Genomic DNA, 144,179 nt, shown 5'->3' on the forward strand with positions numbered 1-144,179 from the left:
AACCACGATAACATTAGAAAGCCTGACAGATATCAGGGTGCTGCTACACGTTTCTCTCGTTCCTTTCAGGAGTCATCCGATATACGTTTGGAGAGAGGTGAGCGGTCAGAGCGCAGATTGGAAGAGCACATGAAACTGAAGAAGGAATCACAACGCTCGTCTGATTACAGCATTAATAAAGAAGAAAAATCAAAGACTCCTAAACCTCAATTCAAAAAGAAAAGGTGGCCGGAATTAAAATCAGACATGCCCAGAATACTGAGGACTCTGCTTCTGAGTGGGGAGTGACAATGTTGGACAGTGCAGCAGAAGTCACAATAGCTCGCCAGAACCTGATGGATTATCTGGCGTCAGTAGCGCTAAGTGAGCAGATCACGGTGGAAACACTGGATACTAGGGTAAGTGTTCCCCATTGATTATACAAAATTACACTCCAGTTGGAGGGGGACATACCTGCCTATAAAAGACTTCTCCTACTCCTGTTTTTGCCAAGTACCTGCAGCCCTCCAATCTACCTCCGACCTTTGCAACTGTCCCTGTCTTCTAAATACCCCTGACTTTTCAACTTTCTCCTGATTTCTCAGATAAGCCCTGCTGGCTAAAATACCCATTGTTTCCTAACCTATCCCTGTCTTTTCATGTTCCCCCTGCTAACATACCTCCATTCTTCTTAGTTTCCCCCACCTTTTCAACCACCCCTTGCACTTCAAGTACTTCACGCCTTCAAGTAGGTGTGAATGATGTCGTAGATTAAAGTCTGGTGTAGAGGTAGTTATAGAGTTAGGCACAGAGATAATGTTGTGTATAAGTGTAGAGGTACAAGTATTTGTTGTTGCCGACATAGGTATGGATGGAGGCTTAGAGTGAGAAGTAGGTATTTGGGTAGAGGAAGAGGAAATGGTGGATATAGACATAGGCGTTTAGACAGAGATAGATGTAGGTTTTGTGGTACAGGCAAGTGTAAATGTAAGTTGTCGCAATACTGAATGACTTATGTGCAAGTGAAGAGGTGGGTGTACATATAAAGGTGTAGATAGGTGTAAATCTAGAGGAACACTTACCTCTCTGCATAACTCTGCCTGTACTTCTATACTTGCCTCTACATTGATCACTATTTCTCTGCCAGTCTGTACAGCTACATCCACTTCTACCCCTTTGCACACACCCACATCCACTACAAATCCTACCTGACCCCTACATCTGTCACCAACTCTAAACCTACCTGTGAACAATTTTAAAATGTTGATACAATACATCAGCTTTGATCAATTGAATCGCTTTGATATGACTCAGATAGACAACTTCACTAAAAGAGGAACTTTTGAGATAGAATATTCACAAAAAAATTAATTCAGCATTAGAGTCATGGAATTATCCAATTAAAAGCAATCTTGAACTCAAACGTGGAACCATATATGATCCTGAAACTAAATTGGATTGTGAATGGCTGGTGAGAATACACAAATTGCTAATAGAAAAAGAAAAAAACGAATTTCTGCTTCAAACTTCGTATGACGTTATTCACGCCAGATAATGTCTCCGGTTAAGCAAGGATGAAATATGATGCGTTAATGAATTCTTACTAAGTGCTATAAACAGGAGGGCTGCAATTCGCTTATTTATTGTTTCCACAAAAGAGGGAGAACATGCACGAATCGAAAAGATGCAAACCATTACTCTCCCTCAAGATTAATCTCTTGCATGGAATTGTGAATGAGCCTGCCAGAGGAGTGACGCTTTTCATCATCTGCTAAGATGATCATGAATCACTGTGGAGCAATTTAAGTCTTTGGATTGCCCCAGCAGGCCCTCAGTGGAACCGACCAATGCTGGCAGATAATATATTTAAATATTGCCTAATATCAATTTTGACATACCAGGAGAATGTGCTGGCTGGGTTGCAATCTGCCAAATTCAACCATTTGTTGAGGTCACCAATCTATTGATTATCATTCGGGCGGGGTTTAGGTTTCAATCGTTTTAATAGAAGAGCTAAAAAAAAAGGATTGATAAGTCAACTCACAAAAGAATTCCTCATTCCAAGAATGAAAAATTCATTAACATTTATCAACCTCGATCCTTCTCGCCAACAATGGAACGGAAGAGATTGAGAGCGGGGGAGGGACGGGCAGTAGGGAAGCGTCCCTGCTCTTTCATTGTACATCCTATCTGAGATGCAGTCTAAATCTTAGGTCTTGCCCTCATGATCAGGCCTGCGTTTTGCTGTGTGCCACAAGGTATCACCTATGCTCAATGCAATGACTTTCTTTTTAACACCTCTTACGTGCGGCATGGGTGCGTGGCTCTGGGGTAACCCGGGATCAGCAATACATTTTTTAAAATTTTTTGTTTTCGTTTTCATTTACTAACAACATTACATAACTGTGTCACATGCAGTTTTGTCCTTTCTTTGGATCTTCGAGTACGTGACTATATAACTTTTACCAGTGTTTGACCATAGGGTACCCACATCTCCCCCTCTCTTTCTCCTATGGCAACCTCTTCCTCTGCTTCCCTTTAGTCCTGGATGGGTCAGTCTGTAAACTTGTTTCTTTTTTGTCCCCAGCTATTGTTCCTCTACCAACCCCATGTGTGCCTTCAAACGCCTGTGTACTTTCCGGATCTTCCTTAGGCATCTTCTTTCTTAATATATCACTTTGTCCCACTTCCATGCAGCTATCGATTTCCCATCTCCATTGCTCCAGGCTGGGGGCCGTTTGGTTTTTCTAGTGACTCATAATGTCACACTTGGCCACCATAAACCCCAGGCAGCAAAATATTATAGCCAGCCATTAAAAGTCAGCTCCAGTGTTAAAGACCTGAGCCGAAGGTGAAGGCCTTTACCACTGGAGCGGGCCTTTAATGGCCAGTAGCGCCTGCTAAAGAGGGCTCTAAGGCTATTAGAACATTCCGCCCCTTAAAGGAAAAATGATCTAATTTGTGAAACAAAACGCCTTACAGAGCCCGAGGGGGTTGAAATCCCCTCAGGCTCCGTGAGGCCTTTGTTAAACATTGAAATGTTGCTGCTCCGGGCTTCTACTGGCCATTAGAAGCCCTGAGCACGCCATTGTTTTCAATGGAGCACTCACCATTCCAATGTTCTAATTTACAATAATTTGCTATGCCTTCCTGTTCTGGAAACCCTAGTATGGCATGTTTAGGCACCAATTGGATCTTCTTGCTCATTACCTAAACCCCAATATTTTTGCACCTTCAAAGAACACCTCTTGCATGTACCCTGCTGCTTTTCTGTTCAGAAGACGGTATGTTCACTGAACTGTAACCCTAGCAAGGAAGGGGTAATTCAGCAGAACATCATCCTCCAAATATCTGAATTGTGATGTCAGCCAAGGAAGTTCCTTCTAAGGAAATCCTCAAAATTCCCCACATGCAGATATTGTCTTCTATCAATTAGTCTTCCACTCATTCCAGTTGTGCCTCGAGTAGCACCAGTGATGTTATAGGAGCATCTTTAAGCTCACAATAAGCGGCGCTTCAGCCTTCAGAACCACAACGTGGTGTCCAGACTCCCAACACTCAATGACTGTACCCGCAGATTCTCCTCTTAGTCAGGTACATGTCTAGAGCAGATATGGATTTGTCTAGGGAGGGTGTCTGGTTTTTCTTTGCTGCTCATTGTACACTGTAGGCCGCTGCTACATGTTTGCTGAGAACTTGCCAGAGATTACAAGTGTTGAGGAGAAGAAAGTGCACTCTTTGTTAGTCAGGCAGTATGTTACTGGATCCATGAAATCAGATTTAGTTTAGTGTCTTGCTATTCACTTCTGCATTAATCTCCAATCAAGTTTTCCACAGAGGTTTTTTCCTGAGGAAATCATAGAAGGGACTGAATGGATATTTTGAGAGTCCAGTGCTTGAAATTCCCTAAGACGCTGCAGGATCACTGAATTACCTTGAGAAGGCCCCCTGCTTCTTACTCACTTTAATGGCTTCACCAATCACTTTAGTGTCCTTCTCTCTAAGAGGGTGCTTTGAACTGGACCAAAGCTCTTTTTCTCTCCTGCTTCTCACTTTATTTTTCTTAGGGAGCAAAAATGAAATGGCCGGGTGCTCAGACTTACAGGATCAAATTTCATAAAGTCAAATTCCTTACATTTTCACTCTTCACACTAGATCAGGATCTCAGTACAAAGGCAGTCGCGCATTAGCCTCATGGACGCAGATGAAAGCAAGGGAGTTTGTAGCTAGCATCAGAGTCAGAGGCATTTTTATCTCATGAGAGCTGGGGGAGTGGCAGTCTTTTAGGTTCTTTACAGCTGCCAAAACCATCAAACATGTTCCAGTTGCAGAGTTGTAGATCAGCTATACAAGGGCTTCAGCCTCGGGATTTCCCTTTGAACTTCGATCTCCTGTCCTCAGCGCTTCATCGGGAACACCAGAATAGAGAGATGCATTGGAGCTCAGAGACCTTATATCATTCCAGGAGCTGGGCTGAAGCAGGATGCATCCATCAGAAACATGGAGTTGATAGTCACCTCTATTCTAACAACCTGACTGCTGCGGCAGGTAAGAGCGGTGAGGCGGTGGGAAGTGGGGCCAGCTGGGGGGGAGTTTGAGAGATGACCGCGAGGTGAATTAATTATTTATTTAATTTCCCCCTGTGGTCATCTCTCGAAATCCCCCTTCAGCCGGCCCCACCGCCCCACCGCTCTTACCTGCAGCAGCTGTGGCTGCAACCTGAGGTGGGAGTTTAATGCAACATGACACAGGTACTGATGTTACTCGATCTGGCAGATGCCTTCATCATCTTTGGCCATAACAGCCTCATAAGGAACTTTATTACTCAAGAATTGGGGAAAGTGGGTAGAAGTGGATGAAATCATTGATGACTAACTGGTGCCAAGGTGATGCCACACCATCTCCGGAACGCCTCACCTAAAGATAACTTGCAATGTGTTCCATGTCTCAAAATTACAACCAATATTTTTCAATCTCTGCACGGTGCTGCGGATGATACTCATGTACCCATTCAATATCATGTTTTTAACTATGCTCATGATACTCAGCTACTTTGGAAACTGAGCCCAATGTGAACCAATGGAAGGGAAACCTTCCTGCACAAAAACAATCACAAGAGGCTTTTCCTCTTTCTGTGTGTGCTGCGAAATGCAGCACACACTGAAAGAGGAAAAACGAGGGCAAATAAAGATACGTCTCCTCGTTGTGCCTCCCTTACGCCTCCCCTGGAAGGCGTATGTTTTTAAAGCTGCCTCAGACTTACGATTTCTCGTAAATCTGCGGCAGTGTCAAAAATGCCATAGATGTTGCTGGGACAACCCCAGCAACACCCATGGAACGCCCCTTTCAGATAGTTTTCTGCGTGAAATGGGCACATATTTATAAGGCCATGAAAACCCACGTAACGTGGCTTTACATGGCATTCCTGATAAATATGCCAGTGGCACATTGCCCCACCGGAATATAAAAAAAAGTGACATTCCAGTGGCGCAAAGGTGCCAGTAGGGCCTCATAAATGCGACCTGGCAGTGTCTAGGGACACTGGGCTTATAATCAGCCTTAAATTCTGCACATAGTATAGCAACACTGTAAATATCTGAGAGTAATAGAAAAAACGTATAGATTTTTCAACAGTTCTTTGTTTAGTTTTTATTTTAAAATGTTAATTATATGTTACACATTACCAACTTATTAATTAACATTGATATTGTGTATCCAAAAAACATCCGATGTACCATACATTAGAATCGAAAAGAGCTAATAATATCAACAAACATATCAAACGTGAACCATGATCCCATAATCACGTGTATAGATTTCACAGTAGATTAACCATATCATTCACATGTTATCCACATTTTCTGGCATAGGTATACATAGTAGTGTCTGTAGGGAAAAGGGTAACACAACATTTAAGGGTGGTCTTAGTTTGTTAGTATTCCTCCAGTCTCCGGTAATGAATGCCCCTCCATCCCAGCAATATTGTGTCATCTGTTTTCCCAATTATGTCATCCTTCCAATCCCACAATATTCCATGAATTATCCTATCATCCTCATGGGTGCCTCCAATTTGCTCTGGAATGACGAAAAATATTATTGTGTTTGAGTCTCTCTCACAAGCTTCATCTTCAGCCCTCCTGTGAATGGATTTCTCCAGCATTTACTTGGGCCTTCAAATTCTATCCCAGGGATGTTCTTCCATCTTAAACCCTGGGACAATGTATCTCCAACACTGCACTCCCTCCGCTCTCCAGAGCCATGCCGCGGGTACCTTATATCCCAACAGTGAGACGGAAAAGATACGCGTATACGTGAGATCCGCACAGTGGCAAAGCAAGGGGGAGCCATTGGAATCGCCAGCTCCCCCTCTTTCATACGGCTGCCGCAGGGTGGTCGAAGGTCTAGCTACGCCACTGGATACGCTGATGATATGTCTGCGAGAGAACACTCACTAGAGACAAAAATATTACAGTGACCATAGTCCAGGGGGTTTTAGGCTGAAGTATTTCACAGACTTTTCAAAAAGCATTTGCCTGATTCTAAGGGGCTCTTACAAAGGATCATATCAAATACAACATGGACACGTTTCTGCACAGCTGCTTCGGGGGCTGGGAATCCCTGTCAGCTTGAGGAAGCTTTCAGCATTGCCCATCAGCCTTTGCAAAATAATTCTGCAAGCCTGACCTGAGACTCTTTTGGCTGATGGTTTTACAGCTCGTGGTGTAGGTGGTGGTGGAAGGGATCAGGGTGCTTTAGTGGTGGTGGTTGCAGTGAATATAGTACGGGTGGTTCTGTGCGGTAGTACAGTGGTCGACTGTAGCAGTCGGGCCAGGGTAGAAGCCGCATTAACAGCTTTGGGAACATAATGAAACAACAAATTGGGCTAATATTTCTGATATCCTTGGGACATATCTAACATACAGCTAAAAGATGGATGTGGTATTCAAAGCACTTCCTCCCTGGAAGGGTAAGAAAGAAGTGTGGCTTGTACTTGTATGCTCAGCTGTGGTATTTGATTGCTCCCCACCAGCGAGAGCCCAGTCGGGGAACATTTTTGCACTGCTGGTACCCTTGCGGGTAACAATAAGGAGGAGTGAAGTTGCAAAGATTTCCTCTCCACCAGAAATTGGGATTTGTTTTAAAAACTTTGCAAGCTACGCAAATCTGGGAAAATTATTTTTCAAAAAAATATTATTTTTGTAAAATATTCCTTTGAAACTATTTATGCATAGAACTTTACTCTTTGGTGAAGTTTTGGGAAATTTACAAAACTATGCAAACTTTGCAAAGTGCAAGGATTCTACACTTTACACAATTTTGCTTGCAAGATTTAGTTTGCCCTCCATATGAACAAGAGAAATTGACGGTTACCAGCCCATGTTCAGAAACTTACTTTGCTTGAAATGTCCCATCATAGGAGGGCAAAGAAATGTGCAAAGAGAATTGGGACAACCAAGGTCATCGTGAAGGTGATGTTTGTGCAGAGGGGAGAGAATTTGTAAACGTAAAGTGACTTGTATGCCATATATGTACGGCATGTAAAACTATGTTACAGTATCGCGCAAGTCAGATTTGACTTTCAATGAAGTTGACCTTAGTCAAAGTTCTTAATAGGGCTTGCTGAAATAAACCCTTTTATAATATAACCTTTGCTGTACTTCATTTGGCTTCAGTGTTACCTGCCAACCTTGTGGTCTGGTACTCTAAGCCTGCATTCATGCATGATGCAAGTGTTGTCGTTGTGTGTCAGTGTCGGCGCTGTCAGTGGTGTCAATGTAAACTAAAAAACTGTTAGTTCCATAGAGAATTACCTTACATTATAAAGAGGAAAGCGCAAAAGCACAACGCTTGCTTCAGAGCAATCTCTGTGGTTTGTGTGCCAAAATAATAATATACAGGGAATGATAAAATTGGTATTTTAACTCCACATCTACTCACCTTGACAATATGTTGGTGCTGATACTGTGCAGACCAGTGCAGGCTGAAATTTAAAAAAAACTCAATATTATGATGAAATATACTCTCTGTGTGACTTCATGAAGTTAAGATGGCAAACGTGTGTACACCCCATCGCTGCTCCATTGACCCTTGATATTGTTTGGAAAATGAAAGACAGCAGTGCTTAATTTGTGCCAGTGGTTTCTGGTACTCAGCACCGAACTCTTAACACTTATGACAGTCTGCCACCTGGTGGTGCTGTTTGAGTGATTTAGGGATGAGAAGAGCAGCCGTTGTTTATCAATAGAATTTACATTAAAAATGACTAATACCTGCCTCCCAGGCCGTTGTTATAGCTGTGGGAGCCTGGAATAATATGAATTATCACAGTCTTAGGAATGTGATGTGTAGTAGTTGTGCATGTGCTGCCGCTGGTGGCGGTAATGGGTGTTGCAATCTACATAGGCCTCCCTAGGAGGGCCCTCGCACTTATTTTGTTTTCAAATTAAGCACTGAAAGAGAGTGGTCCATCACCATTAGGACTAACGCTGTCTCTCATGGAGCGAATGATGGTGTTATTCCCAAAGACATTGAATAATATATTTTACTGCACCAATGAGCAGCCGCAGTTCATGTTGAGCCTTTGAGTGGGGGTGGAATCAGGACTGTTGTGGTCGGCCATGCCATGCAGGTGATCTGACCCGGTGTACTGACATGCTGCCTTCCCGTGTCTATGGTAAGGGCTGGAGTCGTGCAAAATGTTACTTAGTGTGATCAGCTTCTGACAGATTTACTGTACTGCGTGTAGGTCACAGAGGGCACATCCTTATCCAGCACCAGGGTGGGATTGGGGTCAAAAATCAACCCGGGCACACCAAAAAAAAAGTGGCCCACAATTGCGTATTGCCTTTCCGCAAAACACTGCTTCAGCGAAGTTGTATAAAAAGAAAGGGGGTGGGTGGCATGTTGTATTAACATCACTTAGATAAAACAAAATGCAGATTCATACTGCTAAGCCACACATGAATGCAAGTGAGATCACTTCAGCTTAGGCCCCTGCCCTGCTCAATCAGCATACATTAATGGGCCGGCCCAGCGAGAGAAAGAAAGTGATACCTCCGCCCATCTGCCTCTAGAAAGTCCACTCAGGCACCCACTGGGCCGCTGGCGGCATCCTAACAGCACAGACAGCCCCCAGGCTGTGCAAGAAAAGCAGCCCACAGCTAGAACTCGACTACCAGCCCTTCGGTCATTTCCCGAGTGCTTGCGTTACCAATCCGACCCTGTCAAGCACTCCCATTGGAGGAGTGAAGGACCTCCACTTCTACAAGGAACGACAGTATGTTGCCGCTCCTCCATCTGTGACGGTAGGCGGTGGCACCACTGATCCAGTTGATTGTGGTACTGTTGCAACACTTCAGGTTCCTGTTTTTGGCTTTGGTGGCTGCTGGCTGGTGCAGCACGTCTCCACTCCAGGCGACTATTTTCTCTCGAGGGTGGCATCATGGCTGCCAGCCACTAGTGTCATCACTGCCTTTCTGCTTATCTTCAAGCTCCAGGAAAACAGGGGTAGTGTCCTTCGACGCTGACGCTGACTGCAGGATGAGTTCAGCATAAAGAAAAGAGAACGCAAAACAAAAAGTAAATGGAAAGAGATAGACAAAAACTGTTACCAAAGAGGCTAAAACAAACTTTTTCATTGGGCAGAGGTGACAAAGAGGGAAGATAAATGAAAACCAAGGGAAACGTGAAAGGAAAGAAAAAAAAAGGATAAAAAGGAACGAGGCGTGTGAAGAGAGGGGCAATATGAGAAAAGAGAGCCTGAAGTTTTCTAGAGGGGCAATATGAGAAAAGAGAGCCTGAAGTTTTCTAAAGTCATCTTGTCTGCTGCTGTGCAGACTGGTTTCGGCTCCTGGCTCCTCTCATCCATGGACAAATGAACACGGGACAAGGAAAGCCTTTCTGTTTTCAGCAAGAAAGGTTGAAGTATATCCTGTGCACGTGACATGCAGCCATGCAGCCATGCAGCCATGCAGCCCATGCTATGTTTGGTCTCAACTGTTTGGAGAACTTTCATAAGGAATGCCAGTGCCTGATGCTTAGGCAAATCCCAGTCTGTGGCTTTCAAAGGATCTGACCAATCAGAAGACCTGAGACATTCAGACCAATGAGCGTACCGAAACACTATAAGACCGTTTTGCTTACCACACTCTGGAACAACATGGAGGCTATTGAAGGACAAGTCTCCTTTTGGTGGACGCAGATCCTGCTTTACCCATCCAACCAGCGCAGCAATTGTGGGCAACGCCCAGATGCTTCAAGGCTAAACACTTTTCAGGAAGTTTTAGAGAGACACCCTAAGGTAAGTGGATTGATCTCTGTTTTGTTGGGAATTCTCATAGATATTAGGGATGCAATGCGGTCTTCTTTCTGAGCGGGCTCTGGAAAATACAAAATATGATTTTTTACTCATTCGGGGTTCTAGTGATCAGAACAAATGTTAACATTGTAGTACTTCACATTTCCACCCATTCCAAGCGGGAAAACACGGAATGTTGTTGTTTTTCATCGAACCTGCATGAACTCAAAATGAAGGACTTAGTAGAAGGCGGCGAGAGAGACTTAGCTCTGAAAGTCTCTAATGTAATTTGTGACAAGCCTCCTAGTGCTGGGATATGTTCACAGTTCCTCCTTAATAGATATGACATCCTTCAGAGATGGGGCTATTGCCTTGAGGACTTACTGAGAGTATCCCAGGGGTAAGTGTTGTAAAGGATCCAGGAAAACGATCATTTAGATCACGTGGTGGGGATGTAAGTGGGTGTGTTTTTTCTTTGTGGGGAGTGTTAAGGATGTGATCAGGCAAAAGCTTCAATTGGATCACCTGCTGGATCTTTTCTGCGAAGTTCTATTAAATATGGAAATTAGGATCCGATCATCTGTAGTGTACTGGCTGCAATTTGCCGAGATCCGCATGGTTGGAGTAGGCTGGCGGCCTCTGCATAGAGATGATGGATCACACTATAGAGGAGCTAAGTGATGGGGAAATACCTACTAGTAAAGGTCATAAATTCATGGGAAAACCATGCCATTGAGAAGCAGAAGTCCAATCATAACGGATGATGATCGTGAGGTCCATCAAACAGCAGTTCTTACTTGACCGCCTCAATACCATGTAGTGAAGAATCAGATGGATTTTGACGAGATTTGTATGTTTTTGTCCCTGACAGATTAATCCTTTTTTGGTCGAGCCTAGGAAGCACATGAGCTGCTGCGAGGCATACAGTATTGGAATATGTCCTTGAAGCCCTGCCCAAATTTTTAATTGCCTTGTGTCATTGACATTCCTAAATGCTGGCTTCCGAGTCGTTATTGGGCTTGTTCGTCCCTCCTTGGTACCGCCTTGTCTGCATTTGTTACCTCTCATAACGACTGGACCTTTTACTTGTCTTCTTACACCGACTTCTTTATCTTGGCTGTGAGCACTATTTTGTTTAATGTTTTGCTCCAATTCAAACGCACTATGTCACAGCATGCCACCAGCTTTTATTTTATTTACTAATAGTGGTCCCCTTTAAGTATAGCGGCTATGTTTCTTTCTTTATTTATTTTAGCAGCGCATACTTTTTTTTTTGTTTACTAGCGCCCATGCAGCGCTTTCACATTCATGGAGGCCGCGCCCCTTTCTTTAGAGAAGCTGCGTCTAAAGAAAGGTGTGCAGCCGCTATTGAAATAGAAGCCCGGCATGGGCGCTTTTACAAAAAAAAAAAAACATCTGTTTCTCAACATGACAAACAGATGCTTTTTTTAGGTCTAGCATTTGTGAGAGTTTCATCTATTGCATTGCCAATAGCTGAAACTCTCGTAAATGCGAGACCTATTGCATTGCAAATGCTTGTTTAGTATTGTTATTTTCGTATATTTTAGTTCATGTATATCTAGGTGAGTGTGCTCTTTGAGAATATCCTTGACATGTAAGAATAGATGGTTACTGTGATGTGTACAGGACCCGTCAACACCATTGGGTGTCACTTGGGATGATTGCCTTCTTCACCGGTATTTTACATGTTGTTCATCATGGATGGGCCTCAATGTGCGATATTATGCACTCGGACGATCTGTTCACAAGTTACCCAATAATACTTTAATTGAGACAGCGGGCGGGCAGTTTTAATACCGGGGATACTCGTGCTTTGGATAAAGGTTTATCGTCCTGGACATATGGCCAATCCGGCAGTGCTATATAGTCTTCATCATGTACATTAGTTCATATGGGTCCTCTAAGTGCCACACAATAGTGCTAAAAGTTTGGCACCCCAGATAGCAGCCTCTTGATGCTAAATATTCATCATAGCATCACAAAAAGATGATGACGGAATGCTGAACATTGTCAAACATTCACCCCCAGTACAGAGATCTTGTCCCAAATCCATTGTTATTTTGCTCACCATTCAGTCATATGCAAATCAGTCTTGACCCTGCTCCCCATGGGAACAGTGCAGCCCAAACTGCCAGCCTGAGTCCTCCCTGGACCGGAAACAAGCATCCTGGGACCAATTTCGGGGTAGCACCCCACATCAGCCAGGCTAGCTCGAATCCAATGGCATGGTGAGCACAGGACCCATGTCTGGGTATACCCTTCCCACTTGGGGTGACTACAGCAACACAAAACGATGGTGTATGGAATGCTGAACATTGTCAAACATTCACCCCAGTAGAGAGATTGGGGCCTAAATCCATCTTCTTTTGCTCACCATGCCATTCCTGCTTGTCCCAGCCATATGCAAATCAGTCTTGACCCTTCTTCCCATAGGATCAGTCCAGCCTGAACTGCCATACTGGGTCCTTCCTGGGCCGGAATCAAGCACCTTGTGACTGGCTTGAGGGGAGCAACCCTCATCAGTCAGGTCTGCTTGAATCCATTGGCATAGTGAGCACGGGACCCAAAACTGGAGGTGAATGTTTGCATTGTTAAGCATTCCGTCCATCATTTATTCTTTTAGCTTTTGCCACCCTAATTCGGAAGTGTATGCCCAGATGTGGGTTCCATGCTCACTATGCCACTTGATTCAAGCTAGCCTGACTGATGAGGGGTAATTCTCCGAAATTCCCAGGATTCTGTTTTCAGGTCCAGGGAGGACCCAGCTTGGCAATTCAGGCTGGATTATTCCCATGAGGAGCAGGGTCAACACTGATTTGCATATGACTATGTCCAAACTGGGTTGGTGTGGTGAGCAAAAATATGATGGATAAAGCCCAGATCTGTGACTGGGGGTGAATGTTTGCATTGTTCACAGAGAGTGATCCTGACTCATTTTTGCTGGTTCTGAAGGTACAGAACCATATTGGTTCATGTGGTAGATGTTCATCACTGCTGATGCTGAGCTTTCAGCGACATAGGCAGTTGTACCAGTGTTAGATGTGACTAAGGTTCAAAACCATGGATATCAGCCTTTTTGATAAACGTCCATCCCAGTAGACAGGAGGGCTTGGCCGGACTTGCCTCAACCGAACGTTCAGCCAACAGGCAATGGTCTTAAGGCACCACAAAAATCCGGAACCCTAGACAGCGATTGGAGGTGGTGCTCAGCATTTAACAGCGGGGACAGTGGTAGCCTTAACCTGCAGGGGACAATGCTGGTAACATTTCAGAACCATGGGTAGCAGTCCAGTGCTGGGGACAAGTGTTCTGGAAGTGACATAAATGGGTGTAAGAGATGATTGCAGAGTAGGGCAGTTTTTCCTCCCAAACAATGCAACCCCTCTGTCCATAGAGGTTAATCCTCCATATTAGAATGGGGAAGCAAGGGCTGAACTTTCTGCCCCAAGACCAGAACTTTCAGCATCATCAAAGAAGGACCTCTGGCCAGGTTTCTGAACTTTATTATCACTATCAATAGAGCTGAATTCTTCGCATCTGGGAGGCCTGCCTCAACCTCCTGTCCATGGTGCTGAACATTTGGTTACAATGTAAATAAGCATTGACAAAGAGAGTGGGTCTGGTCAATAGATTTAGACTCCTAAATAAAATAATTTTAAAATGCTGCTGGAGTGAAAAACACAACAAAAAACTATGGTTATGTTTGGTATACAGTGCATCTGTTGGCAAAATAATTCAATAGGTCGTGGTCTTGTGTGCTTTTGAGATTTAAAACAGTCCCTCAATCATTGTATTGCAAGGACTCTACAGGAAGTGAAATGATAAAACAAACACCCAAACTCATGAGGTGAGAGAGTCATACTCCCCTGGACAGAGCCAAATCCCACTCTGAGTATATATTTAAAGAATTTGAATAGATCTGCAGACAGCTGCTCTGGCAGGTAAGATAAGCTTTTCTTCTCCAAGTCCCTTGGGAGACATTTATCAAAAGCGTAGGTGGGCCACATTAGGACAAATTCAATTTGAGAGCACTTTTTTGCAGTTGTTCTACATGGCTGGCCGTATGTATTTCAGGGTGATAATGTTTAATTGAGGTTCTAACATCAGGAGTAGTTAGTTACTCTCACTTCTGGTTGGGCAATGAAATGCAAAATGATACTCCTGCTAGGCTTTTCACATTTAATATTGTCTTCTAATTGTACTCTACAGGATATTATTCTAAAGATATGATGAATCGCTGCGGTCTCCTTATACACAGGTTAAACTTCTTAATACCACACCCCTATACTGCATACTCATCAGGCAATAAGAAACGAGACAGAAATAGTGGGTCCTCATGGGGGCGGCTCCTCCATTAGGGTGGAGGAGCATCGCCCCACTGCTTTTTCGCAGTGCGAGAAGCAGAAACAAAAAATGGTAAAACTACCATTTTATGTTTCTGCTTCTCGCACTGCGAGAAAGCAGAAGGGTTTGGTCGGGGGCAGGCGGGTGGGCAAGTCTGCTGGGGGGCAGGGGAGGAGTGGCTAGCCCAATGCTGCGGGCCCTGACTTTTTGGTCGGCCCACTGGGGCCGACCTAACCAGTCATCTGCACTCTCCCTTTTCTCCATGTGGGCTGCAAATGGCCTCCCCTTAGGCGCCTGGCTGGGCTCCGTTCCCACCAATCACAACGGTGCCATTGCAGCGTTGTGATTGGCTTAGGAAAGGGGAGGGAGGCTGCCTGCTTCCTGTCCCACAGGACCCAGCAAGGAGCTGAGATAGCACGGGACCCCCTCGCGACCCCCCCACCAGTCATGCCGGCCGCGATTGTCCTGAGGAATGCCCAATGACTGTGAACAAAATCTATTTAGAGCAGAAATATTTCGAACTTTACACAATTAAGAGGGAGATTTCCAAAATTACCATGCACCCTTTCCAGTTTTGTTTTTAATCTCTGTATAAGTGAAAAAGAGACTAATAAAATTCGAATTTCTTCCACTTAATACAGTTGTATTCCCTGACACCCGTTTCGAACACATATTCTCACAACCACTTACAATAAAAGTGGAAGGTGAGCCCACCTAGCAACAAGGTTGGTTGCGGGTTAATAGTGACCCCGATGATGAAGCATGCCACCTAGTGTGGGTGAGGGTCTGTGTCCGTATTTTTCAAAAATACAGAGAAATTACTCTATTGCGCAGTGTTGTGATATAATCACCTAACACAGTCCTTAGTTGTCTTTGTCAAATGTTCTGCTCCGGGGAAGAAGACCGAGCAGCATATTTACAAGCCCCTAAAGCCACCAGAGCGTTACTTTTTCTGACGCTCCAGTGGCAGTGCTCAATACTCCATATTTACAAGGATGGGGAAGCGCCAAAATCTAAGGCCAGGTAAAACCTGGTCTTAGGATGGCGATACGCGGATAAGTGATTAATTTCTCCTTGTAGTTTGCTCTCTCTATGTGTGCTGCAGAAACAGCAAATTGCCTTTAACAATTGTTTATGTGCAGGAAGGTATCCCTTCCAGCACATAAATATTTGCCCCTGCAGTGCAGGCACCCTTGCAACATGGCACAAGGCTGTCTGAGCTGGCGCTAGCGAGTTATTTTTAGCACCAGGACTAGGGAAAATGCAGGGGTAACCCGTATTTTTGTGAAATACAGTGCATTCCTGTGTTTTAAAAAGGTTGGAGCACAGCATTACCAATTTTGGAGTAGCACCGCTATTCAACTTTTTCTTTTTTACCCTTATGTACTTGCTTAGCGCAATTGATCATGGTCATTTGAGATGCTTACAGTTAACAATAACATAAGCTGTCGTGTGTGCTAACACTTCAGAACACAGGAGAGAAGTCCATGAGACGCCACAAACCCAGATAGCGACCCCTGCTGGTGCTCTTGCTTAGCGCATTGAACATAGGTAGCCCGTAGGCTGTTACGTGTTCAGCACCGTGGAAAGCGGTTTTTGCTAATGTTGTTCATTTAAGGTAGCATTGTTGATGCTAAGAGTTCGGAACCCTAGAACACGGTTCTTTGGCTTAAAGTTCCGAACCACTGACAGGGTCTCTTACTAATGCTGAGCAATCGGCAACATAGGCAGTCGCCGTCAGAGAGAGGTGGTGATGTGGCGCCTAAGGTTCAGAAGGCTGGACAGCAGTCCTATTAGTGAAAGTTAAACCCCCTACAAAAGCCCATCCAGCAACCTAGGTTCAGTACAGTGGACAGCGGTCCTTGCTTTCCCTTACTAATGATGTGATTTAAGCACCATGGACAGAGGCGCTTAGACTTCAGCACCGTGGGCAGCGGTCCTTGCTGGTGCTAAAAGTTGAGGTGTCGGTGCGGCCTGCATTGTGGCAGAAAGTTCCTGGACCGTGGCCCCTGATGGCCCCTGCTGCGACTAAGCACCCAGAACAGTGGCTCTTGGCCACTCTAATGCTGAGGATTAAGCATGAAGGGACAGGGAGAGGATGAAGCCTTAGGGCTAGAGCGGTCGACCTCGAACCTGGGGGAACGGGTTCGAGTCTCGGCATCGACGCTCAACCTGTGATTCTGGGCAAATCACTTAATCTCCCCCTGCCTAGCAAAAATGAATGTGTCCATCTGTAACCAAACTGGTGCTCATGTAAAGCGCTCTAATACCTGATGTCTTCGGGTCTAGTTCGCGCTTTATAAATCTAAAAAAAAAAAACGTTCAGCACCCTAGACTGTGGCGCTTGCTTATCGACCCTACTGCTGAGAATTAAAAGCTCCGTATAATTCACCTCTGCGGACAGCGACCCTTGTTTGGCCGTGCTAAAGATGACAATTAATTTTATGAGCTGAGTTCAGGACCCTGGACAGAAGTCCTTGCTACTACTGCTACAGCAAAGCATTCAGCACGAAAGACAGTAACCCTGAAGGCACTGAAAGGTCATCAAATAGTATTCTCCGCTAGATTCTAAAGTATCTTCAACCCCGTAAAATGCAAGCCTTATTCCTCTGAGATCAAAATCCACCCGCCATCCGTGAAGGGGGGTTCCAGAGCACTCACCCCAAGCTCAGGCATTTTCCACGAGCGTGCTGCCCATCAGTGAGCCAGATGCCGTAGTCAGATAGTGTAGGATTAAAGTTTGGCAGGGTTAGCTCCGCCGTCCATTCTCCCGGGGATGATAATGTGAGAATCATTGTACATAACAGGGTATATCCTGTGATCCGAAGAGCGTCGGGGATCCCAGTCAGTGTCTCCACGACGGGCCATCTAGCGAAAGAGGCTGCTTTTCGTCTTTCTTGATAGCTTTTTTAATTTGTTCCCAATCGGGTGCTTAGAAGTCAACTGGGCGTGGCGCTCTGGACACTTCTAAAAGAATGTGCCTGAAAGGGAAGTAAGTGTCCGAGGCTCTGTAAAGGAGACGTACAGCAGGTTTAGAGACTCGCCTGCAGTCACCGATGCTAGGGTGAAGAGCCCAGGAGAGGCGGAGGCCTTGCAAGTTAACGTGACCCCGAGTGAGTCTGTCTAGAGGCGGAGCTGGATTAAGGCGAATGGAACAGCCAGACAGCTGGGATTACGTGGCATGTCAGTGGCAAAGCCAGTACGTGAAGGTGGAGCGGTTTCACACGAATTACACAGAAATACAACAGTAAAGCCAGGGTTATACCGAAGCAGAGAGATGGAAGAAGGGGGACTCAGCTGAAGTTGCATAAAGCCGTGGGGAGTGGTGGGGGCTGGCAAAGGCCCGGGTAGCGGCAGTGCCTCTCCAAAGGACACCGCGAGAACATCCGTCAATGATGTGGGCACTCTCGGATGGTGGGAAATGGACTCACCGGAGGTCATTGGGGCAGAATGTTAGACCAGCCGCAGTCAGACCCATCCCCCGGTGCCACTGACCTTACTTCTCACACGCAGATACCAATTACGGTTCCCGCAAAAATCAGGTCCACTACCGAGTCTCAGACTTGAGTTGCACATTTCTGATTGGCTGCTGCAACCAAGTGTTCCTCCCACATTGCCTGTTATCAAAGCGCTCCTGGTGAAGACTGACAAACCGAAATGACCGTCTCACGGCTTAAGCCGATGTTAAGGGTTTATGTGGGGCTCATTTCCGCCATTTTGAGAAAGTTAGGGGACCATTATATTTGTGACAGGAACACTTAGTAGAGGTTTCTTGGCAGGGGTAATGCAGTTCAACAGTGGTGTCAATGAGATTCAGTGCCAGCGATATTTCAGGAGCTTGCTATGTGCATTTCAAAAGGGTTTGTTTGCCTCAGTGGAATCTGGTGCCCACAGACATCTGGGATTCAAAGCGAAGAGCCGATTAGGGTCATGTTATGTGCATCTCATGGTATTTTGATGCTAGGCTTTGAAACTAACACGTGGGTTTTGTCTTTGAACGTTTCAAGGTATTTTAGGGTCGAAGAGATGGGGTTTGATGCTAAGAAACATTTGGGAGTCCACGGTTTGCTTTTTAAGGAGGTTTGGTTCATGGTCTTTAACATTTGTGTGTGGGAGATATGTGAGAACTTCTAATAATTTTACCAAGGATAAAGGTCGGGAATGTTGAGTTGGAAGACCAGCCTGGGAGATCTCCTCTCATGCAAGAATATATGAACAGTGCGTTTGGAAGCTCAGGGATCACCATTCTCTGAATGCTGACTCAAAAAAGATTGCCTAATTAAATTTATTAAGTGAAAACAAACACCCAATGGGACAATATTTTTGTAAACAATATTTAGGATATGATATTTATATTGCCAGAACCCTCCATTGATAGAGGGAGGGTATTCTTATTTAGTAAATGTTACCAGGCCGCAACACAGATTTATATTATTGAGGTTCCGTATGAACATGATTCCTTTGATGATAGGTTATTCAGAAAAAACATATAACCACTCACAATTAAGTGTGTGTCCATGTGATAACCTCTTACCACATTTGAACTGCACCTAGTTTTATTCTGCAGGCTCTATGAGAAAGAAAGGAACGACTACCTTAACCCAATATTATAGCAAGGGAATTTTATTCAATGCCAGGTTGCATTATATTTTTTTAAATTGTTATCTGATCCCATGGTTTGCTTTTCGGTAGCTATGTTCTTATGGGCCTGCATGAGAAAGAGGAAGGGTGGGGCCGCCAAGAGTTTTGAACCTGTCATGCGGCAACCTCGTTTTAGAGCTTTTAGAACGTGAAATGATCTTGTTGTAATAGGGTCTTTATTCTAAGATCAACTATGAATTATTTGCTGATTTTATTATTACGTATTTCATCTGTGCTTTTATGATAATTTTAACTCGATTGAATGAAGATTGAAATTGAATTGGATTGAAATGATATTTATGTCAGACGATATCTATGTATATCATATTCTGACATACAACCCAGAGAGTGCTGTCACAACACCCAACTACAACAATCCTGAGCTGAAAGAAGTCAATTGAAGGATGATAATAAGAAAGAACAAAAAACGCCTTGCAGGTGGGGCTCGTCTATACAAGGAGGATGACCTGATCCATTTTATTTCAGTTGCTTCCTTCTGCTTTTAGGGACATCTTTCAACAACAGCCTTCATTCCCCTCCTGATTTGTGGTGTCCGCCAGCGAGAAGCACATTTGTCTTGTGATCGCTGCCAATGTGGAGCTTTTCAATGCTAGGCTTGCTGGTGGCGGGGGAGGAGGTTCCCACATATTGACTGAGAGACCTGATCATAGAATTGCAGGAGAGGAGGGGTGGAGGGCAGCTGGTACCCATGAATTATTCACGATCTTTTATCTGAAAGGAAGGAGGAGACCAGCCTTTGAGTGGTTGATGGCAGAGACATTCGAGGCAGGGAATGAGGGAGACGCTCAGTGCATAACGCAATTGTGTGGATACCTGGAGTACGGCGAAGGGGGAGGTGTTTGTGGATGCAGGGGGAGGAGGCACAGACGGGGGGCGTGATGGGCGATGTTGCTGGAAGAACAGAAGAGGGAATCGACACATAAGGCGAGGTGAAATTGCACGGTGGACACCGGGCTGACAAAGCAGGCTGAACTGGTTCCAACCCAAGGGACACGTCCGGCGCCAGAGCGGTGTGCAGGGGCGTGGCCTGCTATTATTATATTGGGATTTTTCACTAATTTGTTTCCATGCCCCCTACATTCCCAGCAGACATCATCTGAGATGCAGCGGTGGGTAATGGCGCTCACAGAGAAGGACGGGGTGGCTCCTGCAACCGGCATGGGGCAGCAGGCCGGCGGCAGCACCATCAAGAGAGTCTGCCCTGGGTGGCTGGATACCCCTGCAGCAGACAGTGTGACTGAGAGAGAAGCATAAGGAGGTTTGGGTCCCATCGTCCTCCATCTCAGGCACTCCCACCTTAAAATGCCCTCTCACTTGCCCGGCGGCCACCGCCTCCGACTTTCTCACTGGTGCCTCATCCCAGAAGGCTCCAAGGAATCATGCGTGGCTTAGTGGCGAATGGTGAAGTGCCTACACTCAATCAAGACGGCCGAGAAGAGGTAAGAGGGGATCCTGGGGGTGGTAAGTGAGAGGAGCCTATCTACCACATCACCAAGTGGCAGGGAGCAGATTGGGGCAAACAAAGCTAGAGTCAACTCATTTTTTAAACAATTTGAATCAAAATTTGTCAAGATGTACTCTTAGCTGGAAGGAAATTGACATTTGTTTGTAAATAGATAAGACCCAATGGAAAAGTGGGAGTTGGGTATAGGAGAAGAGGGGGGGGGGAGATGTGAACATGGTGATGTCATGCATTTACAAAATAAGGCATTCCACTGTCCTATCTTCCCATCACCAGAGCCTTTTGTCTACTCGGCCTCTGCTGAAGAAGCATTGCTGGCCGTGCTGGCATCTGATGGAGATGTACAGACCTGCCCCCTCTCTCTCCAAGCTCGACCCCCCCTCTCTAACGTTACCCACCCTACCTCACGTCCTGGCGCCATCTTTAGGGACGGTTCAAGCAGAGCTGGGCACTTTCGTTCACATGCAGCTTTTGGCAAAAGGGCGGTGTTGTGGTTTAGACGCGTTCGCCATGTTGGTGGGGAAGGTTCCGATAGGAGGGGGGTGGGAGGTCAACGGTAGACAAGAGGGGTGAATGCTAGGTGGCCTACGGCTGGTAAGGTTCATCAGCTTTGAAGCGGGTGCTCTGGTGTCACACCGGAATGAACCTATGACCTGGGATAATAAACATTTCGGAGGTCACTGGAAACATTAAATCGTGAGGTCGAGAGATGGTTTGGAGCTCGCGGCATATAGGAAATGTGCCTACTACACGGGGTACTTTCCTTTCCACACCTTTAGTGTGTACTTCAGGAATCCTTCGGCTCCAGGGCCTTTCACTCCACCCCCGCAGGTCCGCGGTTCCCTAGGACTCCTGTGGGCCCCTCTGGCTTCGAGCGTCTCCCCAGCAGGGCGGGCGGGCGGCAGGAAGCCGCCGAGCCCCTCTGCAATGCAGCACAGCCGGGCCCCACACCGGGCGGAGTGGGTAAGGGAGCGGGGAGCCAGCGAGCATCTGTCAGCGGGGTGGGGGGAGAGCGAGATGGTGGGGGGGTGGGGGGGAGCGGGAATGGGGGGGGTTGTGCTTCTTTTACAGGAATTGGTAGGTGGGTGGAGGTGTTCGAAATGGGGGAGGGTGGGGAGCAGGTGGGCGATGTATGAAAAGAGAGACGGGGAACAGAGACAAGAGGGAGCCAAATGAGAGAAAAGGAGATGGACGGGGAGGGAGGGGGTGTAGAAATGGTGGGAGAAGGGAGAGACAGGGAGTGGCGGGATTTAGACAGAGAGAAGTAGGCTTTGGAGTAGAGAGAGGAGAGGCAGGCAGGAGTAAAGCGACAGTGAATGCAAGAGGTCGGAGGTCAGGAAGGAGGTGAATGAATGAAAGGGGAGCGGCGACAGCGCACGTGAGAGATGGGGGTCTATAGAAGAGTGCGAAGGGATGGAAGGAAGAGCCGGCGAGAGAAGGAGGGAATATGGCACCGAGGGAGCCACGCTGAGAATCAGTGGTGTGGAGCAAGGAGCAAGCAAGGGAGAAAGCGAAGGAAGAGAATTATTCAAAGAGTACAGGAGAGAATGAGAAATTCAAGAATAGGGGTGAGGTTTGAGAGAATCGAGATGGAGGAGCGAAGAGCAGAGAGAGGAAGAAGAACATGGGCTAGGAAGGCAGAGAGATATCCGGAAAAACATGGATCAAAAGAGGGAGAGAGTTGGGCTGGACAGGGGAGAGTGACAGAGAGGCAATGACACGGTCGGAGGAGCACAGGGCTCTGGGGGCAGATGGAAAGCAGAGGCAGGCAGCCGGAAGCGCCATTGTTTATATTTCTGTACCCCGCCCAGCCTTTCACGCGCCGCACCACTTCCCTTCCCCTCCAGCTGGTGCCCCCTCCCCCCCTCCCCCTCTCATCTCCGGGGTGATGAATGGGGAGCACGTTTGTCACCACGAGCACAATAACGCCTGTCCCCAGGGAGGGAGACGCCAGGCCTGGTCCTCCTCTGACAGACCGTCCACTGCCACCAACCAATAATATGCAGTATAATTCCACATACCATGTTTTATTTACATTACTAATAGACTAATAGATAATTACTAATTTACATTACTTATAGATACCAATACTAATAGATACATTACTAATAGTATGGCCAACACCGACACTGCAGACTCAGGTATAGTTCACTTTTATTCCTTTAAGTACTGTGCTGTTGTAACGCGTTTCAGCAAGATCCCCTGCCTTGCTCATATATATATATTTTTTACACCAAAGTTTTAGCAATACCGGTATCTTTTAGTAATGTAAATAAATCATGGTATGTGGAATTACATTTCTACGTACCATATACATATATATATATATATTCTGAAAAAAACAAAGGTTACAGGGACTTAATAGTTATGGTTCCCGGTTTACGCAAACAAAAACATACACATTCAGCAGTTATAGTTATGTTAAGAAACTGTAACTGATACTGTAAAGTTACTTTAAGGCACAAGTTATAGTTTCTTCAGATAAGTAGAACTATAGTTATAACTGTGTATGTTTTTTTTTTACATAAAGTAATATATAATTACCATACGTTAATCCAACCACCTCTGCACACAGCCAAGTTACATTGGGTGCCACAGTGACTGCTGAGATGAATCTGCGGATCCCTGCGTTGGCCCCCCAAAGAATTTGGGCAATATCTTGCCCCTTAGGAGTCCCTAGTGGACCCCTCCATTTATACAATGGGGTCAGGATACCTGTCTTCTGACCCCCTCTGATTTTTTTCACTTTCCCCCCCCCCCCCCAAAGCTGACAGAGAAACAAAATGGTCGCAAATTTCCTGTCAAGTTGCAGTCAGCCAATCAGTGCCTTGCTTTTGACTCCGGACCCGCAGATCCCCCACGAGTGGATCCACGAAGGATTCATGTCCCTAGATATTCAAATTTATTGTCCTTTAATAACTCCAAAACTGCTGAACAGATTTACCAAATTATAAAAAGCATTCTTTCAGGACCAAGATCTAGTTGTCTGCCAAATTTGGTGTAAATCCATTCAGCGGTTCGGGCTGTAGTTGCGTTCAAAAACTGCAGAATTCCCATCCACATTGTATGGAGAAAAAGCATTTTGGGACCCCCCTTTTTCTCAGCACCCGCTTCACAATTGCCCCGAAACTTTCCACATAGCACCTAAAGTGAGTGGCAAACTAGTTGTGAAAAGTTTGGGAAGATTCATCAAACGTCGCCAAAGTTATTAGCAAAAGAAAAAGTGCTTCATCTATGAGAAAACTTGGTCCTAACAATAACCTCATACTGGCTATTGCCAGTAGGTATTTATATATATATATATATATATATATATATATATATATATATATATATATATATATATATATATTACCTACTGGCGGTCGCCAGTAGGTAGTTATAGTTAGGACCCCTTTTCCATAGGAAATCCGCAACATTCTATTTTGAATAACTTTGGCGCCGGTCGATAAATCCTCGCGAATTTCTCAAAATAGGTGGGGCGCTACGCTCCGCTCCTACCCTGAAAGTCTCGGGGGGATTCGTCAAGCGGGGGCTGAGATAAAAGGGGGGTCCCAAAACGCGTTTTTCCCATGCATTTTTCCATAGGACCTTTAGACAGAGCTACAGCCCGAACGGCTGAACAGAATTACTAGAAATTTGGCAGAGAGGTAGTCCCTATGTCAAGGAAGTGCCTTTTGTAGGTTTGGTGTAAATCTGTTCAGTAGATTCTGAGAAAATAGCCTTTAAATCAATATATATATCTGAGCCCGCTTACGGTACGCTTACCGTACGCTTACCGTACGCGTACGGTGGCGTGCGCGAGCGCGATTCTGATTGGCTCTTAGATCTTAGTAAACATTCGAATCGGCCGAAACCAGGAAGCGGCGTCCGCCATTTTGTCTCTCGCACTGAGTGTTATTTATCAAACATGATGCCCAAAAACATGTTACGGGGCTGTTTTGACAACTCCCTCCCACATAGTCATGTTGAGGGAGTCCCCAAACATCCCCCAAGAGCAAAAACGGTTTTATTTTTTTTTCGGCAATTTCGCCGAGTACGCTTACGGTACGCTTACCGTAAGCGTACGGTAAAAAATAGAAATAAAAAAAACACTATCCACACTTACCCCACCCCCTGTGCTTTTGGTGGCCGTAGGCCACCAAATGTACAGGTCTTATTACATCAGTAAAAAAACTATATTTTGGCAACATGAAATTATAAAATCGAAATAAAAAAAAAAATATCCACATTGACCCCACCCCCTGTGCTTTTGGTGGCCGAAGGCCACCAAATGTACAGGGCTTATTAAAGTTGATAAAAACCGTGCACGGAACGCACTGCGTTAAGTGGGCGCGCACGCCTCGAATGGCGTAAAGTAACTTAGCATTTAAAAAACCGTACAAATTCACTGAAAAAACCATAGGTTTCACACACGTTATAGTTAGGAATTAGCATTTAAAAAACCTTGCAAATTCACTGAAAAAACCATAGGTTTCACACATGTTATAGTTAGCGGAAATTTTACTGATAAAAAACCAATGAAATTGCCCCGTTATAGTTAGTGCTGGCAACTATAACTCACGCGACCGCAATCTTCTGCTGATGACATATGTGTCTTTATAAAAAAAAATATTTGTAATATATGTATAGCTAAAAATGTATGGAAGAAGACATGGGCAAATAAGTGTCTAAATACAGTATTAGCATCAGCAGAGGATTGCGGTCGCGTGAGTTATAGTTGCCAGCACTAACTATAACGGGGCAATTTCATTGGTTTTTTATCAGTAAAATTTCCGCTAACTATAACATGTGTGAAACCTATGGTTTTTTCAGTGAATATATATATATATATATATTACCTACTGGCGACCGCCAGTAGGTAGTTATAGTTAGGACCTTTTATCCATAGGAAATCCGCAACATTCTATTTGGAATAACTTTGGCTCTGGTTGACGAATCTTCGCGAAATTTTCAAAACTGGTGGGGCGCTCCGGTCCGCTCCTATCCTGAAAGTCTCGAGGTGATTCGTCAAGCGGGGCCAAGAAAAAAGGGGGTCCAAAAACGTGTTTTTCCCATGCAATTTCCCACAGGAACCTTTAATCGCAGCTACTGCCCGAACTGCTGAACGGAATTACACCAAATTTGGCAAAGAGGTAGCCCTTGGTTCAGAGTCGTGCCTTTTGGTTAAATGGTGTAAATCCGTTCAGTAGTTCCTGAGAAAATCAAAAGTAAAATCATAGATATATCTGGGTGGAGCCTAACCACACATGTCATTGTGAGATCTGATTGGCTGTCAGCACTTCATCGAAGAAGTGTTGGCAGCCATCTTGGGACCAATATACATGATAGCACCTCATTAAAAAGCATTGCGGTTAATAGAAGGTTTTAAGACTTTAGTTACATTGTAAATCATTTGATGATGGTACGATACTCATTTTAGGAATTGTGGTGTGTTCTAAGGTGATTTTACCATGTGAAAAAGCCTTCTGCTGGGATATTATGAATCATGTTTGAGAGAAAACTCTTTTCTCATGCTTTTCCCAAAGAGGTTTGGAAGGTGATCTATAAGCTAAACTGAGAGCATATTTTCTGTAAATTCACATTATCTTTCTCAGTCATGTGAGAATGAAGTCTGACATTCTCAGTACAACATGTGCATCCAACAAGGGCAGAGACTGTCAGTTGATTCCTTTGTGTTCTACTGCAGCTTCCTAGAGTGTTCTAAAGATCAACTAGAGCGCGAACAGTCCTACTTATGACAAACATATGGCACACCTGAAACCATCTTGGTTGGAATAAAGTGGTAACTCTTAAAACATTTAATTTAAAAAGGAACAACATGAGGGGGTTCATTTTGCTATAGAAATTATGATTAGCACTGCAGAAAGAAAAATTAGGGCACATTTTGAGTGACTTCTCAAATCCTCTTCTATTTCATTAAACAATTCTGACATGCAGACTGAAACATGCACTTTCAATACCAGCAGCAGACTTCCTTGGTGAGCAGTAGCTTTACTACAGCGATCTAATGAGCAACTAGAGTGCTAACATTCTGAATTTATGGCAAATGTGTGACACATCCGAATGCCTTCTTGATGGAATCAAAGTAAAAAACTGAAAGTATTCCAACTGAGGAGACTGTAGTAAATGAGGAAATTAGGAAACTTCATAACAAATAAGTCTCCCAAGATGGCCACCAGAGACAAAAGAGCCCAAATGTAGCACAAATATCACCCAGATGTTGCCCAAGTATAGCCCAATGACAGAATGTCCCAGAGTGTTCTAAAGAACAACTAGAGCGCTAACAGTCTTACTTATGGCAAAAGTATGGCACACATGAAGCCATCTTGATTGGAATAAAGTGGTAACACTTAAAACATTTAATTTACAAAGGAACAACATGAGGGGGTTCATTTTGCCATAGAAATTATGATTAGTGCTGCAGAAAGGAAAATTAGGGCACATTTTGACTTCTCAAATCCTCTTCTATTTCATTAAAAATTCTGACATGCAGACTAAAACATGCACTTTGAATACCAGCAGCAGACTTCCCTGGTGAGCAGTAGCTTTACTACAGTGATCTAATGAGCAACTAGAGTGCTAACATTCAGAATTTATGGCAAATGTGTGACACATCTGAATGCCTTCTTGATGGAACCAAAGTAAACAAGCATTGAAAATGCAATAGGTCTCGTCCTCATTTAAAGTAAAGCAATTCTGTTTGTAATTAGGTCGCTTTTTAGCTTTGCTTTTATTAGTGTTTTTCAAACTTTCATGTACATAACATGCATATGTATGCATATATGTATATGTACCTATGCATTTATATTTGTATTTATATAGATATGCAGATTATATATATGTTTATATAAATATGTATGTAAATATATACACACATACATATATATAAATGCATATGCACACATATGCATATATATATATATGTGCATATGTGTGCATGTAGAGAGAGGTAGAGAGAGGTAGAGAGGTAGAGGTAGAGAGGTAGAGAGGTAGAGAGTATTAGAGAGAGAGGTAGAGAGAGGTAAAGAGGTGGAGATTAGACAGTGATTAATAGAGAGTAGAGAGTGAGTAGTAGAGAATAGTAGAGAGTAGTAGAGACAGTAGCAGAGAGTGAGTAGTAGAGTGAGTAGTAGAGAGTGAGTAGTAGAGAGTAAGTAGTGGAGAGTAGTAGAGAGTGAGTAGTAGAGAGTGAGTAGTAGAGAGTGAGTAGTAGAGTGAGTCGTAGAGAGTAGTAGAGAGTCAGTAGTAGAGAGTGAGTATTAGAGAGTAGTAGAGAGTAGTAGTAGAGAGTGAGTAGCAGAGAGAGAGTAGTAGAGAGTGAGTAATAGAGTGAGTAGTAGAGAGTAGTCGAGAGAGAGTAGTAGAGAGTGAGTAGTAGAGAGTAGGAGAGAGTGAGTAGTAGAGTGAGTAGTAGAGAGTACTAGAGAGTGAGTAGTAGAGAGTGAGTAGTAGAGAGAGACTAGTAGAGTAGTACAGAGTGAGTAGTAAAGAGTGAGTAGTAGAGAGTAGTGAAGTAGTAGGAAGTGAGTAGTAGAGAGAGAGTAGTAAAGAGTAGTAGAGTGAGTAGTAGAGAGTAGTAGAGAGCAAGTAGTGGAGAGTGTGTAGTAGAGAGTGAGTAGTAGAGAGTAGTAGAGAGTGAGAAGTAGAGACTAGTAGCGAGTAGTAGAGTAGTAGATAGTGAGTAGTAGAGTGTAGTTGAGAGCGAGTAGTAGAGAGTGAGTAGTGGAGAGTGAGCAGTAGAGAGTAGTAGAGAGTGAGTAGTAGAGAGTGAGTAGTAGAGAGTGAGTAGTAGAGAGAGAGTAGTAGAGAGTAGTAAAGTGAGTAGTAGAGAGTGAGTAGTAGAGAGTGAGTAGTAGAGAGTGAGTGGTAGAGAGTAGTAGAGAGTAGTAGAGAGTAGTAGAGTGAGTAGCAGAGAGTAGTAGAGAGTGAGTAGTAGAGAGAGTAGTAGAGAGTGAGTAGTAGAGAGTAGTAGTAGAGAGTAGTAGAGAGTGAGTAGTAGATAGTGAGTAGTAGAGAGTAGTAGCGAGTGAGTAGTAGAGACTGAGTAGTAGAGAGAGAGTAGTAGAGAGTGAGTAGTAAAGAGTGAGTAGTAGAGAGTAGTGGAGTAGTAGGAAGTGAGTAGTAGAGAGTAGTAAAGAGTAGTAGAGTGAGTAGTAGAGAGTAGTAGAGAGCAAGTAGTGGAGAGTGTGTAGTAGAGAGTGAGTAGTAGAGAGTAGTAGAGAGTGAGAAGTAGAGAGAGTAGTAGTGAGTAGTAGAGTAGTAGATAGTGAGTAGTAGAGTGAGTAGTAGAGAGTAGTTGAGAGCGAGTAGTAGAGTGTGAGTAGTGGAGAGTGAGCAGTAGAGAGTAGTAGAGAGTGAGTAGTAGAGAGAGAGTAGTAGAGAGTGAGTAGTAGAGAGTAGTAAAGTGAGTAGTAGAGAGTGAGTAGTAGAGAGAGAGTAATAGAGAGTGAGTAGTAGAGAGTGAGTGGTAGAGAGTAGTAGAGAGTAGTAGAGTGAGTAGCAGTGAGTAGTAGAGAGTGAGTAGTAGAGAGAGTAGTAGAGAGTAGTAGAGTAGTAGAGAGTGAGTAGTAGAGAGTGAGTATTAGAGAGAGTAGTAGAGAGTAGTAGAGTAGTAGAGAGTGAGTAGTAGAGCATGAGTAGTAGAGCGTGAGTAGTAGAGAGAGTAGTAGAGAGTAGTAGAGTAGTAGAGAGTGAGTAGTAGAGAGTGAGTAGTAGAGAGTAGTAGAGAGCAAGTAGTAAAGAGTGAGTAGTGGAGAGTGGGTAGTAGAGAGTGAGTAGCAGAGAGTGAGTAGTAGAGAGTGAATAGTACAGAGTGAGTAGTAGAGACATAGTAGTAGAGAGTGAGTAGTAGAGAGTAGTAGAGTGAGTAGTAGAGAGAGAGTAGTAGAGAGAGAGTAGTAGAGAGTAGTAGAGAGTGAGTAGTACAGTAGTAGAGAGTGAGTGGTAGAGAGTAGTAAAGAGTAGTAGAGTGAGTAGTAGAGAGTAGTAGAGAGTGAGTAGTAGAGAGTGAGTAGTAGAGAGTAGTAGTAGAGAGTAGTAGAGAGTGAGTAGTAGATAGTGAGTAGTAGAGAGTAGTAGCGAGTGAGTAGTAGAGACTGAGTAGTAGAGAGTGAGTAGTAGAGAGTAGTAGAGAGTGAGTAGTAGAGAGTAATAGAGTAGTAGAGAGTGAGTAGTAGAGAGTAGTAGGGAGTGAGTAGTAGAGTATTAGAGAGTAGTCGGTCACTGTCAGTCAGTCAGTGTCAGTCAGTCAGTGTCAGTCAGTCAGTCAGTGTCAGTCAATCAGTGTCAGTCAGTGTCAGTCAATCAGTGTCAGTCAGTCAGTGTCAGTCAGTCAGTGTCAGTCAATCATTGTCAGTCATTGTCAGTCAGTCAGTGTCAGTCAATCAGTGTCAGTCAGTGTTCGTCAGTGTCAGTCAATCAGTGTCAGTCAGTGTAAATCAGTCAGTGTCTGTCAGTCAGTGTCAGTCAGTCAGTGTCAGTTAGAGTAGCTCTGCTGACCTGGTTCTCTGGCTCTTAAGCAGCTCTGCTGACCTGGTTCTCTCTCTCTAAAGCAGCTCTGCCGACCTGGTTTCTCTGGCTCTACAGCAGGTCTGCTGACCTGGTTCTCTGGCTCTAGAGCAGCTCTGCTAACCTAGTTCTTAGGCTACAGAGCAGCTCTGCTGATCTAGTTCTTTGGCTCTACAACAGCTCTGCTGACCTGGTTCTCTGGCTCTAACGCAGCTCTGCTGACCCGGTTCTATGGCTCTAAAGCAGTTCTGCTGACATGGTTCTCTGGCTCTAGAGCAGCTCTGCTGACCTGGTTCTCTCCCTCTAGAGCAGCTCTGCTGACCTGGTTCTCTCCCTCTAAAGCAGCTCTGCTGACCTGGTTCTCTGGCTCTAAAGCAGCTCTGCTGACCTGGTTCTATGGCTCTAAAGCAGTTCTGCTGACCTGGTTAGAGGAGCTCTGATGATCCAGTTCTATGGCTCTAAAGCAGTTCTGCTGACATGGTTCTCTGGCTCTAGAGCAGCTCTGCTGACCTGGTTCTCTCCCTCTAGAGCAGCTCTGCTGACCTGGTTCTCTCCCTCTAAAGCAGCTCTGCTGACCTGGTTCTCTGGCTCTAAAGCAGCTCTGCTGACCTGGTTCTATGGCTCTAAAGCAGTTCTGCTGACCTGGTTAGAGGAGCTCTGATGATCCAGTTCTATGGCTCTAAAGCAGTTCTGTTGACCTGGTTAGAGCAGCTTTGCTGACCTGGTCCCTTGGCTCTAAAGCAGCTCTACTGACCTGGTTCTCTCCCTCTAAAGCAGCTCTGCTGACCTAGTTCTCCGGCTCTAAAGCATCTCTTCTGACCTGGTTTCTCTGACTCTACAGCAGCTCTGCTGACCTGGTTCTCTGGGTCTAGAGCAGCTCTGCTGACCTGGTTCTCTGGCTCTAAAGCAGCTCTGCTGACCTGGTTCTCTGGCTCTAGAGCAGCTCTGCTGACCTGGTTCTCTGGCTCTAAAGCAGGTCTGCTGACCTGGTTCTCTCCCTCTAAAGCAGCTCTGCTGACCTGGTTTATCTGGCTCTAGAGCAGCTCTGCTGACCTGGTTCTCTGGCTCTAAAGCAGCTCTGCTGACCTGGTTCTCTCCCTCTAAAGCAGCTCTGCTGACCTGGTTCTCTGCCTCTAGAGCAGCTCTGTTGACCTGGTTCTCTGGCTCTAAAGCAGCTCTGCTGACCTAGTTCTATGGCTCAAAAGCAGCTGTGCTGACCTGGTTCTCTGGCTCTAGAGCAGCTCTGCTGATCTGGTTCTCTGGCTCTAAAGCAGCTCTGCTGACCTGGTTCTCTCCCTCTAAAGAGCTCTGCTGACCTGGTTCTCTGGCTCTAAAGCAGTTCTGCTGACCTGGTTCTCTGCCTCTAGAGCAGTTCTGCTGACCTGGTTCTATGGCTCTAAAGCAGCTCTGCTGACCTGGTTCTCAGGCTCTAGAGCAGCTCTGCTGTCCTGGTTCTCTGGCTCTAAAGCAGTTCTGCTGACCTGGCTATCTCCTTCTAAAGCAGTTCTGCTGACCTGGTTTCTCTGGCTCTACAGCAGCTCTGCTGACCTGGTTCTCGGCCTCTAGAGCAGCTCTGCTGACCTGGGTCTCTGGCTCTAGAGCAGCTCTACTGACCAGGGTCTCTGGTTCTAGAGCAGCTCTGCTGACCTGCTTCTTAGGCTCTAGAGCAGCTCTGCTGACCTGGTTCTCTGGCTCTACAACAGCTCTGCTGACCTGGTTACTCTGGCTCTACAGCAGCTCTGCTGACCTGGTTCTCTGCACTCACGATGCACGCAACCGACTTCGCGAAAATATATTCAAAAGTAATATACGTTTATTATAAGTACAAATATATTATTTTTATGAATATCTTAGATAATCTCTTGCCCTAATATGTATATTAAAGACACATACATATAATTTTGGAACATAATTTTTTTTTGCGGGAGTCGCGCACCCAGCGCTCCCCAGCACGTACATGACATCACGCAGGACCCACCACCGTGCAAGCATCTTGTACCGTAATGCGCATGTGTCACACATGCGCGAGAGCAGGAGTCGCGGACTGGTCGCATACCAATCGCGCACATCACGTAATATTAAATGTATATGATGTAACTGAAAAACACGCAGCCGTCGCACACCGTACGCGGATCCTTCACGACTTTTCTAAAATGGCGGCTAGAATCTGCGCACCCACCGTGATGTGTACGCTTTGAGTGCGCAACTCCGAAAAAAATTTGGAAAATTTTATTTTTAAAAAGAAAATAATATAAATATATTAAAATAAAAAATGAAAACAAAAAAATAAATCAATATTTCAGTTTGAATGTAATTTTTTTTTTTTGGCAATTTTCAGAAAAATATATCATGTTATTTAATGAATAAAATATTTATAAATAAACAGTTAAACAACTGTAGAAAATCAGTACAAAACAATAGGTATGACTACTATCACACTTAAAAATTAGCATTTAAAAAACCTTTAAAATTCACTGAAAAAAAACATAGGTTTCAGAGACATTATAGTTAGAAATTAGCATTTAAAAAAGCTTTGAAATTTACTGAAAAAACCATAGGGTTCAGAGACGTTATAGTTAGAAATTAGCATTTAAAAAACCTTAGAAATTCACAGAAAAGCCATAGGTTTCAGGGGTGTTATAGTTAGCTGGCCAGTTCTCTCGTACAAAACCATAGAAATTCCTCAGTTATAGGTAGTTCTGCTAACTATAACTCCCATGCCCGCAATGCACTGCTGATGATGTCACATATTGCATCATTCATGACATGGTCAGTGACATCACTGATGACATCCTCCACGTGACAATCTGATACACCTCATCATACACTAGTATAACCTTTCATCACTCACTGTAAAATACAGAGTACCAGATTTGAAACCATTGACACACAGTTACTACATACCCACTCACTGATTCCTAAGTCTACACACACAACGAACCATTCAACAACAGAATCATTTATACATGCAAGACCAATGACGTCTCCCGCATTGGCCGAAGAACCGGCTGGAACAGGGGGCCTTGAGGCTCCCCACGCAGTCCCATTGCACACTGAGTGCCCTAGGGGCACCAAGGTGAAATGGCTGGGCCCCAGGGGATGGGGTCAGTGGGGCAATGCGATCCCCCTCCCCAAAGTATAATGTCTGTGTCGTGGGGGGTGGGATCCCCAGGGCTGAATTCGGCCCGGTGGAGAGGGGTCACGCGCCCCCTCCCCTATCAAAAAAATAGGCCCCCGAGCGCATTTCCTGCTGATTTTGGAGACAGAGTCTTGATGCCCAGGAATTCAATCGTATCCCCATCAAACAAAGAAGCACTTACTTCTGTAATGTACAAATCATCCAAGTGTGTTTGCTCTGCATTCCACAGTGAAAAGGTATCTGTAATCGGTGATGGAGGTGTTTGCATCCATGCTTTTCTTGAGTGCAATATCTCACATAGTGTCTGTGATGAGGGGGTTCTTTCTTGTCATCTGCTGCTGAGACCAGAGATTGTGTTCTAAACTTTAAAAAACTAGATGTGAACTTGTCTAGAAACCACACCTATTTGGCCTGCCCTATATACATCAGTGAAACGCAGCCTCTTCTTGCCCTTTTCTCAGGATGATGGATAGCTTAGAAAAAGGACCCCCCAGCGCGTTTTCCGACGATTTTGGAGATGGGCTCTTGATGCCTAGGAATACAATTGTATCTTCACCAAACAAAGAAGCACTTACTTCTGCAAATTACATATTATCCAAGTGTGGTTTTAGACCTGTAATTCTTGGTGTGGTTTCCCCTGTATTTTTGCCCCTCCTTCCTGTATTTTTGACTCTGTGCTGGACTTAGTTTTTGCTAATTTGTGTACTCTGGGCACTTTACCACCTCTGATCAGTGCTAAAGTGCATGTTTTCATTGTGTAAATTTTGATTATAATTGATTATCCATGATTGGCCTATTTGATTTACTGGTAAGTCCCTAGTAAAGTACTTGTGTTCCCAGGGCCTGCAATCAAATGCTACTAGTGGGCCTGCAACACTGATTGTGCCACCACATGAATAGTCCTGGAAAAATGTCTCAGGCCTGCAACAGCAGTGTCTGTGAGTACAGTCATACACTGCCATGTTGACTTAGTAAATGCTCCCACTTGCCAGGACCAAACCTTCCATTTTCTTACATGTTATGCACCCCTAAGGTAGGCCCAAGGTAGCCCCATGGACAGTGTTCAGTGTATGTGAAAGGTTAGACATGTACCACTGTGTTTTACATGTCCTGATATTGAAATACTGCCAATTTAGTTTTTCACTATTGTAAGGACTATCTCTCCCATAGGTTATCATTGGAGCTGCCTTGTAACATCTTACAAGTGTAACTTTCAACTGGAAAATCTAGAGATTTGGAGTTTGGGTTCCATGAACTCAGGATTTAAAAATACATCTTTTAGTGAAGTTAGTTTTTAAATTGTGTGTTTGAAACCACCACTTTTAGAAAGTGGGCATTTTCTTGCTTTACCATCCTGTGCCTCTGCACCCCTATGGAATCAACGTCTGGTTTGGACTGACGGCTGGGTTGTTTGTGCATTCACTGTGACGGTCATACAAAGGAAGCTGAGGTGTGCCCTGCATATCCTGATGGCTCATCACAAGAATGGTGGGAGGAGTTATCACTGACACCTGAATAGGGCTGTGCCTGGCCTCTCACAATGCTGTCTCCATCCCTCTGTAGTGTGTCTGGAGCCAAGGCAGGGCAAGGCAGGATCTTGTGGACAACAAACACAAAGCATGCTTACTACAAAGGCCAAACGGGGCAAAAGTATTGGAACTGTAACGCCACATTTTTAGAACACTTCTGGACTCCGGACCCTGCCAAGAAGATTAGCTGAAGAGCTGCCAGGAAGAGTACTTCCAATTTGCTGTGTGTTGCTTTGCTGGGTTCACCTGCAATTGCTGCTTCTGTCTGTTGGCAGTGAAAGAATTGGACTTTGCTTTCTTGTGTGTGCTTGACTCCTGTTGGAAGTCTCTGGGCAATCAAAGATTTCATATGCCCCATCTTTGAACTCCACTGCTGGGAGTTCTGACCTGCCAAGTGGTGCCAATTTCAGTTCTGGGCCCTTGGAGGTGATTTTGCGGTTTCAAGACTTGAAAACCCATGCATTGCCCTTCCAGTGCCATTTTACCTGCCGCAAGCTTGCCGTGCGGTTGAAATACCGATGCCTTACCACGGTGCAGCAGAAAAATTGATGCAGCACCTGTTCATGGCCGAAGAAGCGCCACAGCCCAAGTCCAGAGAACTGTGTCTCCAATGTCCGAGACCCCTGCTCCCATTTTGATGCAGGGCCTGCTGTGTGGCTGAAAGGAATCAACCATTAACTGTCTGCAGCTGTGGAAATCCATGCAGCACCTGTTATTCCGCTGCATCAACCACAGCGCCTTGATTTTCTCACGCATCACACCTGTGCACCAAGATTCCAACGCATTGCCCAGCCAAAAGGAGTCTGTGTTTTCTGACGCTTTCCTCCTTTGCGGTTGTTTTTCATATTGGATTTTGACACATCAAAGGCACTTTTTAAAAGTGATATTTTAAGTTATGTGTGTGTTGGATTTTTGTCATTTTGGTCTTGTTTGGTTTAGATAAATATTGTGTATTTTTCTAAACTGGTGTGGTGTCCATTTGTAGTGTTTGTACTGTGTTACTATGTGTTTATGTAGAAATGTTTACACATTGCCTCTGAAATAGGCCTGACTGCTCATGCCAAGCTAGCAAGGGGATGAGAAGGGATTATCTTGGGTGTGTAACTCCCTTACCCTGACTAAAAGGAAGGGTCCCAACTTGATCAGGGTGCATACCACTGCCAACTAGAGACCGCCTTTTCTATCATGTGTTTTCTCTGCAGTTCAACTTTATAAAGTTATTTGGTGAAGATGCTCAAGGAACAATGACATTGGCAAAGTTACAGACACACAATGTCACTGGAGGCATTTCCTCAGTGTCCTTCAAGCAGCTGTAGTGTAGGAGATACACCATATATGTACCCAACAATGTAGCACTTGCTGATTAGCCAGTAGAAAGTTCTCCAGTTGGGTAGCGGTGTTGCACAAAACAGTGGTGTCCTCTTGGATAAATACGATGGGCAGGATTCATTCTGGCACGATGCTCATTTCACAGAAATGAAACCTCAACGGGAAGCACTTCCAGATATAAATAGAGTAGATGCCCACTTTGAAGCTCCACTTCTGTAAAGTACTAACCATCATAATTTTGTACGCATGAACAAGGCATAGCAAGTGTGTTTTCTCTGCATTTCCACCAAAATGTTAGGTGTAATCTGTTGTGAAGCTGTTGGCATCATTGCTTTTCTCGAGCGCAATATTTCAAGTAGTGTCTGTGATGAGGGGGTTCTTACTTTTCATTTGCTGCTGAGACAAGAGATCGTATTCTAAAGTTTTAAAACAGGAAGTATGTAAACTTGCCTAGAAGCCCCGCTGATTTGGTCCCGCCCTGTATACATTAGCGGTATGCAGCGTATTTTCGGCCTTTTCTCAGGATGATGGGCAGCTTACTTGAAGACCTCCGAGCACGTTTCCCACCGATTTTGGAGGCGGATTCTAGATGCATAGGAATATAATCACCTTTCCACCAAGCAAACAAGCACTTACTTTTGTAAAGTACAAATCATCCGAGAGTGTTTTATCTGCAGTTCCACCTTGTAAAGTTATCTTTTGAAGACATTCAAGCAACAATCACATTAGCAAAGTTACAGACACACAATGTCCCTGGAGACATTTCCTCGGCATTCCTTACACAGCTGTAGTGGAGGAGATGCACTGTACATTTACCCAATACCCAATAGGATAGCACTAACTAAGTAGCCAGTAGAAACTACTCTAGTTGGGTTGAGGTGTTGCACAAATTGGTGTCCTCTTCTTGGATAAATATGCATGGCAGGATTCATTCTGACACAACACTCATTTCACAGAATAACATTTAAAACATTTTTGAAATTCACTGAAAAAAATAAAGGTTACAGGAACATTATAGTTAGGAAATAGAATTTAAAAAACCTTAGAAATTCACTGACAAACCCAAAGTTTATAGGGATGTTATAGCTAGGAAATGGAATAAAAAAAGCCTTAGAAATTCACTTAAAAAGAACAAAAGTTACAGGAACATTATAGTTGGGAAATACAATTAAACAACCTTAGAAACTCACTGAAAAAAACAAATGTTACAAGGACATTACAGGTAGGCTTGCATTTCACTCATACAAAACCAGAGAAATTCAGCAGTTATAGTTAGCTGAGCTGATTATAATTTACGCCCCAGCAATGCACTGCCTATGACATCACATATTACATCACTCATGACATGGTCAGTGACATTATTGATGACATGACTGATGACATCTCAAATTACATCACTGATGACATCTCAAATTACATCACGGATGACATCATCCACAGAGCCACTCACATACCAATTTACACCCCATACATCTCATACACTAACTCCCACACAATCACAGACCCATAAAAACACTCACACGCCTACTCAGTGATCCATAGAGCCACTCACACATCAACTCACCCATACAGCCCCTAACACAACCACTAACTCTCATATACAGCCACTCATGCACCTACTCACTGACCAAAACAGCCACTTACACATCCAGTCATACAGACATACAGACACTTACCCACCCACTCATACACCCATACAGCCACTTAAACACCTAATAACTGACCCACCCATACAGTCACTCACAAAGCCGCTTACTCACCTATACAGTTACTCACACACCCACTGACTTACTCATACATATACTAACACATGTACTTACTCACAGATGCAGTCCCTGAGACAAGCATCTACTCTCCTATTCAACCTCTCACACTCACTTGCTCACCCATGCAGCTACTCACACACATTCACTCAGCCATACAGACACTCACACATCTACTTGCTCACCCATACACCCACTTACACACCCATTCATGCACCCATACAGCCTCTCATGTACTCTGTCACTCACCTATACAGAGACATATGTACCTGCTCAGCCACCCATTCAGCCACACATGCACCCTCATTCACCAGTATTGCCTCTTACACACCCACACACTCACCCATACAGATACTCACACAGCCACTCATTTACTCACACACCCTCTTTCACACCCATACAAACACTCATGCACCCACTCGCTCATGTATACAGTCACTCATATACCACAGTGATGTAATATGGGAGGTCATAAGCAGTGCATAGTGGGGCTGTAAGCTATAGTTAGCTCAGCTATCTATAACTGCTGAATTTCTTATATACACTTACTTAACAGGTATTGTTCCCACACAGGTAGACTACCAGCACACTGCTATTGTCGCACACCGTCCACAGTCACACACGGATACATACATTTTACAAAATATATCAGGGCAGTATTGGTGACTGACAGATCCTTCTCAGGGATACATCCTGCAGTTTGCATCCCTCTTGCTGTGTCAGCCTTTAAACAGCTGAGTTAGTTCTCATGTTACATAGAACTTGCATCCTCAAGCTCCAGGCAGTAAAGGCCTCTATGTTCCATAGAATCTGTAGGCTGAAGCCTTCAGCACAAAAATCCTTCCCCTTATTCTATGTATACCTTACAAGCTTATGGAGCAGAGCAGTGTCTTCGGTTAGACAAATCTTGTAAACACAGTGTCTCTGTAAAAAAATAAAAATTCCTTTAAGCTACACGGATGTTACATGTTCTGACCTGTGATGTCAGAGCTATCTAATCCATCAGCCTGCAAAGATCTACAGGCTCAGGACTATCCCTCAGTTTAAAACCCTGTTACATGCTCAGGATACTATCTTACCATTATACAGATTCCACAATATTACGTTTTACACAAAAGACAAACGCTAAGGTTGAGCCGCCCTTGCTTGCTATCGCCACAGTCACAAGGTACTGGCCAGGTTACATAGATCTTACAAGATGGGGTTCTGACATGAGAGCTTTCCTTCTACATACACATATCGTACCTGCCACAGCAGTATTTGCTCTTACATGACTCAAACATACAGACTCATGACTTATGGCCTGATTACAAGACCTGTGCATGTGGACCATCAGCCAAAAAGTGATGCATGTCCTGTCGCTTGTATTTTGAGTGGCTCTACATCTATACACTCTAAATACGGCAGACAGGAACTCCACCACGTTTTGGTGGGTTTTCTGCTTCCCCAGAAAGACAAACCAGACTCTTGTACATTAAATTATTGCATCAGGTTATACAGGCGTGAGAGCTCAAGCTCCAGGCAGCATGTTACTCTTGAGTTACACACACAGGTCTCACACAGCAAATGCCTTACATTATACTGGCATTTTTCACTCTGGTCTCAGACTGCAGAGCTATCCCTCAATTTATACATGTTGTGCAAGGTCAGGCCTGAGGAAGAAGAGGTAGTAACCAGGTCACACAGATGAGTAAACTCAGGCTTTACACAGTAGAGCTGTCCTCCTGGTTAAATGTCTGTCACAAGCTCTGACATCAAGCAACAGAGCTCTTCTTCTGGGTACGCAGACTTTACATTCCTCAGGCTTTGCAATGGTAAACCATCCATCAATTAGTTTTACATGCACAGGCTTCAGAAGGTGGCGGGAGCCCAGAGGGTGCACCACTGTTACAGCTAGAGGTTTCGCACAGCAAGTCTGGCCCTCTTGCTACAGACTAGATCTTACAAGCACAGGCCACAGAAAACACAGCAATCCCATCGAGTTAACCAGGCCTCAAATGTTTTAGCCCCAGACAACAGAAGTAAGACCAAGTAACACTTGCTTGACAGCCTCTGAACTTTACGTTGTAATAGTCATATATGAGAGGGTCACAGACCTCAGCACAATCCAGTGTATAATTTATAAAATAACAGGTGCTGGAGCCCAAAGTTTTGCTCAGAAGGCCACAGTTGGCGCTAAACAATGCCGATGTTGGTGAATAAGAAGGCTGCGTTGTCTTGAATCCACCTCATGCCTCGTTAATCCTCCACTGCACACACTCTGTCCCTGTTTCTCAAGCTCAGGTTCCTGCTTTATCCCATTGTCACTGTTCAGGCTTTCTCTTCCTGCTTTTTTTACCCTTGTGTGTTGTCCCTCTCTTTCTCTCGTGCTCTGAGTCAAAGTTTGTTGAGGAAAAATAAGTGGCAGGCCCCACAGATGAGTTCCAATGGATCCCACCTGCAACCACCCGCTCAAATGAGGCACTAGCACAACCGCCCATGTCTCACAGATTGTATCAGCCCAGACCTCAGACAGCAGTGCTATCCTTTCAGATAGATTGATCTTCTTGGGTCTCAGTTAGACAGCAGAGTTATTCTCAAGTTTGGCTAACCTGCATAATGTTGTTTTAAGCGGTGAAGCTTTCACTCGGGGCAGATTACAAAGACTGCAAAAAAACAAAATAGAAGAAAGTTCCCCCCTGGGGATTTATTTTAGGTCTGGTAAAAGGGGGGAAATCACGAAATTAATATATGGGTTCCCACTTGTCCTGTATGGCTCTCAGTCTCGACCAACAGCACGTCAAGTACCACAGTATGGAATTGGATGTATATGATTTTATTTCATTTATGAATCATTTTTGTGTTAGCTCATTTTTAAATTTTCAACATCCTTTATAATTGTGTTCATCCATACAGATGTAAAAATGTATGTTTTATCAAAAATGCATAATTACAAACCAAAAACATAATATATTGTACACTTATATACACACACTTTACATCATGTATCTGCCATATCCCAAATCACTCTCTACTTCAAACACCACACAAAGACGTTCACACTGCAACCTCTCATTCATACCCCAGCCTGATCTTACATACACCTTAGAGTATATTCGGGAACAATCTTCAATTTCTTTTGTTGTTGTGGACTGGAGTACAGATTACAAAAATTGTACATGTCAAGGGCCTGGACGAAAAGTAAATTGGTTAGGATACGCCTGCTCACCCCAGACTTCATCAAGTTACTGCTACACTGAGGGTCCGCTCTCCAACGGGTCATCAAGCAACCAACAGATGGGCAATACCACTAAAGAAGCAGGCACCAGCCAGTGACCACCAGTAATCTTTCAAGAATGAGCCTTTTCCCTATAATAATAAGGTATGGCCTCCTAGGTGGGCAGTAGACAGTGCCAGTCACAAAGTGAAACAAGCATTGCCATAGCCAATAGGTCTCGCCTTTGGGACCTTATAAGTGTTTAGCCATGCAACAGTTGCATAACTAAACACTTATAAGGTCCCAAAAGCGAGACCTATTGACTATGCCAAGCGGCCGTGCGGCCGCAAAAGTGAAAGTGATCGCGATAGCGATCAAACATCAAAGCGGCTCTGCGGCCGCTAAAGGGAAAGTAATCGCGGTAAAAGTGGCGCGCGTGCCCGTGCACATGCACTGTGGCTCTAGGCTGGCCTGGTAGCACATTTTGGAGCCCTCTCAATAAGTCTCGCCAGACCAGCGCATGCGCTGGGTCAGGCGAGACCTAACAATCACAGGTACTAAATAGTATTTTGATTCTGTCCAACATCAAGACCTATCTAATAATAACTGAAGCTGCATTGCTTAATTACAGCCAACTGAGCAGTAATTATACTAATGCCAAATCCTGTCCAATAACCAGGCACCATTAAACAATCAAAGACAGCTCAGTAACCAATCAGCACCAATGACTTTGGATATGTTCATATCAGAGACGCGGTAGATGTCAATGCCATTAGAAATCTTGCCTGGTATTTAATAAATAACATTATCTTATTACCGCCACACCCTTGTCCCCTTCTATTACCTGTGATTGAACAAAATTACTGATTACGAGATTGGAATTACTGCACCATTGTTTATATACTAAACTACACTGTTGTGACTTGTCCACAATTAGCATTTTCTATGTTTGGATTATAAATTGTAACATTAAACACCTTTAGCTGTCTTCTGTTTCTAACATTGTATCCACTTCCTGATACAGTCACTTGAAATTCGTGTTCTGCGGCATTGCTTTTAATTTCTAAGTAGAATTATCAAAACTTTACCATCGAGTTATATTTCCAAAACAGAGTGTCAGAGGTCAGAGTAGAAAACATTTCGTTAGAAGTGTACCTGCTATGACTTCATTCACACAATAAAAACTAACATATGCGTTTCACCGGTTCTTCATTTTAATTTAATTTTAAATAACAAATGCCAATATATTTCACCAAGTTTAGAGTCTAGTAAAATATTTCATAGTTCCACAACTGACTTGTTTTTGGATTTTATTTATTGAAATGATTTCTTTGGTGTTATAGACATTCTTGTTTCGCATTTATTGGGCATTCTTTCCTGTTGTATTGCTTTATCTTTCTCTCCTCAAACTTTCACTGGGGGAGGATCACTGTCCCATCCTTCCTCCAGGGCTCCACAGCAATCACTTGTTTCCTACTTTGAGTCATCTCCATTTTTACTAAGTGGCATTCTCTCTTTTTCTGAGTTGTCTATCCTGTGCTGTATTCCTGTATGTTTCCGGCTCAACATTCAGGTGCACCTTTTGGCCTCTCCAATGTGCGACATTTCTGCTCATTCACAGGCCTCTTCCTTGTCTGACTCTCTGTGCTGCGCATAAACCATGGAAAGAGACAAAGGCACATGCATCAAGAAAAGCTTTTGCGAGTCCTTAATTGCGAATATTAAGGAATCGCAATTAAGGACTCGCAAATGCCTATGCATGTAGGAATCGCTATTAAAATAGCGATTCCTTAACATTCATTAATTGCGACTCACAAATTGCGAGTCGCAATTAATGAATGGCTTTCCATTCATTCCTATGGGCCTCCAGGCCCATAGGAATGCATTGGAGATTGCGGGAGCAATTTGCGATTACCATTAGGTACTCGCAAATTGCTCCCGCAATTTCTAGGGTGCAAGGGTGTCAAAATGACACCCTATTGCACCCATGTATTTGAACTCTGCACACATGTTGCATACACACATGCTCTAAGGGCATGTGTGTGCGCAACATGAAACTTAGAAGAATGCAAATAAGTGCATTTTTCTAAGTTTTAGCAAATTACCATGAAGTCCAGCTTCATGGTAATTTGCTCCCGCTAATAGCGAAATCGCTATTTTTTAAACTTTAATGCATTGCATTTAAGGAATCTCAATTAGGGATTCCTTAAATGCAATCGCTATTTAAGGAATCGCTATTTTGAGATTCCTTAAATTGCGATTTTTGCATTTGGGATGATGCATCCCAAATGCAAAAATACCGGTCGCAAAGGGGCAGATTCTGAGAATCTGCCTGTTTGCGACCGGTTTTGTGGTTGATGCATGTGCCGTAAAGACTCCACCTGCTCATCACTCACAGTAATGCTGTTTGACAGCAAATTCTGTTTTTTGCGATTTTGCTGCCAATCACAACCGTACAATTTACAATGCAAATAACCTGAATACATATTTTTTTGTAATAAGGTTCCTGTGGTTGATATTACCACAATATGTTTTGTAACCATCTAAAGTCACCACTTTAGAACGTCCATTCTTGTGTTCCATCACTTAAGATGTAAGCAGCAGTACCATCTGTCGACCATCTTTGAAAGAATAAGTTTGAGCATCTATCCAAGAATAATCAGCATTTTGTATGCCTCATGATATCAGCACAGATGTTTCCTTCACCACAAAGAAGGTACACAATGTGCTTGAACGCCAGTATAATCTCAGTCACTTAGGTATTTCAGCAGCTGTAAGTATTTGACCATAAGAAATCCGTTTGTGGACTGTATTAAGTTATCTGTCCAAATAGATACACAATTGAAGTCCTTTGACTCGAAATTATGGACAGAAACAGACTAATTTCAAGATCAAGAGGTATCTTTAGCCTCACAGTCTTAAAAATAGAGATACTACTCCTCTCTCCACAGACTATATTGTAAACTGTCACTCACACTCTGGTTCTTGTTTATTATGGATCAGATTCCAATCTCTCTGAGAATGGAAAAGCAAAAGGGTGTAGCTAATGTTGACAAACATAACCACAATCTTCTTTTTGACCTATCCCACACTACTCTCTCTATGCTTTCTTGGAAATCCCCAATACCTCAGAGGAGCTGATGCACTTCTCTTCTTGGGTCTATAATCATATATTTCTCTATTCTTAACCTTCGAATCTTACCTCCATTCATTTCAAAATTCTTAGAGGAATCTACTACTATTTCTTTTGAGACCTTCCTGTGCACTGCCTAATTTTTCTCCATTTGGAAGGCATTACAGCTATGCACCTATGATGGTGATCTACACATACTGTGTAATATAAATGGACTTTCTAATAGGCAAGTGTGTTGCAATAACTGCAAAAACCACAAACCATGTAAAGCACCAAATAATAGGTAACAATCAAAGCAAACAGCTTCCCAGTGCTGTGCCAGTCTGTAAAGACATGCCTCATGCAATGACATGGTATGGTCCAATTCACGAATACGGTTGTACAACTAACCACACATTAAAGAACATTAACCAAATTCCAGGCATTATTAAAGAATCGTGAACTACCTATCAGACCAGTCGCAGCTGGCATGGCTCATGGGTAGGGGGGTGGGCACGACATAGCGTGGGGTGGGGGCAGGCGAGGGGTTGCGCAGGGAGGCCCCCCTTAATAATAGTAAAAATAAAAAAAATTAAAACCTTCCTTTCTGCCTGCCCGGGTCCCGCATCTTCACTGGTTGGTCTACACCTTCTCTCCCTCCTCCGAGAGGGCCGACCAAACCAGTCATGCGTAGTCAGGAGTGGGGAAACCATTCCTGCCCTGCCCGGGCAGCTCCGCCCACCTGCTGGCCCGCAATGCGGAAAGAAACATAAAATGGTAATAATCAAAAGTTATTACCTTTTTATAATTTGACTTTACCGCACTGCGAGAAAGCAGTGGGGCGACGCTCCTCCGCCCTAGTGGAGGAGCCACCCCTGTATCAGACATAGCCAAACAACCAGTTGTTCACAAAAAAGTAATCTTGATCATACTCAAGTGCGGCTCACAACGGGGCAATATACAACAACCATGCACTGACAATTACCCTAAGACCTAGATGACCAAGGAGTGACTAATAATCACAGTAAAGGGTTGAATTATCAATCAGTCACCAAAAGCACCATCCAAAAACAGTATCACATGACAGTCATTCACTAGTCAAACATTTAAAGGGACCCAAAACTGCACAATTCTAGTAACAATTGTCCCTCAAAAAGCAAGAATTGTACTTGAAGCATTAAATAAAATGACAAACTCAAATGTATGGCCAAGCAAGAATTAGTAGCTAAACAACAGTCAAAACATTAAACTCTGTCTGATGAAAAAACACCATTCGATGACCAATCATCATCAAAAGACTCTAACCATCCAACAACAAAATCTCATTCAACTGCCAAACAACACTTCCTGCAGGCTCTACTCCAAGTGTAACTCATGAGGCTATACACCTTAGCACCTTCTAGAATTTTGTGTGGCGTTCACTAGGGATCTGCTCTGCCATCCTACTTTTTCATTCTCTGTGTTAAGCCTCTTGCCACACACGTTTGGTCGTTTGACTTTTTTTAAATACTCCAACGATACTCACTTTGTATTGGAGTCAAAATTGATTCAGACCATTAGAAGACTGCACACAGGGCAGTAGTTACTACTTCTTGTACATTCCATATAAAAGAAATTCATCTGCTTCTTTCTTTCATTGCCTCTGAGGTAGGTTGGATAGCTCTTTCCGCTAGTCGTATTTATTTCAATGCAGCATATCTATTCTAGACATAAATTCATAAACATATTTTATACTTCTCTGATATCTTCAAAACCAACTGCCAGGATTGTCACTCAGTCTTCTTGCAGGACTTGACCCTCTACTCCATTGGCTTCTCATTCAAACTGGAGTCTCTCTTGAATCTCTGTGGTTGGTTCATCGCTGTGGTCCTGGCACATCCCCTGCTTTCCTGTGCAAGCAAATACACCCTAGTGTTCCTAGTAGAATGCTCCGATCCACCAATCACACTGGCCTGGAGGCACCATGAATCTCTAAAGCCAAATTTGGCACCAGTGCTTTTTGTCCACACTCTTTTTTTATTTTAAATAAATACAGATATTTCATTAACAAATCGAATCTTATAGCCACACGTCCAACCATCATTTCTCAGTGTATAGCTATTTTCCAATCACCAGCAGTCGCCAGTCAGTAGTTATAGTTAGCACCTTGTTTCCATTCAAAAAGCATTTTGTCTTTTGCCAATATCTTTGGTGCCGTGTGATGAATCTTCACGAAATTTTCAAAACTAATGGCCCGTTCAGGTCATCTCCTGTCTTGAAAGTTTTGTGCGATTCGTCAAGTGGGTTCCAAGAAAAAAGGGGGGGGTCCCAAAACGCATTTTCTCCATGTTAAAATATATATATATTTTCACTGAAAAAAACAAAGGTTACAGGAGCGTTATAGTTAGGAATTAGCATTTAAAAAAACCTTAGAAATTCACTGAAAAAAACAAAGGCTCCAGGTACGTTATAGTTAGGAAATGGATTACAAAAAACCTTAGATATTCACTGAAAAAAACAAAGATTACGGAGACATTATAGTTAGGCTCAGGTTTCACTCGTACAAAACCAGAGAAATTCTGCAGTTATAGTTAGCTGAGCTAATTATAACTTGCGCCCCCACAATGCACTGCTTATGACCTCACATATTACATCACTAATGACATGGTGAGTGACATTACTGATGATATCTCAAATGACATAACTCATGACATCATCCAGTGAGTGTGAGTGTTTTTAAAATGTTTATGAGTGTTACATGTATATACACCAAGGTATATTGGTTAATCAGTGGGTGTATGAGTGTCTGTATGGATGATTCAGTGGGTGCATGACAGTCTGTATAAGTGAGTCATTAGGTGTCTCAGTGAATGCGTGGGTGAGTGACTGATTATGTGAATGTATGTGTCTGTCTCAGTGTGTCAGTTGGTGTCTAAGTGGCTGTATGGGTGTGTGAGTGGGTACATGAGTGGGTGTATGGGTGAGTGATTGGTTGTCTGAGTACCTGTATGGGTGTTTGAGTGTCTGTGTGGGTGGGTGAGGGGGTGTGTGACTGCCTGTCTGGATCAGTGATTCACTGGCTGTATTGGTTAGTGAGTGCATGTGAGAAGGGCTGTATGGGTGAGTGAGTGTCATTTTTTTTTTTTTTTTAAAACCTTTATTGTGCACATTTATGTCGTCTTACAACGCACAGTCACCGTCCAGGTGGTAAAGCAGTTAAATAAAGTGTACATCTCCAGATATGAGAACACAGCCATTTAGCCGACAACCCAGAGGTCCGGCGGCATTGTTCAGGATGACATGCGCGCAGAAGGGGGGGTGTGTGCGTTGTGAAGGGAGTAGGCGCGGAATGTTACGCGTGTGCTTTTTAGTTTTAGAGGTGTCTCAGGTGCATGCTATCAACTGTAGAGGATGGCGCCGTGATCTAGCCCACTCCACGGCTATGCCGGCTGCCACCCAAGCCCCAAGCCAGTGACCCAGCGCACGTCGCCATGTCCCCAGAATGTAGAGGCCTCTGGGTGGTCGAACGCCAGCAGCGCGCTCAGAGTGCGGGCCGAAGCGCGGCAAGGATAACCCAGTATAGCTCACAGCTACACATATGGCAGCGCATAGAGCTGGCGAGCCTGGTATGCAGCATCATAGTCCTTATCTATCCCGTGTGTGCATAGCAAGAATATGTGCTAGGGTTAAGGTCATAAACTCAAACAGGGCTGAGGGGGAGAGGGGGGGAGTGAAGGGGGGGGGGAGATCGGTCTGCGGCAGAGCAGGAGGGTCATTGGCTGTCAGGCTGGGCTCGGCAGGACCGCGCGACGTGCGCGGGGATGGGTGAGTGAGTGTCATTATGGCTGTGTCAGTGAGTGAGTGGATGTGTCAGTGGCATATGGGTGAGTAACTGCGTATGTGAAAGGCAGTATTGGTGAGTTTGGGGTATATGAGTGACTACATGGGTGAGTGAGTGATTGTGAGAGTGGCTTTATGGGTGTGTGCTTGTGACTGTTTAGGTGACTGAGTACATTTCAGTATCTGTATGAGTAAGTGAGTGTTTGTGTAAGGGTATGGGTGAGTACGTGGCTGTGTGATTGACTGTATTGGTCAGTGAGTACGTGTGTATGTAGCTCTATGGGTGACTGGCTCAGTGTGTGATTGGCTGTATGGGTGAGTGAGTGGATGTGTGTGTGGTTCTAAGAATCAGGGAGTGGCTGTGTAAATATGGGTATGGGTGTGTGAATAGGTTTGAGAATGGTAATGTGGAAGTTGGAGTGGGTGTATGAAATGTTATATGGGGGTGTGAATGGATGTATCAGATATTCTGTGGATGATGTCATCAGGGATGTCATTTGAGATGTCATCAGTGAATTCACCGACCATGTCATGAGTGATGTAATATGTGAGGTCATAAGCAGTGCATTGCAGGGGCACAAGTTATATTTAGCTCAATTTCTCTGGTTTTGTCAAACCGGAGCCTAACTATAATGTCTCTCTAACCTTCAGTTTTTTCAGTGAAATTTTAAGTTTTTTAAAAATCCATTTCCTAACTATAACATACCTGTAACCTTTCTTTTTTTCAACGAATTTCCAAGGTTTTTTAAATGCTAATTCCTAACTATAACATCCCTGTAACCCAGTGTATTTCTATGGTTTTTGAATTAGTAGTCCTGTTTGCAGAGTAGTGCAGAAAGGGGACTGGGCCTCCGACCAGCTCTCAGTAATCCCGCCGTGTAAGACTTACAGGAGATACCAGGAAGGCTTCTTGGCCCCCAAGTTCCCTAAGGAGTAAAGTGGATTTCTTCCCCCAACCAGTGCACAGTGAGACTCCTTTGCAGAGTGGTGGAGAAAGGGGGCATGGCCTCTGAAGTCCTCTTAGCAATCCTGCTGTGTGAGACTTACTGAAAATAATTGGAGGGATAATTGGCCCTTCAAGGACTTCCTTGGGGGCCAAATACTCCTCCTATTACCTCCAGCATCTCCCACACAGTGGGTTTGCTGAGAGGTTTCGGTAGCCACACCCCTTTTCTCCGCTACTCTGAAAACGCACCTCCTGGTGCACTACTAGTTGGGGATGAAGTCCCCTTGGCTCTTGAGGGTCATTGAGGGCCAACTAGCCCTCCTATTACCTCCAGTAAGACCCACACAGCTGGATTGCTGAGGGGTCATCAAAAGCCACGGCTCTTTCTCCACCACTCTGCAAACGCACCTCCTGGGGCATTGCTGCTTGGGGAAAGAAGTTCACTTTAGTCATGAGGCCTTCAGGAGGCAAGGGGACTTCATCCCCCCAGCAGTGCACCAAGAGGCGTATTGGCATAGTGGTGGAGAAAGGGGGTGTGGCCTCCGACCATCTCTCAGCAACCCCACTGTGTGAGGCTTACTGGAGGTAACAGGAGGTCTAGTGGGAATGTCTAGGGGTGCCTGCATCGGAGAGCAGCATTGTCAAATGTGGCATAACACCGCACTCTGACATTTTTTAGTAAATATGCCCCATTGTTTCCTGAAACAAAATCCATTAAGACCCATTTTTCTCAAGAACTTTTAGATTTCTCCCATTCCGCTACCACCATTCTGCACTCAGTCCGTCCAGGCACCGGGAGACCCTTTTTGGGTAGCTGTTGCGCCCTACAAATTCAATTATAAATAAAAATAAAATGTCTGAACAATCCCAAAATGAATCAGCTTAATGTGCTAGTTTACTGTACCAAATTAAACATAGTGTTATTGTTCGGTTGATGAACTATTATTTTTATACTTGCCTTCTGTACAGATACCATATGAGTTGCAATTTATCTGTGCGTCATGTCCCTTAAATTGATTTATTCACCAGGACATCGTTCTCAAGTTTCTTTAATTTTTTTTGTCTTTATGAATGCATGCATGGGCTGTTTCCACAGGCAGAACTGGACATTCCCGGAAACATTTTGTTCCTATACAACTAAAATCTAATACTATGAAGATGATTGGGATATTCTAGAACTGCAATCCGCGGAGGTCAGTTTTGGCTTTCACGTTTTCCAATAAAAAATTACTCTGTAATTCAGTCCTACTTTTGTTTACTTCATCTACAATGTGATCGTGGTCACCTTGTAGGGAAGCTTTAGCTCTAGTATTATCTGTGGGATACACTGTGGGTGTCTCAAAAAAGAGTTCAATTCCCTCCTCACTGATTAATGCCAAGAAGATATGTGTCAGCGCCTCGGTGTGTACTCAAAGGAGTTTTCGGCTGAAACAAGATTAAACCCACTTCAAATTGTGCACATTCCACAGCGCTACTCTCCACTGCAGGCTCCCAGAGTCCACTGCGAGTAATCCTGATGTTGCTTTCATGCTGCTGGAAGTAGCGTCAGGATTGGCCTGAGTTCCGATGATTTGCGTTCCCGGTTAAACGGAGAGCCTGTGTCTGTTCTTTCCAACCTGGCAACGCAGCTCTGGTTGGAGAAAGCTTCAGTGCGCATGATGGTTTGGCCGCCCTGAGCTGGCCTGCAAAACCGTCATGCCCACTGAGTAGCAGTGCAACCACTCCTCCACCAGCCGGTCATCCCCTTGGTCCCGCCCCCAAGCCTTGGCGCCAAAAGCAAATATAAAATGATAATAAACAAGAGTTTATTATCATTTTAATTTTCTTTTGGCTGCTGGCAGGTGGAGCGACACTCCTCCGCCATAGCGGAGAGGCTGCCGCTGCAATTCACTGAATCCCTTACTTCTCTGGTAGTGCCCATGGTTAGACACTTATTCCACAAGGTTCGAGGACCAGATAAGGGAAACGCTTGAACTCACGCGTGCTTACTGGCTCCTGCGGTTTAGTTGTGTCAAAACCCCATTATAATTTCTTGACCTTAATCAGTTGTGGGATTCTCCAGAGTCGATGTTGCCTAGCAACACTGGGTATTGGAAGCTACTTATTAGGACATGCAGAGGACGGTCATCTATAACAGACAGCTGGCTCTACGTTGGGGCGTTATTATCTGGAAGTAAAACTAGAATGAAGGGAGACTGTGACTGCATGAAAAGTGGTCAGCTGGAAATAATGACATAATATATGTGCTTGAGGATTGCCATGGTGCCACTTCTAGCCACTGCATCTTGATAGGCAGGTGATAAACTCTGCCATGCCACTCCCTTGACAGGTGCTACATGAAAGCCTCTGTATGCAACTGCCTTATGGCGCCACCACAAAATGGTCTTGCTACCAAGGGAGAGGGAGTGCCCACATTGCAAATTGTCATTTCGACAAGGCTATGAAAATAGTTGCACCAGAGCTGAGAATTACCAAACCTCCAACGAAAATCACCTTTCCCTTGCATTGTATGTATTTCAGCCCCAGCTCGGGTACCTGGGTATAGATGCTGTCGGACTAAACAGCCACTAAAGTTTACAAATATGCTTTCCACAGGTTACATCGAAAAAAGGGTGAAAAGAAGAAAGTTATTTTTAATTATCTTAATTTTGCCTTTTTTTAAGGGACATGTCATAGTTTTTAATGTTGTGTTTTCTGGAGTCAACAGTCTGCGCGTGCAGTTTATTTAGAATTACAAGTTTTCTTTAATTTCTTAACCTGTGTACTCACAGTGGATGCAGCACTGTTTTTGTCTCTTATATATGTTTTGTATGCTTTTTTATACCTTCTTACTTGTTGATTTGTTTTGATTTGCCAATTTCAACATTTACACAGATTTTTCCTTTGAAATATTGAAAGGGCTCTGACAATCACTGACCTTAGCTTGAGTCGCCAAACAACCAATCACTGATCACTAACCTTTCCAAACATCTTGTAACAGCAGATAACCAGCCACCACTCAATCAATTGCTGCCATCCAACTATCATCAACAATAAACCTACGTTCACAATCGTTATTGGCTGAACGCCTGCGTACTAACCCAAAGCAATCGAAAGCTAAAGTAGATCCTGATTTGACAAATCCAGCGAGCCAATAGAATTATTAGCACAAACGTTCCTCATCCCTAAATATTCACAAAATCTTAGAAAATATTGCCTTATTCTCTGCATACTTCAAGGCACTGCAACGTTCCTGCCTTTGTTGGCTGTTACTTGCTTTAGTGGGCCCTTTACACATTTTTAGGGTTTTCTAGAGTGAGCTTTAGGGACGGAAGATTCGGTGTCATTCTTTGTTTCACCGTTTAAAAGGCAGAGGCGTCTCAAGGCAAGCAGCAACTGGGGTCTGACCCAGGGCTTCATTTTTAAGAGCCCCCTTGGTTAAGATGGCAAGATGTCTACTACACATACCCGACACTGAGCTGCTTTCAGAAGACGTTCCTATCAGTTTCAGATGCATGACCGAGATGTCAAGCTGAGGGTACTCATGGTGTGGCCATATTCTTCCGTAACAAACTTTTGGATTGAGAAAGGCCTGAATTTGTTAGGCCCTTAACGCGTGGTATCATAGTCCATACTAAGCAAACACAGTTTGCCACTGGATTGATAAGGGTGTTACCATGAAACCAGTCCCAGGATGCTTGTTTCCGGTTCAGGGAAGACCTGGCTTGGCAGTTCGGGCTGGACTGTTCCCATGAGTCACAGAGTCAAGGCTGATTTGCATATAGCTGGGTCTGAACTGAGGTGGCAAAGTGAGCTAAAGAACGATGATGGATTCAACCCAGATCTGTGACTGGGGGGTGAGTGTCTGAAAAGTTTCAGCGCTCCGTCAATCATCTCCTTGTGTTTACAATAGTCTATACTCCCAAAGTCTACTAACTGGGTCTAATGATTTGAACCCGAAATAAGAAACTTGAATGTGGCATCATAGATTTGGCCCTATCTTTGGCTAAAAGGCAACTTGCGATGATGTGGAAGTCCAGTCAACCTAGTAGTAAGGATAATTAATTAAATGGGCAGAGGCTCTTGTGGTGCAGCACACCTCTGGGGGGACTGCATGAGTGACACTGTGGGACAAGATATTCCTAAAAGTAGATAACTTCCATGAGAATAAGACACTAAATGGGTCCTGTGCATGGAAGGGAGATGACGAGAATGTGAAATTGAGCAATCTCGTCTGAATCGAACATTTTAATCTTGAATATGTCAGGCACTCCATGTGTCAATCTCTTTTGTATATACGTCATGACAAACTTGAGCATATATGCTTCCAAGCTTTTCCAAAATCACATTTTTAAGTGAATCACCTGTGGAGTTATGACCCATGACCAAAGACTATCTTAGAATCGCGATTGTTAACACAAAAGCATCATATAAGTTTTATTAGAACATTGGAATGTTGAGAGATCTAATGAAGTGCCTCATGGCCCATAATGGCTGATACAGGAGTCTGCTCCAGCATTCCAAAGCTTGTCTTTCAGTGTCTCCCTTTTTATTTAGAACATTCTAGCCCTTAATAACCATATAATTACTGACTCGGGCTCTACCGGGTGCTAAAAGCCTGGTGAATGTTCTCTGTGGGAGTGAAGCTAGCAATGTTGCTGCCTACACCCAGTGAAAAGCATTACGTCTGCCTTGCTGGGTACTGTGGAGGCAGCTTGTATGGTAGACTGTCAGCATTTGGAAGGTGACTGACAAAAGGCTTGTGTGAAGGCTCTGCCTCTGTAAATGTATTTATCACCTAATCAACACAGACTAGATACAGACACTGACTATATCTAGTCAACATGAAATCCTGCATGCATAAAGTGATACAGTTATAGAGGGTCTGTGGAGGCTTGGTCTCTCTGTATATGTGGGGTTTGGATACAGTGTGTATGAATTGTGTTTTGCACACAGGACATTCCCAGAAAATGGACACTCCCTGATCATCAGTTGGTACCTATGGTGTCACCAAGGGGAAACATCGTTTACATCGCATTCAGTACACCGCGATGCTGTTACATCGCGGTCGATACAACGAACGCATGTAACCACGCGATGCCATTACAACGCAAGTCTTTACATCGACTAGATGGCGTGCTAACATTACAAATAGTGTAGTTTACTATCCCAACACCTTCCCTACTGTTAAGTGGACTGGAGTTGGAATAGTAAATTACGCTTTTCTAATGTTAGCACGCCATCTAGCGCAAGTCGATGTAAAGACTTGCGTTGTAATGGCATAGCGTAGTAACATCGCAGTCGTAACAACCGCGATGTAACTGCACGCGTTGTAATGACTCGTGTTGTTACGTCATACATCCGTCACCAAGTGCTCAGTTTGTGCCCGTTATTGCAGGTAATGGGCACAGGTGCACATTTTAGGGTAACATGTCTTATTTTTCATCATCAGACTTTGACCAAGACCAATAGTGAGAAATTTGGAAAAGAGAGAATGATGGAAGAGAAGTATAGGAAAACAGTGATAAAAGGAGAACACTGAGATGAGGAGGGACCTGTAAGTGTAAGAGAAAGAGACATGAAATTTCGGGAGGTGGAAGCGAAGGCATTAGTTGAAAGGAAGATGAGGTAAACTTGAGATTCTGTATCATTGGCATTTGTCAACAATGGCAACTAAGGCAGTCTTAGGACCCCCGTGCTTATGTTTGTATAAAGTAAACTCCGGGTTGCTTTCTGTGTCCTATTCAGATTCAGTTTGTGTCAATTATGTTGTGCTCACTGGACTGCACCAGATACTTGCTATGACGCACCCAGTCCAGCAGTTGACGACACCTAATGTCACCAACTGTGCGACAGAATTGAGAAACCTGTGTGGGGCGTGTTGGGCCGGGGGAGGTGAGAGGTGGTGGGGGGAAAGGGAGAGGTTGACGCCAACCTCCTGTGCTTAGTCACAAACAATCAATAGCTCTGCGCATCATCTGATAAATCACTGTTGGGTCAAGCCAGCAGAGACATAATCAACATCGCTGCAGCAGCGACCTTGAGGCGCCCAATAGGTTTCTGACATCTACAGCCCAACTGACCTTTCAACAGAGAGCCTGATATGTGAGTGAAATCAGCCCAGCCCACCACCCTTTAGTTTCACCTGCTTATGGAGGGATCTCTTAGATTCCATGTAGACCAGTTCACCTCTCTGCTCTAGTCTCATAGTTCTCTCAGAGCAATTCCAAGGTTGAGTGAGGTCACTCAGCTATCATGTATACCAATCTACATTTGTCACCTGACTGAATCAGCCCCAGCCTCACCAGCCTTTCAAAGACACTATTCCTGAAAGGATATCTGCCCCATTTCCCGATAGGCTAGTCAAAGACAGAAACCACACAAGTGACTAAATGTGCCCCAGTTCTATTAGCCTATCAATGGCATTGGCATTTTGGGAAATTTGCTCATTCTCTATTGGCTGTTTAGTCTCTGATTGACCAGACTATTCAAATAGTGTATTTAATCTAAAACAGTATCTCTTTGCCCAAAAACTAAACTAAAACACAAAAATCATGTTATTTGTCCATAAATTCATTGTATGCACAGGTTGAAGTGTGCGGGATCGGAGGTGCACTTCGTGCCCATACTTTTTTGATTTATGAAAAAACATCCCCCTACTTTTTGTAAAAAGACAACCGTCTTGGGATAGTTAATGCTGATAGTTTAAGTGCTTCAAATTAAGTGAATCTCCTGTGCTGTGAAGCCGAAGCCGGGCAAACAGCTGAACAAGCCTTCCTGCCAGTGTGCCTGCTTGCAAATGTGTGCAACGAGTGAGTCTGCAAATGTAAAGGGTAATATGCAAATGTGAAGGATGCTTGGGAGCCAGAACTAGTTTTAATTGATAGAATAACTAAAAACTTTGTGATGCCAAAGATTTCTTCTTTTTGAGGGGGAGTGCAAAGAGTTAACAACTGAGCAGAGATGTGCAGGGTTGTATTTTTATAGCTTACTACCCCTGGCGAGATGTTGAAGGGACAGTTATGAAAGAAAAGTGCATTAAATACAATCTGGGTATTACTAAAATCTATATTTTGGAAGCACCATTATATCTTAAACCTTTTTGCGCATTTTGTAGCAGTCTATCTTATACTGTGTGTAATGCAAGTTTAAGACAATGACTTACACATTCAAAGTGCTTTCTGTCCCAGGCTGTGACCTCATAGCACTAAAAATCCACAAGTCACTACTCTCCACTGCACTAACCAAGATTTATTTCTTTGGCTCTCTGATTACACACAAAACTCCATCGAGTAACAACTTTGTATATTTATGTCAGTGTCATGTAGCAGGCAGCATGATGGTTTCGGTGCACCTTAGTGGGGGCAGCTGTCCCGTCTCTAAAAGCTACTATTATAGTCAGCCTCAACTGTCAGATCAATGTGTCAACCAGGCTGCAACTCGAAGGGAAGTGACTTTGACACTCAATTATGCTGCCACCACTATTAGTGTGTCGGGGAAATTTGCATTACTGCAAAGGAAGCTGCACTGTTGAAGTCGGTAATGCATCGGTTTGTTGTTGTTCTGTCCCCGATGTGTATGAAGTGCGTGAATTAAGTGTCTGAATTCAGTGTCTGGGTGAATTGTCTCTGTGTCATGAGATCAGGGTATTCAAGGCTTGAAAGTTAAGGGAGTCTTGGAGAAAGAGGAAGGCCCTGCTAAGTATGACTTTTGCGGGATGCGCCCAGTGCTTAATTTGTGAAAAAAAATATGTGCCGGGGCCCTTGTCAGGAGGCCACTGCAGCTTGCGACACCTATTGCCCCTGCCAGCGCTGCCAATGTCAGCACCAACACAACTCCTAACCATCACACTCCAACAAGTGTGAGAATCCAGATTATTCCAGTCCCCCAAAGCTATAAGAATGGCTTGGGCGGCAGGCATTAATCATTTCTATTGTATATTGAACAAATAAACAACTATTGTTTCCCTCATCTCTAAATTAGATATACAGCGCACCATGTGGTAGACTGTCATAAGTCCTGGTGTTGACAATTAAGGGCCAGTGCCAAGCACCGGTAACCACCGGCCCAAATTAAGCACTGATGTGCCCTTATATGAAATGGCCTCTGTCATGACTTTCTGGGCACCAAGACATTGCCATCGGGCCACTCTTGTCCCACTTTCCAGCGCCAAATCTGATGGATCATGCCTTCAAAATCTTGCAGGATCCCCAAACCAGACAGCAGTAAGCAGGGGGCAATGCCAGCATATGGGAAATAGATTGCCATGCATGGTGCAATGGCAGCATACAGAAACAGAGGGGTGAAAGTTGCATCGCGGGCAAACATTAAAGACATCGTGCTGGCACAGTCCTCAAGAGATTGTATGTCAGAGTATCGTTGATAAAAATACATCTGATATAAATATCATGCACTAAATATTAATTACAAAAATATCATCTAATTGGGAGGAAAGTTTCAGTTATGAACCCCAAGGGGGCAGATTTTTTGCAAACAGTATTTATAAACAATATTCTGGTACCAAACTGAGCCGGTGTCCACACACTGGCTTTTGCACATGGATCTTCACATGTGGGCCTGCACATGTTCCATGGGAGGCTTCCCATGCACATCACGGCTGGGTGTCTTTCTGTCTAAACAGTACGTGTCGCAAAGAGGAGCTCTGGTCATTGATGAGTGCTGCGTGAGTAGCAGGAGGTGTCACATCTAGGTCATGCTACAGCCTATTCGTCAATGTAGTATCGACACAGAAGTGAAGCGACTACGTTGACGTTCCAGGTTTGTAGGTCAACGTGAGGTACTGTTGTACTTGAACGGGTCATGTCGTACTGCTTCTGCGGTCTGCGCCTCGCCCCCTGTCGCTTGGCTGCTTTACGCTGAACCAAAGGGCACAGTGTGATGGAACATTGCGTGTGGGGATTGAACAGCCGCGGCCGCTGCAGATAAGAGTGGTGGAGCGGTGGGGCCAGGTGCGGGGGGATTTCCAGAGACGACTATGAGGGAAAACTAAATAGATAATTTAATTTTACCTCCTAGTCATCTCTCAAAATCCCCCCTCACCTGGCCCCACCACTCTTACCTGCAGCAGCCGCGGCTGGGATTGAAGCTGGTAAACTGCTGCGCATAGAGCCTGGGCATATCTAGCAGGTGGTGCTAAGGATAAACCAGGATGAATGGATCAACAGTGACATCTCATTCCCTCACGCGGCACCATGGGGCATGCTGTGCTTGACTATGAGGCGTTGTCGCTTTTTAATTAGCGGCACCACGAATCGAGGCTCTGAAACTCTATTTGTCCTACTGGTAATGTTGTCAAGTGTTAAACCACCAACATTGTTCTTACTCCTATGAAGCAGAGAACATGGTTGAGATGTTTCTATGACTATTTGTGGCCGCGGATGGCATGGGTTTCTATTGGGCTGAAGAATGGATTGTTATTTCACTACTTTCAGCCACTTGCTGGGGTGTGAGCCAGAGTGAAGAAGAGGAGTTGGACGAGCATATCTAAGCTGTAAATCTATGAGAGCTAGTCTGTTTCTTTGCTATGCGAGGTTGTGGAGTGGCACAAATTCCATATCTGGAATCAGGAAGCTCATGAACTTTCAGGGGCATTTCTGGCACTCCTCCAAGCACAGGCAGCTAAATTCAAATTTTGGAGTTGCCTGTCGGCTCATGGAAATTGAGTGTTGTCTTCTTTCACAAGAGTGGAGTATGTGCCGCCTCCCCAGACCAGAAAACAGTGGGAACTCTGGGCAATTTAAAGTGTTTTGACTCCTTTCATGGTGCTCGTCACTCCTGAATCCAAGGACAGCAAAGTAGTGTCTCTGCCCACGTGCCACACGATTTCCTAAATAAAGGTGAGACGTGACGTTCCCATTGCATGGCACCTTTGGGTGAAGAGGACAGCCGACAGGCGGTCTCAAAATGTTATAGGATTAGTAAGGGAGTAAATATTGAAAAACACTGTTGAGCCTATCTGATTACTAGTTGCTTCTGAGGTCAGGCGAAGGCCCGCCTATACCACCTCTGGGGTCTCCTTTGACTGAGTGAAGTTGTAGGTCGTTGGACCCCTGAGCCTGTCGAAACTTTTAGTAAAAAGTACATGGATGGCTCCACAGGGCAAACTGAGGCATTGGCACCGAGCAACAGAACTGGCACAAATATAGCTCAAGCATTGATTGGATATTTTTACAAAGTTGTTTTCCCCAAGGTCGTCGTTTCCAACCAGCGTACAAACAAGATACAGACCTGGATGAAACAGTTGTCAAATTGGTGTATGGCTGGTGTGTGTGGGGTGGAATGTCGGCCCTGCTGTTGCTCAAATGTAATGTTCCTCTTCTGCGGGAGTGACTTTTGACAGATGTCCCCATAGATATACTGCTGCCCAGGTAGGTCATGTCATATGTGTAAAAAAAAGCATTCAACACAGTGCCCTGTCCTGCTATGGCTGTCTGTTGTGGGATGAAACCCTGCTCTGCAGGCGAGCAGGTGTGTGCGTGTGTGTATGTATGTGTGTGTGAGAGCGGTCATGCGTGTGTGTGTACGTTCCTTGCACTGTTACTTCTCTTGGTGTACCTTATCTCTGTGCCTAGGCACCTTACACATTGATTTCCATGCTGTACCTCTCATGTGTTTATGAGAAAGAAGCTTGCACTACTGCTGCTCCTGTCCCTGTTTATGTTCTGTGTCGTAGGAAAACTTCTATTGCTGCTGCCTCTAGAGCGCCTGCTCTAGATGTGCAAGTAAAAAATACTCTTACTGCTGCTCCTAATATACATTTGCGTTGTGTGAGGGTAGTTTGCACTGCTGCTGCCACTCATGGCACACCCGTTCTGTGTGTGAGTAACACTCTTAATAATTGTGTCCTGTGTGTGATGGAGGCTTGCACTGTTGCTGTCAGTTATGTACCTGTCCATTGCTTGGCAAAGCTTTTGATATTGCTGCTCTTTTCTGAAAGATGGAAGCTTGCACTTAAGAGGTCAAGTATCCTTATTATGCAGGTGTAAGGAAGCGTACCCTCCTACTGGGGGAGGGATGTGTGTACCTGCATGATAAGTATTCATGGCTGTTGCCTGTGATGTTCTTGTTCACTGCTGTACCTGTGCTGTATTTGTTCATTGTGCAAGTTATGCTTGCTTTGTTGCTACATTAATTTACTTTTGGGATATGTATGGGATTCCTGTCCTTTCTAAATCAGCTCTGTTTGTGAATTAAGCTTCCTGTACTGTGCTTACCCTTTGCCTTAGAGAAGGATGTCCCATTTCTACCTGTGCTGTTTTTGTACTGTGTGAGGAGGAATTGTGCTGCCTGTACGGGTGCGTTTTACCCGAGGGAACACTGCACTTAGAAGGCCTCTGCTGCACATGTTCTGAAAGTGTGAGGGAAGCCTGCACTTCATTGCCACACCCTGTTCGGTTTGTGAAAGAGAAGCTTGCAGTGCTGCTGTTGCTACTGCCTGAGGTGTGTGTGAGAGAACCTAGCCAATGAAACAACTCACTATATTAAGTTATTACTGTTAAGGTTGCTGTGTTGTCTAGGGCTTGCGGTGTGAATCGCAGCAAGATCACAATGATGTGTGGCGCATCGCGAGACTGGTGGAAAATTAACAGATAACATATGCAATGTTGTATCTGTTTATTGTGTATGAGGTGAGCTCCAACGTTCATGGCAAGCAGAGCTGGACTGGGAACACAAAGCAGCCATGGCAATTTTGTCAGCCCAGCCCCAGGAGGGGTCGTGGGGAGCGGCGGGGGGGGGGGGTTCAAATGTGAAGCACTGCTGCTTTTGTTACTGTACCACTGCAAAACAGAACCCCAATAATAAAATCGGTCACATCGCTGCAGAACCGGCCCCTACACCGGGAAGAGGTGTGGCGCCGCGGCCAGGGCGACTGACTCTGGAATCTGGGGATCACGGTTCGATCCCCGGCAGCAGATAAGCCCAGCACCATGTGACTCTGGGCAATAGCTTGCTTAATCTTCCCGACGGCCCCCAGCGCCTAGAGACCCTTACGGGTGATTGTTTGCGCTTTACAAATGTGGGTTCTTATTATACACCACCAGCCTCCCGGGGAAATCCTCGATGCCTGCTGTGGCCAGTTCTGCCCTGATGACAAGCAAGTGTTTCAGTAGCAATACATCAGCGATGATCTTACATTCACGTCTACTAGCCCAGGACGGTGCAATGGTTGACCAGAGCTCCATTCGTTTTCATGACCCTCCTGTGGTAGATGTGGACGAGAAGGATAGACTTAGTCAAAGGCCGGTTTCAGATAAAATATGAAAAACTAAAAAATGGTTGGTGGAAGACTTTAACTAATGTTAATCATTGGTAATTGCCCAGGGTGCTTTCCATAACATTTGCTTTTGATGTTTTCCATTCAAGTTTATGGGTTTCCCTGCCTATTGGTCCTGTGTCATAGAGGTTCAAGCTGGAATAAAGCCCAAGAAAAACAATGGCTTGTGGGGCTTACATTCCTGTTTGGAGGGAATGTCACCTAGCATCTGGACTGGAATGTACCTTTCAGTGCAGAGCCGAGACCAAATAACATATGCCTTGTCGTCTTCTCTAATGCCCCGGAGAGCATGTGTGTATTGCAATTCACAACCACGAATTAGAAAGCCTATTTGTGTACTTGGTAATTTACATTCTGGAAAAAGTTTGCAAATACAAAGTTGATTTGTTATTAGAATCCTGTATTTATCTTACACAGTCAGAAAGATCAGGTTAAATGAGGCGCAATTGTGAAAACAAGAGCTTTACATTTGTAAAAATAACAGCTGCTCAGATATGGACCCTAAATAGTTTTGCATACTGTGAAATAAGATGACAGAAATGAGATCTACCCTTAGGCCCTCATTATGATGGTGGCCAGTCGAGTGTCCGACCTCCATCGTAACGGGATCGAGACCGACACACATGTAGTCGGCGGCTCCACCCACCTTATTACGCTGCGACAGCCGTGAAGGTGGTCAGAAACATGCCTGTTACAATTGCGGATTGTGCTGCTGGCTGGAAAAGGGCTGCAGCACAAGCCACAATTGAAAAAGGCATGTTTTGAAACATCTATGCACCGTATGCCAGGCACCATGTGCTGGCTCTGATGCCTACGATGTCAGACAAACCGTCACCGATGGCCTGTCGGTGGCGATCTACCAAACATCTTAATCTGGCCCTCAGTGTGGGCAAAATCATCCCATTGAGACAGCCTCATGGCCAGCTGACAGTGCATGGGTTATCTGGTGGATCACAGTTCTGTTTACAGTCAACTGAAGTCCACAATGTTTTTTGTGCTCCAGATGGGCCCATTGTAAAACATGTGGCTGTCTGACAGGGATTTGTGATATCTAAGACGTTTTAGGTATTGCTGAAAGGATTTGGATCCCTGTCCAATGTAGCTCACCAAATTGAAATAAAATAAAAAATTGAGTTACCTGGGCTTTGGTGACTGCTGTGGTCAGTGCTTTTATGATGGCTACTGGAGCCACAGAGAACTGTTTGTCCCGCAGTTGTTGGCTTGCACTGTTCAGTGATCGGTGAATTTGTTTGGGTGCTCGCGGCGTAATGGGATGTTGTGATTATGGTGTGGAATACTGGGCCATCTTCATGAACTCCTCCCTCCTAATCGGCTGGTGGTTGTTGGAAATTTCGGTGACCTGTAGTTTCTGGTGATGGAAATCCAAGTTAGTAGAAGTAAACAATGAACTTCAGAGTCTGACTGGGACCACCAGTTAAGGTTGGAAAAACCTTTGGTCATTACAGCACTGAATGCACCATTTCAAAAGATCTTGGATGCTCCAAATACAAGAAGACAGATAGATATATATACAGGCAATGGGCATCTATCATTAAAGCTTTACTGCAGATCTGCTGTTCTCTAACAAGTTCACCAGCGTGGAGTTTGTCCCCAAGCTCAACAATGGGCAGACGTGATAGGTTTCAGTGATGCAGATTTGGAGAGATCTCGATTCAGGGGTGATTAATAGCTCCCTTGTTGGTGCAAGGAAGTAAGAGCTGTAGGAAGAGTCAATACTGCGTGCAGACGCAAACTTATTTTGTTACCGTAGTTCTTGGCTTTCTGGTCACTCTTCCTCACTGTGAAGCAGCACACAGAGTCGCTGGAAAGCAGGCTGGATGGACGTTCTGAACCTGGTAAGGCCTGTGTCCTCGTCTTTGCAGGGAGAGTCTTGGGCTAAAAAGGCCAAAAAATACACCCTCTGAATTAAGTGATCAATAGGAACAATGCAGATCTGTTTATTTTCAAACTTAGGTTTCAGCTGCTGATATCAATTGGTGAAACTCTGAGGGGAAATTAGAAATTACAAGAGGAGTCAAAACTGGAATTATTGTAACAGTCTTTCCTTATTTCTAACAGGATGCTCAGGGTCCCATTTGTAATCGACCAGTAACTCAGGCCGTCCTGACTGACCAGTATTACAAGGCTACTGGGGGAAATGGCTGTGAGGTTCAGAGCGGGTTCCTGTTCAAGGCTTGGTTCAAGACTCAGGGAAATTGTCAACTCATATTTTAGTATGAAAGGAAGTGGAGAAACAAACGTCAGGTCCCAGCTGGAGCAACAGCTCTTCAAAATATTGGCTTCAAGGGGCCAGTGTGAATTCATTTTGAAGAAGTTTGGTAGGATCCAGCTTCAAATAAATTCAGGTTTGTTTAGTCAGACTGGTAAGCAAGCTACTATTTATTTATTTTAAAGGTTTTATATAGCGCTGGCTAGACCCGGAGGTATCAGAGCGCTTTACATGAGTATCAGACCATAGTTGCAGGTTACATCGTTATAAAGGTTACACAGTTGTTTGAGCATGGCAACATAGTTACATGTAAGGTCGAGATAGACAATAAGGACATATACGTAAGGGAAAAAGCAGGCAAGGGGAGAGATTCAGGGGAGGGGGGTAGGAGCAGGGGAAGTAGACAGAGAATGAAGTAGGGAAGGAGGAGGGGAGTGTGAGAGACAATAGCGTGGAAAGAGGAGTGGGAGGGTGACGGGGACACAAACAGGTAGACGAGTCAAAGCTGCGTCCAAAGTCCAGTAAGCTGTGATCCCAGGGGAAGCGGTATCATTTCCTCATCTCTGTTGCGAGAGGTTCCCTTTACACAGTGGACTCTCTCAGAGGGGTCTCTGAGACTCCAAGGCCTACATACTGGATCCTTCCCCAAAAAGGGGAGAGGGAGTGCTTTGGCAAGGGGTGCCATACCATACCTCAATTGTGAGTGGCTCCCTTGGTGGTGTGGACTATGTGAGCTTTCTCCCTAGCAGGAACAATTAAAATTGGCTCAGATGTTTTGAGTACTCCCAGCTCAGCCAGTTGAAAACAAGTCCCTGAGCGACAAGTGGGGGTGAGGACACGTAAATTGAGTGAGTTTTTAGCAGTTTTTGAGGGAAACTCTGATACACATTCAGCCCTCCAAAGTATGCACGAAGGTCTTACACACTACACATCTTATAATTAAGAATCCCTCTTTCCGTATTTACTGACTTTTACAGATAAATACAGACAGAAAACATTTATTTTCGTCTGTATTTAGTTTTAAATGTAGATGAAAATGTAAAGTGGGTTGCTTTTTGAGTAATTCTAAATACTGAATGCCATGACTGCCAGCCAATTGATCTGTGGATTGATGGATAAGGGGGTTTAAAAAGAAAGGAATTTTGGTAAAGAAGCTTTAACAATAGTAGATATGCACAAGGTTGAGACTGAAATTTGCATATTTTCATATAAGCGCACTGATTCATCTTTTGCGGGTGTTCACAGCACTGAAACCTGACAGACATTCAAGCTTGAGTGCATATTTATCAGTTAAATACATGTGGAAATATACTAAATGTAGCTTCATTTTTCCACAAAACCCAAAATAAATATGGATAAATATAGATAAAATTATCAAAAAATACATATGGATAAATACAGATAAAATTATCAAAAAATACATATGGATAAATACAGATGGAAATATAAAAAAACTTACTATAAAATCAGGAGCCATAATTATAATTATAATGGGCCTCTATCTGTAGCAGAAGCCTGCTGCACAAACACAGGGCAATAACAGCGGCACATAGTCATAGGTGTGTGGGATGAATGCATGAAGTACACCGGGATGGATACTAGATCTCACTCCAGACTTCCCATCCAAATAAAGTTCTACCTCTACCTACAATCAGAAGCCATGCCAACCAGGTAGTCACGCCTTGGTCAGCCAGTGAAGCATCTCCCAGAGATGAACGGAGGATCAGTTTGTGTGCCCCTCACCTAAGCAGTCTAAACTGCATCTGAATATCATCTGCTGAGAGATACCAACAGGATAAAAGGAGATGACCCAGGAGGGAGAACATCAAAATACCAGGTTGGGATACTGCAAAAGCCATCATCTGTCCTCACAGAGAAGTGTGACCCTCAGTTTTCTGTGCTGTCCCTACTTCATGTAAGGGAGGTCGTAGTATCTGTTTTGTGCATGGTGTAAGCTTATGCTGAAGTTGCCCGCGGCGTGCCTGTTCTGTGTGAGGGAATCTAGCCCTGCTGTTGTCAGTACAATGGGTGTCTGTGTTCGAAGGAAGGCTGTACGTCCGCACAGTGATTGTTACCCGTTTATGAAGACAGCCTCCTGTATAATGATGACACGAAAACAAGGCTGTTCCCACAGCAAGATGAATTCTCCAATCTACTCACACCACTCTATGTTGCTATAAATTGATTTCATCTTTGTTTTCTTCTCTCCTTCTTCTTAAAAATACCAAACATTGATTTCAACAAGCTCTGGCATGCACCTCCTGATGGAACTTATTTATAAGAATATCATGAGCCAATCTTAAAGGGCACCTATGGTATAAACCCTATTTTGTTTCTATTTTTTTTTAAGTTTTGACCTGGATTAATCAATAAACGTAATTCTAGAGCTTTTTTTAGAACTGTGGGCACAGCTTTAAAAGCGGCACTTCCTCAGAATACAGATTGGTGTCCCCAGAAGTACAAATATGTACATCCTTACTGCAATGTCACAAAACATCCACTCTCTACCGATCATTTCCTTGATAGCAGGGTTGGATTGGTAAAGCGGGCACTCGGGAAATGGCCGAAGGACCGGTAGCCAAGTTCCAGCTGTGGGCTGCTTTTTTGGGCAGCCTGGGAGCTGTCTGTGCTGTTAGGATGCCACCAGCGGCCCAGTGGGTGCCTGCGTGGCCTTTCTAGAGGCCGATGGGTGGAGGTATCACTCCCTTTCTCTCGCTGGGCCGGCCCATTAATGTTTGCTGATTGAGCGGGGCAGGGAGCAATGAGCAGAAGTGATCTCGCTTGCATTCATGTGTGGCTCAGCAGTGTGAACTAATCTGTGCATTTTTTTTATCTAAGTGAAGTTAATAAAACATGCCCCCCACCCCCTTTCTTTTCATAAAACTTTGCTGAAGAAGTGTTTTGCGGAAAGGCAATATGCAAATGTGGGCCACTTTTTTTGGGGTGTGCCCTGGCCGATTTTTTATCCCAATCCAACCCTGCTTGATAGTGACTCCAGTTCTTCATTGCCCAGACTAAGCTTTCTAAAACGACTATGCCATGATAGAACTGACACCCCCTCGACTGACAAATGCCAGATCCCAGGACACAACTAGTAGTGGCCTGAAAGTGGATAGCAGTGCAGGGGCTGCTCCTCTGTTATGCCGGTGGAGTGTCACCCCAATGCTGGAAGGTAGCAAATGAAAAATAAAACAATAGAATTATTTAGTATTATTTTATTTTTCACTTACTCGCCAAGTCTGCCAAGTCTAGGGATGAGTGGGGCCATGCTTTGCGTCAGCAGCAGCCAGGGAGGAGGAGTGCTAGGTGCACTGTAAGTGTGCATGTTGGTTTGGCCGGCTGTGTTAGGACGGTCAAACTGACATGCGCACTTACATTTCTCCAACCCAGCTGTCTTGAACACCTGAGTGGAAAAAGAGGCGCAGGCTCCCTGTCCCTAACTGAGCGACATTTCAGCCTGCCCATACCAAGTCTGGCACTTCTCTCATGCTGGGTAATAGCATGAGGGAAGTGTCTGGTTTGGGTGAGGAGGGGAGCACTGAGGCGGCTGGAGCAGAGAAGCACAATGGAGGTGTCCGGAAGATGCAAGTGAGTTCTATTATTTTTGTTATTATTCCCGCCACCCCCCTGCTCTGCCCCACTAAGCTTCAGTGGCAGCAGCCGCCACTGTTAAGCAGTGCCTACTTACTGCCAGTGGTTGCAGGTGGCGGGGGCCAGCACTCATTTTTGGGGACGAGGACTTTTCATCAGCAGACTTAGACCCAGAACAAGGGAAAGCAAGTCGGGAAAAAAAAGAGAAAGAAAGAAAGCAAAACAGTGGCAAAGGGAGAAAACAGGAATAACAAAGAAACTGCAAGATAAAGAAACCAAGTGTCACGTGGTGAAAGAAGAAGGCATGAGGTCGAATCAAAACTAGACAGCCTTGGTATTCGGCCACCCAAAACACTGGCTAGAACTGACAGCTACCAGAATGCCTGATAGGGAAGATTTGCCACTCACAAGGCAAGCTATTGCGACTCGGCCGTCACGTCGGGCACTCACTCCTGTGTTGCTCCGTTCACTCCCCTCGCCCCCACCCCTGTTGAGCCCGGCTGGGTCGGGAGCCGGCGACGGGCGCTAAGCGGCGGCAGGTGGCGCGCGCTTCTGAGGTAATGCGATCACTGAAGTGACACAAAGAAGGCCAATTACGGAGCGCGAGGCCTATCATTTTAGCGGGCAGAGATTAGCATTAAGAGACGAGCTGTGAAAGGTCGGAGGGAGGAGCCTGAAAGGTCAGGGGGCATTACTAGAAGCAGCGTGTCTCGTGCGTGATGCCTTGAGCGGTGTTCAAGCTGTCACCGTGTTGGGAAGAGTGTGGGGGTGGCGGCTGGCATAGGCGGTTAAAAGTGAACATGATACATTAAACACAATCAACTCTAGATACAAAAGTCATACTTGCCAAAATGTTGTGACCAAATTGAGGCAGGATCTTCCAAGATTCATCATCACAAAGTACCACAATTATGTCCCCAGAAGTTACGTCATATGTAGGCCTTGCCCCTGTGATGTCTTCACAGGAAATGAAATCCCGTCACCCAGAATACAGTGGGTACCAGATGCATTAAACGGCAGCGGTTAGAGGGACACAGGTCCGTAAAGAACAGACGAAGTGAGCAGTTACACCCCTGCTATGCCATCTGGGCAAGACTGGCATCTTATTTCATCGGACATTTCCCTGGTGGGCATGAGTCATTTGAGACTTCAGAACAACAGCGCTCTGTGGGTTTTCTCTGGCGTGGGTTGCTTCTGTGAGCTATTAATTCACATGTTTTATGAAAGCTTGCCCTACTCCGTCCAACTGCTGGCAGCACCTGTTCCAGCACACTGGGTGTGACGAAGACGACTAGAGTTCAGAAGACAAACCCCTCTTTAAAGTTCTTAAGGAATAATTTGTTCCGAACCCTGCTTTCTGCATATGCTTATTGGCATCATATAGCGGCGAGTTTCGAGCTGCAGCAAATCGACTGACCTTTTTTTGTGCAGATTTATATAGCGCGAACTTGACCCGAAGGTATTGGAGCGCTTTACATGAGCATTCATGTTTTTTGGTAGGCACTGGGAGATTAAGTGATTTACCCAGAATCACATGAACCTGAGCCGACGCCACGGCTCTAACCTGGTTCCCCAGCTCCAAAGTCGGCAGCTCTGGCCGTAAATCACAACCTTTCCCCCAAAGCCCTTTATCTTGCTCCACATCTAGTTTCTCTTTCCGGAGATGCACACATTTAGGAATGTAACTGCTGGCTGCCCATGCTGGGCACTGCTTTTATTACTTTCACTGCAGGAGGGGAAGTGAATAACTGAGACACGTTCCAGCACAAAGAAAAGCCATAGAATCCCAATCTTAAGCCTGTAGGCAGCAGGGCTTCTGGAAATTCATGATGCTACCACATAAGTTAGTAGGTTTGGCAGGTATGAAAATAAACAACTCGAGACTATAAAGAAACTATAACTTTTCTTTGATTTAAACACGGCTGCCACTGATCCTAATTTGGGAAATAGTTCTGAGTTCCATGCCACAAGAAAACTAGATTTATCGCGGAATCGTTTTGGCTGAGAAGGTTCTGCATCTTACCAGGTTGGCCACCTATCTCCAAGTCGTCCGGGCGAGCCAGCTTTCTGGTCCTGGTCTTTCAGTGGCCAATAGATTGTCTTCCGGGGAGTTGTAGTCTTGGATTGTTTCCATTGAATCGATTGGACTAACACACCTGATTACAGTGACCTGTAATTGATATGGTCACAATTTGAAACGTTGACCGCATGACATGATGCAAGGTTGCAAACCTATTCCCGGGTGAAAGCTGGGTCACTCTATTTGACCGCTTTTGCTATCGCCCAATATTTCCTTTGTATCCACCAAGATCACTAACTATCATTCACTGTCTCTCTCTCTCTTTCTCTCTGACTCTCTCACCCCCATTGAGAGTGCACACCGCACTGGAAACAGCTGAATAGTCAGCATCTCAACGAATGTGCGTTGTTTCATGACAGCCCTGCTGCCGTCTCAGGTTCATCTCCTTTCCTAAAGAATGTGGGCTAAAACATTATTATGACTCCTGGCTGGTACTATTTTAGGATTTATCCGCTGACACATGAGACCCATCCTCATGCTTCTAAAGTCTGAGGCCTGACCCCAGGGATTGCTTCACAACCCTGATAGGGAAAACCAGCTATTATCTTTTGTCCGTCTACCTGGTCTCAGTTCTTACGCTATATGGTTCGCCCTCATTGTTTTTTTCTGTATGCCCTTGGCCGAGCTGCTTCTTCTGCTTGGGTACAGTGGCCATGACGATGAAGACTAGGGCTCAAAGTAATGAAGATGACCAGCAAGTAATCAGAACATTTCTCAGTAGCACCCAGGTCCACTAATTATGTGATCAGTTTTGGACCATGGGTTTCTGAATCTCATTTCCACTTGATACAGCATGCATTGCTTTCTCTGTACCTATTTTGTCTCCTTACTTTATTGCAACAGTTTGTTTACCCTACTTGTACCAAAGACCAACCGAAAGGTGCATCTGAATGATTCAGTAGGATCCTTGCCGGTCAGAGTAAAGCACAAGGGTAATGAGAGGGTCCCTTTTACTACAAAGGGGGTGGGGCGCCTAATAGACAGTAGTCAAAAAAGAGGGATCCCCCTTTCGGCAGATGCTAAATACCAAACCAATGATTCACACCAAAACCAGTCAGTCACCAGAGCAAAACACCAACACCCTCAATAGGCCAAGTGTTTACAAAATAGGAATATTAATTTTTGTTAAAAAAGGTAATCATCAATTGTGATGATTACCTTTTTTAACAAAAATAAATATTCCTATTTTGTAAACACTTGGCCTATTGAGGGTGTTGGTGTTTTGCTCTGGTGACTGACTGGTTTTGGTGTGAATCATTGGTTTGGTATTTAGCATCTGCCGAAAGGGGGATCCCTCTTTTTTGACTACTTCAGAGAAAAGGACATCCTAAAATGAAATGGAACACATGTATGCTTAACAAATCTTTCATGATCCAGAGGGTATAACTCTTTATTCCTTTATATATGTTGAATCTATGCTTCCTGAATCCCAGTCCCTAAATTAGTCACTATCAACCCAATGTCATGTAACTCTATGCACCTTTTACTGCATTTTATCCCTGCTTCATTTATTAAAGAGTTTTTTCACAAACTCACACTCTGACTGAGTCTTTCCACAGATCTGCCAACTATGAACTGAGCAAGCATTCCCTCATATAGAGGCAGTTGTACATGAATGAGTCCATCTATCTGCAATAATGACAGCACTTCATTACATATATGAGTATTTGGAATAACACATACAGGGAGAATAGGAGCCCTTTAGGCACATATTTGATTAACATGGGGATTAGAACCAAAAAATAGAGTAATTAATTCAGGCATGATCAGCACGAACAGCAATTTGGATCAAATCCTCGGTAATTATTAACACATGTTTTTTCAAGCCCTGAAGAAGGGTATGTAATATAAATGACATTAGGCCGATACATAAGAAACACCCCTTACTGTAAATTGTTTAACAAAATTATACAACAACTGGGTGCAGACAAACTATATGGGGGAGCACACTTCAACAAACAGCTAATACCTTGCAGTGGCCTTTCATACCTCTCTTAACTCACAGCATTGTTGAGCGTTGTTCATGCATTTTTTTACCAAATGCAAGATACATGTCATCCAAATCCTGGTTCACATTCAGGTGTTTGGATGAATAACTAAACATTAGGCGAGAAACAAGCTGTGCCCTGGATCAACAAACTAAGGGAGCCTGTGATACCATTTATTTTGTAACTATAAATGTTGGTACACCATCTTATGTAACACCCGCAGTCATTTTATTTTCTCGAAATCATTTTATTGAGTAGTTTTACATGCTACAGTTCTTACATAACTTTATATTGCGTCATTTGTACAAGCAAACAAGATTACAAGATTGATAGATGTAGTTGTGGTAGACGGTGAGTTTGGCTTTGAAGTTCAATAGCTGCTGTCGTACAGCTGAAGATAATAGATCAGGGCATCAGGGCATCACAGTGGCCTTGCACAGATCTCGGAAAGAGGAGCACTGCATGGATGGAGCGGGTTGCGGCTCACGATGAGAAGGGCTCAGGTTGTGAATCAGGACATGCATGTACCTCTATAATAACAAAACTGGGGAAAGGGGAGCAACTGAATAACAGTGCGGTTGTGGGTGGCGGGTGCATCTCTAGGGCTGCGGGTGGGCCATGGGCGTCCGAGTATGTCGGGTAGCCAGACCGCAGGTCCATGACTATCCCCGGCCCATGGCATGGACCCGTGACATGCATGTCTCGAGCGGGAGGACCATGTACACAGCCGGGACCTAGAGTCATTGTGGGCAGGGTGGGTGAAGAAAGTGGGAGTGCTTCAATGGCTAAGTAACACCCACACTCATATATACTTATAATTGAGATGTTCTGGCATTTATTCCTGTGCTTTTCAGAATCGACTGCTTTGTTGTGATATTAATGGACACTGTCAATATTGACTTAGGAAGGAATTGTCAATGAGTTCATGCTGACTGATCTAGCTAATGCAGATCCGTGTATCAGTGCTCAGTGTTTACTACATCTTACTTTCACCTTTGTCCCTTCCAAAATATAGATTAAAATTCTCTTCTTCTTATAGGAGACCTTACAACTCTTCTCCATCTTGAAAATATTTTCTTGATCAAGTGGGCTTTGGAAAATTGTTCTCTTATCCTTGCAAAATGTCACAGTGGCCACACATATTCTGCCTGATGTCTGAACTTCCAAGTCCCCTGTGCCCAAAGTCATGATGCCTAAAAACCAGGGGCGTACTTTTGCAGACCAATGATATCCCCTGAGATTCCCCCATATCCACTTTATACTGTCACATGGGGATATTACCTAGGATCTCAGTGCCAACCTGTTTAGGTAGAGAGCCCATTGGTCCTGGGCTAATTTGCAGGGGTGCAATGCTTTGCTGCACTTCAAGTCTTCAGAAAAGCTTCCATTTAAAAGGGGAGATGGCATCAGCAATTTTTTAATTACAGCTTCGCACAAATTTAACTGTGCGTTGAATGTTCAATGTCAGACTCGTTAAAATCAATCGCTCAAAAGACTGAGGCTGAGTGGACATCGGATCGACTGATTCTTGAGCACTTGATCTAATTATCAGCTGTCAGAGAAGAACACTACACTCTTATTTGCAAACTGATTACCCTACAATTTCATTGACACAAGCACAGGGAACATATCCAGAAAGCCGATGTTATCCTACACTGCCCTGATCTTCCAGGCCACTCTTCTGCATACCATTGCTTGCCTAAGATGGTTCCAAAACTAGGGGTCTGAGAAAAATGAAAATTCCACCAATGCAGTTGTGAAGTTTGGCAACTTTGCACGTCACATGTTTGATAAATTTCAACAAGTACAAGTTCTTTCGAGTGCCTTACCGTGAAAAATCAAAATTTATTGAGAAAATTCTCAGACAAAAGGTAGGTTTCATTATTTTTTTCTCCTGGAGCTGCCACAGTTTAAAAAAAAATCAGAAAAGAGGGGAAGTGAATTTGGCCAATTTTGCACACCCTTAGCTACAAACCCACTTCCTGAACATACAGTCCTGTAGCGGTCCAGAGCCTTGCCTCTTATTTCATAGCCTCTACATAGGCATACTCTTTAGACATTTCCACAGAAGTGAGGCCTTTTCCTTATCTTGTCTGTAACACTTTTGCTGAGTCTGGTGTACTGCTAATTCGGTTAAAGTCCTACCGTAGTGTTAGACAAAAAGCTTTAGGATGGCCACCCGAAATATATAATCTTAGTCATGAAACTTAGCCTGCTCAACAAGCCGTATCTATTTGCTCCCCTCAATATTTGCATGTTAGATTTAACAATGCTGCCTGTATTCCTATTTTCTCTGTCCAGTTCAAGTTCCTGAAAGGAACATAATTCCATCCTTTCATTTATCCACTAAAGTCACAGAGGAGTTCCATAACCATATAGAGGATCAAGGCCGAAGTTCTTTTCTAAGGTTATGAAACTTTGAGGTGCCTTGAAAAATCCTTATCATGTATGCCAGTGGGTACTTTATCCCATATAATACATTGTCACACCATCACCTTTCCCACAAACCACTTAAAACCTTGGTGCATAGCTCTTTCGTATGAAAGAGCGACCATGTTTGCAAACATGAAGAATACAAATAAAACCTCTGGTGCAAAATGAACACATCAAAAACCTGTTGATTATTTGTTGCAAGCAAAAATTAGAAACAGTTCAATATAAGTCCATTTTTTTAACTAAACAAAAATCTACAGTAGCTCTGAATGTGTACAAGCATGCAGAAAGAGTCTAGCTTTTCCCTAACTATCTAAGGGGTGCAAAAAATAAAATATTTTCCCTGCTTGTCATTGTAAGCTAAAAAATAGAGCAGAAGAAAGAAAAGCAACGTCCTGTTTGTTGCTTTAAATAGGGGTGGGCGGAATTTGCGGAATTAACCTTCGCAAATTATCGCGAGAATGTTTAAAATTATCGCAAACAAGCAGAAATATCGCGAAGATGCGGAAGTTTTTTTCCGGCATGTTCGCGCGATTTTCTGCATGGTTGCGGGTCGCCAACTTACCCATGTGGCTGCTTGCGGGCGCGGCCATCTTGTTTTGAGTTGTTCTCGCGGTGCATGATCGCGAGAAGAAAGACGTGATCGCGCGACGCATGACGTCACTGCGGGCGCGAACTGTCGCGAGACAGCGCAAATGGCTAAAAACAATACAACATCTCATGGAGAACGCGACCGGATCAAGAAAACTTGTCAAAGAACGCAGGGATTCAGGTAAGGCGATCGCGCGCGCGCGAGAATGTATCATTTTACAGCGCGAGCAAGAAACAAATTATCGCCAAGCTGCGGAAACCGGAATTTTTGACATTTTCGCGCTCTCCGCGGAACGCAAAAATGTCAAATTATCGCAATTTCCGCGAACGGAACGAAATTTTTGCCCAGGCCTAGCTTTAAACAGATGCTTTATTTATGATCCATGACATTACCCGCCTTTTCACCTCAGCTGCTGGCAGCAGGCAGTGTGACGTCAGAACTTGTCTGAACTTGACTGTAATAACTTATAATAGTCAAGTTCTGATGCCTTTTATTTATAATCACTGACTGGGTGCGTCAGAAGTTGGCGGTGATAAAGAAATTAGTGCAGGAGTTAATACAGGAAATACAGAATCCCATGTATTATGAAATGATTACACAAGACCTGTCATAGTGCCTCATCGTGCCTCCGCTAGAATTAGTGTGAACACTTTAGCTCACTGTTCCTCTTACACACCTATTTCAAGAATTATCTGAAATACACAATACTTCATAAATGAAGCAGTGGCGTTTCGAAACTTGAGGGGGCCCGACAGCAAAGGACATGCAGGACCCCCCATGGTGCGTGCCCGGTCTGGATCTCTCAGGCCAGGGACCTGCCAGTGCTGGAGTGGGCCCCTGGAGTCGGGCGTCCCCCCCCCCCCGCCCCAGGGGGGGGGGGGGCTGAGGCGGCTTTTGTTATGCTACTGAAATGATGCAACACACCAGGGTAAAGAGTAATTCTAAAATGTTGGTAATTCTAACAGCAGCTTATTGTCTAGAAGCAGCAAAATGAAATATGATTTGACTTACAATTTATCCAAGGTCTTGATTTTCCGTGTTTCACTAATTGTTTTTATTACATTGGGTAATGGTGGTTATTTCACATAACAGGTCAACTAGTACTTGCCGGGGTTACCCTCTTTCTGTGATAGATTGTATTGTATTGTATTGCATTGTGGTTGCACTTTCACGGCACTACTTATCCCTGAGGAGGTGCCAAATTGCTTTTCCGAAAAGGGTAGCATGCTTCTCTATGTGAGTACCTTGGATGGAAGAGCCTATATGTCACAAAGCTTATATCAGTAGTGCAAATGCTGCATGTGAAATCCAGAGTTTTTCTTATATCTTGTTTTCGTACTTGCACCCTGTGCATCATCATGAAGCAAAAAGGACTGACAGATAGGATCCTTACACATGATATAAGGTCATACAAGCTTATTGCTACCTTTCGATATTGTGGTCTATGAAAAGCAGTATCTTTACATGCTTAAAGGCACTAGGAGATGCTGCATGCAGTCTGCCCAGATAATGAATATAGCCTTATAGCCCATCGTAGCAGGCTATTTCGCCCATTTAAGGCCCGATCCACCTTTAAAACCCTGATCTGAAAGCAAGGGCCTTTAACAAGGGAGTGGGCCTTTACCGGCTGTCATAACCTGCTGTGGAGGACTCTAAGGCTATTATAACGTTCCACCCCTAGAGGGTAGTATGTTCTAATTAGTAAAAACAAAGGCCTCACGGAGCCCGAGGGGGTTAAAATCACCTCAGGCACCGTGAAGCCTTTGTTCACACAAACAGCTGTGAAGGAAAACATTGGAATGTTGATGCTCTGGGTTTGTACCGGCCATTAGAAGCCTGGAGCACTCCATTGTCTTCAATGGAGCTCCCGACATTCCAGTGTTTTAATAATCAATAATTCTTCTTGCTTCTCAGCGGTGAAAGCCACTGGGGGAATATTTAAATGGCACAGAGGAGGTACAACAAAAAGCCTTGTTACTTATCTTTGGCTGTATGTTTTTCAGTATTTTTGCAATTTTTTCAACTAGCATTTCCCTGGGTCACTTACTGGGTAGCAGTTAAGTTGGGGTCTGCATGGACTGCATGCGTCGATAATGAATTAACATGGATGCCCATGTCTAGTCCACCATTCACTCTTTTCCTTCGCCGTGATAGTTGTCCTCCCAGGGTCTTCCCATCCTTCTTTCTTAAAGGTGCAGGTCTGTGACAAGATTATTTGTTCACTATTTTCTCACTCATTACCCATAGCTTGACTTGGGCTGCCTGCCACGATACGATGTCCAGTTGTGCAAAGTTCTGCACCCTGGACTAGACTGGTGGTTCACATTATCAAACAGCCCAAAATAGCCTTTCTTTTCGATTGATCCCTTCTTCTTGCACTGAATGTTAGTTCTTGCCGAGGCAATCATAATAAGGTGCGAACAAGGGAATCATCCAATATACTATTTGTGGGACCAATTCAGTGACTATTTAACATCGGTTAATAAGGACAAATACTGAATACAAACAAACAAAACAAAAAAATTGTTGACAACCGGACGTACAATAAAGGGACTCTTGACTAACACAACTAATGAAGAAAAACAAAACAAATAAAAGTAATCACCTGAAAAAATTAGGAGGTTGTAAATGTTCTAGCATACAACACCAGTGTGACCCGCAATAGTTTAAGGAACAGAGCCAGTGTTACGGGTCACGTCAGTGTTGAACTACTCTTACAATGAAGTACTAGTCCTGTGATAGGTCTAACCGACCCACGAATTGTAGCGCACATCAATTGCCCACAGTGGCACTTCAATCACAGCCCCATCATCAGGGTTCCTTGTTATCTCATTGTCCTGAAGAAAACTCAATATTTCTAAAGAGTTCAAAATAATGTCAACAGCAAAGCACACTACTTATCGCTGGCTTAAAAGAATTTGCCATTTCCATTGATTCGCGCTTGTTTGCATTTATAAATAGACATTGAACGTAACTTGTTCACCACTATGGGGCCTATTAGCATGGCGGGCGGATCGCCACCACCCAACCGGAGGTGGCGATCCGCCCACCAAAACACCCCGCCGGATGGCCATTTACCCCCGCCACATTAGCATGGCGGGGGTACCGCGGCGGACGGAAATACCGTCCGCCGGTAGGCAATCGTAACGATTGCCTGCCGGGCGAAAAAGGCCCATAATATGGTGACGGTGCCTTGCAGGCACCGCCATCCATATTATGATGATGGCGTTGGAATGCCTTTCCATGGCAGAGACTCCGCCATGGAAAGGCATGCAGTGTTTACTTTGGGGGCCCGTTGCGGGCCCCCGGGAGGGGTGGGGGCTGCACTTGGGGGGTACCCCCTACCTACATTGGCATTCACATGGTGGCAGGCACCGCGCGGTGCCTGTCACATTGTGCATGCCAATGCACAACATGCAGTCTGAACATTGTGGCGGGTGCTACTTGCAGCACCAACCGCCACAATGTTGAATATGCGGGATGCGACCGCCAGGGTGGCGGTCGCATTCTAATTGGCAGTGCAGGACCGCTGCACCACTGGCGGCAGGTCCCAGCACCGCTTGGATGGCGGCCGGAATGGAGCCCGCCGCCATCCTAATGGGCCCCTATGTATTTTTTCACCTTGGAACACAGTAAACATTTGCTGATTTTTCTGCTAATTGCACATTGTATGTGACATTTGTACAATTTCTATGTGGTCTACAAATTACTAGAATATATGTGTAGTCACTATACTTTTCTGGTTTAACTAAAAGCACCCATAAAACAGCTTAGATTATATTCCTTTGCTTACCCAAAACGTAGAAAGGTACTCAAAACATTCCTTCCTATTCTTCCTTATACCTATTCTACTACTGTCTAACTTCCTCGTCCTCTCTGACCGTCCCTCTTTTCCTTCTGTTCTTCAGGTGTCCCCTTAATGTCTCAGTAACCACCTTTTGCTCCTCCCATTCCTCTTACTTCTCTTCTTTGTACTTATTTTCAGCCACCCTCCCGTCCTCCCATTCACTCTCCTTATTCCACCTTTCCCGTTGCCTAATTCTGCTATTCTTTGCCTTTACCCCTTTTTTCATTTTTCCTTCATCTATTCCTGCCCTACATCATCCTGAAGCCCATGTCTGCTTTCACTCCTTCATTTTATAATCCATTTTCTGTACACCATGTTCTTTTCTAGGATGCCTTGCTGCACTCTGTGTGATCTGACTCTGAGTACTGGGGCCGTCAGATCTATTTTAGATTCCCATGGTTTATGATTGCTCAAGATGAAAGCGATAGAGCTTCAGGGTAGCGATTCAGACATTGAAATGAGGGAGGATGGAGAAAGGGATACCTTTAGAAATTCAGTGAGGACCTTTTTAGCGAAAGGCTGTTGTTTATTTCCTACTGAGAGCTGCCAGTTGGTAAATGGGTTGGTGGGGGGTAGGACTGCAGCTCAGTTTCTGTTGTTGAAGGCCAGAAAGTTGCTAGGCAAGGTCTGCCATTTTGTCGGTCCCGGATCACTGCTTCAAAAAGGCTGATGGCAGCTAGGCATAGAGATCTCACATTTCAATTTGCCATTCTTTTGGATACTCCTGCTAAGAGAGAGCCCCATTGCTATCTGCTGTGAAAGCCATCTCCTCGCACAAAGGCGGACTGTGTCTGAGGAATGGCCAGAATATCTCATTTGAAAAGAAGCCACCCCAAACTGGTTTTGAAACCTCAAGTAGTGGGCCACATCGTCGATCTTGAAAATGTGTATACAAATGCAATTTTGCCCTCTTGTTTCCATGTTCTTCATGACCGAAGTAGGGAGTGCCTCTCAGAGTGCTCAAAGAACTACTGTGTGACCAGGGTTGGTGTTTGCACGGCAGACAGCCTCCTAGAGGTGATGGGACATTGCCTGAAGTCTGCACAGCTTGCTGAGAAAGTGAGGGTCTTCCTAGGAGAGGGAAGGAGTGTGCTGGCCCTGCAGAAGGAGAGACGTTCATGAGGAGAAGTCGCCTGTGTTTCTAGCATATGGAACACCAGGAAGTTGCTGACTGGCCTTGGGAGCAAATCCAGAGACTACCGGTGTCGTGAGGACATTCCCGTTCTCCCTCATGGCCCCTGCAGTGCCACACACAGAAATTCCTAAGCCCTGGCGCTGCTACTGCCTGACGTCAGTGAATCCAGTAAAGAAACTGCTGTTGTTGCCAAAGTGGAAGCCTGGTCCTGGCCCAGATGTAGCACCTTGCAGATGAGCACCCCGTGTGTTCCAGACCCCAATGTAACAACTGCCTGCAACAAGCAGCCATTGTATCCTGGCTCAAACTCCACATCTGCCAGGACACGTGCTTGTAGAGCAGGCCTTCAGTACTGCTCCTCCATAATAGCCCAAGTCACAGTCAAGTTGCTACCATGGCCCAATAGCAACAGAACCACCACTGAAAGCATCCTCCAGAAGAATGCCTGAATGACCACAGGAACATGAGTAGCTCACGGGGCCCAATGCTTAAACAAATGTGCTAGATGCACAGACCGTGTTCTGCAATGGGAACATAGGCTATTACTGAATCCCATTGGGGGTATGAACTGTTAATCTGAACTACAACATGCTCTCCATGAGTACAGACCTAGTGAAGTGCACATGTGCCTAATCTATGCCAACGTCTACACTTGGGGTGGAGGTCCTATAGACACTGGGCAAGCTCTGAAAATGGTGAGAAGTCACTTTAGAGGGTGTAAATTCTTACTTAGGAATAAAAAGTTGTAATCACAACCCAATAGTTGAGTCCTATTAAATTGTGTGGACTTACTTTTTACTGTGTTATTAAAGTACTTTCTTTTCACCAAAATAAGAAGAGGTCTGGACAGTGCATTAGGGTGTCTTTTGTTTGATTTAAAGTTCTGAGCTCTTGCTCCCCAAACTACTACCGGAGAACCCTTTGACTATTCGCCCTCTCTCCCCTGAGAGTCACACGTGGAAAGGGTGTACTTGATCTAGTTTGAGGAGCTAGAGTAAAATGGATCCCTGCACATCAGTGGCATAATACATTAGCCACCATAGGTGTAATCTAGAGGCCCCTGTCTTTCCTGTGATCACCCAAACACAGGGTCTGATAGGTGTTATCTGAGATATTTATGCCGTTCCTTTTGTGGACAATATCTCCCTTCCTCACCCCACTATTCTCTGTTTTTCTTGCCATCTGAAGCTATGTATCACACCGGAACCATCCTTTCTGAATTTCCCTTGCTGCTACATGTTCTAATAAACCCATTTCCCCTCTTTCGTCTCTGGTCTCTGGTAATCTGCATTTAGCGCCGGGACACTTCAGTCGGGGGTAGCTGTGTGCTCTATAAATGTCTCTTATTATTATTATTCATCATCTGTGCTGCCGCTCCAACTTTCATATATTCATCAGTTCCCATCTTCTTCAATCGTATTCAATGTCTACTCTTCATACCCCTCTTGTGCCTTTCCCTGCTAATTCAGCTACCCATGTTCCTTTGACCTACTCCGGATACCACCTCTAAAAACTTTTCTCTTTTCAACCTCCAGCCTCACCACCTTTTACAGCATTTTTGCTGTAATTTCATTTTTTATATGTTAGCATAGTCATGAAGTGGACCCACCCAGTGAAACCGCCCAACGCTTCTTGCTTCTTCTGCCTGGCCAAGAGCCTCACTACCAGTTTTGCATTTTACATACCCATCTCTTCCATTTTGTGCTTGTTTCCATACCCCAGTAGAGACATGCACCATCTTAGAAAGAAGTGAGCTAAAGGCGTTTACATGAATGAATGAATAGGAGATGAGCAGTCTTTGTTGTATCTCCCCAAAATGTAACCCCTCAAGCAGCGACCACCAAACCAGGAAATTCTCCTTGGAATTTTCAATAAGTAAGAGGTGGCGGGGTCTAAGATCCCTGTGATACCAGTGCAGCAAGTTAGCATGAGCCCACAAGCACCTTAATAGAGATCACGGTCATGGGCACAGATGCAGTGGGGGGTGGCGAGTGTTTTGATAAGTTGTAGCTCGAATAAACCCTCACAAGGGCTTGTAAGATTGATGCCTCCACTGGGTTTACAATGACTTTATATGCATCATGAATGATGTGTCTTATGTTTTAAGAGTGGTGTGCAAAATTGCATAACATTTTTCTGATATCTCTCTTGACTTTTTTATGCGAGTGTGTACTACACAAAACAGTCTCTTATGAGTGAAATTGATGTGAAATTGTGTAATGTAAAATTTTGAGGAATTTTAATCATTTTACCTAACTCAAATGAATTTTATAAATTTCACTCACCAAATGTTTGTTGTGGAGTAAGGGATGGGATCTGGCAGTATGCTTGGCCATCCATCTGCCTTTCATTGATTCTGTAGAAGTCACCTGGCAGGGTATGGTTTGGAGAACGCAAAGAGACAAACGGAACATACACTTACAAGTTTTTAGTTTTTCCTCCACATAACTTGTTAACTTCTGCTGGAGTTTCCAAATGTTCTTTCACTTTTTTATTTTAACATGTTGTGAGTCTTTTTCTTACTTAGACTAGCCTCACTTTTGTGAGCTACCATAAACCACAGAAACAGAAAGTGATCACAGAAGAGGACAGGAAATGGAGTTTGTTGAAAAAGAATAGTTTTTCTTAAAGCTGGAAATAAAAATAAATAAAACACTTTTACCGTAGAATATTGCCGATGGGCTAGATACAAACACTTCCTGTCTCCCTGACCACTTTGATTTCATTTTATTTTTGGAAGGTTGAAAAGACTACACGAAATGCAGGACTGCTCAAGTAATCTAAACTTCTCACAAAAATAGAAAAATAATATACAAATAGTAAAATCTTCAATATCAGGGTAAAGTATATTTTGCTTTTGCAAACATTTTAGCTGAATTATCCCAAATAAGTAATCTAGTACTTTGCAAACACAAATGTAGGCAAATGACCTCCTTGAAATACTAATACTCACTGAAAGCAGCTTAGGGCGAGACTTGCTGTTTCAAGAGGGACTGTGGTCTACAGAATCAACAAAAAGAATTTCAGCACAGTTAAAAAACAAAACGACCAGGCAAGAATACATATAAAAATAGTAAGAATACATTGTCTTAGTATAAAAAAAAGCATTTAGAATGAAAATTGGAGGAACAGCAAAAATAGTAGAAATGTCCCTTTCAATAACAGTCAGTCAGTGGGGGCCATCTTTATAGTAAAAATTAACGAAGGCTCATCAAAAACTATTGAAGGGTAAACAGTGTCCTTTTGGGTCTCCTTTTTAGTGGAACAGGCATATATGGACATGCCTACTGCAAGGAATCCTGGTCAACCTTTTATTGGTGTTGGAGTGTGTTAACAAAAGTTACCTTTGGACTTAAAAGAGTGCCTGAAGCAAACATCACCCAAGTGCAGCCTGTCACAGGGTATAGGCAAAGGCATCTTCCACAGCCGTGTAACGAGTCTATTTTATTTGAGTCATGTACCCAAAGTGGCATGATACTGTGACACAATGTGAACATAACAGATTATTTGCAAATGGCAGATCCAATTAATTTAATATATTTGTGTGAATGCAAATTAATACATGCATACATTAATCGCTGTGTTTTTTGCTTGCGGAAGTGCATTTGCATGATTTCGTTCTTAATAATTTTACATTGTCTAATTCCAAGTAAAGATGAAGCCCACTTTAAGCATACACGAAACCTTCGAAGAAGGAAGCTACTATTTTCCGGGTCTAGCAAAAACCTGGTTTTCCATCATTTCTACTGCCATCTTCAGCCTGTGTTTCTCCAATGGGCACAACATTATCTATAGAGAAATGGTCAGAGGTTAAAGAATTACAATGATCGAATAAAGATGTATCAAGCACTGTAAACAATTCATTCTGACATTCAAACAATTCTTACTCAGCAAAAACAAGTCTTTCATTTAACCGCTAGTCTACCACAGTTTGGGGCCAACCTGACCACCGCATAGAAGTTTATCTTTTTGGCCTTCTTAAGGCAATCCTTGTTTTAAATTAATATCCTACTTGGCGAATCCCAATTCTGGGTACACATATGGGATGACCAGCGAGATGCAGAAGAAGGCAGAATCTTGGGAGCATCAAGCTTTATGCAGTCAAATTCTGTAGGCGTATATAGTGTATGACATACAAATCTGATATTCACTCTTGGCCAAGAATCAATGGACCACATCATCATCATCCAGCCACAATCTGGAAAGATGCTCATCACCAATACAGCTCTGTCAGAGGTCTCTAGTAAATAGGGCCTTCTGCATGGCCCCCACCAAAACAACCTTCAAATACACCCAGCCCACAGCATCAGAAATACTGATTAGGACAAACTTTAAGAAAGTCTGCATCCTAAACATTTTTAGAGTATGCATTCTTCCACACTTAAATAAAAGGCTGAATGTGGAGGTAGATGGAGAGGACATCTGTCACTTTTTGCCGGCTATCCTATCACTCGTAGGGTGCACCATAAAGACACTTTGCATTTCAAAATAGGCTCAAATCAGAGAATAACTGTTTCCATAGAACTCTACTTGCAAAAGCAGACAACATAGATGACCTACACAAGTTCTTCAAGACAAGAGTTGAAAGAGTCACTCTTCTATCCAAGACATCTCAATAGAATCGCCTTTTAACCCCAAAAATGATATTTTCTGAGGTAACAATGTTGGAAGTTTTCCCGGTCAACCCCAACAACATCATTCAAGTTTCAAAGAAAATCAGAAAACTGAGTCTTCCATTCACACCTTCCCTGCTGAGTTCCTTGAGGAACAGTTGCACAGACATGCTGAATGCATTCCTCCTTCAAGGCTCAATTCCCATCAAAATAAACAACAATCATAGACCCTCCTTTTAAAACAAAAATCAAAATCTTAAACAGAAAACTGGGCAAAATATCAATCCACCTCTCACCTCCGATCCCAAGAACAACTTCACACCTCTACCATATTCTATGATTGATAGTCCAGGATTAGATCCACCACGGCTACAAGCCAGTCATAGATGTTTATGTATATAGGCTCAAACCAACAGGAAGCAAGTCATCCACTGACTTCAACATAGTAGACAATGGGATTCCCATAGTCCATTTAGTAAAGTGGTCTTTTGTGAAATGGTGAAACGCAACTGCCTTGCAATGTACCTCTTCCATCCTTTCGTCCACTGTGACAGCAGCCTGCGGACCAGGATTGATTCCTGAAAGTCAATGGTGATGGAGATCACCCTGCGAGTCTCCCCACGATCGTCCACCCTCTGCCCTACACCACCCGGAAAAACCTGTTGGTGAGGCACAGAAAAGAGCAGTAATGCCCCCCGCACCCTGGGAGAAAACTTTGAGGGTATGGGGGTCATTAGTTTATTGTTTTTCAAACAAACTGCCACTTTGACAATGTGTTTCTGAAAAACAAAACCCTTGGAAAAATTAGCTGAAAAGCCATCAAAACCCACGGTGTCAGCCCGCAAACATTTTTGTACATTGACAGAAACCACCATGATGGCAGTTCATTTCAATGTACTCAGATAAATGCTGAGCTGGAGGTCATCTCTAAATGTAATGGACCTAATTCTGTCAAGGTGGAAGCCCCTTAGTTTTACAATTTCTAATATTTTGTTCAAGTTTTTTTGTGTGTTGAGATTTTCCTACCAGATTCAGGTTTGATGCCAGGTAACTGTTGGACGAATATTGTCCGAATTTTGTCAACTCAAGTTTTTCAGCATATTGGAAACTCACCATAAAGGAAATTCACTGCTTTAGGGTCATCAGACTAATATGCTTAAGTTTGTATTTTTATTTTCAGCAAACGTAGAATATGTCTCTCTGTATATACACCAACAATTATGTTTCTTTACTCTACCAGTATCGCCCTGTGCAGGAAATGTTTGAAACTGTGCTAAGTTATGATAGTGTGTTTATGAAGATGTATATTTTATATTGGTTCTACAAAATTAGGTAAGTGCCTATGCATGAGTTCAATTACCTAAAGAGAGTGTAGAATAAGGAAAAAGCTACATTTGGCTCATACTGAACATTGCTTTCCAATCAAAAAGTTAACTTTTTACATATTTTTAGGATTACATTCAGTGGATTGCCTATGTTTTTGTCTTCATAGATGATTTATGTGCAAACTGGAATTTAACGTGTATGTGATCTTCAATTAAAGATTCTGAGCAATTAACTCATTAAGGGCCAGTTGTACGACCAGTTTTTGCATGCACAAACGGGTTTGCGACCCATTTATGCATGCAAAAACCTACGGGCTATGTACAAATCCTATTTAGCTAGTGGCTATTTATTTGCAACTCGCTACATAGGATTTGTGACTCGCTTTTAGGAAGAGGCGTTCTCTTCCTAAGAGCGACCCCAAATGCCATCTATGACTGTTTTGCAACCGCAATTGTGGTCGCAAAAAAGTCGCAGTTTACCACCCATCACAAAAGGGTGGTAAACCACTCACAAACGGGAAGGGGTCCATGAGGCATGAAATTTGCGACCCCATTGGGAATCACAATCATTGTCGCAGACACTGTACTACATACCAAATTTGCGACTTGCAAATTGCAAGTCGCTATTGCGAAGCAATTTGCAAGTTGCAAATTCCATGGTCGTACATGTGGCCCCTAATTTACTAGTGACTGACTGGTCGTAGACCTAAATCTGCTCTTATTTGAGAAAGGCTAAGGGATGAACTTGAATACAATTGGAGAGAGAAGTTCATTATCACACTTTCCCCAATTTCCATATTGCCATAGTCTTCACAGTCGTTATAGTAAAAGTGAAATCTGCAAAAAGGGTTGGGTAGAACTGCCGTTGGTATAAACATGTAATTATTGTTTAATTAAGGAGGTAGTGGTAGCCTTCCCACCCACTATTCTTTATATTTATTTTCTTTATAGAAATGGTGGGTAGCACTCTCTGTGACTAACATAAGTTAGAATCATATATGCTAAAAACCTATGTCCCATTATTTGGCAAACAAGAATTGTTTCCGTCTTCAGATGACAGAGATTGTGGTGGATGCAGCTAACAAATATTTTGTTCTGATGGAATATTTCTGTAGCGCTTTCTCAAAGGATCATTCATTGAAGCAATTTGTTTGCTATTTGCATCATAAAAGATTTGGGTGTGTGGAGTGCTCTAGATCTGCTAGATTGTCCCATGTCATCTCTTAGAAAGACAGTTGAATGAAACATAAATTGAATGCTCATCTGACTTTCTCTGTCTTTTTTTCTGTCGCCCAGCAGCAGCGTCCCCTGAAGCAGTCCCTTAGCAGCTCCTTGTGCCGCGAGTCCCACTGGAAATGCCTTGTTCTCACTCTACTGATGTATGGCTGCTTCTGTGTCATGGCCTGGTGCCAGCTTTCCAAGGTGACCCGCCTGACTTTCGATGGGACCTACCGTGGTGAGTCAATGGTCTACCATGACAGTCCCTGCTCCAACGGTTACATCTACATTCCGCTGGCCTTCCTTAGCATGCTCTATGTAGTTTACTTGGTGGAGTGCTGGCATTGCTTCACCAAGAATGAGCTCCAGCACAAGGTGGATGTCAACAGCGTTTATGAGAAGATCCAGCGGATGCAGCAGTCCACCCCCTGCATCTGGTGGAAAGCCATCAGCTATCATTACATCCGACGAACCCGGCAGGTGACACGCTACCGCAATGGTGATGCCTACACCACCACTCAAGTCTACCATGAGCGTGTCAACACCCACGTGGCTGAATCTGAGTTTGACTATGCCCGCCATGGTGTAAAAGACGTCTCTAAGGAGCTCCTGGGCCTCTCTGACTACCCTGTTACCAAGCTCCGCTTCACAAAGTGCTTCAGCTTTGCCAGCTCTGATGCAGAGACTGCTTACCTGACCCAGCGGGCTCGCTTCTTCAGTGAAAATGAAGGCTTGAATGACTACATGGAGGCCCGTGAGGGCATGCACTTAAAGAATGTGGACTTCAAAGAATATATGATTGCCTTTCCAGATCCCACTCGCCCACCTTGGTATGTCCGACGCTACGTCTTCTGGTTGGCTTCTTTTGCCATTCTATCCTGGCCCTTGCGGGTCTTGGCTGAGTATCGAACCGCCAATGTCCATTACCATGTGGAGAAGCTCTTTGGAGCAGATGATGGGGTCACCACCCCAGAGGAGTCTGGATTTGGCCGATGGATTTCCAGAGTCAACACAATTGATATGACAGAGCTGGAGTGGCACATCAGGTCCAACCAGCAAATCGTGCCAAGCTATTCTGAGGCCATGCTTATGGATGCCACTGTGGCCAACAGCACCTACACAGCCTACATGCAGAACTGCCAGCGCTGCCGTCGGACTGTCAGCAGCAACTCTCTGCCCTCCCAGCGTAGTGCTCGTGTTGGAGCTCCTTTCCCACGTATCCCCTTCAGCCGCAGTCGCTTCTCCCTCAGTGGGCGGCTGCAAACAGCCCGGCGGGGCTATCTCTTCCGTAGTCTGAGCAATCTAGTTAGTGGAGGTAGCCGCTCACCAACATCTAGTGAGACGCAGCCCCTAGAGAACCCCCCATGCTACAGAGAGGCCCTCTGCTTTCCAGTTCTAATTGTGCACGGCAATGAGAGTTGTCACCGAGAGGCATCTCCCTTGACGCAGTCCAGTGGCAGGATGATTGGCACACCCTTGTGATCTCACAGATCAGAACTATTTGCTGCTACATGAGTTGGATCTATGGAGGACCACATAATAGAAAGAGATATCCAATAAGAATAACATGAGGTAAAGAAAAAATAACTTGTTCCACAAACATCAGCCTGAATTTGCTTCCTGTAAATTAACCAGATCTTTAAATAGACTACCATCTACACACTACTATTTCTACATCTTCTTAAATGCTCTTGCTCCTGATCGCGTGACTCTTTGACTCCCTTCCATCAAATGCACATTTCTATCACCTGCAAAAAGAAAGGTCTAGCCAATGGGCAGTGACACATAAATCAAATAATTACACTTAAAGCTGCCTTGGCCCATGTGTCCTTTATCTTGTGTGTTTCACTGTCAATCTCAGGAGTCCTCAGCACATCATACATCAGTATTCCCCCACTTGTCCGCAGGTGAAGGCATCTTGAGTTGCGTGATGCAGTTTTCAAAGTCATGTCCCTTCACTGCCCTGTATTATGCGTTTTCTCTACGCAGATTCTTCCGATATCTTTTTTCTGTTCAAATGACTTACAATAATAATAATAATATATATCTATATATATACATAAGTGTTGTTTTTATTTATTTTGCAATGAGATTTTCTTAATCTGTTGTGTGTATCTTACTAAGATATGTTATCTGTGCTAGTCAACTTTGGTCAGTGCACACACCTCCAACGAAGGATGTCTTATTTCACATGGAGATACACTGCAACTCTTTTTTAAGTATAATACGTTGCGACAGAGCAGGCTTAGCAACATTTGTAACTTAATTTTTAGTATTCGTGATGATTGGTGCTTTCTTAAGTGAAGATCAGTTTAAATCTATCATCAATGCTGAAAGCAGGTGAGAATTTTACTATGTATAGTAGGGTATATCTTACTTAACACTCTAGTTAAATGTAAATCACAGGGCCTAGTCTGAAGGGCATTGTGAAGGGTCCTGAAGGGTCTAGATAAGCAGATGTGAAAGAATAAAAAAGATGGAACACAATTTCAGGGGATTCCCTTCTGGACATGGATAAGAAAAAGTATGCTTCATTCGAGTGACAGTTTTTTGTAAAGTTATTGAGCCATTTAGATAAGCGGGTCATCCCACAATACTTTTCCCACTTCTCGCTCCCCTTCTTCCACCTACTGACGGCATGATCCCAGGAGGTGAAAACATTTTAGGACTGCCAACTAAATTTGAGCAATATCTCAAGATTGGATGGTGTTTTCTCATTCTTGCACAATTATTAATGTGGCAGAAAGAACAGAATGTATTCAAGTGGTGCATGTTATCAAAAGGAATGTAAATTACACAAAAGTGTACATTAAATTCCATTGTTAGAGATTATCTAAGGGGAAAAGTGCAGACCTGGAGATGGCCATTTAATTAAACATTGTCGAAACATGCTGACATCAAGGCTCAGACTCACTGAACTAGTGATTGAAGACTATAATAGAGTTAAGCAAATCATTTTTATATCTCCAGGTCTGTGCCCTACACTTAAGTTCCATGATCTGGAAAAGCTCTTTGGAGGTAACAGGAGGGGTAGTTGCCCCCCAAGGCCAACTACCCCTCCTGTTACCTCCAGTAAGTCCCACACATTGCGATTGCTAAGAGGTTTTCGAGGCTCACGCAAACGTTTGCCACCACTCTGTAAATGCGCCTTCTGGTGCACTGCTGGTTGGGGGGTGACGCCTCCTTTACTCCTGAGGACCTTGGGGGCCAAGAAGCCCTTCTGGTACCTCCTGTACATCCCACACAGAGGGATTCCTGAGAACTGATCAGAGGCCCAGCCCCCTTTTGTCCACCACTCTGCAAGCGTGACTACAACTTAAAAAAAACATAGAAATTCACTGAAAAAACCCCAAAGATAACAGGGACGTTATAGTTAAGAGTTAGTATTTATAAAAACTTAGAAATTCACTGAAAAAACAAAGTTTAGAAGGATGTTATAGTCAGGAATTAGCATTTAAAAAAACGTAGAAATTCACAAAGGTTATAGGGACGTTATAGTTAGGCTCAGATTTCACTCGTACAAAACAAGTGAAATTCTGCTGTTATAGTTAGTGAGCTAACTATAACTTGTGCCCACACAATGCACTGCTAATGAACTCACATATTACATCACTCATGACATGGTCAGTGACATCACTGATGACATCATGCACAGAATCTCTGGCACACCCACTCACACCCCTATATAAATTTTCATACACCCACTCCAACTTCCACACTACCATTCTCAATCCCATTCACTCATCCATACCAGTACTTACTCACCCACTCACTGATTCATAAGTCTACACACACATTCACTCACTCATCCTTCCAGCCCCTCACACACCCACTCACTCACTAATACAGCCACTGAATATCCACTCATACACCCATACATCCACTCACACACAGTCAGTCACCCATAGAGCTACTCACCCACCTACTCACTCACCCACAGTGTCAATCACCCAGCAACATACTCACCCATAATGTTACAAACACACCCACTCACTTACTCATACAGATACTAACACATACTCACTCACCTATACAGTCACTGACACAAGCATACACTCACCCATACAGCCACTCTCACAATCACTCACTCACTCATATACTCCAACACTCAGCTATACTGTCTTTCACATATGCAGTTACTCACCCATATACCACTGACAGATCCACTCACTCACTCACTGACACAGCGATACACACATTCAGTCACCCATACAGCCCTTCACTCATGCACTCATAAACTCATACAGCCGCTGACTCACCCACTGACTTATCCATACAGGCAGTCACACACCCCTCACCCACCCACACAGACAGTTAGACACCCATGCAAGTACTCAGACAACAAATCAATCACCCATACAGCTACTCATATACCCACTCACACCGCAATACAGCCACTTAGACAACAACTGACACACTGATACAGACATTCACATAACCAGTCACTTACCCATACATTCACTGAGACACCTAATCACTCACTTATACAGTCTGTCATGCACCCACTGAATCATCCATTCCTACAACTAGTCACTCACCCATACACACACTGAGACACCTTATCACTCACATATACAGTCAGTTGCGCACCCACTGAATCATCCATACAGGCACTCATACACCCACAGATTCACCAATATTCCTTGGTATATAATTAAAACTCATAAATATTTTAAAAACACTCACAATCACTGGATGATGTCATGAGTGATGTCATTTGAGATATCATCAGTGATGTCACGGACCATGCCATGAGTAATGTGATATGTGAGGTCATAAGCAGTTCATTGCGGGGGCATGAGTTATAGTTAGCTAATTAACCAATTTCACTTGTTTTGTACGAGTCAACTCTGAGCCTAACTATCATGTCCCAGTAACCTTTGTTTTTTTCTGTGAATATATATATAAATGGATGTCACTTAAACAACAGTTAAAGTACTGTAAAAGATATGGAATAAAACAGAAAATTAACTGAAATTCACTAGTAGTTTGCTCCAGAAACCATACATCACATAACAGACAAGCAAAGCATAGCACAAGTCAAATACAATGCTCATCATACATCACCCTTGATGTTACATATGTAAATACAAATATCAAATACTATTTGAAAGGCCAGGTTACATATTGCATTACCATTAATGTTATCAATAAAACAACTAGGATTATTGTATTATTTATTGGTTTAGCTATGTGCTGTTATTTAATGAGGCTGTGCTTTTAGGTTTTGTTACTTATTGATATAAATAAGATGAGGCCATATGCTTTGAATTTGATGTGCCTGTGGCCAACCTACGTGCCCACTATGATATTCTAGACAGAGATTAATAAGCTCCAATGAGAGTAGTCCAGACCCAAGTGCAAGACCACATTCCCTCAAGACTGGAACACAATCAAGCCCAAACCAGTTTGAAGCCTAGCTATGACTTGTGAATGAGTCCCACCTTAAATCCTTTGGCACAGTGGGCACTGGACCGATGTTTAAGTATATCTGTGACACTTAGAATGTCAACTGAAAGTAACTACAAAGGGATGGGAGGAATGCTTGTGTTAATCTCAGTGACTTGCAATCTCTTTGGGCCTCTTTTCGACCATCATTGGTTGCTCACTATGCCACTCCAGACAGAGACCAGCCTTATGCACATCAGTCTTGGTCCTGCTCCACTAGGACAGTCCAGCCAACGATATCTGACCAGATCCTCTCTAAATGAGAGCACAATTAACCTCAAAAATATTTTAGCTACTTAGGCCTTGCCAGTAAGTTATAGCAAGGGTCCTTTGGCACAGTGAGCTCAGGGCACACAAATCAGAGCATATACATCACACTTAGGGTATCTTATGCAACAAACAATAAGGTGACAGAAACAATAATCAAATTAATCCCAGCCACTGGCAATCACTTGGGCCGCATTCCAGGCAAATATTTTTGCCCACTATGCCACTCCAGATAGACACTGGCCTTTTGCAAATCAGTCTAGGTTCTTCTCCAATAGAAATGATCCAGCTTGAACTGCTAGGACATACTCCTTCCTTCAAGATAGGAAAAGAAGAAACCCCAGAAAGGTCTTGGTCTACTTAGGCTCCATCACTAAGATATAACCTAATGTCTGTAGCTCTGTTTGCAACAGGTCCACTTCCAAGCAAACCCATCACACTTAGGGAATCTACTGCAAAAAGCAACAAAATGATGGAAGGAATTCTTGAGTTTATCTGAGCTACTGTCGATAACTCGGGCCACATTCCAGACCATTGTATTTTACCCACTGTGCAACTCTATGCAGAGACTGATCGTGGTATGCAAATGAGTTTCAGTAGGTAAAGGCTAGTTTAAACTGTCAAGCCTGGTCCATGATAGACTTGAACAGAAGGAACCCAGACTGGTTCCGACATATATGGTCCTAGTTAGTGAGGTATGTGGCACAGTTAACACAGGACCCACATCTGGGCATGCTGCCATTAGAGAACTCTTGGAGGAGCACTGTGGCAAATATTAAAGGTGATAATCCACCATTCTCCTATATATCTCCTATATATAAAAAAAATGGGGTACACAAATGATAGCAATTCTGCATCCACACTCACTTCAGGGAAACTGGGGGTTGGAACAGAGAGAGAGTTTGAAAGAAAAACACTGAACATGGCCCTACTGGTTTGATCTTAACACAGCTATCATCGTACATCCAGTCACTCCTAATAGAACTTGTACTGGGTGCAAGTTTCTCAATCTAGGAGAACTCTTATATAGCAATTAGGAAATTCTAATGACTTGGAGCAGTGTGAGCATAATAGCATAATATCCCAATGGGGAACTGAAGTCACTGGGGCTTCAGGTTAAGGTGTGGCAACAGTGGTTATCAAACAAAGTCTAGGAGACATCGAACTGTATGGTCTCAAAGATATTGGTGCTGATACAAGGATATTGACTTAAACCTCATTTCAGAGGGCTGGTCGACATGAAGATTCTTTGGTACTAGGCAGTGCTTATTTTGAGCTGGTGGTTACTGTGGGGCCCACGGCACTCATTCTTGGGGACCAGTACTTATGATTTTCTTATCAAACAATTATTGAGAGCAAGAAAGGGAAAACACACAAATGGGAAACACCGAGGAAGAGAAAGACGAAAAACTGTCACAAGGCAGAAAACAGGAACCTACATGAGTGAGATAAAGGGGTTGTGATTGTCTTGTAGTGGATTAAAGAGGCATGAGATGGAATCAAGATTACACAGCCTTGGTATTCCGCACACTAACATTTAACTTCTGAGCAGAGTTGTCAGCACTGGAACTCACTGTTTTACAAATAAAGCCCTGGTAGCAGGTCTCGCATGGGACCAGGAGTTGTCACGGTGCTGAGTTCAGGGTGGCCAGGCTCAGTGAACAGAACACACCACACATATCTAAACCAGATAGAGGGAAACCCTAAAGTTCTTGTTTGACCCACGAACAGGGAATAGAGGTACCTGTAATATGAAGGGGTATCTGAAGACCTTCTGCAGTCCACACTCCTGTCTACCTCTGGGTCATGGGCTCCGGTTCTCACCACCAGCCAGGAGGTTTAGAAGGAGTGGATTAAGGAGTCAGTGCAGGCACACTAGCATGAGAGGACCTGTGAGTCTCTGGCACTTCGTTTCTCTCCAGAAGCAGATTCATCAGACATCTTTACGATTCAGTTCATGATGGATAGGCTTTAGCTCCTCCCGGCTTCGGTGCAGGATTTGTTGTACAGTTGTTCCATCAGCTGGTCCTTGGTTTGGTCTGTCGAGTAAGAGTATGATTATCTACACTCCATTAAGTGCAGCTACTCTTCTTCCAAGCAAGGCACAACAACATAGCTTTCTCCTCTGCATTCTTTTGTCGTCCCATGCTTGGAGGAAACACAGCATTGCATGTATGGGAAAGAAGAGACAGAAGAGACAGGAGCAAGGTAGAACCTTCCTTTATTCAGTACCCTCACAAGAATGCCGTTAGCCCCCGGCTCCCACCTGCCACGAACGTCGAGCGCTCACACACAAGAGATAGGATGGAAGCGGGTAAGAGACAGAAGCAAGGGTAGGGAGTAGACGGCTTACAAAGGTAGAACATTACATCTTCTCCCTTTTTTCAAGACAAACTGATACATTACATAGTCTTTAAATCTGACGCGGAACAATCATTCTTTTGTTATGAACAGTACCATCGGGACAGGTTACAAGCTTAGGAGGAGACACATTGTTGGGATTCCCAGCAGTGGCAGGTGCAGTGCTTGTACCGCACAGTTCACTGTTGTTGGCATTTCTCGACGATGTAAATGCATAGTTTATAAGCATATCATGCCTGGTCACTGGTTCCGGCTCCTGTTAGTAACAACATTCAATCCATTCCACCACTGACCATTGTCGAGTAGAACAGCAGTACCCTTGGTCTTGACCACATGCCTTGGCTCACTGTACTTACTCATGTTTGTTCTTTTCCTAGGATACTTCACTCATACCACATCACATGCCTTCACAGACATCTCCTTCACCACGTTCCTAGCATTGTAATTGCTGCACATGCCCTTTGGCGTTTGTCGACCAGACTTCTCATCTTGATCTCTTTCTCCCTGTTGTTCTCATTCTCCCATTTTTTCCAAGCCAAAGACCAGCATGGCTGCAATTGTGAGACAGCTGCTCTACCCCTGATTAGCTCAAAGGGGGTTCTACCAGTGGTGTTGTGTGGAGTAGTGCAATATGACCACAACCTAGTATGGAGAGCTGCCTCAATGGGGATGTGAGATCTTAAATACATTTGAATGGTTTCTTTAATTAGTCGATTGGTCCATTCAACCTGGCCATTGCCTTGTGGGTAGTACAAAGAGGATCTTACATGTTCTATACCATTCTTTTTCATGAAGGAAACCAACTCAGAGGACACAAACTGCACACCATTTTTGGTGACTAACTAATGTGGGAAACCCTCTCTGCAAAACTATTTCTTCAAGAAACTCACCACTTCAGATGTGGTAGGTTGTGACACAAATGTAACTTCCACCCATTTACTGAAGTAATCTATTATAACTATGGCATAGCGCATTCCCATGTGTAAAGCATTCATTGGTCCAATAAAGTTGATGCCAACTTTTATCCAAGGACCCCAGGTAGTTCCACAGATGTCATGGGGCAACAGTGTGTTGGCATGGTTTTGTCTACCTTAGTGCAAAATGAACAATGACTGACAAATACATCAACATCACGATCCATGGAGGGCCACCAGTACCTCTCCATTAACCTTTGTTTGGTACCTGTCATCCCCACGTGGCCTTCGTGTGCTAATGTTATCAACCTTTTCCTCAGAGACATCGGTGCAATCAAAGTTTCACCACGGAGTATGATATCTCCGACAACACTGATGTCATCTTTTATTTTCCAATCTGGTCAAAGTGCCTTGTCTAATACTCTTCCTCAAAGCCATCCCTAAACCACATATTTTTTAATTTCAGCAAACACATTGTCACTCTTTACAGCCTCTAATCATTCTGGTTTGGTAATAGTACCATTTGATTCTTCATAGTCAAGCAAACACGCAACAAGCAGGTCATCTTCTTTACCCTCATCACAATTTGATTCACTATCACAAGGGGCACATGACAAGTAATCTGCTGACAAATTCACTCTACCAGGAATGTACTCCATCGTAATCTGAATACTCTGCAACTTACATCCCAACTTTGCTATTCTTAGTGGGGGTCGACTACTTCCCTTTCCTTCTAGGATGCTGACTAATGGCTTGTGATTGGTGCGGATGGTGGATTCTTTGGCCCACAGAAAATGTTTAAACTTTGTAACTGCCCAAACACAAGCCAATAATTTGCGCTCAATTACTGAGTATTTTGTCTCTGGGCCTCTTAGCTTGCGTGATGCGAATACAATGACTTTTTTCCCCTTTTCTGTTTTTTGGCTGAGCACTGCCCCCAGCCCAATTTCGCTGGCGTCTGTGGTCACAATACTTTGCAATTTTATGCTGAATGATTGTAGGGATGGTGCTGGCTCAAGTTCTTTTTTATATCCTTAATGCTCTGCCCACATTTAACATCCCAAATGAACTATGTATCCCTTTTTATCAGTTTCCGGAGTGGTTCTACTTTAGCAGCGTAATGTTGTATGAACTTGGAGTGGAACTCACACATGCCCAAGAGTTATGCAAGTTCTTCCTTATTCATCGGGTTTAGTGACAAGGAGATTGCAGATATCAAAGACGGTTTTGGTCAAACTCCATTTTCCTCAATGAGGTGACCTAAGTACTTAACAGATCCTTTGAGAAATTTGCATTTGTCCTTTTGCAAGGTGAGACCACAGTCCTGAATCCTTTGCAGGGCCTTCCTTAGCACGGCTATGTGTTCTTCTTCTGTCTTGCTGTAAATCAGTACATCATCTTGGAATGACCTCACACCTTCTATGCCACAGAACAGTTGACTCATTATGCGCTGGAATACAGCAGATGGCGAACACAGCCCGAAAGGTAATTTGCAAAATTGATATGCACCTTCAGGAGTGATAAACGCTGTATATTTCTTTTTACCCCTCATCCAGCTGTATGTGATGGCACGCTGCGCTGAAATCTAGCATTGTCCTGATCCAAAGTCATCACAATCTCATTTATTAGGGGTAGGGGCTGACAATCTGCTACCACATGGTTGTTTAGTTTACAAAGGTGGATACATAAGTGGATCATTCCACTCTTTTTCTTTGCAATGACCATGGGCCATTGCCATTCAGACACATTGATCAGTTTGATTATTCCACCACTGCACCAACTCTCTAGAATGGCTTTAACTTCAGCATGGGCTAACAAGGGTATGTTTCTGACGTGTTGTTTCACAGTGTATGTGTTGCTCTTCAGATTGATCTCGAGTTTGAAATTCTTTAAGCATCCCAATTGCTGGCTGAACACCCCCTTGAATTCTTTGAGAACGTTTTCCAAGTCATCCTCTTGAATGCGCACACACACAAAAGGTGGGACGGAAGCGGGGAAGGGACAGAAGCAAGGGCAGGGCACAGATGGCTCACAAAGGTAGAACATTACACATGTCATTTTTCTCTCTTCTGGAGTCAAAGACCTTCTAGATAAAGTCAAGTTAAGTACAAATTACTGGCACTGGATCACAGTTGTGAGGGGACGATAAGGGCACTGGCAGGACTGTGGCCTGCTTGCTAACTTCAGAATCTATAACCCAGTCACCGGAAGCATTTATTTTCCCAACAAAGTCCATCAATCCAGAAAGGGAGGTGGTAACACCAAACGGTTCAGAAGGTGTATTTTGGAATTGCACACACCAGCTATTACATGTGGGGTTAATCTTTTGTTGGGGGTATCTAAGAATATCATTACTGGGCAGTAAAACTAATTTCAGTTAGTGTAAGGTGTCTGGGATGAATAGAGAGTCACTCTTAAATGAATTTGAGGTAAATGCCTCCGGGGCTGCTCCAAGGACAAGGAAGGAGGCATGGCCTTAACCATGATGCTGGGAATCCTCACCTTGTGAAACACAGAAAGTGTCCTCTCAGAAGACACCACATATACCCTTTTATAGAATAGAATCCCAATGTATGCCACATACATGTAAAAACACACCACACACACTACAGAAGAACTGGAAACTCCAGGTAAATAAAGCAGAACAGATTTTCCAAGAGATGGTCAGTCTGCTCTCTCACTATGGTGACATGCTAAGTACCCCACGACTACTCATCAGCAGAAACAAACAATAGCAGCCAGTATCAGGGCAAAGTGGTGGGGGAGACCAGGGACGGACAACAACAACAACAAAAATAATAAATAAATAACTTTCTTACATCCACGCTCCAATCTGGCTCCGAAGCTCAGATCTGGCTCCGTGCACAGCAGGCAGAGGCTCCCAGGGTCCCCTGCGGCCAATCCTGATGCTTCATGAAAGCAGCATGAGGATTGGCCTAAGCACCATGGATTTGCACTCCCAGTTAGACTGGGAGCCTGTGCCTGCTGTCTCAAACCCAGCAACGCAGCTAGGGTTGGAGAGAGCGCAGTTTAGCCTTCCTGTGATGGCCAGCCAAACCACCAAGAGCATTGATTACAGTGCAAAACACTCCTCCACCAGTTTGTCATCTCTGGCCCTGCCCGCAAACATCAGCTCTGACACCCAAAATAAAACGATAATAAATAAGCATTTGTTATCATTTTATTTTTCATTTTTTTGGCTGCTGGCGGGGGGAGGGGGGTGACGCTCCTCTGCCATAGTGGAGGAGCTGCTGCTGGAAACAAACTGCCTTCCAATAGGCTAGTTAAAATACAGAAGGAACCCTCCACTATGGGCAGGGTGAATTGTGGATGTACACTCCGATCATCTAATCCTTGGGCCGTGCTTGCAAGTTGTCCAAACAGAGAACCGCCTGCACCACCAGACTTGTAGATGGTGAGTTCAGTGGTAGAAAAAAGCAGGTTCGGACAGAAAAGGAACAGGAACGGGAAGGTATAGCTCTCAGCTTTGTCATTCCAATGTAAGGCATGTAAATGGTCATCATGATATTGTGTGAAATTATATAAATTGCCTAGATTGTGCAGGAGAGTACATTTATTGTCATCACACATGCATATGAGGGTATTTTAGTTTTCACCAAAATAATGCTAATATATAATGTTATTGTTATCAATTTGAAGTGTAAGAATATCGTTCCTCTCCAAATTGAGGTGTGTGAGGGTACACTAATTCTCACACTGACACAGCAGATAAATAACACCTTTGGGTGTGCCCTTGGCTCCTGTATTTTCTAGTATTCTCGCTCTTTTTCTAGCAGTGAGAAGATTTTACCGAAATTGTGTGAGTATTGTGGATAACCTGACCTCATGAGAGAGCAGAAGTGAGGTAAGGAAGAGTGGCAGGAAAATGGGAGGCTTTATCTGCTGCTATACTCATTGCCCTCAGGCGAAGCTGGCCTCTGAACGAGATAAGGCACCACCAAGACAGCAAGCATGGAACCGTTTGAACACAACACTGGTACACAAATGATAATGTGCACTACTGTGACATCCAAAGCTTGTGGCAAGTTCAAGTACAGTCACTCAAAAGAAAGATTACAGCACAGTGCAGCGGCGGCTCCCAGTCCCTGTCTGAGCGCCGAACCCAGGTGCTCAGACCAATCAGGAAACTGCTGTCATGCTGGTGACAGCAGCGTTGTGATTGGCTAGGGGAGTCTGGGAGCCTGTGTGTTACCTGCTTACTGCTTCTGGAGTTGGCTGAAGAGGACTGAGAGGCAGCGGCCGGCATGCAGGTAAGTTCTTTTGTTTTTCATCCCACCCCAGTTAAGTAGCAACCGCCACTGGCACTGTGTAATAGGGGTCTACTAAAATGGAGCGGAAATTACAGTAAAAACCAGTAGAAATGAAAATTACAATGCCTGTGTCATGAGGTGTCCAGAGGATGTGCAGACTAAAATTCTTTGAAAAGTCTTTGGATTAATGAACTGAATTCACGTGTTAATAGGCCACTTTTACTAATCCTGAAGAGCATAATATGAAGGATTGACCTGTGATTTACAAAATGCTTGCCTGGCAGGAGACTGTATCGGCCCTAGCCGTGACCAGAAAACTACTAATGGACAACATGAAACAAAAATACAATTGCTAGAATGAACTGGAAATAGTTCTAAATGTAGAGGAATCTACTGTGTGTAGTAGATGAAGATCTTTCGCATGGTTCAAAAGAGGAGCAGGGCACTAAGATTGCGAATTGAACTGAAGGAATTCAGCAAATCATAGAGGGTACGTTGTCACATTGCAGAAATTAAGGAAGTCCATAGCGAAAGAGTAGTGCTCAACGTTTCTCAAACCATTTTGTATCTTAACAAAGAATGGCATCCACACTCGGCTATAGTGTAATCATACATTGATTCTCTTTCTTTACTGGTATCAACTATTCTTAAGCAACAGCCACAATCCGTGTCAAGGTGAACCACAAAAGTTGCTAAATTAACCTGTGCATAACCCTCTATTACCTTGCCACAAAGCAATCAGGCTTAATTTACAGGTGTTGTGTTAAGTATTTATGCAGAAAACCAACAGTATAAAGTGAGAGCACAACACAAGAAAAATTCCACACCAATTAAGGCAAATAGAGTAAAATTGAATAAATAAAATGAGGCCAGAATAACAAAAATCCAACCAGTAGAACCAGAGCTATGGAATTGTAAACGTTTGAGTAAAAATAGCACCAAGAAGCAGAAAGCACTAACTGTGGGTATCTGGTCACGCTAAACCGCGGCAAAGTAACAATTTCAAGCCAACTGTCATCAATTACAGGCCGGATACAGGGACCAGGTTAGTCCCCCTGAAAAAGTTATCTTCTCAAAGTCAGGCATGTAAAGTTCAAAACTTCAGGATTTCACAGGAAGAGCTCATCTGATGCCAGCCAAGGGTCTGGGGACGCACCTGTTTAGGAAAAGGAACTCACTCCAGCAGAGGCCAGCAGGGCTCAGCAGGTCCAGTTGCAGGTCCAGGCATTTCCAGTTGCAAGTCCAGGCATGCCTAGGCAGTTGCAGTTGCAGCAGATTAGCTGGACAGTTTTAGGCAGGCCTCTGGGGATTATTGTGTCCCTGTACCTCAGAACAGGAGGTAAGCCAACTGACCCTTGGAGTCACCCAGGTTAGCCTGGGATGAAAGGAGCAGATCCAGTCTTCCTACTTAGGGAGCAGGGTAAGCCTCAATGAGCAGTGCAGTCATCTGAAGAATAAGGCAGGCCTAAAGCAGCAGGGCGGTCCTCTGGGGATCAAGGCAGGCCTCAAGCAGCAGAGAAGTGTTCTTGTAACATCGGGGAAGTCATATGAAGAACAAGGCAGGCTTCAAGCAGCAGGGCAGTTATCTAGGGAACAAGACAGTCCTTCTTCTTTTATGTCCACAGGTCCAGGAGTGTACTGATGAGTGGCTTAGTATGTCCATTATTTATACCTAGTGCCACCCTTAGAAGTGGGGGAAACCTCTAGTCCATTCCCACATTTTCTTCTGGAAAGGTCCTTCCTTCCCTTTTCTTCCCCTGCCGAGGCTCCAAGAAGTCTAGGGTGACAAAAGTTCCTTTGTGAATATGCCTGAGGCAGCCCATTGAAATGTAAGTGGGCCAGGGAACAGCTCCGCCCCTCCAGACCTGGAAGGATGGCCCTCTCCCTGCTGCACCCAGGTCCTATTGTTTGCTATCTGGGCCCAATACACTATTCTTATGTGGGATCGATAAACAGACCACGAGCAGTTAGAAACTCCTAGAGGGCCTCAAAAAGATTAGAGTAGAAAAGTGCTAACTTTCTAAACGTTTTGTAATAAACAACAGGAGCAATAACCCATAAACCTTGTTGAGACTAGGGTAAGTATGCAAGAGACAACATAACATTTCAACTAGTATCATTTAAGAAGGACAGTTAAAGATGCATGTATAAAGCATTGCAGTCGAGAAAAGAGAGACTCTCAAACAGTAAAGTTTGAAAAAATTGCAAAGGGCATCATGTATTGGATACAATTAATAAGTAAGGGGTAAATAACATAAATGAACAGGACAATGTTACAGTTGTAGCAGCACTGCAAGCAAAATCAATTGGCATAAAACAACCCGAAATTGTACTTGGTGCTCGGATGTGTACGTGACACAAAAGAATAGCGACGCAAGTGACAAAGTGAGATCAGCAGGGGACGGCGCAAAGTGAAGTGAAGTGAATAAATGTACAGTGAAATCAAAGGTTCTGGTCTCAATTATTAACAATAAAGAAGAATGTTCAGTTGTTCATAGAACCATAAGAGAAAGCTGCGCCATCAATTGTGCTGACAGGTCGACGGCGTTTCGATCCAGTTTATTTTGGATCATCATCAGGACCGGGTTGGAATATTCAGGCGGTGCTGTACAAAGGGGAGAAAAAGGGGTAAGGGTAACGAAGAAGAGGAAGGGCATAGTGGAAGGGGATAAGTATTAGGAGCGTAATGGGGGCAGAGGTAATGTCCCGGGGGACAGGGTGGAGCAGAGAATGGCAACTTGAAGGAGCGATAAATCAGAAAAGGGAAGCGGCAAGGAATTAATTACGCATACCTGTGGTGATGGTGCAGGTTACGAAAGACTACTAGCGTGTAATCCATAAGGGGAGTGCTGGGCTGAGTAAGACAGGGAGCACGAAGGGGAAAGGAGGAAAAGGGGCGCCGCTAGGGGAGACAATAATTACCTGATAAAGGTTAAACGGCAAGGATGAAAACCGTGTCAGAATTTGTTCATCGGCAAATCGAATTACGAAATGCGGGATCAGGATCTGTGGGAAGGAAGGGAGGAGTGGTATAAAAGAATAAGAGCGCCGGAGTGGTACGAGGAGTAAGGATGGAAAGGTTACGAGGATGTTTACCTTGAGGTGATTGAATTAGAGCTCATAATCCTGTTGCGGGCAATGCACAGCGTTTCAGGGAATGCGGATCTGTAAAGAAAGGCGAGGAGAGGGTAAGGGAAAGCATGGAGGGCCGGAATCAGGAGTGGGGATTGTGTAGGCCGAGGGAAGCGTACCTAATGAATAGATGGTCGGCGGAGGGCGTCTCAGTCAGCCAGGGTCCGATGCATTGAATAACAAGATCGGGATGGGAAACAGGAAGTAAGGGGAGACACGGGGCGTTGCTCTGACGTGGAGTATGCGTGCGCATCAGGGGCTCGGAAAATAGAAACTGAAAAGGGAATAAGGAAGGTAGAGGGGGAAGGGGAGGAGAGCAAAACACGAATAGAGTGAAAAAGGCAATTAAAGCAATGTGAATATGATAAGCTTCGGTCCACTGTTGAAAACTGTGTTAGTGGTACCGGAGCAAAACCTTAGCACAGAGTCAATTACATACTGAATTCAAGACAGTAATATATACCAGTGGTATAGCAACGACGCTTGTCAATGGCAGAAGAGTAATGAATACTCATGAAGGGAGAAGAGTGGGTCAGGGAGTGGCTGAGGGTATGAGGAACCATAATAGACAGGAGAAAATTAATGGTGACAAGAGAGTTACCAAAAGCATGTGAGGGTACAGAGGCAGTCAATTGTGAGGGTAGCTCCATAGGATTTGAATATGGATCTAAAATGCTCAGGTTTTGCCCCGGTACCACTAACACAGTTTTCAACAGTGGACCGAAGCTTATCATATTCACATTGGATTAATTGCCTTTTTCACTCTATTCGTGTTTTGCTCTCCTCCCCTTCCCCGCTTCCCCCTCTACCTTCCTTATTCCCTTTTCAGTTTCAATTTTCCGAGCCCCTGATGCGCACGCATACTCCATGTCAGAGCAACGCCCCCGTGTCTCCCCTTACATCCTGTTTCCCATCCCGATCTTGTCATTCAATGCACCGGACCCTGGCTAACTGAGACGCCCTCCGCCGACCATCTATTCATTAGGTACGCTTCCCTCGGCCTACACGATCCCCCCTCCTGATTCCGGCCCTCCATGCTTTCCGGTACCCTCTCCTCGCCTTTCTTTACAGATCCGCATTCCCTGAAACGCTGCGCAATGCCCGCAACCGGATTACGAGCTCTAATTCAATCACCTCAAGGTAAACATCCTCGTAACCTTTCCATCCTTACTCCTCGTACCACTCCGGCGCTCTTATTCTTTTATACCACTCCTCCCTTCCTTCCCACAGATCCTGATCCCGCATTTTGTAATTCGATTTGCCGATGAACAAATTCTGACACGGTTTTCATCCTTGCCGTTTAACCTTTATCAGGTAATTATTGTCTCCCCTAGCGGCGCCCCTTTTCCTCCTTTCCCCTTCGTGCTCCCTGTCTTACTCACCCCAGCACTCCCCTTATGGATTACACGCTGGTAGTCTTTCGTAACCTGCACCATCTCCACAGGTATGCGTAATTAATTCCTTGCCGCTTCCCTTTTCTGATTGATCGCCCCTTCAAGTTGCCGTTCTCTGCTCCACCCTGTCCCCCGGGACATTACCTCTGCCCCCCATTACGCTCCTAATACTTATCCCCTTCCACTATGCCCTTCCTCTTCTTCCTTACCCTTACCCCTTTTTCTCCCCTTTGTACAGCACCGCCTGAATATTCCAACCCGGTCCTGATGATGATCCAAAATAAACTGGATCGAAACGCCGTCGACCTGTCAGCACAATTGATGGTGCAGCTTTCTCTTATGGTTCTATGAACAACTGAACATTATTCTTTATTGTTAATAATTGAGACCAGAACCTTTGATTTCACTGTACATTTATTCACTTCACTTCACTTTGCGCCGTCCCCTGCTGATCTCACTTTGTCACTTGCGTCGCTATTCTTTTGTGTCACGTACACATCCGAGCACCAAGTACAATTTCGGGTTGTTTTATGCCAATTGATTTTGCTTGCAGTGCTGCTACAACTGTAACATTGTCCTGTTCATTTATGTTGTTTACCCCTTACTTATTAATTGTATCCAATACGTGATGCCCTTTGCAATGTTTTCAAAATTTACTGTTTGAGAGTCTCTCTTTACTCGATTGCAATGCTTTATACATGCATCTTTAACTGTCCTTCTTAAATGATACCAACTTTCTAAAAGTGGCATTTTCAAAACTATAATCAGAAATCTGACTCTACCATTAAAGAGGATTTCATATTACAATTTGTTTGAGTCCAAACATGACATGTCTCCCTGCTCCCAATCAAAGGTTTGCACGTATTAAATGTAATAAGGTAACCCAGTGTTATCCCATAGGAGAGGTAGGCCATACCACAGTGAAAAATTAATTTAGGAGTTTTTCAGTACCAGGACATGTAAAACGTAAAAACACGTCCCACTTTTCAAATATTATGTATCCTTCCCTGTGGACTATTTAAGGCCTATCTTAGGGGTGACTAATATGTATTAAAAAAGAAGGCTTGGACCTTGCAAAAGGTTTAGTTTACCAGGTCAAATTGGCATTTTAAAAATTCACTACTGGTTGAAATGACAGGCCTGAGACATTTTTCAAAAGGATTCTAGTAGGTGGTAAAATGAGTTCAGCTGCCCACTACTAGCATTTAGTTTATAGGCCCTGAGTACCTGTGGTACCATATACGAGGGACTTACAATTAAATAAATGTATCAATCAGGTGTAAGACAATTTTACTAAATTTTAGGGGTGGGCACAAGCACTTTAGCAGTGGTTCGCAGTGGTAAAGTGTGCAAAGTACTAAAAGTCAACAAAAATGGGTTCAGAAAACAGGAAAGGTGAAGACAAAAAGTTTGGGGTTGACCCTGCAGAGAGGGCCAAGTCCAACACCAAGATACCAGTTAATATCATAAATCCTGCCTAATGTTATCTTCAAATAATATACATTTTGTCAAGTGGTCTTCCTGAATTCTGCAACACATTCAATGTAATGGAATATAGCATTAAACTATTCCATGGCTGTGGCGTCCCAGAGAAAGAAGTAAGTAGGAAATCTTATATAGTCATACCTAAGTATTGATGTAAACTCACTCTATCGTAGTTTCGATCAAGCTTTCAGAAAAAAACAGTAAATGTACCTGCTATATTTATAAAGCCATGAGACAGTGGGGCCCAGGGGGCTAAATTAAGGGCCAATTATGTTGTTGGGTTTGGCTTCATTTATACAATATCACTGAGTGTAACCACAGTATTAGTATCACATAAATTCCTCAATAGCATGTTCTTTAATAGGAGACCAAGATAAAATGTGTGTATTCTTATCACAAAATCAAATTAGTAAAGAAAATACGTGTTTAGGGTCAAAGTTAAATTTGAGAAGCAGAAATAAAGTGGTATTGCCATGTGGAGTAAAAAGAGGAGGTATTCAAAAAAGGTAGATGTCTGTCTTAAGAGAATTTTATATAATTGAGTGAGGTTGCATGCTGTGATGTGTATGCATGTATTAGTGAACTTGAAATCTGAGGTATTGCTGTTTTGTGGATGGAGACCAATATTTAAAGGTGATTGACACCATCTTAGAAAAGTTTTGAGTATGAACACAGGATCTATTGGCTATAACTGGAATTGCTATGGTATTGTTTTACGTTTTTAGGGATTTAAATGTTCTAAAAGTGTTTAGATACCATTTCAGGAAGGTTGCATGTGTCAATGGAAGGTTAATGATTCTAAAACTTTACTTTCACTAATGAGGACAAAATATTGTATTTTATGAGTGCATGCATAAGGTGATTATGAAGGTTGCAATAGTATGTCATCTTTTGTCATTCTCTAAACATAAGCCCATTTAAACAGTATAGAAACACATACATTTCATGATCCTGATACAGCCTTTGTTTATGACTTTCAGTTTGGGGATCCAGAGGCATTCTTATCTCCCAATGGTCAGTTCTTAGTGTTCACCCTTTCAGGATGGCTTGATGAGGACGTCACTGCATCAAATTCAATGGACGTCACATATGGGGATATTCATGCCCATAGGCTAATGTAAGCTCAGGGACTGGTTCTGCTATTGAAAGCCCTTTGTCGGCAGCCCATCAGTGGGCTGCCAGCACAGTGGCATCAGAAGATCCACCCAAATTAGAGTTGATCATGCACCAGACTTGATTTAAGCACTTTCTTTTCCTGTTTGTCTGTCTTTTGGTCTTACACATGAAAAATGTAGAACTATCGCCTGCTTGTAGGGTAAAATATCCCTAGCTATCTGGAATATTAGTTTTACATTTTTCAGAAACAACCATCCCTTCGGGGGGGAGGGGTTCTGGAAAACAAAAAACAAATGCTTGGTGGACTTCCATGAGATAGCAGCTCTCTTAGCATTCCCTTTCAAAGGAAAGTCCAACCGCCATGTCCATGGTTGCATTTCTGGCACAAAATCAGTGCCAACCTGGGAGAGATCTCTAGGTACGGTGGGGGATGTGCCATCAGGTCAGCTGATGCTGGGACGTTACGAACCCAGAGCTTTGGCACGCCATCCATCATAGAGTGCGTGAACTCCTACATCTCTTGGGAAAAAAGCAAAAGAGAGACAAGTGAAAAAGTCAACATCCTATACAGCAGATGCATGATTTTTTACAGGGCATTTAACCTATTAAAATCCCTATGTAAGATTTTTAATTGAAAATTTAACCTATTGAAATGACTGCTTTTATAAAGAGTTCATGAATGCAGTCTGCTCTGCAAGTGTGTTCATTTCAACCAAAAGGAAAAAGATCAAGTGTTTGCAGAGACTGGATTATAGTGGTAAATCTGTATAGTTATACCACAGAGACCAAGGACTGCAAGAGTGCAGGACGTACTAATTTACATCTACAAGGGACCATTTCAGTATGGACAAAGATTGGGTGCCAATGCAGGCACAGCTCCTCCACTATGGCGAAGGAGCATCGCCCTACTGCTGGTACCGCTAAGAGGCAACAGTGAAAAATAAAAAGATGATAAAATAATTTATTATCATTTTATTTCTCACTGAGCCAGCCGAGTCACAGGGTGGGGCAGGGCTGGGCCATCCTGGGCTTCAGGGCGGAGGAGTGATGGGCACTGCTAAATGCGCATGCCGGTTTGGCCGGCAGTCTTAAGATGGGCAAACCGAAATAAGCACTTAGCATTTCCCCGAGCTGTGTTGCATAGCCGGGTGGAGAACACACAGGCTCCCAAGCCCTGTCTGAGCAGGAAACCAGGCCACTCAGACCAATCACAATTCTTCTCTCATGCTGGGTAATTATTCCCAGCATGAAAGCAGCGTTGGGATTGGCATCTAGGAGCGTTAGTGCACCCCATTCGAGAATCGGGAGAGGAGCAAGGTGACGGATGCAGTGTCAGATCAGGTAAGTGATATTTTATGTTTTTCTTTGTGTTTGTCTTTTTGTATTTGCCCTGGGTTGCTGCCCTACCACGTGCCCTTGGAAGAAGCTGCCGCTGTGTCAATGGAGTCCTATCAAGATAGGATGATGTGATCATATTTCTTCAAAGGGGTGTCAGTGTGGAGTCTGGGAGGCAATGGATTAGGGAATTACCACCAAACATGTGCATTTTTGCTTCTATATCGATCACAAAGAAAATAAAATGGTGTTAGGTTAGTGCAAAAATACCCCTTATCCTTTAGTCATTGCTTCCAAAGTTAAGAAATGGGGTCCTACCAATCAAATTCCACCCATCATCTGGGAAATTATTTGTTCAAAGACTGAGAGATAATGAAAGGGTACCACCCACAACGTTCCAGTAATATAAAATGGGTGTAAGCACCTCCAGGATATATATAAAAGAAGTCTCAAGACTCTAGTACATAATCTTGCATTTGGTGAGGTAACGGCTGAGATGTGGTTTGTTCCTAAGATGAAATATTTCAAGGCTTATGAGTTAGGAATCAATTGTACCCTAAAAAGGGCATTGAAGTGTAGTCCTCTCTAAAAGCTGCTTACTTTGTGAGACAAGTAGAAGTAACACGTAATTGTTGTTTTAATCCAATTGGTTTGTAAAATATCTGGAAGACTACAAAGTAGTACATGAAGTTGATAAGCAGTAGATAGTTCAAAGGCCACAGGTCCTTCATACTTATAGGTAAGCCATTCAGAGTTGTGAGTACTGAACCTGCCAAGTTAAAGTCCCATCGCTGACCCTGGTGAGGCGAGTAGTTGCAACCCAGGGGAGAGAGGCAGAACTCACAACATGTGAGAGAGAAATGCTGTCATACCAACTACTCACGATGCGGAGGCCACCTGTCTTCGCCAACTGTGCTTTCCAGATGAGATTACCCAAGACCCCCTCCCTTTTCATGAGCTTTATTTCCTGGAGAGGAGATGCAGCACCATAGGCTGAGTGTTGCTGAATCTTTTGGAAAGTCAGCCTTAAAAGTTCTGCACAGATTCCAAACAACCATAATACCCAGCCACTGAGGAGCAGATTTACAAGCCCCTTGCGACACTTTTGCCTTTTGCGCCACTTTTTTTTATACAGCATAAACAAGGTGCCACTTTGCGGCCCATTTACAATGTGACGCATCTAGGGAGATGTGTCACCTTGTAAAGCCCTGCACCACATTATATCAGCGTCAGGTATGATGTATGCAGGGCAGGTGTTCCCATGCAGGAAAGCCTCGTAGAAGTGACGCACGGAAATCTAAAAGATGTTACTGCACCACTTCTAGGACGCCACTGTGCCGAAACCCTACGCCGGCTTAGAGCAGGCGTATGGAGTAACACAGTGTATTGAGTATAGGCCTCCCCCAAACATTGCTGGAGTTGCGTCATGCATGCTACACAACACCAGCAATGCGTGACTTTTGCGCCGACAGATGAGTCAAAATTTCTGGCGCATCTGTCAATCCTTGCGCCATGGTGCGCCATATTGTAAATACGGCGCATCCATGGTGGTGCAAGGGTTTCTTTGCCCAGCACAAGGAAAATGACGCATCTCTGGTCTAACACAGAAATGCGTCCGTTTCTTGTAAATAAGCCCCTTAGTCTTTGCCATGTGAGAGTTGTGTTTCTCCCATTCCACGGGTGGTTGAGTGTGCAATGAGTTTATTGAGGAACTTTCTGCGTGTGTTGGCTCCTCAGAGACTGTACATCCGACTGTGAGAGTGGAGTTCAAATAAATCCCACCTTTTAGTCCTCCTCACTCGGCCCTTCCTCCTCCTCGCCCACTCTTACCCTTTAATTCCCGTCTACGACTCTCACCAAGCCCCTGTTCTGCTCAAATCTTTTCCTCTTCCCCACATTATGTTCTGACTCTCCCTCCTCCTTTCATCAGTCCTGTTCCAAACCTTTCTCCCGCACCTCCAACTCTTCTCTCCTACCTCACTTCATCCCCTAACCTCCCCACGCCATTCTATCCTACCGGCAGTTTTCTTAAAACTCCTTTGCTCTCTACCCACGTTGTTCTTCCTCCGTCTTCCACAGCCCCAGCCCCACATGATTCACCCCTACATCTCTCCCACTTTTTTACCCTCCATTCACAAACCACTCCCCCTTCTCTTTACCCCAATTGTGATTCTCCTCTCCCACCTCCTCATGGCTTCTCTCACCTCTCCCACTGCCCTCTACACACTATTCTCAACACAAGGCCCCCTCGAGATGCTCTCCCCCTCCTTCCTGACACTTCACCTCTCTCTCTTACCCCAACCACCCTCACCCACCACAAAAAGATCCAGGAGAAGCCGAAGGAACCCTGTGGACATCATCCCATATGAAAACTGACCACCACAGACTGCAGTCTCCAAGAAAAGAGCAGATGGACTTGGGAAAAGTTTTACAATATAAATACCACATAACAAATAACAAAAATAACGTTTGTATGAACGTGGGTGCTTCTAAGTTGTCAGTGGACATGGCTGACTGCACGCAGGTGATTTGTGCATGTTGATGGATGCGTGAGAAAGTGTTTTTGCATCTTTGTGGGTAGGCGTGCATCAGTGTCCTCAATTTTTTTTTCTACAGATTTATTTAGCGCGAACTCGACCCGAAGGTATTGGAGCGCTTTACATAAGCACCAGTAATGTTACAAAAGAACACATTCATTTTTTGGGTAGGCACGGGGAGATAGGGTGATTTTCCCAATATCACAGGAGGTTGAGTCGACCCCGAGGCTCGAACCTTGGTTTCCCAGCTCCAAGGTCGGCAGTCTAGCCATGAGACCACATCCTCTCCCCTTTGTTTGTCTGTCTTCATACATTCTGATGCCTGTAGGTGTGCTGTGGGGCTGTTTGCATAGTACAAAAGATAAAATTAGCTGGTTTTCCTTTCCCTTTTACCTCGAGGCCTGACAGGCAAAAGGCTACTTTAAGCATAAGTAGTAAAAGGCATAGGGGTCTGGGATGCTGCCAACCACTGCATAGTTAAAGCTAGAGAATTTAAAATGTATGGTGGCCTCGAATGACCTGTACCTGGGTATGAGCTAATCCCCATATTAGACAAACAATTAGGTAAACGTACAATAACAAATAGTGGAATAGAGCGATTTGTTTCACATATGCATTAATCTTACGTCAGCGAGGTATAAATAGGTTATGTCAGACAATTCAGCTGAAAATGTTGTTGCATAGTATTATTTCTTATACATGTTGTATGCACAGCCTTTGAAGTACAATGCTCTTGTACATCTTCTATCGAGCTACGAACGAAAGCCAACACATGTTTTGCATCTTATGGCATGTAGGACACATTCTACTTCTTGTATGGGCGCGCACATCGCATTTATGAATTGTCCCAGACCACATCAAGGGTTACAGAGAGAATTTCTGCTGCTCCACATTCAGGATTTACAAAACCTTGAAAAAAAGCGGGAAACGACATTAACAAAGTGGTTGGAACCACGCATGCCGTAAGAATGCAAGCGTTACCAGTCTTGCCTATACCACGCATATGCCTTTACCAGGCATATTCCTTTACCACGCATGCCTTTACAAAAATGTCAGTTATAAAGGTGGTAAAGGCATAAGCGTAGTAAGGGGAGTCAGTGCTCTAGAGTTGGAGCAAATGAGCGGAGGGTGGGAGGTGTTGGAGACTTTCTGGCCGGACTTCCGGCTTTCCTCCTTCCTGCCTGTGGCTTGATGTGTAGATTTTTGTGCAGGGTTGGGGGTCAGGGTAGTTTTCAGGGCTGGGGGCTGGGTTTTAGGGTTTAGGGCGGGAGTCAGGCTAGTTTTTAGGGCTGGGCGATGGTTTCAGGGAGGGGGGCTGGGGTGTTTTTAGGGCTAGAATTGGGTTTTTAGGGCTGACGGCAAGTTTGAGGGCTCAGGGCCGAGGGCTGGGGTGTTTGAAGGCCTGGGTTCGGGGTCGTTTTCAGGGCTGGGGGCCAGTTTTTAGGCCTCAGTGCGGGAGATGAAGTGTAACATTTACCACTAATTTACCTTTACCAATCTTGCCTTTACAATGAAATTTGTTGCTAGGCATGCATGGTAATGACGCAACTGTGGCACAGAGCGTGTTGTTAAGACATGCGAAGTAACCACACAACCCAAAAAAAACACCAGACATAAATGCCATAGTGTTGAAACACATATTGGCTGATGCTCAAAGTTTTGTAAAGATGTAGCAAGAACTAGTTAAACTCAGTTTTAGAAAGACCAGAGTGAGGATGGCAATTAAGGAAAAGAAGATGGAGAATGCAGCCGAACCTGCTGGATTGCCTCTTGAGTTTTGATAACTAGTAAAAGACCAGACAACACTATTTTCATGTTTTGTTGTTTGTATACAGTTGGAAAAGATGCTGAGTTCCCAACTTACTGGCCACAGCAGTCTGTTTATTTCTTAAACCAGGGAAAGATGCCATGAGATGTCAAAGCTATCGAGTGATATCTTTGCTTAATGTCAATCATATATTTACAACAATATTAACCTTAATGTTAAGTTCTATGATGCATTTGCTGGTACATCATAATCAAAAGAGATTTAACCCCCAGAAACGTTTGAGAAGTATGATCGCCACTGTTGATATGGCGAGTGTCAATAATTTTCCTTTAGCAATCCATTCCGTGGACACAACCAAGGCCATGATCAGACCAATTGTGAGATCCTGTAAAAGGTCCTAGATAAGCTCGTCTTGGGTCAAAGATTTACTGGGGCCATTAAAGCTTGCTATACAAATCCTAAAGTTAGAATTTCTGTCAATAAAAGCCTCTCACAATCCCTGAAAATGGAGCTTGGAGACAGCCTGGGATCTCTGTCATCCTGCTACTTCAGGGGCGGCTCCTCCGTTATGGCGGAGGAGCTTCGCCCCTCCTTGCTAAAAGCCAGCAGAGGCAGCCACCAAAAATAAAATGAGAATAAAACATTTGTATTATCATTTTATTTGTTGTCCTACAAGTGGCAAGCCGAGGGAGGGACAGGGCCATTCATCCTGACGCTGCAGCTGCAGCACCAGGGAGGGGGGGGGGGAGTGGTGGGCACAGCCAAGTGTACATAATAGTTTGGCCTGCCCATGGTGCCAGCCAAACCATCATGCGCACTTAGCCTTTCTCCACCTAGCTGTGTTGTACAGCTGGGTGGAGAAACCAACACAGGCTCCCAGTAATTGTCTGAGTGCCGAACCCGAGGCGCTCAGACTAATTCCAACATGTGAGCAGCGCTGGGATTGGGAGTTGGGAGCCTGCCCCGTGTGCAGCAGGCTCCTGAAAAGGATGTGAAGATCGGGAGCAATGCGGCGGCCATTGGAGCAAGTGAGTGTCATTTTAATATTTATAATTCTCTTTTTTTCAGTTTGTATTCCCCCTCCTCCTGCTCCACCACTTCACAATACCAGTGACGGCTACTGTCCTACTTTTTTGACCTGTCTAGAAAGCCACAAGGAACAGAAATCAGAGTGGATAAGGCAATTAAGCAATGTAGCCATGAGACAAAGTGGCTGTATATGCAGCCGGTCTGGCATATTTCACTCCCAGTCCTGAAGAAACCTGCAGGAATTAGATCAATTGGCTATCGACTATGCCGCGATCTCTAGTTACATGATGAAAAAATTTAATCTGAAACAATGGTTTGGAATTTAAAATATTCAACATCATCAATTAAAACTGAAGTTAGATATTTGGGTATAATGACAGTTGTGAATATGGAACACCTAATAGAGGAAAACATTGATAGCCATTAAAGAGGTAAAACATTTTTTTTTAAGAAATGGGCTGAAATTTCACTAACACTTGTCAGAATAATCATCTCAATAAATATGCATACTTCACAGTAACGTAGCTCTTTATTTGATACTATTCCATCATTCTTCAAGATGAAGGCATTAATCCGTGACCTTGTAGGGGGAGGCAAACAACACAGGATGACTTGAAAACACTAACTAAGGCACTGAAACAAAGGGCTGGGCACTCCCACATTTTAAATTTTATTTTGAAGATCTCAGTTAAGGCAATTTAAGACACTTTCGGCTTTTAAGGGCAAGACAGAACCAGAAAGCTGGCTAATAGCGGTGATTGAGAAAGGTTGATGGAGGATATTTTATATAAGGTTTGCATCATCAGCAATTGTCAAGAAAATTCAATATAAGGTGCTGCAGAAAGCACACATTAGCTGGTCTACAACTGCTTGTTTGGTTGGAGCACTTGACGCTGTCCTCTTCCACACGGTCCGGGATTTGCTGAAGGTTTCATTAGATGGGACGCTGAGCTTCCCATTAAATATTAGATGATGGGTTTGGGATCTTTGATGATCAAGTCATGACATGATTTAGTGGAGGCAACAAATGCAAACGGTCCAGATTCAAATATTATCAGATCGTGGCCTGGTGAAGAGGAACAGAATAAACGGAGTGGTTTAGTGGCGTCACCAGTTTGAGATTGAACTGAATGAGGTGGATACCTGTCAGGAAGAGATCTCCAAGGGCCCGATTATGACTATTGGCGCGGCTGGAGCGGGCGGTATGCCACTGCCATGCTCCCGCTGCACCAAAGCCGTGGTCGGACCCCCCGCCAGATTAGGAGTTTCCTCCTGTCTGGCGGGCTAGTTATGGTGTTTCCACGGCGATGCCTCTAAAAATGGGCACAGCAATGGGAACGGCCTATCTGTTCCTGCACGGCATGGACTGTAACATCTATGCCGTGTAGGAACTGGTGTGCATGCACACAGGTGGGCACATGTTGTGCCCCTCTGTGTGCATCCACATGGTGTGAGGCACCAGGGAACTCTCTAGGGCCCCCTTAGTTTCTTGTCTGCTACGGTTTTCATGGCGGTGGAGCCGCCATGAAAACTATGGTGGAGAGGAAACTTGGAATATGCTTGGCAAGATTGCGGTGGTCCCGCCAAGCATATTGCAGCCTCAGGAACGCTGTGCCATAGCCAGGGGATGGTGGTTCCCTGGCAGTGGCAGCGGTTCGCCCGCCTAAGTCTTAATGGGGTAGTCGGACTGCCACCACAAGTCTGCCGTTCCTCTGACCGCCAGAGTCATAATGAGGGCTCCCTGTTTTCCGTTTTTACTGATTTTTACAGATCAATACAGAGATAAAAATATTTACTTTCCGTGTGTATTTATTGTTAAATACAGAAAAATACGGAAAATAGGCCTACTTTGGATAATTCTTTGTACTGTCAATCATGAATTCCAAGTCAGTAGGTGTACAGATTGAGATGTAGGGGAGATTAAAAAAGACAATAAAATGCCTAATTAAGCTTAATTAAATGCAGATCTACAGTTATTTATGCTATTTTACAATGCCTGTGTTTTCAATTAACGCTATTGCACTGTATACTGCTGAAACCTTTTGGACATTCAAATGCGAGTATACATTTATTGGTTAAATAAATGTGTAAATATATCCACTGCAGCTTCATTTATACAGAAAACACAAAATAAAAAAATGGATAAATACAGAAAAATTGAAGGAAAAAATAAATATGCATAAATACAGACAGAAATATCGAAAAGATATATACCATAAAACCGGGAGCCCTGCTAATAATCTGGCCCTAAGTAGTAAGTCCTACTGCAGGAGGGCCAAGAATCTTTATTGACTCTATCGGATATGGAATGGAATGGAGAGATGCCTTGCGATTTATGGAGACAGAATACAAATGGCAAGTATCTAACGATTTCTGACTGCATAAGGTGATGGGACTTGCTTATTATAAGAGAAACTTCTTCTTTACCATATCCAGGTGACACTGATCACGTAAGAGAATCATGAAAATGAACTGGTCTTCTAATCTTATTGGTTAATTGAGAAACTTGAAACATTGTGTGGTGAAACATTTAAAAAATGAATTTTGCTTGTCATAATGTATTTCTATGAAATTTAATCTTGGACATAAATATTAATTTAACTGAAAATTAACCCAATGACCCTCAGTGTCCTTTTTAAACCGTGAAGAATCCGCGGAAGATGATCTCCATATGTTCATTACATGTCCAAGCCTTACAATTCTGGACTGCAACCAGTGCAGCAGAACAAGAGCTTTTGGATGGAATTCGCCATCTGAAGATCAATGAGTCCTCTAATATTTTTGGGGTGATGGATTGGTGAGTTGAGTTAAAGAGCTGCAGAATCTTTAGTACTTCGACGATTCTGTTTGTAGGGACAAAGATCCGTAAGTACTGGATAAGTCCTTTATCCCCCTAAGCCTGAGGAATGGATAACACTCAATTTAAAGAGAGGCCTTGTTGGAAATCAACAAGGCTTGGTTTACCTAGGCCACCTGGAATGCAATTCTTGAATGGGCCAAGTGGTTATATACTTCATGCTATTACAAACAAGTCCTGGGCACACGTTTAAGATTAACCTCTTCAGTGCCCATGACGAGATAGTCTCGTCATGGAGCACGGTTGCGCTGTGCCCATGACGAGACTATCTCGTCATGAACCCCACCCACTAGTGCAACGCCCGGCACAGGAGGGGGAAAGGGCGTGGCACTGAAGGGGTTAAAAGACATTTACAATTTGGAAGTCAAAAGTAGGTCAACACCGGTAGTTCCGTGAATGTTGTTTTAATGCAAGTTGAATTCGTCAAAGCAAAAGCACCAGCTGGCGCTTTTGCTTTGACGAATTCAACTTGCATTAAAACAACATTCACGGAACTACGGTGTTGACCTACTTTTGACTTCCAGATTGTAAATGTCTTTTAATCTTAAACGTGTGCCCAGGACTTGTTTGTAATTGTATTGGTATGGGTCTCTAGCCCACACCTTATACAGGGGTTTTGGGTCTTCCCCTGTCCTGGCTGCACCGTGAAGCTATTGTTCTTCATCTCTCTCGCTATACCTTACCGTTTACCTGCCTGAGCGCCAATTTTCCTGTTTTCCAAAACCCTTCGCAGAGACTTTACATATTCTCAATGCTGGCCAATGATCTGGTCCAGTGGCAGTAGGGCCAATGGCTGAAACGCCATATGTGTGAGTTCTAGGCCAGCTGTCTCTATGACTCTAGCCAGAGGTGTTCCCATCAGATTGCTTATACAGGGGCCGATGACTATGAGGATAAAAAAGGCAAACTGCAACCTAATTGTTATATGTAGCACGTCCATTCCTTGCTTCTGCCGGATTTTATATGTGAAAAATTATTTTATTTGACTGTTTTTTTCCTTAAACTTGCACCTTTCCTTATTTAAAGCCTTTCGATCATGCAACAGTTTACAAATACGCCCATCGCTCGCAGAAATAAGCACCCCCCTCCCCGCCCCCGCTTCTTGGCCTTGCCTAGGCTATAGTATTTCAGGACGTGACCTTCAGATGAAGCAGCAGCTCAATTTCCCATCAATGAGAGCGGCACAACAACATAAAAATACTACAACGGAAGAAAGAAAAAAAGTACATATCACCTTTCACAGGACAGAGAAAGGAATCAAGAAGGCTTAGCCTAAGGGGGGGGGGGGGGGGCGAGGGCGCTAGCGAAGCCGTGATTGGCTGGAGGGTAAAGGATGGCAAGTCAGTTACTGATGAAGAGTAGATGTTTTTGAAGGGGGGGGGGGGGGAGGCGTCAGTCCAGATTGGAACAGGTGGTGCTTAATGTGTAAAGAAGAAACAGAGTGCAGGGGCCGAATCCTTTCTTAGGGGCTGGCCGCTGCCGCTGCCGCTGCTATGGGCCAAGACAACCTCATCTTGATTCCATCTCACCCTTCTTTCTTAAATCACTGTGCACTACCTGCAGGGCTTTAAGTGGGATGAAAAAACTGGGGGGGGCGGGGGGGGGTGGGAGGGGGTCTCTCAGAGGGGCGCGGCCTCTGTAATTAAGGGCATGGCTAAAAAATCTATACTTAGCATAGTGTGCCACCCGACTGGTATTTTGCTGTTTTTCATTGCATCCAGATATATACAACAAATAACATTACACCTACAACAAGCCAGGACTTTTGGCTGTGGCAATGGTTGTTAGTTGCATAAGATAAATAAGCAACAACTATGGCTTCATTGTATAACATATTGAAAATTATTCAATTCTGAAATCATGAGACTGTGAAAGAACTATAACAAGTCTCTTTGACATTACATCAAAGAGTCAGGTAAGGTTGGTACTGCCACAGACTTAAGACAGCAAGCTCCCACCCCCCTCCCCCCCCAGGGTGAGGTCAAAAATGCAAAGCCCACTAGGGACCCGTCTCAGCTCCACTTTTATAGAACTGCCTGTGCTGAGCACTCGCAGGACCCGGTACACTTAAAGCCCTGGCCACCTGTCTCTTTATCTCACTTTTCCAAGTTCTAATCATGCACACTTTTCTCTCCTTATCACTCCTTTCCTGTCTTTTTCCCCTCCTCTATTCCTCTCCCTCTTGCTTTGTGCCAAAGTTTGATGGTGCCCTGGGGCACCACAGAAGTATTCTTTGGCGATGCCAGTGCCAACCACCAATGAACACCAGCACAAATTAAGCGCTACAGTTCAGCATTTCTTTAGATACAAACTGCTTTAACCCTATGCATGAATCTCTACCGAGCCCCCATGTATCTCCTTCCAAGAAAGAGTGACAATCAAGAAACTGATTCAGCTATTCGGACTGTGGTGGTCAGTCCTTTAAATGGGTTGGTACTGAGTATCAACACCTTTTTATTTTGAGAGGGAGCGTACCTGCACTTCTAAAAAAAAATGCAGTACTTTTAATTGAAGAGTACCAGCACTTCTCAGAAACAAGCAGGTACTCTGGTACAGGGTACCTGCACTTACTTCTATTTCTCTATTTCAAACACTGGTGGTGGTTATACACCCTACAGTTTGGCACACTTGCAAAGTCAATGGTGGAGAATGGGTGCTGTGGGCCCTAGTGGAAGCAAAGAAAATGGGCAAGTAAAGAAAACATCAAATGCTGGGGTGGGCCCCACCGCTGGGCCCCGGTGTCACTGCGCCTGCTGCACGATTGATAGCCAAACCCGTAAGTGAAATGTAACAGTCCATACTTTTCCGCCTACTGAATGTCTTTGAAACCAAGGACTGTTTTTAAGTCTTTCATTGCTTTCACTTCTGAGCAGGCTAGTGTGAATTCCATGTTGACAATGACTGGCATGGGTTTGCTGTTAGGCATGAAGAGACAGTAATGAAAGCTCGGGGAAAATGTGAAATACAGTCAGACCACATCTGTAACGCACACCTTCTACTACCTGCCTGCCTCCCATCTTCCTCTCACCTCCTGACGTCACACCACAGTGCCCAGCCCCAGCAAACACCAAATTTTCTTTACACCCCTGGCGCTGTCCAGGTCAATCCGATTTAGTGCCGGCCCTGCCCAAGAACAAATGAGATGTTAAACTCTTCCCATAGGCTGTCAAGGGTCTAATCTGGCGCAACTGGGATCGAGTGAATTCCACTAGGCGCGGCTGTGGTACGAGAAAGCCTTTTACTCATTTGGAGACATTTACACGTAGGTGTCTCTACCAAGCACGAATTCGCTGTTCGCAGGTTTCTTGTGTCAGGTTGTGTAGAGCAAGCCATAGGGTGATCACCTCCTCCCAAGTCCCCATGGGCATTTCTTCCAGTCTAGAACCTTTCTGGGTATTATCTTTCGTTGCTTCCGTTGAATTAATTAGACTAATATAATTGAAACCAATGACTTGTAGGTCAAAACTTCAGGACTGGCGACACTTTGTCTAATGACCTGGAGTGAGGTGGTCGCCCTCACAAGCCCATTTAGAAGCCCGGCAGCATATCTTAAGTGAGATTCTGTCTTTCATCGGTGACCAGTAGAGGGACCTTCTTCCTGCAGCGGGCCATGTTGCGGCCATGTGATGGCGTGTTTCATACCTCCTCATACGGCCGGGGTTGGGGAAGGAGGGACAGTCAGATGGCAATCTGGAAACCCTTGAAGGGAAAATGTATCTAGCTCAGGCTGAAGGCTCTACACAGCTAGGATCCAATAAAAGTCTAAGCTGGATCAGTAGATAAGTCCATTATTGCTCTGGGGAGGGTAGCTGTTTATGAAAGCGAAGCAGAGGGGTCCAAAGCCCCTCCCTCTTGTCGTAGACCACCCCACCCACCAAGGCAATTCCACCATCTCCATGTACACTAGAATGGAATTGCAGCAATTTGATTTTTAGGTCTGGCAAGGCCAAAACCTTTTGCTTTTACTACAATTGTATGCATAGCATACTTACCTAACAGGGTTTTCAGTCCACTCCACTTAATCCATTGGTTTGTTACTGAGCCATTCACATTTTTCTGCCACAGACTACAGTTTACAGCTTGGAGCAGTGGATCAGCCCACTTCAGCCATTGGCTAACTTTACTGTGAGTGACAGCATTCTGCTCTTTCACAAGGGGCACATACACACACAAAGTAGTTTCCTGCAGTGCCATGGACTCTTATGACAATATATGCTATATGAGATCAAAAACATATCCGCCCATTTTAGCCAATTTTACATTGCCAAGAGCTAATATTTCTCAAAAACAATAGTTTTGCAAAAAACATAACTAACTGAAACAAGCATATTGACAAAGCCAAAGAGCTGGAAGCCACACCAGACCTATTTGCTTTGCCTGTGCTTTTTTTATCCTTAGACATGGGACAAACATACTGTTCAATTGTGTGCCCTCAAAAAGGCGATAGATCTCACCCATGTGAAGGACTGTACATAAGGCATAACACTCATCCAGCTGTGCATTAACAAACAAAGCCATAACCCTGTCCTGGGAAAGGATGTGGCCTAACGGCTAGGGCAGTCGATCTGAAATCTGGGGAACCGGGTTATAGTCTCGGGAATGACGCTCAACATCCTGTGATTCTGGGCAAATCACTTAATCTCCCCATGCCCAACAAAAATAAATGTGCCCTTTTGTAAAGCAACTGGTGCTCACGTAAAGCGCTCTGATACATTTGGGTCAAGTTTGCGGTATGTAAAACTCTGAAAAAAAAAACAAAAAAACAAAAAAAACCTGGCCCTATTAGTGATGGAGGGTAAATGATTGAAATGCAGACGTGTGCCATAATGGAAGAAGCAACTGCTACTACCTGTGATGAGCTGGTTGTTCAAATAAATAACATTTTCACTTTTTTTCGTTGTCTAATTTTGGGATTTCCTGCCCAAACTGTAATTTTCTCATGAAAGTTCTATTTCCTGCCTCAGATATGATAATCTAATTTTTAGAGCTGTTTAATTGCAGGCTATTCTGACCCATTCAGAAATGCATCTCCCACAATACTCCCTGCAACACCGGAAGGGATCTTATATTCAGTGCTTAACTTGAGCTGGTGGTTGCTGGTTGCGGGTAACTGGCACTGATATTTGGGGACTGGCATTTACATTTTTCTGCATCATATATTTCCAAAGTGGAAGAGAGGAAAAAACACACAGATCCGAAAGACAGAGAAAGAGAAAGACGGCAAAACCATCACAAAGGGAGAAAGGAGGAACCTGCAAGCGTGAGAGAAAGGGGCAGGAAGTGTCTGATAGTGAAATCAAGGCTACCAGCCTTGGTATGCAGCACACCGATGTTTAATTGCACCACCCTCTGGATCTGAGCAGAGTTTTGGGCACGAGCACTCTTTCTTTCACAAATTAAGCCCTGCCTATATTCATTCATACCAATTGACCCGATTTGGGTAGGAAATTGCCCCTTCTTCAATAGAAGTCAACGGGGGTAAATACATTCTCCCGATTATTTATTTGAAAACTCCCACTTTCCTCTTCTAAAATACCGGCATGTATGTATACTGTCCAAAAATGTAATATAAACCTGTGTATCATCTGTTTAAGAACTGACTCTGTCCTGGGAGATATTAAATAAGGGGGCAGATGCAGGTTAAAAAGCACAGGTGAGAAGAGATGAGCCCTTTGAGACCCTTACATAGGCACTAAGGGATTGTACTATGGAATATCGAGCCCAGTAATATTGTAGGATCAAATTATCAAAAGGTAAATGCATATGCATTATGTGCAGAAAAGCAAGCTGTGACAGAGCATGCATGGCAACATGTATCAATATCTACATACCTGCGGTGACGGCCACTGCCTATCTAAAGTGGGGGGGAAGCCATAGGGGGGAAAGGGGGTTGGGGAGAAATAGTAAATAAGTAAAAAAGACTTACCTGGCGCTCCGGTCCCACTGACTCTGCCGGAGGCTTTACTGCTCCTCTCGTTTGGCCGAAATGGGATGGGCCCTCAAGGGACAGGCTCCTCACCCAATCCAGATGCTGCTCTCATGCTATGAGAGCAGCACCAGGATTGGGCTGAATTGCCTTGTTTACCGCTCAGACACTGCATTGGAGCCTGTGGCATCTCTCCAACCTGGCTGTGCAACACAGCGGGTTTGAGAAACAAGTGAGCATGTCTGTTTGGCCGGCCTAAGACGGACGGCCAAACCAATATGCACACTTATAAGTGCCCACTACTCCTCTTTTCTGCCATGCCCGGCCCGCCCCACCCAATTCTCATTGCACGGCTCTTTCAGGCAGCATAAATAAAATGATAATAACATTGTGTTATTATAAAAATTTTTAGCATCTGCCAGGGGTGCATCTAGACTCAAACTTCGGGGGGCGGGAGGGGGCTAAATCATGGATTAGTGGTGATAGATTCACCATGAGAGCTGCATCAAAATTACTTGGGGGTGGAGGCTCCCTTTGTTTTTCTGATGCTGTGCGTAAAACACAAGTCATTCATTGAGACTACATGTGGCAAATAGTGCATTTTAAAGCACACAGGGTCAGTAACATTCTCGGCATAACATGATTTTGGGTCTCTGAAGGAATTTTAGCACAGTGAATGACACATGTTCTATTTTAATACACATTAGGCCAGTAAACTTGGGGCAATGTGAAACACCAGATTCTGTTTTACATCGCAATATCAGGCAAATCGTACACTCCAAACACTCTGGGCCATGTGTGTCAACCTGATTAGTCTTAAAAAACACGTTTACAAGGTATATCACCATCCTTCCACCAAAGGAAGGTTTGGAAAATATAAAGCAAATAAAGCAGTTTAACCACATTTATTTAGTTACTGCTCTGTTCATGCTTCATTTACTTGCACACAATACTTTTATGTTATTTTCTGAATATGATGTTCGTATAGTAAACAGCTTTGCTGCTGTTTGGGGGAAAGCTGCCACATATCCTAGCTCTGTAGATTATTTGGTACTTTGTGACAACTCCCACCAAATCCTTTTTTGAATTTGAAATGCTTGTGTAGTCATTTAGCAAGAAACACAACCCATGTTTGATAAGATTTGCTCTAATAACATACATTAAGGATAGAAACTGAGCACACAAGCTTGATTATAGATGATACCCCCACATCACAGATGGGTGTCAATCTGGGATTATCAAGGGTAAGAGTTGTTGACCTAGTTTTCCATTTGACACTCATCACACTGCACTCAGTGCCTCTTGTCTAAGGTAAAGGATCAGAAAATAAACAGAGCTTTAAAAGTCTGGGCAGCTAATAAGTAGCTGTTGTGGAGCTAAGCATGGGTAAAGCGATCAACCTTTGATGCCACTACAGCTGTTATTACCATTTCAGTGAATCAATGCCCTGGCAGCTTAGGGCTGACATTCTAACCTGCAACGTACCCCTGAACACAAATGGGAGCAAATTATTAAATAGCAATCACATTTGTGAAAATCATTTGCAGCAGTGCTCGAAGAATGAGAATGTATTTACTGACAACAATATTTGCAGATTTTTATTGAATTTTTGTTTGAAGAAAATGACGTGGGAAATATGACTTCTTGGGGTCGAAGCTTAGTAGCAGTATGACAAAGTAATCCCAGAAAGAACTTTGGATGAATGAGTCTGTCATCTAATAAGAATGATGGGGTTAAATTAGAACAATTGCATAACATTTTTGAGGAATCAGTGTGAGAAAAAGACTGGACTGCAGACAAACGAGTCTCTGCTTTGCATGTGGCAGGCAAGAAATTAGGCACAATCGCTAGGCCCTGCAACTCTAATCCCAACCTAATTCTAGTTAACATATTGACTCATCTGAGCAGGATAAGGGTGGGTGTAGTTCGCGAAGTAGCACTTCGCGAAGCTACGCAAAGTGAAGTTTGCACTACGCGAGCTACGCATAGCACTTCGCGAACTGCGTAGTAACATGTTCGCACTGTGCAAGATGTTGTTTTCAATGATTGCACAGTGCGGACAAGCAACCGGCACTGTGCAATCATTGAAAATGGCATCTTGCACAGTGCGAGCTGTAGTTTTCTGCTGCTCGAGTAGATTTTTACTCGAGCTTCAGTTTTCTCAACGCGAACTGGTAGTTTCTCATCGCGAGCGGTCACGAGCATACGCGACCACTCGCAATGAGAAACCTGACCTCCTCGCGTTGGGAATCTCCCCGGGAGGTTTATTTTCCATGCTCGCGATCGCCAACTTGCAGTTGCTGATCGCGAACAAAGAAAAAAGTCTCGCCGGGATGTAATTTTGCTTGCTCGCGGTCGCCAACTTGTCGTTGAGGTCCGCGAGCAAGCAAAAAATGACCGCAGCACTACGCAACACTACGCTACGCGTGTTCGCACTGTGCTACGTGCAGTTCGCGTAGTGCGAAGTAGCGCAAACTTCGCAAACTACGCGAGCGTAGCGTAGTGCTTCGCCCAGGCTTAGCAATTACTGCAGGGACAGAAAATTCCTTCACAAAGTATTATCCATTTTAAGCAATGCCCCTCCTGCTAACATAGCCTTCTGCCCTATAAACTATTGCAGAAGACAAGACAACCATGCTGGCCTCCATCCTCAAAGAAGTAATCTATCCCTTCCACATTCCCTCCTGCTGTCTCCTCAGCTAAATGTAACTATTATAGCAAGGATCACAAGAGGTCTGCCTTGAGGCCCTATGTAGAAGGTGGCCAGCTCCTGCTTCCAAAAGGGTTTTTCTTGGCCTGCCCTAGTATCTCCTGCTCTCAAAATACTTGGTCAGATGTTCCTCTTTCAAATCACTTTTCATTACCAACAGGGGAATCTAAATAAAGGTTCACTGATACACACAGACAAGAACTCTGGCCCCAAAACTTGCACCCGGGCCCTCATTCATTTTCTTCAGAAAGCTACACACTGATGGAACTTCCTTCTTTGTCCACAAAGCAACATTTTAAAACTCACTCTTTGGAAAGATAAGAAACATTCAAAACCACATCAGATTCAGGGATGCAGTGAAGACCTGGCTATTCCATAAAACGTGACACCCCTAATGCAAAGCAGTCCCAAATCCTAACAACCCCACAAAGTTCTCTCACTACTTTTTGCTACATTCCAAGCTTAAATGTATCTAACAATGTTGCATTCATATATCTTTTCCCAAAAACACATTGAAAATGATGCTCATTAGGACTTCACAATTTTTTACTGTACTGTGAACTAGGTAATTCTACTTAGGCCCTGATTACAAATGCCTTGGAGGAGAGTGTGATATCTATTGAACGTGTTAAGTTAGATACTAAGAGGGGGTTTCAATTTAGCCGGAGTGATAAATAGCATTAATTGTGAGTTTAGTCTGAAAATGGTACATAAGATATAGATTTTAGTGTTTTCTGCACCAAAACCTGCTTACTCTGTTATTTACAAGGCACTTATCCCCCAGCAAAGTTTTTCCCAGGTACATTTTGTCAAGGGAAAACTGTTGAAATTTACCTTGGAAAAATGTTGTGGTTGTGGGGCTTCCAATGTGGATATGTGCTGTATCAGGAGCTACCATACATTTAGAAATTAACTAGGCCAAACATAATTGGTGGCTTTAACCACTTACGTTCATATAACACAAATTTTTAGGCATGGTATAAAGGTGGGCACTACCAACTACAACACTTGAAAACTAAATCTCAAACATTTTTGAAAAGCATCATTGATGGAGCTTTTAAAACTGTACCTACATCTGAATGGCTAACCATTACTCCACAGCACGCAACAGAATTAAGATATCTGCAAGTGCTGGGATTTAAAAAAAAAAACTTAACAGATGCCCTTCTGTACTTTTGAGACTTTTATTTATAGGGGTTCTAGTATACAGCACATTGTAAACTTAGCATTGCTTGAAAACTGTTTAAGTTGAATATATACATTTGAGTTCTACATCACACAGGCTACAGGATATTTTATAGTTTTGCAGGATTTGGTAAGCTATTTTATCGATCCCAGAAGGATGAAAAGATAAGATGCCTTTGTTGGAATTCAGATTCAAATCCATGACTGGCAGGCTTTAGAGTTGGTTGAGTGACTGAAGGTTTAAGCCAGGCTCGAGACAGATGTCTTGCTGTGGCTCACCTTGCGGCCCTCTTACACCCTTAAGACCAAAAAGAGCCAAATTCGCTTGAAGCTTTTCACTACCATTCACACTCTAACCTCATGCAGCATGAATTAAAAACAAAGCAATGGCCTGTGATGTAAAACAGGAGAAAATAATATATAGTGTCTAAAATTGACAATGAGAAACCAGAAAAACTGAGTTCAATCCCAGCTTCCTTCCTTGACTAAATGGTGTGATCCTAGGCAATATTTAATTTCACCATACCTCCTTTTATTATTGCACGTGGCAGCACCTTGAAATACATGAGACTGTATACAAATATCTTGTATTTGATTTCATAGTCTATAATGCTTCTACATGTATAATAAGAACCTAGGCCACATTTAGGGTGTCCATGAAAACCGTCTTGCCTGTTAGTGGCTTATTTATGGGATTTTGGCATAGGGCTGTGCAACAAGAATGCAGGACACTCAGAAAGAGGAAACAATGAGGAGAAATGAAAATATTTCTCCTCGTTACACGTCATCTTGTGAAGCGAACAGATTTGACCCTTTCCCTGGTTTACATGACTTTGTAAATTTGGGGCAGTGTCGAATTTCATTGGTGTTTCATGGGGAAAACCCACTGCAACGCCCATAGAATGCCTCTGGGGCGCAGAGTAAGGCAACACAGCCATTTGTGTTGCATCACCTTAGACATGATTTATGAGGCCACTCAAAGCCACGCAAGGTGACTTTGCATGGCATTTAAATCTTAATGAGAGCTACTTATCCGAAGTATGTACAGCAGGGTGTCGGAGTGCATTACATCACACACATATTATATAGAGACAGTGAATTATAAATTGGAAAGTCAATGTATAGGAAATGTTACTTAAGACATTGAGGGCTACCAGGTGTAAGAGTCAGATGTCATCCATACTGGTATGCAGTGGTGTAGCATGGGTGGGGCCATAGTGGTGGTTGCACCAGGCTCAATATTCTTAGGGGTACAACATTTTAAAAGAAAAAACATTTGTGGTGGAAGGGTCTTGAGTCACATCGGTGCTGTTGTCTGCAAGTGCAGGTTATGTTGTCTTGCTCGCTGTTCCCCTGCACAGAGCAGTTCCCTCATGCATCTCTCATGGCCTCGGGCAGGTGGGATCTGCTGGTGCTGTTTCCCGGTGGCATGAAAGCAGTTCCGCACAGGGGCGCAACAGTGAAACGTCTCTTGTAGTACCACAGCGCTGTACAAGGAATTTGTTTCTGCTTTTTGGCAGGCAGAAGGAGCATTTCAAGCTCGAGTTCCGCGCTTGCTACTTGACGTCATGTGTCGGTTTGGGATGGTGGGTTAAGTCACCCGGGGGTGTGGCATCCATTTATTCTTTCATCCATTATTCAGTCTTTCACCATTCATTCTATCCTTTCATCTGTGTGCCCATTCATATTCAAACCTATTCAACCATTTCCAAACATATCCATCATCTATCCTTCCATCCATCATTTCACTCATCCATCCCTCCATCCACCCTTTCACTCATTCATCCATCATCCATTCAACCTTTCACCCATCAATCCATTAACAAATCCATTCAGCCATTTGCCCTCTCACCCATCCAGCCATCCTTTCACTTACTCATCCATCCATCCATTCACTCAGTCATTCATCTGTCCATTTGTCCATCCAGTCACCATTTCACTCATCCATCCATCCTTTCTTCCAGCTCTTCACCCTCCTTTTCACTCATCTATGCATTCTTTCACTTATCTATCCTTACAGCCATCTTTTCACTCATCCCTACACCCATTCGCCCATCCATCCTGTCAATCATCCTTCCATACTTTCACTCATACATCCATCCATCCTCCCTTTGTCTCTCAATCCCCCTTTCACTTAGCCATACTTTCACCCATCCATCCACCCAACAATCCATCTACTCATGAACAAGCCTGGGCATTGAACTCCGCTCAGTTTGCGGAGTTTGCAGAGTTTTCTGCACTCCGCGCTCCACGGAGCTCGCAGAGTGCAGAAAACTCCACTCCGCGTAGTGCAGCAGAGTTTTTTCCCCACTCGCGCTCGTAAACGGTAAGTTTGCGAGCTGCCGCTTGAGTAGAATTTCTACCCGCATGTCAGGAAGACCAGCACAAACGGCAGTTCACACTGCAATCTGCCACTTGCGGAACTCCACAGAGTTATTTAGTCGCTTCGCGGAGTTCCGCGTAGCAAAATTCTGCGAGCTACACCTAGGCCTGCTCATGAATCCATTAATTTACCCTATCACTCATCCATCCATCCATCCATCCTTTCTCTCATCCATCCACCCTTTCACTCATCCATCCATCCTTTTGCCCATCCATCCTTATATCCACCCTCTCACTCATCTATCTATCCATTCACCCTTTCACTTATCTATCTATCCATTCACCCTTTCACTTATAAATTCATCAATCCATCAATCAATTCACTCATCCATCTTTCCATTCGCTCACCTATCACCCACTATTTCACTCATCTATCCATCCTTTCACCCATCCATCCACCCTTTTACCCATACATACTCCCTTTTACCCATCCATTCAGCCTTTTGCGCATCCATCCACCATTTTATCCATACATCCACTATTCCATTACTTACTCACCCACCGTTTCACATTAATTATTATGAGCTGAGCCTTTGTCTTCAGAGTTGCAGACAGAAGAAACCCATCAAAATATTCACCCTTGCTTTTATTCCCAAGGCAAGCCTGGGGCGGGTGAGGGTTCACTATGCCCCTGCACATAGGCTATCTGAAAACTTGAAAGTCATGAGTCTTTCAAGATGCACAGTGCCAGGACGTGAGGCAACTAGGACATGGTGTTGTTTCCAGGGCTTCAAGTGGTTTGAAAATACCTGGGGGTCTCTCCAAATGGCATGTCCGATGTAATTAAGGGCGTGGCTTAAAGCACGGTAGCTAAAAATCTGTGCTTAGCATAGTGTGCTTCCCGAATGGTATTCTGTTACTTCTGTTATTGCATCCAGATATATAATACATCACACCTACAACAAGCCAGGACTATTGGCTTTGTCAATGGTTGTTAGTTGCTTAAAATAAAAGCAGCAACTATAGCTGCGTTGTATATATTAATGAAAAGGCTTCGGTTCTAAAATGATGAGACGGTGACAGACCCATAATCCCTTCTTTTTAACTTCTTTTGCTGGCTTCTTTACATGAACTGGATTCTGTAAATTTCTTTCATTTCATGAGGTGCAACATTTTTCTTCATGTACTGTTAACCGAATGCCCTGCACTAGACTGAGGCTGGAGGATGCTCACCACATTCTTTAACAGGCCAGACTGGCCCATTGTCATTCTGAATGTGACAATCATCAGCTGCAGACGGAATGACAATGGGCGGTTGGGGCTGCTCTTGTGCTCAGAGGAAAAGTGTGAGGCGTCCACCATCAGGGAGTTGAGGCTTCTCGCAGGGGAACAGTGCTGTTCCCCAATGCCCAAAATTACAGACAAAGGCGTCCATAAAAGGGATCATCACCGACAACGGTGAGGTCCAAATTTACGGATGCTCGGTAACCCTACTTGAAGGTCAGGCTGGTAGGCACCAGGCCCGGCTCCAGGAATTTTTATTTGGGTGTGCCAAGGGTGCATTTGGGTGGGCCACTGCGGGCTCGATTTGTCGCATATGTGTCTAGACAGGCCTGCTTCAGGGCCCTCCTTTATCTCTTCTTAGTCTTACATGGCCCAGTAAAACGCACTCTTTTCCAAATCTCTTTCTAAATATTATCACTCTCAAAAAGTGTTTTTTCCATGTAATGTTCCTTTGATGAGAAGAGGAGGTTTCTGAGGTGGGAGTATCAGGCAAGCGACACTACTCAGGCTCCCTCTGTGTGACTCTTCAGGGAGAATCCCTCTTCATTACTACCTCCACCTGACCCCGGACTCTGCACGCACTCCCTTACAGGCTCCCTCTGTGCGAGCCTTCAAGGAGAATCCCTCTTCATTACTGCCTCCACCTGACCCCGGACTCTGCAACGCACTCCCTTACAGGCTCCCTCTGTGCGAGCCTTCAGGGAGAATCCCTCTTCATTACTGCCTCCACCTGACCCCAGACTCTGCAACGCACCCCCTTACAGGCTTGATTATCCACTATTCCTCTCCAGTGCACCTTATCTCACAGCTGACCTTGGGCCTCAGCCCCATATCAGGCACCATCGGGCTCCACTTTCATTTTTCCCGGTAAAAACATTAGTAAAATCACCTTCAAACTTAAAACATTGAATATAGCAGTAAATATAATTAGCAGGCTGTCGTAAATAAAGTATTACGCACTCATAATTTCTATAGGTATCAATAGGATCATGCATAAAGCAAGAGGCTGAGTCCGTGGTATCAGGTTCAAAAGGGCTTTATTCTAATAACTCGAGTTATAGGGAGAATGGTTCCATCACCACCAGGGATCAGGAAGGGTCTTCTGAAACTTTATTCACAGAGTACAGTATATATACAAAGTATGTTCCGCAGTAGCCCTTATGACCCGACTGCTAATTAAATAAACAAAAACAGAAAGGCCATGACAGGGCCGGCTTCAGCGCTGATGCGAAAGTCTTTTTTGGCACCTCACCAATAACCTCTTTCTCCGTAAACACCTTTGCTACCACCTTCCAACAGTGCCCCTCATCCCTCCATGCCCTCCCTATTGACCTCCTCCTCGGATTCCCTCACTGCCACCCTCCACTAGTGCCCCTCATCTCTCTGTAGCCCATCCCCCTCATGACCTCCTCCTCAGACTCCCTCACTGCCACCCTCCAGCAGTGCCCCTCATCTTTCCCTAGCTCCCGCCTCCACCCCATGACCTCTTCCTCGGATTCCCTCACTGCCACCCTCCAACAGTGCCCCTCATTGCTCCATAGCCCCTCCCCCTATTGACCTACTCCTCGTATTTCCTCACTGCCACCCTCCAACAGTGCCACTCATCTTCATGTAGCCCCTCTCTCACATGCATTTCATTTGTTGTACAGCGCTACTCATATCAGTGCAGTGTGTGTCAGTACTTTACACCACGCATACATTATACAGAGACAATGAATCATATAAGTATGTAAATCAATCTGCAGGGAATGTCACATAAGCCAATGAGGATTACAAGGTGTAGGAATCACATGTCATCCATACTGGTGGGCAGTATATTTTAAGAGGGTTTGGTCTGGGGAAACACAACCTTAGGATTTGAAGAGTATTCCATGGGGGTCAGCTTTACTGATAAAAATGTATATCTGCCCAAACATACTAATTTTAGCAATATTAGAATAATGAAAGACTGGGGAAGTTCTAACTATATCACAAAAAAAGAAAGCAAAGTTCTAACTATACCATTCATGTTTGTATGCAGCTCTTTGATGACAGTTCATTGGTCACTGTCCTATGTTAGGATTGTAACTTCTGAACTGCACGTAACACAAGGATCTCTGTGACAAAGGTAGTAACCCACTGAGCTTCCACATAACATACAGTTCATCTGCATTTAAAAACTACTAGCAGACAAATGATTGCTCTCCAGCAGGATCATTAATCACCAGCGGTATCTGGGCATCTCTTATTGTGTTATTGTTGTCCTGCATCTGCCATGATAATGATAACAACTGTTTAAATGAAGCCCACACGAAGTACATGTCCTGCTGGGCATGTGCAGAATTTAAAAAAAAAAAAAATAGTAACACATTCTCTTACTTACTCCATTGGTCAAACTTTGTGTCACAGCCTGATGTGATAAGCAGCTGCAGGGGTCCGGAAAGGTGAATAGCAATAAACAAACTTCTTTTCTCCTGCGCTGCATAGAAAAAGAAAAATCCACGCAGCAGGACAGTAGGCAAAGGTTACCATTGTCAAAGAAAGGATTTGTCCCTTTCACCATGTGGAGATGAAGGGGTGAAAAAATAAACAAAGCCTCGTTAAGATGCAACTGGTCTTGCGGCTGCGATAACCTCAAAAGCTGTCTGTGTGTGTGCGTGCCTGGGAAACTGTCTCAGCCCGGGCTGACACACACACAGACAGCCCTTTGAGCCCAATGCCGTTGCGGCCTGCCTTCAAGCCCTCGCTGCGAGGGCCAAGGCTCCCGTTTGGGTGAGCCAGGCTCATGTTTGGGTGGGCCTGGCCCACCCGCTAGAACCGGGCCTGGTAGGCACCATCTCCAGCCCGGGCAGCCCAGCTGACGGCAGCTTAGGGGGAAGGGGGGGGGGGGGGGGACGGGGGGGGGCTAAAGCCAGTTCTGCCCAATGGTTGTTGCGCAGCTGGCATCTGCTGGGCTGTGGGGCAACGCTCCTTCGCCATTACGGAGCAGCAGCCCCTGTGACCGTGTAGAAACAGTGACACAGTAAGGCTCAGTGTTGTAGAAGGGCATGAAAAAAGTGCACGCAGCTAGGAAAGCTGTGGTGTACCAGGCACAACGATTCAGTAATGTGGACGGATGCTGGAGAATTACTGAAATGTGAAAGATGAGCAGATTACAGCATAGCGTACACAGGTTTTTTTTTTAAATTGCTGATTAAAACAAAGTAAGTTGTGACACTGAAAACACGATGGCTCCCCAGAATTTTTTGACAACGTTTTGGGGACGTAAAGAACGCGAATGAAGCGCGAAATAAATTGATCAGTTATTTTCTGGACTGACCAAACTTCACAGGAAAGTATACAAAATTAGGAAAACTAGTGACACTGTCAGAAAGGTCAACTTTCTCCGAGCAGTGAGTGCTGGTGGCTGTCCCAGAAAGCGAAGTAATTTTGACAGGGCACATACAGCAACCCATTAGTGTTACAACTATAATTAGCAGGGACCACGAAAGATATTGCAGAGTTTGATTGATATTCTTGCGGAATATATAGCTTGATAGTAGGCCTGGGCAAAATTTCCGTTCCGCTCGCGGAAATTGCGATAATTTGACATTCTCGCGTTCCGCGGAGAGCTTGAAAATGTCAAAATTTCCGCATTCCGCAGCTTAGCGATAATTTGTTTCTTGCTCGCGCTGTAAAATAATACATTCTTGCGCGCGCGCGATCGCCTTACCTGAATCCCCGCGTTCGCCGACAAGTTTTCCCGATCCGGTCGCGTTCTCCACGAGATGTTGGATTGTTGGTAGCCATTTGCACTGTCTCGCGACAGTTCGTGCCCGCAGTAATGTCATTGATCGCGCGATCACGTCTTTCTTCTCGCGATCATGCACCGCGAGAAGAGTGAAAACAAGATGGCCGCGCCCGCGAGCAACCGCATGGGTAAGTTGGCGAGCCGCGACCACGCAGAAAATACCGCGAATGGGCGGGAAAAAAACTTCCGCATCTTCGCGATATTTCCGCGTGTTTGCGGAGATTTTTAACATTTTCGCGATAATTTGCGAAAATCACTTTCACAAATTCCGCCCACCCCTAATTGATAGAATGCTGTGCGGAACGACAACGAAATATTATTTTTAAAGTAAATAAAAAGTAAAGCTATGCAATGAAAAACACTGAATCATGCACAAGTGCACCTTTCGGTTGCATGGGTGTTCTGTATAATGAGATGAGTTGAAATGGGAGTCACGAGTGATTGAGGCAGGCTGGCATGTCTGGGAAGTCACCAGGGTCGGATTGGGATCACAATCAGGCCGGGCACTCCCAAATAAGTGGCCCACATTCGCAGATCATCCATCTGTTAGTCTCTTGTAATCTGGCCAGTTATTTTTTGTGAATTCATTTTTTGTAGTTTCTTATAGTGTGGACTCGGCCCTAAGGCATTAGAGCGATGTACATGAGCTTACACAATTAATTCCTATTTTAGGTATGGAGATTAAGTGATTTGCTCAGAATCACAGGAGGTTGAACTGACGCTGGGACTCGAACCTTTTTCCATCGTCAGCAGCTCTAACCACAATGCCACATTACATTTTGTGCAACCCCCCCTCCCCTCCCCGACAAGACCTAGAAGACACTGGGGACGAGGGGACAACACCTGGCCCCCTAGACAGGCCACTTCTCTTACTCGCCCCCTCCCCAGATGACTATAGCCCCAGAGCGATTACCTGGCAGGGAAGGGGTCAAGCAGAGAACACTGCCCGTGCTGCTCGAGGGGGACTTTATGTGAGAATGGCCTAATGGTGCAAAATCGCCTGCCTCCCCCAGCAGCCCCTGCATACTACCACCCTCCCCACACCCATCATGGCCTAAACGTTATGGCGCTGCAGGGATTAACATTGCTTCTAGGCCGGGCAGGCCACACAAGGCAGGGGGGCCGGGTGAGAATGCCCCAAGGGCCAAAGCAACACCTGGACCCGAGCCTCAGTTTATAGCATCACAGGTCAGTGCCCTGTGATACTGGCAGCACATAGTGGCCTGGGGGGGACTGGGGAAGTAATTGAGGGGCATATTCTCAAGCCCCTGTAGCCACAGGAACGTCACTTTTTTTGACGTTCCCGTGGCGATAGGGCCAGCGCCCTATTCTCAAGGCAGCGTTAACCCACTTAACGTGGCTTTAAGCCACGTTAAGTGGCTTAACGCTGCCTTGAGAATAGGGCCCCTTTCACGATAAATGTAGCGTGAAAGGGGGCGTGCAGTGGGTATTGCCGTGGGCGTACCACCGCAACACCCATTGAATTCGACGATTCAAGGGTGGTGATAATAGGTGGCGGCGCCGAACTTAAGACCAGAAAAATCCTGGTCTTAAGGTGGCAAAATGAGGAGAAATGCTTAATTTCTCCTAGTTTTTGCTATTTCCATGTGTGCTGCCTTGTGCAGCACACAGGGAAATAGCAAAATGCCATTGTTTGTTTATGTACAGGAAGGTGTCCCTTCCTGTACATAAACAAACCTTTTAAAAAATGCCGTTTTGTAACTTACATGTGTGCTGCATGAAGCAGCACACATGTAAGTTACTAAACAGCATTTTAGGATTGTTTATGTGCAGGAAGGGACAGCTTCCTGTACATAAACAAACCTCACTACTCGCAGACACCCTTGCCCTCAAGGGTGCCTGCATTGGCGTTAAGTCATGAGACTTAGCGCCGCCGCTGGGGAAACGCCAGGCTGTACCACATTCTTGAGAATAGGTTGCAGCCTGGCGTTTCTGATGTGGCTGTGAGAGGCATTAAGCCAAGGAGGCTACCGCCTCTCACTGCCACTTCCTCAGGAATATGCCCCTAAGTCTCTGGGCTGGTTTACAGAGGCCCAAAAAAACAGCTCCCAGGTGACCCTGAGGCACCGGCCCATCACCCAATGCCAGACTGCCGGCCATCCCAATCCAACCCTGGAAATCACCACCTGTAGGCTTGTGCTTTTGAAAGACTCACAGGATTGCGGCATTCTCTGCCGTCAGGAGGGACATATTGTACATAACTTACAGGACACTTCACTAAAGGTTTGAGGAGCAGGATGGGGACTGCCTTTTGTGATGACAGTGAGCCGCAAGTTTTCTGAGCTTGCCACCTAGACAGAATTGTTCCCACACAGCTTCTATTTTTATGGCAAGTTCTTCCCAGCACCCTACAAGCTCACAGCCACTGTGTTATCGGTTGCAATTTAACACTTTATTTCCTTTCCATCAGGCCAAAACTACCACTCCAGCTAGGCCATCTTCACGTAGAGTCCGCCTCAATATCAGATCCCACCCTTCACATGCACCTGTTTTCTAAGATATCTCCCCGTCTTAGACCTGCCTCATGTCGCAAATGTCACTACTTAAAGACTTTTTCATTTTGAAATTGTCATTTTGAAATTATTATATGCTCAGACCACGTGGACCAAACAGAGGACTTCCTTCTACCACTACATATTTCATTGTTTTCGTTTTCCTTTCTCTTGTTGTACAGTTATAATATTTAATATGTTTTGCAAATTTCAAAATGAACTAACCAAAGCCTTGATAATGCTACAAATGAACACGCCACTAAGGGGCGAAACGTGTTGGCTGAATATCATCATCGTGTTGGACACCAACCAATAATGTACAACTTTGACTGAATGCATCATCAAATCCAATATAGTTTCGAAACCTTTTTTATTAAAGTTTTAGCAAAGACATATATGAGAGGAACAATATTCTACAAATCCAATTCGGGGCTAGGTTAGGGCCCTGTATAAATAAACAACAGGAGAACAAGTAATATAATATATTTGATCAACTTTATCTTTATTTCTTCAGGCCAATTAATTTGGACAAACGTTTATAGCTCCAGACCAAATATTGTATTTATTAACCTTATGTATTTAACTTGTGAATTGCATGTTTTAAAAATATATATATATTATTATGGGGCAGTGGGTTTAACCCAGTGGTTTATGTTAACAGTAAAATCCCTTAGCATTGAGTAATATATAACTCTTTACCTGGCTTTCTAAGGGGAAATAGAGAGAGCTCGCTCACTTTCAATACTCACTAGCAGCGGCGGCCGGCACAGGTAACCTCAGTGGGGCAGGGCAGGGCAGGGTGGGAGGGGGGAAGTCGACAGATTACGGAATAGGTATAATTAAATAAATAAATAATACCTATTCCGTCATCCTTTGGCTTCCCCCTGCTGCGCCCTGCCACGCTGCACCACCCTACCGCGCTTACCAGAGCTAGCCGCCCCTTGCTCATTGGGGCTAAGGCAGCCACAGACAGAATTGCCAAGGTGAAAAAGAACACAGGGCTTCATTAACAATGAGGCTGCGCCGTCGGAGCGCCACTTTTTGCAACGCTCCTGTGTTGCAGGGGTCTGATCACATAATTACCAGGCAGTACTAAGCCATTTTGTGTGAAATGCGGCCTTGTAAATATGGTTCCTTCAACGCAGTTTTCACGATTAAAGGGGCGTGCAATGGGTGTTGCTGTGGGCATTCCCAGCAACACCTATGGCCTTCTGACACTGCTCCAGATTTTTGAGGAATCTTAACTCTGAGGCAGCGCCAAAAATGTACGTCTCACCAGGGGAGACGCAAGGGAGGCGCAACGAGGAGAAACACCTTTTTTTCTCCTCGTTGTAACTTTTTCTATGTGTTCTGTATTCTGCATCACACATAGAAAGAGAAAAAAGCCTCTTGTGATTGCTTTTGTGCAGGGGAAACCTTCCTGCAAAAAAACAATCATCCCTGCAACGCAGGCACCCTTGCATCAGAACACAAAGGTGCCTGCGTTGGCACATGGCAGCCTATTGTGCGCCAGCGCAGGGGAAAAGGACAGGCCTGCGGCGCTGCCCTATGGTAGCATCGGTCTTGTAATGATGTGACATGATGCAGTAGGTCCAGGCTGTGGGTACCAAAGTCTAGGCCACAGCACAGGCAGACAGGTCCCTCTCACTTCAGCCTCGTCCACCGCGTCTAACGTTACAGCCAGTTCCAGTAAAGAGGAAGTTGGACGAGCTATTAGATTCTGCAGAGGCGGCATTCTGCGGAGTCACTTTCTCCCCTAGTCACCTGTAATGGATGGGGGGTTGGGAGTGGATCATGCTGCTGTTAACCCCACATCACCCTAGGGAGAGCTAGTGAGTCACTGGCTGCTATTAGCATGTAAAGACGCCATGCCAGCTTGCACTCTTCAAGGGATTAATGAATTTCCTCGGTAAAATTCCCCAGAGACATGGTCCACATGGGTAGACATGCATTTATATATTTCATGTTTGAATGATTTTATTGCGCAAAATACAGTGGTGGAAAAATACATAACTCACAGGGAACCGTGAAATATGCAAAAAATATTTAATGGTTACCTACGCAACATAGATTTTATCATAATAATGATAGCCCTCATCCCAGTCTGTAGAGATATGCGCTTGTCAGGGTTACTAGGACTATGTGGTGTTGAGGAGCAAATTATGTGGCACTGTTATCCAAATTACGTGGGAAAAATGACAAATTATGTGGGACATTTTCTGGAAGTTCAATTTTCATCAATTTGAGCTAAAGGCAACATTTTTGTGAACTATGCAAATTATGGGGTAAATAACGTGGCACATTTGCTAAATACAGCTGGGAATCATTTGTGTGTGGGGGGGGGGGGCACTTGTCAGGGAAACACTGACCACCTGGGTCTAAATTTAAAAAGAAGAATTTGTGCCACCAGTTCTACGGCGACGTACTGCACAGGAGGTTCAGATCAAGCTTATCCCGCATAGTACTTTGCAAGATTCCGTAAGGAAGCTTGCACAGTACTGCAATACCAGGTGAAGCTTGAGCAATAGTTACCACAGTAATAGAAACATATTTAAAAAAAGAAATAAATACAAAAATGTGGGTTGGCTGTCGAGAGGGGTAATGAGTATCTGCTGGGGGTTGGCCACCCATGGTGGAGTTAGACAGAGGGCTGAGGTGGAGGCCAGGCCCTGTGGCTAACATCCCATTGCACACTGCTTTTGGCCATGCACAGTGGGTAGTTGGCCACCTGCAGCAGGGTTGGGCGCAGGCACCTCTGTCAACCCCCCTGTTGGGCACGGCCTAGGTCCTGAATCACTTGTGGTGACGTTGGGCTCAGGGCCTGCCTGGAGGCCAGGCCCTGTGACCATGCCTATACTGCTCAGAGCCAAAGGTCGTCAGCTAAGAGTTATGGCTGCCCATGGGGAGGGGATTTGCTTCAGGGCCTGCCCGAAGGTCATCAGTGATGTCACTTAGCATGTCATGAATGATGTAATATGTGATGTCATAAGGAGCACATGGGGGCACAATTTACTATAACATCACTTTAACCTTTGGTTTTCTCAGTGAATTTCTACTTTTTTTTAAATAAGCTGAGATCTTAATACTAATCCTAACAAAAACTTCACTTTAATAGTTGTTTTTAGTGAAAAAAATATATATATAAACCACTAACAAAGCTATCTTGAAATCCATGAAGATGGACAGGGCAGAGTTGCTTAGAGATAAACAAATCTGTCCTTCAACAGAATTTAATCAGACAAACAATAATGTTAGCCCAGTAACTGAAACATTGGGGCCTAGTGAGTTTAGAGTCATCATTGGATATAGTAAACAAGAAGAGAGCATTAGGTCAATAATCAAACAAAATTGGCCATTAGTACTTAATGATCCGGTGATAGGACATCTTTTACCAAACAAAGTAGTAGGGGACCCTCTATGAGAGGCAGTTTGGTTAAAACAAGTCCTGAGATAATGGAAGGTACAAATTGGCTAACTACCCACAAAGGATTCCATAAATGCAAAACTTGCAAGACCTATCAACATGGGGGTAAGAAGAGTACATATCAAACCCCATTTGGAGGTAAGGAGCACAAGATTAGAATGACCATGACATGCAAAACAGACCATGCCATCTATGTCCTGCAATGTCCCTGCAATCCGCAATATATTGGAAGTACGAAACTCCAGGCACATAAACTAGTGCTCCAACACATGAGAGCCATCCTAAATCAAGACAACACCTACCCAGTTGCACAACACTTTAAAGATAAACATGAGTCTAAGATAGAGGGGTTAAAATACTTTCTCATAGATGCAGTGCCACTGAGCAGGAGAGGGGGCAATAGAGAGTCTACACTAAGGAAATTAGAGACTCGCTATATCTTGGAATTAGATTCCAAATGCCCAGGAGGCCGTAACACATCTGAAGACCTCTACACGTGCCTGCATTGAATTTACTAAATTGGTGGTAGTACAGCATAGGATATACCCAAACAATGCATTTAAACAAAATTGATCTATCAAAATCTGCTATTGGGACTTTGAACGGATTTATTTAGCTATGCCCAATTCAAAAGCCATCAACAATGATGTTATGCACTATGGTATTTCATACCATGCAATTAAAATATAGCCGCCAAAACTAGGTTATGAACACTAATAGTGGATATGGTGCTGAAAAAAATTTGGTACATGAATTTAAACCATGATTTTATTAGTTTTGCTATTATTAGCACTTTGAACTTTATTTATTATGAGGGATAACACAGGAGGTTGCTGTAGCCTGGGAGAAGCCAAAAACAGAAATTAAAATACAAATATAAATAAAAATAAGCAACCGAAAATAATGATTGGTTTACAAGTAATTTCATCACTTGCACCTGCACTATATTAAGACGCATTAAAATATGACCACCCCAGCAGCCAGGGTTTATAGAGATGACGAAAAAAATTCTCTTTAGCAGAACAACAATTGTATTTTACATGAATTTTAAAATTGTATTTATACATATATTTATATTAATTTTATACATAATACCTAAATGTATAATATTTATTTATTTATATATAAAATGTTCTGCTATTTGTACTATATTTATCATCCTATCATTATACCCAACTTCATTTATTATTCTGTCAGTCACTGTGAGTCGTATTGATTTGAGAAGGTATAAATCAATGTAAATACCCACAAGGAAATCCACTTATAAAGGAATATTGTATGGAGGAATGTCCTATAAATATGTGATGAGAGGTAGTGACATATGAAGACAGACTGAACAGGACGTTATGCAACAGTGGTTATCTATATCTATGATTGCATAATTTGCACGTGTGTGTTTTGCACCAGTCACTTTAAAAGTATCAGTTAACGCCGTAGCGTATGTCATGTGAACAAGGCTCGATAGAGCCGAAACGCGTAATGGCTGTCTAAAATAAACGAAAATATATGCACTGATACCGTGGTCCGTGCCTGTCTTTGTGGGAGGAATCTGCGAGTGTGATGGAATTCAAGGTATATATTATCTACTGGCGGTCGCCAGTAGATAGTTATAGTTAGGACCGAGTTCCCATAGGAAATCTGAAAATTCTATTTTGAATAACTTTGGCGCCGGTTGTCTTATCTTCGTGAAATTTTCAAAACTAATGGGGCGCTCCGCTCAGCTCCCACCCTGAAAGTCTCGGGGTGATTCGTCAAGCGGGGGCTGAGAAAAAGGGGGTCCCAAAATGCGTTTTCCCCATGCATTTTCCCATCGGACCTTTAGTCGAAGGTACAGCCCGAATGGCTGAACAGAATTACTTGAAATTTGGCAAAGAGGTAGTCCTCAGGTCAGGCATGTGCCTTTTGCATATATGGTGTCAATCTGTTCAGTAGTTCCTGTGAAAATTGCAGTTAAAAGTACATAAATATCTATATGCGCGCACGGTGCGCGCACCAAATGTGCGCGAGCGTAATTCTGATTGGTGGTTAGATGTCAGTCAACATTCGAATCGGTCGAAATCAGGAAGTGTTGGACGCCATTTTGTGTGTCACAGTGAAAAAGAAAGGTGGAGAACGTGAAAAGGGGGCAGGGTAGAGCGTTCCTGACCCCCTAGCCTTTGTCAGGGGGTCCATGAAGGACCCCGAAGGGTGAAAAAAACATTTTATTTTGTTTCAAAAAATCGCGGCGTGCGCGCACGGTGCGCGCACCAAATGTGCCAGAGCGTAATTCTGATTGGTGGTTAGATGTCAGTCAACATTCGAATCGGTCGAAATCAGGAAGTGTCGGACGCCATTTTGTGTGTCCCTTTGAAAAAGAAGGTGGGGAACGTGAAAAGGGGGCAGGGTAGAGAGTTCCTGACCCCCTAGCCTTTGTCAGGGGTCCATGAAGGGCCCCGAAGGGTGAAAAAAACATTGGGGTGCGCGCACTGTGCGCGCACGGTGAAAACCCTTAAAAAAAGAAAAACATTTTAAACTGTTTATAAGTTTATAGAAGATATTAACTATGCTGTTCAACTTTATCCAAATTAAAAAAAAAAGAGCTGAGCCATTCCATATTACAGGATACAGTCAATCTATAACTATCTACATAGGTAGTTTATTGTAAAATAATTATATAAAAAATATAATAATACATACATAAATTAGCATTTGAAAAACCTTACAAATTCACTAAAAAAACCATAGGTTTCACACACGTTATAGTTAGAAATTAGCATTTAAAAAACCTTGCAAATTCACTTAAAAAACCATAGGTTTCACACACGTTATAGTTAAGAATTAGCATTTAAAAAACCTTGCAAATTCACTGAAAAAACTATAGGTTTCACACATGTTATAGTTAGCTGGACATTTCACTCGTAAAACACCATTGAAATTCCCCCGTTATAGTTAGTTCAGCTAACTATAACTCACGCGTCCGCAATCCACTGCTGATGATGTCATATATTACATCACTCATGACATGGTCAGTGACATCACTCATGACATCACTGATGACATCTCAAATGACATCACTGATGACATCACTGATGACATCATCCAGTGAATATGTGTCTTTCTGAAAAATAAATATTTTTTATATATGTATATCTAAAGGTTAATGGAAGACTAAATGGGTAAATAAGTGTCTAAATGGATGTTTTTTTTGTAAAATTAATTTTATAACTGACTTATTAACAGTATCTTAGTGAATACAGTGTTGTAATATGTGACGTCATCAGCAGTGGATTGCGGTCGCGTGAGTTATAGTTAGCTGAACTAACTATAACGGGGGAATTTCAATGGTTTTTTACGAGTGAAATGTCCAGCTAACTATAACATGTGTGAAACCTATGGTTTTTTCAGTGAATATATATATATATATATATATATATATATATATATATATATATATATTAATCCACCAATTCCGGTAAAAAGATAGCGGTCTGTCGCCGGCGGTCCGAGTTTGGAAACCGGATTTCCAAAGTTATTCACTCCAAACAATCTCACGTATCTTTGAGAAATACTCGGACTCCCAAGTTGAATGCAAAGGATTTATTTACAACTGCACTTGTAAATAAATCCTTTGCATTCAACTTGGGAGTCCGAGTATTTCTCAAAGATACGTGAGATTGTTTGGAGTGAATATATATATATATATATATTTATTTTTTCACTGAAAAAAACATAGGTTTCAGGGGTGTTATAGTTAGCTTGACATTTCACTCGTACAAAACCATAGAAATTCCTCCGTTATAGTTAGTTCTACTAACTATAACTCACACGCCCGCAATCCACTGCTGATGATGTCACATATTACATCATTCATGACATGGTCAGTGACATCACTGATGACATCATTCATGACATCTCAAATGACATCACTGATGACATCATCCACGTGACAATCAGATAAACCTCATCATACACTAATATAACCTTTCATCACTCACTGTAAAATACAGAGTACCATATTTGAATCCATTTACACACCAGTACAAGTTTCTAAAAACCCACTCGGTGATTCCTAGATCTGCACACACATCTAATCACTTACCTATAGATTCAGTCGTACATGCTGTGAATGATCAATAGAACACTATCAAAAATACTCACACACCTATATTGACATTACACACCAGCACACACACTATTCACTTTTGCAGTCATCCTACTCACTTATACAAACAATGGATCATACTTACATTTACTCAGCTACACACTTATACAAACACCACTTCATTTATTCAGTAACTCATACTTAGTGTGTTATAAAATCATTATTACAAGTATACAGTTATCCATACAGTCACTCATACACTCACTGAGTCTTATGTATACATATTTATATACAACAACTGTCACATACACTGCTTTTTATATTTCTAGTTTGTTGGACATGTACCATTGAGAGATATATTTGCTCATCACCACACCCATAAAGATATTCACTCACCCAAACAACTGTTTTAACATGTAGTCTTAACCTCATATACCTACTGAATCAAATATTCACACATCTTTGGGCAGTCACACACCCCCCACCGAACCACACACCCATTCACTCTCCCATACAAATACTCAATTAACTAATCGATAACTAATATAGACTTTCACGTAGCTAGTAACCAACTGGTGCAGCAGTTTACACAACATCTGACAAAGTGATACAGATAT

At 43.9% G+C, this 144,179-nt stretch overlaps 1 protein-coding gene and 1 long non-coding RNA gene across 3 annotated transcripts; one reads left to right on the forward strand and one right to left on the reverse strand.

Moving 5' to 3' along the window:
* Positions 1-20,158: 20,158 nt before the first annotated feature.
* Positions 20,159-88,500, forward strand: LOC146798516 (transmembrane protein 151B-like). Of its 2 annotated transcripts, none has more exons than XM_085625808.1 (2): positions 20,159-20,742; positions 86,513-88,500. In XM_085625808.1, exons 1-2 carry the CDS (start codon positions 20,683-20,685, stop codon positions 87,914-87,916), a joined length of 1,464 nt encoding a protein of 487 aa, XP_085481934.1. In that variant the 5' UTR covers positions 20,159-20,682; the 3' UTR covers positions 87,917-88,500. The 2 variants fall into 2 exon arrangements, with proteins under 2 accessions (XP_085481934.1, XP_085481935.1); XM_085625809.1 differs by having other exon boundaries at positions 86,516-88,500.
* On the reverse strand, positions 42,778-67,728 carry LOC146798517 (uncharacterized). The gene is made up of 3 exons (XR_014968441.1): positions 67,612-67,728; positions 63,149-63,278; positions 42,778-42,878 (listed from the first exon to the last, which is right to left on the reverse strand). It is a non-coding gene; the product is annotated as an uncharacterized LOC146798517 (long non-coding RNA).
* Positions 88,501-144,179: the final 55,679 nt, after the last annotated feature.

The sequence above is a fragment of the Triturus cristatus genome, chromosome 9 (genome assembly GCF_964204655.1).
Source record: "Triturus cristatus chromosome 9, aTriCri1.1, whole genome shotgun sequence".
NCBI lineage: Eukaryota > Metazoa > Chordata > Amphibia > Caudata > Salamandridae > Triturus > Triturus cristatus.

Coding starts and splice junctions, on each gene's coding strand:
- LOC146798516 (XM_085625808.1), top strand. CDS start 20,683: ATGCGTGGCTTAGTGGCGAATGGTGAAGTGCCTACACTCAATCAAGAC. Junction 20,743..86,512: donor ATCAAGACGGCCGAGAAGAG/GTAAGAGGGGAT, acceptor TCTGTCGCCCAG/CAGCAGCGTCCCCTGAAGCA.